The following is a 141,015-nucleotide window of genomic DNA, read 5'->3' on the forward strand; positions in this document are numbered from 1 at the left end:
CAGCCCCAGAGAAAGCAGGTCCCCAGAATAGCCTTTGGAAACTGCTGCCTGGGGCCAGGCAGAGGCCAGCAGGCCCCTCGCCTCACGCCTTGGTTTTGTGCAGCCAACACCCTCCGCCCAGACTTGTCCCTGCGTCTACATTGCAGGGCAGGCCTGAGCTTGGGCACTGATGTCCTCACCTCTGCGCTCCAGGGCCATCTGCCCGGCAGCAGTTCTCCAGCCCGGGGGGCACCATGGTCTGATCTCAGGTGCCACGTGTGCCCGCATGCACCCCGTGGCACCAGAGCTCTCGGAAGAAGTGGGTCAGAGAGATGGCACCATCCCATCTACCGCGTCCCCTCCCCCCTCCGTGCCAGATGGAGTGAATCTCCTATCCGCTGGGCAGCTGGACTTCCTTGTCTTGGACTTTGCAGAGAGAAACCTGCTCTGAAATATCAACGTTCTTTCGGCTGGGGCTGGAGAGATAGGACAGCAGCTAGGGTGCTAGCCTTGCACTTGGTCGACCCCAGTTCAGTCCCCGGCACCCCCATAGGATCCCCTGAGCACTACCAGGAGTGTTCCCTGGGTTCAGAACCAGGAGCAAGCCCTGAATGTCACTTAGTGTGCCATGCACCCCCCCCCCCAAAAAGAGATCCTTTGACTAAGAGTCAGAGAAGTCAGATCCTTTGACTAAGAAGTCAGATTTGTTAGTGAGCAAATCTGGGTGGGGGCTGCGTGTTTACCCATGATATGTGTTTGCTTAGGGGCCACACTCAGCTGTGTTCAGGGCTTACTCCTGGCTCTGTGCTCAAGGAGCTCCCCTAGGGGGACCATATGGGGATCGAACCTGGGTCAAGCCGTGCACCCTTCCTGCTGTGCTATCTCTCCAACCCTGGCTGATCATGGTAAAAGGCCCATCCCTGGGAGGATGGAAAGTGGAGTGTGAGAGATCAAGAAGAGGGGGGGCTGGGGTACCCGAGGGATATGGATCAGGAGGACAAGGGGCATGGTTGAGAGTGTGGTGACAGAATAGGGCATCTCTGGGGGAGGTCCCGGTCTCTTGCCTGCTAGAGTGGAGCTGAGGAGGGTCTGTGAGTTCTCTCCATCCCCATATCCCCACGGCCCAGCTGGAATCACAGTACGGCCAGGACACAAGCCCAGGAGAGGAGTCAGCAATGACTTGAGGGTCTTAGGAGTCAAAGGGGAGTGGTTCTGGGTGTGTGGGGAGAGTGTGCTCAGCACAGAGTGAGGCATTATTGCAGCCCCAACTCTGTCCCATCACAAAGCCTCCTTGGATTTGGTCACGCAGCCTGGGATCCAGTTAGTCCATTAGGGGTCACATTAGCCCCATTTTACAGATGAGCAAAATGCAGCTCAGAGAGCTTGAGAAGCGCATGTGAGCCTGCACAGCTGAGATTCCCATCCAGCTCAGACGAGCCGTCACCCCTCCAAATCCAAAGAAAAGTGGCGTCTTTCACTCTATGGGTGCTGATTGGTGTGCTTGGTTTGGGTTTGAAGCCACCCCCGACAGTGTTCAGGGCTTACTACCTGGCTCTGTGCTCAAGGATCACTCTTGGTGGGGTTCAGGGGACCATATGCCTGGGGATTGAGGCCAGATGGGCTGAATGCAAGGCAGCACCTGTCCCCTATTCTGTCTCCCCCAGCCCCTCTGGGGTGTTGAAACTCAGAAACAAGGAGCCCAGAGAGATAGGACAGCAGGTAAGGTAATTGCCTTGCATGCAGCCAACCGGGGTTCGATCCCTGGCATCCCATAGGGTCCCCCAAGCATGACCAGGAGTGATTCCTGAGTGCAAATCCAGGGGTTACCCCCTGAGCATCACCAGTTGTAGCCCCTAAAGAAAAAATGAAAAAAAAAGCCGGGAATAGGATGCTCTGACTTTGAAGGTCTCTGAGGAGGAGGGTTCTCGAGACAGGGGCACGGGGTGGGGTTGGGACTGACGATGGGGATGGAGGTATGGGAAGTCCTGCCCAGCCTCTCTGGTTCCTGCGGGGACACCGTCCTTTTGCTCACATAAATGACTGCCGCCCTGAGAGCTCGTGACTTCCTGATGACTTTTGGCTCTCCATCAGGCTGTCACGAGCAGGAGTCCTCCCCGCCAATGATCCCCGTTGCATAAGCGAGGAGGCAGCTGCTCGGGTCCTCAGCTCACCCCTGTTTCCTCCTGAGAAACCCCCCTTTGCTGTGCTTCCAGCCCCCCTCCCAGGGAAACCAAAGGGGTGGGCGCTTCTGAGTCTCAGGAAAACAGTGCCGAGGAAGTGACCAGCGAGGCCTCCTCCCTTCTTCCCTGGTGCCCTGCTCTTCCCCTCCAGCCTCAGGAGCTGTCAGCACGGAGGAAAAGTTAGGGTCTCCATCTGCATCCTGGCTCCCACCTGCCTTCCCCCCAACCCCCATCACAGCAGACAGACGGACAGACAGACAGACCCCGCTGCACAGGACGGGAGGGCTCGGGTATCCAGTGAGCCCGGTGTTTCCCCCGCCCCGCCCCGCAGGCGCTGTCCTCGGTTCTGAAATGTTCGTCATCCTCATGCTCTACCTCTGGTTTGCCATCGGCCTGGCCTGCGCCGGCTTCTGCTGCCACCAGCTGCTGCTGATCCTCCGCGGCCAGACGCGGCACCAGCTGCGGAAGGGGCTGGCCGTGCGCGCCCGGCCCTGGCGCAAGAACTTGCAGGAGGTCTTCGGCAAGAGGTGGCTGCTGGGGCTGTTGGTGCCCACGTTCAACGTCGGCGGGGAGAGTGCCAAGCAGAGGGACAAGTAACAATCCTTTGTGTGCGCCCATTCCTCCTGAGTGCCGGCCTGCTCTCCCTCCCGCCTCACGGGACCCCGGGCTGCGAGGCTTCCCACCGCCCGCCCTGGAGAACAGAGCTGGCCAGGAGAGAAGAAGCCCCCCACCCCTCTGCCCCAGGCACCGCTAGCTAGGCTGCTGCTGCCTCCCACAAAAGGCCTTTGTCTCCGGTTTCTTCCTCCCCTGTCTGCCCGCCCCTCTGTTTCCATCACTGCTCTCTGCTCCAGCCCCCTACAAGGGCCCCTTTGGGTGCAGGGACAGACTCTTGAGGCTGGAATGGTGCCCCCCTCCCCCAGGACCTGGAGGATGGCTGAGGTTTCGAGTGCCCCGTCGTCGTCAGAGAGGCAGCCCTGCTGCAGGGGAGCATGGAGGGGGTCCCCTCTCTGGACCTGGGGCAGGAGAGTGAGGCACAGCCTATGCCCAGCTGCTGCCCCCCCGCCCCACCCCCACCCCATTGCGCATAGCCCTGGGATGTCCAGTGCTGTCCCCTGGCCACGCTGTCCCTGCAGGCCCTTAATTCATGCCAGGGCCTGGCTGAACAACAACCTTCCTCTGGCACCCACCCAGCCTTCCCTGCTCTGGCCGGTAGGTCTTTGCTGGATGCTGGGGTGGATGGGAAGAGGAAAAGTGGAGCCAATGGTGATGGAGCAGGCAAGAAAGGGTGAGGGGAGAGAAGGGAGAGGGGTGGGAGATGGGCAGAGGGGGAGGAAGAGAGGAAGGGGAGGGGACAGGAGGAGGAAAGGAGAGGAGGGGGAGGGGAGGGGAGGGGGACAGAAGAAGAGGGACAGAGAGGCAGAGAGGGAAGAAGGGAAGGGGGAGGGAGTGAAGGGTAGAGAGAGGAGAGAGAAGGAGAGGAGGGGGGAGAAGAGGAGAGAACAGAGTTGGGAGAGGAGGAGAGAACAGAGTTGGGAGAGGAGGAGAGAAAGGGGAGAAGAGAGGAAGAGGTGAAGGGGGAGAGGAGAAGAGAGAAGGGATCGGCCAGAGGGAGCGGGTCCTGGGGGGAGTGGAGGCTGCTTAGGGAAGGAAGTAGCGAGGGGCGGCCCAGAGCCTGGGCGCGGGGCCATGGAGGGCTGAGGATGAGAGGCTCCTGGGTGCACTTCTGCCCCTCTAAAGGGCTCTTCACTCCCACGCTCCCTGCAGACAGCTAAGAGGGGCAGAATACAGCCCCCAGTGCTATCCAGAAGTGGCGGGGCGCATACGGGGTCAGGCCAGGCTCCCTCCTCTGCCCGCGATGACCAGGCCCTGCCCTCTCCTTTCCGAGGGTGGGGCTGAAGGTGGGCTGAGGTGGAGGAGCAGGCTGGGTGCTGGGGCCCTGGTGGGGAAGTCCTGGCAGGACGGGGTGTGCATCGGACCGTCTCTCCGCCAGGGTCCACACCTGGGGCATATGAAGGAGTGGGGAGCACAAGCGCGCCCCCTCCCGACTGGGCCAAGGGGCTGTCTGACGCCCACCTGGGCTGAGGGCTGAGGCCCAGACCCGAGGTCCTGTGAGCAGCACAGGGACCCCAAAGCAGTCGCAAACCTCACCCCGAGTTCTTGAGCAGAGCTCGGTCCTGCCTCCATGCCCCTAGATGACTGAAGTCCACCGCACACCCCATAACCTGCACGCCCACCCCATAACCCCACCCTGAACCCCCTACCCCATAATCCCACCCTGTACCCCAACCCCATATTCCCACCCTGCACCCCAACCCCATAATCTCACGCAACACACCCACCTCACACCACCACACAGCCCCACCTTATAATCCCACTCCACACCCCCAGCCCACACCCAATTCTCTCATCAGGCGCCAAATTATACTCCTGGGCCCCACGGCCCCCAGGCCTTCCGGGCACATGGCAGTGAACACTACACAAGACAAGCTTGCCACTGACCTGCCCCCCATCCCACCCCAGATGCTGCCTTCTTGGTGGCCCAGGGTCACATGGAAGAGAAACCCAGGTCTCCTGCATGGAGGAGGCACTGCAGAGCTTGAATGGGGAGGGGAGTATGGCAGGAGGCCCTGTGCAGAGTTCAGCCACTCCCAGTCTCCCCAAGGCTTTGCTGACCACTGAGACTGGACATATAGGGAGAGAGCAAGAGGACCTGCAGGACCCACCCCCCACACACAGGTTGGGGTGGGGGATGGTGGGGAGGGCACCGGGCTTGGGGTTGGAGCTGCATGTGTGTGTGTGCATGTGGCCCTGGATGGGGGGAGAACATCAATAAAAGGCGTGGCTTCAAACTGGACCTGACATGTGCGTGTGGGCAGGGTGGCTGGGACTGGGTGGGCAGGCTGGAATGTGCACATGCCATCACAGCACAGTTAAGGGTTAAGACATCCCAGGTGTTTGGGGGTCACGCCCAGTGTTCGAGGGACCATATGGTGGCCAGGGTTCAGACCCAGGATTCCCGCATGAACTCCAGTCTCTGAACCGGTGCCCTGGCCACGGTAAGGATCAAAATATTGCCCCCGCCCTGATGAGACTCTGCGAATATGCCCACACCCGGCCACTGTCTACTTAAGCTCCCACACGGCCATGACCCAGAGACACACAAACGAATCTCGGACCCGAGCAACTTGCTGCGGCGATCTCTCCAGACCCTAATTATTAAAACTTTACAATTCCTATTGTATCCGCGACAAGCTATACAAAGCACATTGTCTAACATCGCATTCTCGGCAGGTATAAGTGTTGGTGGGACTGGGCTCAAATATCGAAGGTAACCAAAGTAGAGAAAGAGAGTATTGTGCAAATTGTCTGCCACACAGGAGGGGTAGGTGTGGAATTGGGGCGGGGGAGAGGGGGTGGATACTGGGGACTTTGGTGGTGGAAAACATGCACTGGTGAAGGGATGGGTGTTTGATGATTGCATGATTGAAGCTCAAACATGAAAGCTCTGTTACTATACCTCATGGTGAATCAATAAAAACGGGGGTGGAGTGGGTGGGAAAGAATCAAAATTATTCGCCTTCCAGAGGTAAAATCCCCAGTACCCAGGTTCTCTTCGGCAGAAGCTCTTCCTGCTCGAGGTTCACCCCACAACTGAGCAATTAAAAGGCGATGCCTGTGTGAGGAGCCCCCTGGGACCCCCAATCGGTCAGGGCTGGGGTGTGAGTGAACCCTCAGCCTGTCAGTGGCGCATCTCCAGGTGGGGGTCTCAGCGTGGGTCTCGGGGTCAGCGGGGCTGGAGGGGTGGAGAGAGCTCAGCTGGCGAGTCGGGCTAGGGGACCCTCCGGGCAGAGGGATCAGCCTCGAGCCTGGGAGCATCATGGATGGGACACCTCAGCGGAAGGAGGTCAGGCTGAGGGCTGGGACCTCAGTCAGCAGTGGGTGCCCGGCCAAGGTCCAGAGGGAAGGCAACAGGTAACAGGGCAGCCCGGAAGGCCCCGGAGGCCAGATCAGAGCTGGAGCTCAGATAGGGGGGCTCATCCCTGGCTGGCACCAGATAATCTCATCATCGGCCACCATCCGGATCACACGCCCTTCTCTCCCGGAAGGGAGCAACATGACGTTCGCCGTTAACCATGCTGCCAGACCCCCACACCAGGCTGTTTCACTCGGGGTGTCCCAGAGGGGGGCGGGTGAGACCCCTCCCCACCCCAAAGGACCCAGCCCCGGCACATGAAAACCTCCAGAACTCAACCGCCACCCTGCTCACAGTCGCTCTCCATATGCTCGGGCCGAGCCTCACCCACAAGTGGGCCTTTCCCTGAACACTTCACGGGATACACCCTACCCATAGCCCAAAAGTACTGCACCACATTTGATGGGATTCACAGTAGAAGGCAACCAACCTTAGAGGGAAATATTATACTATTTCGGCTCTACTTTGGGATAGGGATTGGGGTTCAGGATGGAAACACCCGAAATATGGTGGTGGGAAGATGTAATCGTGGTGAGATTGGTGTCTGAATATTAAACGTAATCAAATATTGTGAACTACTTTATAAAATAAAAAAAATTTAAAAAGGGGAGGCTCAGCAGGTAGACTGGGGGGGGGGCCCCATCAGGACACTGTGATCTAAGTGTGATGTCCCTGTGACCTGGGCGGATGAGTGGGTGGGAGGGGGAGTGGGCGGCAGGGCCACTGCGTACACAGGCAGCATGACTAGTGGGGTAGAGAGGGTCCAAGGTGGGATGAGGTGATCAAGGTGACCCCCAAAGAAGAGGCCCCCTGGAAACCCGCCCCGGGATGGGCAGATAGCTCAGCCGCTGCGTGGTCAATTGTCACCAAGCCATCTGCATGCTGATCATGCACCCAGGGTCAGACAGGGCCCAACCCTTGGCTCCTGGTGCCTAGCAGTGCCATCTGCAAAGTGGGCACTTGGCTTCGGCCCAAGCCAACATGACAGGAACTGCCACACTCAAGGATTCAGGGAACCAGGGGAACTTGGGGGAGAGGGTCCCAGGCAACCCAGAACTCGGTGCTGCACCCAAACAAGGAGGCCAGTACCACCGGTCAGCAGCCACCCTGCACCCCGTCCTCGGGAACATGGTTGTCCCTGGGCGTCCATGCATTTGCTGTCCCCAAAGACCCTCCTTTCTGCGGCCCAAGTCTCTAACCGGCCTCCTTGGTCACCCCAGGATAAAAGGTGGGCAGAGAGGGCCAGTGAATCATGGTTGCTGACCCCCCCTGTGCTGCAGCAGAAAGTCCCACCTCATCCCCTATGGGCAAGACAGGAACTGGGGCGGGACGGGTCTGGGGGTGCCCTGCTTCTCCCTCTGCCGTGTCCTTCCCACTGCGGGCAGTGCTGCCCCCGCCCCCGGCATCGCCCTCAAACACCCCTGGTGCTGACTGTCTGCCAGGAGCGGCATTGCCTGACCTGGGGCAGTGCCCGGGGAATGGGGGTAGGATCCCCCCCTCCCCCCCCCCCCGTAGTTTCTGGGGTTCTTCAGTCTTTGTGAGGGAGATGGAGCCACAAATGGTCGGAGTCTGCCTCCCCCTTTAGATGGACCCTCACAGAAACGCCCTACCCCCGTGCAAGGGGTGAGCCATGCACCAGCCCACGACTCTATCAGAAGCCCTGGGGGCAGCAGCCCTGCAGGACTCTCTCGCCAGCTGCCATCCCCAACACCTTGCCTGCGGCACTGCAGCTTCTGCGGTTTCTCCAAAGACACCATTCAGGAGCCAGAGCAGAATCTCAAGAGCTGAAACCAACTGGTCCTTTGTAGAAGCTTTGCCAGTGGGGGGCGGGGGGCAGAGGCAGGTCATGGAAGGGACCACTGGGACAACGAGAGAGACAATGAGGTCACTCTGGACTGCGTGCGGAAAGGAGGTAAAGTGTCATGCCTGATGCCCTATCAGGAACAGTCCTGGGAACTAGTGCCTCAAAGGGGACGGTGGCGGGGGCGGGGGGGGGGGGGGGAGCTTGAGGTGGGGAAGGAAAAGAAAAAAGAGAAGTGGGGGCAGGAGGGAAACTAGGGACATCGATGGGGGGAAATAGACACTGGTGAAAGGATTGATGACAGAACATTGTGAGCCTGAAATGCAATCATGAATAACTTTGTAGCTCATTGCCATTCAATAATTTTTTTATTGAATTAAAATTTATTTTAAAAGATAAAGCTTATACATGCTTATTTTACTCCATGGCTTGGAGGCCAACCACACATGCTAGGGGAAAAGGGAGCTCAGATAGAGAAGGGAGCACCAAAGAAAGGGTGTTGGGAAGATCCGCCCAAGATGGGAGATGCATGCTGAAAGTAGACTATAGACCGAATATGATTGCCACTTAATTCCTCTTTCACAAACCACAGCACCCAAAAGGAGAGAGAGAACAAAAGGGAATGCCCTGCCACAGAGGCAGGGTGGGTTGGGGGGGATGGGGGTGTGGGAGGGATACTGGGATCCGTGGTGTTGGGAAATGGGCACTGGTGGAGGGATGGGTATTTGATCATTGTATAATTGAAACCCAAGCACAAAAATTTGTAAGTCTGCAACTGTACCTCATGATGTCTCACTAATAATAATCTTAAAAAAGCTTATACATTCTTTTAAAAAATGATAATTCAAAAGTCTTAGAGTTCATTCAATACTTTTTTATTTTTTATTTTTATTTTTTTTGCTTTTTGGGTCACACCCAGTGATGTTCAGGGGTTACTCCTGGCTCTGCACTTGGGAATTACTCTCAGTGGGGCTTGGGGGACCATACGGAATGCTGGGAATTGAACTCAGGTCAGCCATGTGCAAGGCAAACACCCTCCCTGCTGTGCTATCCCTCTGGTTATCTCTCTCTCTCTCTCTCCTCTCTCTCTCTTTCTCTCTCTCTCTCTATATATATTTTTTTACTGTCTCCCCCACTCCCTCAATATATTTTTTAAAAGTCTGAAAGCCCCGAAATATCAGGATGCTGTCCATGATGCACAATGCCCCCACGTTGAGGAACCTGGGTCCCCTCTGCAGTCCCCCCAACCTCCGTGAGTGCTTCCCACATGCCCTCCCCAGCCCCCTACTCCCACGCCCGCAGGGCCCGTGTGCAGCCCACCCAGACGCAGGGTGCCGCCCACCTCGGCTGTCACCCAGCACACTCTGTGTTCAGCACAATCTGAACCCTGGGGATGCAGGTCGGATGCCGCCACCAAGCCGAGGGTGAAGTTCAGCATCCACGTGGCTGCTGCACAGCTGTGATCAGGTCACACTCGGCCTCTGTCCCTCAGTACTGCTCAGGGCCTCTGAGCGGGGAGGGGCTGCTTTATCAGGCTCCCACTGTCCAGGGGAGGACACAGAAGGAAGCCCAGACTCTACATCAGTCACCTGAGCCCCGTGGTCAGTGGCAGAGCTAGGATTCAAACCTCAGCCAGCTGCTCCTGGTGACCCACGCTAGGCTGACACCCCATAAGCGCAAACATTCCCTTCTGTAACAGTAACGTAACAGTGCTCCTGGTTTTCGCTGGGGGATTTGTTGATTGAGCAGTCCGCTCAGCATCTGCTATGCCGTCAGGCTGGCGGGGCAGAGCAGAGTGAGACCCAGCTCTGCCTCCGCGGGTCTGACACATCCAACAGCGGCAGCTGCGGACTGACCTCAGACTCCCAAACCGACGATGCTGGGCAAACTGCCCTGCCCCAGACAGCTCAGACTGCTGGGGCACACGCTTGGCAGGCCGCCGCCCTGGGCTTGAGCCTTGACACTGCAGAGAACCCCCAAGCACGCTGCTAGGAGCAGCCCCTGAGCCCCAGGAAAGGGTGCGGTCCCAAAACCAAAACAAACAAACAAACAAACAGAACCCGAGTCGGTATTGTAGGGGCAAAACTGATGCCATGACAGGTGGCAGAAATGAGAAAAACCAGCTCGGCCTCAGGTTCAGTTCCTGGAACAGAAACAGTCTCAGTTTCCCTGCAATGAAACGATGTGTAACTAGCCCAACTGAACCCACCTGGGAAAGTTCTGGGCCCAGAAAGTGGGCTCAATCAATCACTCACAGAGCCCCAGAAATTGCCTTTTTTTTTTTAACCCTAAAAGAATGAGTAGCCTATGTAACCAAAAACTGCTAGTAGAATGTCACTGTCATTGTCACTGTTGTCCAGATAATCATCGATTTACACGAGCAGGCACCAGTAGCGGCTCCATTTGTCCCAGCCCTGAGATTGTAGCATCGTAAACTTGATGCTCTCTCTTCTCTCCGCGGATGCAGCACGCCAGCTGGATGTCCTTGGGCAGAATGGTGACGTGCTTGGCGGGGAATGTGCAGAGGTTGATGTCCTCGAAGAGCCCCACCAGGTAGGCCTCGCATGTCTCCTGCAGTGCCAAGACGGCTGAGCTCTGGGAGCGCAGGTCAGTCTTGAAGTCCTACGCGATCTCGCGCACCAACCGCTGGGAACAGCAGCTTGTGGATGAGCAGCTCGGTGGACTTCTGGTGGTGGCAGATCTCGCATAGCTTACGGTGTGGGGCCGGTAGCGGTGTGGCTTCTTCACACCGCCCATGGCTGGTGTGCTCTTGCGGGCAGCCTTGGTGGCCAGCTGCTTGCGGGGCACCTTCCCGCCTATTGACTTGCATGCTGTCTGCTTAGTACAAGCCCTCCCATTCTTCCCAACTCAGCTGGAGACTCCTTTAGGGTTAGGGAAATGAGAACCATTTTAGCTACTATTGTTGGCATATTTGGTAGGTGACGGGTGGCTTTCCAGGCTCTGACATGTGGGCTGGATACCCTCGGTAGCTTGCCGGACTCTCCGGGAGGCGGAGGGAGATGGAGACTTTTGGGGTGATCTCTAGTCGTCCCTGCAGGTGTTTCCCCATCAACCGAATGTAAGCTCCTGGTGACTGGCCTGCTATAACAATTTGCACACTGACAGCACGCACCTACCTGCGTCTCCGGGCAGCGCCTGGTGCATCTGTGGCCTCAGGTTGATCTGAAACTATTGTTTAATTATTGCCTGACCACCGTTCACTAGACACTTGCCAAAACACCTTTGTTTGGTAGCTAAGTAAGATTTCTTTCTGAAACAATAAAGGTGTGCACTGCTTTATGTGACCAAACCCTATAGAAACTGCTTGCTGCCTGAAGTCGATGTCGCTACCAAGAGACCACTCTGTGGGTGAGAGAGTTGACCCCAGTGTACTGGAATGAAGCTCCTTTTGCTTTTGCTTTTTCGTGTTTGTGTCTCTGTTCGTCTCACCACTTGGGAGCCCATAGTTTGGGGCTTAACAGGTGTAGCTGAGGCCCTGGCTGAAAGCTGACTGTGTTTGTCTCCGGAGAATTCAAGGCCCCTTCTCACTAGGGTCACAGGTCGGAGGCATTTCTGGACTGCTTTCCCCCAGAGGGGGGCACTGTAGAAGGGGCAGAGGCTGAGTCCAGGGGGCACATCTCCACCCCAGCCCCCACGACAGGCTGTTAGCAAAAACCTCCAGGCTGTATGGGTCAGAGGAAGCTGACAGAGGCAGGCCCAGAGAGAACACAGGGGACAGACAGATGACCTCTCACACAGGGGTATAAAGAGGCACAGCAGGGAAAGAACCAATGCCCATGGGAATAGAAAGGAAGCGTGTGGGAACTGGTCTGCAGTAGGAAGCTTGCCTCTGCGGTAAGGGACAGCCCAGGGATGGGCACACTGGGACATGTGGAGGGAAGTGGTCACTCCTCCTGGTGGAGGTCGGGATGCTGAAAGGAGGCCAACAGTGTTGGCCATAGCAGCAGGCTGGGGGGTTGGGGTGGGAAGGAAACTGGGGACATTGGTGGAGGGAAGTGGACACTGGTGAAGGGATTGGTGTTGGAACACTATATGCTTGAAACTCAACCACGAGTAAACTTGTAACTCTGTGATTCATGATGAGTCAATATGTTAGTTTTTTATACATATATATATACATATACATATATATATATTATTTGGGCTAGAGCAATAGCACAGCAGTAGGGCATTTGCCTTGTGCGCAGCCAGCCCAACCGAGCTGGGTTCGATTCCTCCACCCCTCTCGGAGAGCCCGGCAAGCTACCGAGAGTATCTCGCCCGCATGCAAAGCCTGGCAAGCTCCCCGTGATGTATTCAATGTGCCAAACACAGTAACAATAAGTCTCACAATGGAGACGTTATTGGGCCCGCTCGAGCAAATCGATGAACAACGGGAGGACCGTGACCAATATATTATTTATTTATTTATAGTTTTTTTTGGCCACACCTGGCTGTATTCAGGGTTTACTTCTGGTCCTGCACTCAGGGATCACTAGGGGTAGGGGCTCAGGGGACCGTATGGGGGGCTGGGGATCCAATCCAGGACAGTCACCTCAAGCAAATGCCCTTTCCGCTGTACTATCATTGCAACCTCCTGATTTAATAAATTTTTTAGAGAGATGGTGAGAGAGCAAGGGAGAGAGGGTGGAGAGACAGAGGGAGAGGGAGAGAGAAGGGAGAGAGAGAGAGGGAGGGAGGGAAAGAGAGAAGGGAGAGAGAAGGGAGGGAGAGTGATAGTGGGAGAGAGAGAAGGAAGAGAGAGAAGGGAGGGAGAGGGAGAGAGAGAGAAGGGAGAGAGAGAGGGAGAGAAGGGAGAGTGAGGGAAAGAGAGAAGGGAGGGAGAGAGAAGGATGAGAGAGAAGGGAGTGAGAGGGAGAGAGAGGGAGGGGAAAAGAAAAGGAAGAGAGGGAGAGAGAAGGGAGAGAGAGAGAGAGAGAGAGAGAGAGAGAACCCCTCCACCCAAGGCCAGCTCTGGCATTAAGAAGCACCCTGGGGGCCCGTAGCAGGGCCAGTGCCCAGCGCCTGCTGGGGGAAGGGGGCTCCTTCCCAAAGTCCTGGCCCCAAAGCCCCCATTTCAGGCCTGTTTTAATGCCTAAACAGACCCCATGAACCACTTCTCAAATTCAACAGGGGCGCCCAAACTCCTCCTGGCTCTGGGAGGATTTGCTTGACTGCCGGAGGGGCTGAGAGAGGAGGGGCTGAGAGAGGAGCCCGGTGGGGCACAACAGGGGTCCTCAGAGGGAGGGGGGCATGGCAGGGCCCCAGCAGGCAGTGCAGTGGGTAGGGCACTTGCCTTGCAGGCGGCAGACCTGGGTGAAACCCTCCCTACCCCATTCTATTCGGTCCCCTAACCACCAGAGATGAGTCCTGAGCACAGAGCCAGGAGTAAACCCTGAGCACTGTTGGGTGAGCAACACCAGGTTATGGCCCCCAAACCCCAAACAAACAAACAAACAAACAAAAATCAAACCAGAGCCAAGAGTATGAGGAGAAAGAGGAGCAGAGGGAGGGCAGGAACTGGCCCAAGGGCGCCCTGAGCAAGGGCCACGCCTCCCTCTCCGCAGGGCCCCAACAGTGGGTCCCGGGCTCCCTTCCTGTCCCTCCCACTGCAAACTGTGACCGGCCCTCAGAGAGGCAAACCCCCTTCACCCCACCCATCCATCGAGGAGCCACCCCTACTTGGTCCTGCAGGCTCAGACCTGGAGGAGACCCCAGAGCAGCTAAGCCTCGGGCGGGAGCTGTGCCGTGGGGTCCCCTCGAGCCTTGGGCCCAGCACCCCGCGGAACTGCAAGGGCTCAGCAGCGCGCCTACGTCCCCGGGTACCCTGACCCCTAGGCTGCTCTCGGTTCGGTTCGGGGGCAGGCTGCACGTGCTGGTCACGGACGGCGGCGCCCCCAGGGCCGCGTGCAAGGGCCAACCACGCTTTGGACCAGCAGCGGGGAGGCAACAGGCCCTTTCGGAGAAACCCGGGCGCCGCACGCGGCGGGACAGGGTACCCGCTGCTCCCGAGGATGCCGGCAGGGGGCGCCTCCGAGCCGGGCGCGGGCGCTCTGCAAGGCCGGCCCGGCCAGGCCCGGGGCTGGGGGTTGCAGGGGTGCCGGGGGCGGTGCGGACCAGAGCTGCGCGGGCCACCCGCCAGACTGGAAGGCCCGCTGGGTTCTGGCCTCGGGGGCAGAGGGGTGGTGTGGCCCCTGGGTGTCTGCTGCCTTTAGTAAGAGTCTGAGCCCGGCTCATCTAGCCCCCCAGGGTGCAGGTCTAGCTGCACCCTGCGGAGCTCAGGGCTTACTCCTGGCTTACTGTGTGCTCTAGCATGAATCCTGGTGGTGCTTGGGGGACCTTCTGTGGTCAGGGAGTGGGAGGATGCAGGCTCCGAGGTGAACGCTCTGCTTGGCTGTGCTCCCCCACACCCCCCACCCCCGTGGCGACTGTGCCCACAGCGTGGCCTGCCCCTCTGGTCCCCAAAGAGCTGAGGATCTTCCACCAGCCCCGCTGACCCCTCCCGCCTGGCCCCTCTGGTAGAATTTTACTTGGGAGAGCGAGGAGTGTTCTGGAAGCCCTTGCCCTTAGGGACGGTCACTCGGTCACTCGGGAACTCAGCCTTTCCTTCACACCTGCAATAGCCTGAGGGTCTTTGTTTCTTGGGTGCTGGGGGCCTGCTGGCTGTCCTGGCCATGCTGAGGCCACCACGACTACAAGGCAGTTGTTGAACCCAGGCCCCCCCTCCCCCCCACAGGCCTGCCAGACGCTCTGCCCCTGAGCCCCAGCTCTGGCTCTGCCTGAGGAGTTTAAGCCAAGGCTGATGGGTGGGAAGGCTGGAGAGGTAGCACAAGGCTTAAGACACCTGCTTTGCCCACACTCTGACTCAAATCCCCAGCACCCGGCCTGGCCCCCAGAGTCCCACCAGGAGTGAACCCTGAGCACAGAGCCAGAAGTCGAGAGCCCTGAGCACAGCTGGGTGTGGCCCCGACAAACATCAACAAAACATCACTGATGAGGTGGAGGGAGCCTCTCCCCAGAGCCTGACAGGAGGAGGTCACCTGGGGGGTGGGGAGCATCGAGGATGGGGGGACGGGGGTGGGGAACTCAGGAGAGGCTTCTCCAATGCAGCACCTGGAGCAAGGGGGAAGCTCACCTGTCTGGGTGTGGAGGATTGTCCCAGAAACCAGAGGCCCTGGAGGGTGGGACTGACAATGCTGATCCCTCAAAACTCCACACCCCAGCGGGTGAGGCCCGGGCTGGGCAGGAGTGTGCTTCCGGCTGTGCCGGGCGGGCCATGAGCTAAGGCAGCTCCCTGCCTGAGAGTAAGGGAGCACTGGCCTTGGACCCCGGGCCACTCCTGGCACGGGGCTCACCCCAGTGAGTCTCCCTTCTCCTGGTGACCCAGCAGCCCTGGCGAGGGCCCATGGGACAGGCCATAGCACAATTATGGCAAAACTGTCCTTGATGTTTGTTTTGGGACCACACCTGCCAAGGCTCAGGGGTTACTCCTGACTCTGCACTCAGGAATTTCTCCTGGTGGTGCTCGGGGGATCATATGGGATGCCCGGGATCCCTCCTGGGTCAGCTGCATGCAAGGCGAGTGCCCTTCCCGCTGGACTCTCTCTCTGGCACCCAAACCATCTTTTAGAGTATCCACTGACCTTGTACACAAGGCCTATCACTCTCCAGTTTCAAAGACAGGCACCAACCCAATGCAAAGCTGCTTCCTGCTGGCTCTTTGCCCAGGCTCCCTCTCCGGGGCCCTCGCCCGGTTTATCTCAATGTAACCCTCCAACAAGGCTCCAGGCTCGTCTCCCGGAGTTTTTGGCCTTGGAGAACTCCCACAGCCCTGACCTGGTGTTGGCCTGGTGCCCCCAGGCCACCACCACTCCTGGGAGCTCCTTTCCCCGGGGTGTGTGTGTGTGTGTGTGTGTGTGTGTGTGTGTGTGTGTGTGTGGTGGGCATTGGTGTCAGGCAGTAGCCCTAGGGTCCAGGAGCATTGCGCATGGCAGGGCTGGGCCCGGGGGGAGGTTAACGAGGGGCTTTGTGGTCGCACACTTGAGGTGCCCTTACTTGGAGTCATGGAAGCGGCCACTGACAGGAGCTCAGAAGTCTGGAGGCGAGTCAAAGAGCAGGGCAGCCCCCCTCGAGAAGCCTCTCCTGAAGAGCTCGGCTGCAGGGGTGAGCTCCGCTTAGTCACACACGGTGCCGCCTCCACTTCTCGGCTGACTCAGACTCGTGCCCACATCCAAGAGGCTGAAGCCGCAGGTTGTCGACACACTCGTCTTGGAAATAAGAGCACAAGGGATGGGCCGGGGCGGCAGCTCAGAGACTAAGGTGCTTGCTTGGGCATGGCCCGCAAACAGCACCAGGAGTGATCCCCTAGCACTGCTGGGTGAGGGTCCCCAAACACACACACACACACACACACACACACACACACACACACACACACACTCATTGCATCTCTATAAAAGTGGATGTGAGTGGCCTGGCCCAAGCTCACTCATCTGTATAGGACTCTGGCTTCTCAGCCCTACAGTCTGTGAGGCTTGGGAAATACTTCAAGGCTGAAAGCTTTATTTTCCTGACTGAGACACCTCCAAAGCTATTCCAAGTGCCAGCACCGCTTGGGGACACCCTGGGTTCTGTCTGAGCCTACACTCTGTCACCACTGCCGCAGGTCTGGGCCTGCCCGTATGTGCTTTGCCTTTCCAGAGCAGGAAGCCCAGAGGCCTGTGGGAGGGCAGAGCGGGGAGTCAGAACCAGGTCAAGGGGTCCCCCCAGACCTGGGAAACAGGCGTCACTGCGCTGCAGAGGACCAGAGAGACCGTACAGTAGGGGGGCACTTGCCCTGCACATGGTCCACCTGAGTATGATCCTTGGCACCCTATCTGTCCCCCAAGGCCCGCCAGGAGTGACCCCTGAATGTGTGGAACCAGAAATAAGCCCAGAGAGTGGCCCCCACACTAAAAATAAATAAATAAATAAATAAATAAATAAATAAACCGGTCTAGGGCCTGTTCAGGACCCACTTTTTGGAGGCACTGTTTCACGCTTCTCGCCCTCCGCTGCCTTTGAGGTGGTTTATTCATCTCTAGGGCCAAGGCTGCACTGGGCTCTCTGCATTCACTTGTGGGATATAAATTTTTTTAAAAAAATTGTATGATATTCAAGGCTAGGGAATACATAGGTCAGGGGGATGTCAATGGTTGGAAGCTTGCCCCAAGTGTGTGTGCGTGCGTGCGTGCGTGCGTGTGTGTGTGTGTGTGTGTGGTGTGTGTGTGTATGTATGCGCACGTGGGGGGAGGGGGAGTGTGGCATGAAGGGTAGTTCAGGATGAGAGGGGACCACTATGACAATAATAGTTGGAAATGATCACTCTGGACAAGCAGGTAAAGGGATATCCATGATAACCTTTCAGTGTTTGTACTGCAAATCGTAATGCCTAAAAGGAGACGCGGAAGGAGAGAGAGACAGAGACAGAGAGACAGAGACAGAAAGAGACAGAGAGAGACAGAGAGCCAAAGGAAACGTGGCAGGAGGGAAATTGGGGACACTGGTCATTGGTGGTGGGAAATGCACATGGGTGAAGGGACGGGGGTATTGGGACATTATGTGACCGCCTCTCTTTCAGAGACATCCAGGAGAGCCCGGGATCCTTCTGCCAAGGCCCCCGCTTGCCTGTGCCAACCTCGGGCGTGCTCAGGCAGACCCGCCCTGGCTCCCTGCGCCTCCCTCACGCGGGCCGCCGCTTGCCGTTTCCCTGCCTTGCTCCCCACAGCTTCCACCCACTCGCCGCATTAACTCGGCGCTCCACAGGCTCTCCCCGCTCCCAGCGCGTCTCCTCCAGCTGCTGTGATTTCAGGCAGGAACCCCACAGACTGTTCTTTCAACACGCATGAACGTCTTGCATAACCATGCTTCAGAGAGAGCACGGAGGGCCACGTGTCCGGAGGAGGGAGGGGGAGCCGGAGGGAAAGGCCCCCATGTGGGCTCCTCCCGGAAAGCCAGTCTTTTTTCTTCTTTTTTTATGCTTTTATTTATTCAGTTAGGCTTTTTGGGTCACATCCAGCGATGCTCAGGGTTTACTCTTGGCTCTGCACTCAGGAATCACTCCTGGTGGTGCTCGGGGGACCATATGGGATGCTGGGGATTGAACCCGGGCCGGCTATGTGCAAGGCAAATGCCCTCCCGGCTGGACTATCGCTCCCGCACTTGAACTGGGTGTTGGTGGGACAGTCCAGTCAACACCCCGCACATACATGGACGCCTTTAAGGGGGCGGGGACAGGTGTTCCATCCCAGAGAAGTGCCCAAGCAGCACCCTGGGGACATCCTCCTCCTCCCGCGCCTGCCCAGGGTCTCTGCAGACACGCTGAGGTGATACCGAGACAGCTAGACCCATCTCTGCACGGTGCACCTCTCAAGTGTGGGCACAAGGGGGCTGCAGTCAAAGTGGCCCCCACAGCCTCCCAGGCCCACCCCCGGAGGCCCTCACAAGGGCAGACACAGCCGTCTTGGCAGGTTGTGGGAGCAAAAAATGGGAAGAAAATCCAAGTGGGCAGACAGACAACGCTCACCAACATCCAAGGGCAACTTCCTCCTTCATGTCGGAGGAGAGGAAGCGACTGTCTGCGGGCTGGGAAAAGCTGACCGGGCTTCAGCGACAAACTTCCCCTGTGGGGGCCAGGAAGTCTTTGTGGGTGCAAGGGTGTGCGGAGCCCTGGGCAGCTGCCAGCAGGCTCTCAGGAGAAACGCCAAGTCAACGCAGACAGGCCCGCGCGTCCTCCCCAGGCCAGAGGAGGGGCTCAGGGGCCCCGCGTGCAGGCTTTCACGCAGGACACCCAAAGGTTGGCTCTCGGCGTGGCTGGACTCAGCACCGAGCCAGGAAGAGTTCCCAGCATGGCGGCGTGTGGCCCCACATCGAACAAACTCTGATAGGACACTGAAAATGAAGCCAGAGCATTAGGAATCTACTTCGTGAGCCTTTTGGGGCCCCGTGAACATCAAGCCCTAGTCTCGTGGCCCACCTGGAGCACAGTCAAGGTGGGAGCTGGGTTCCCGCTAGGCTGGGGGAGCCAGTTTGCCGCCAGGCACACAGGGATCGGCAGTTCTCAGATCTGACTGACCAAGTGTCCAAGGTAGCAAGGTAGCAAGGTGTCCACAGGCAGGAGGTACGTGGAGCCTGGGGACCACCACTCACACCCCAGCTCCCCTTAGCTTTGGGGTGGCCACTCAGTACACCCGGGGGCATCTCTGGTCCCGCCTCTTGGAAGTGGGGGCTCTGCTTCAGGACAGTCGTTCTCTGTCCCCGCCTCTCTGGCTGCTGGTGGCAGTTCCATGGGCTCAGAGCTGGTCGCTGAGAAGTGTTCTTGGAAACGGGGTGGGGCGGGAACACTCCCAAAGCATTGGATGTCAGAAAGCCTCTCGACTTTGAGGAAAGGTCCCAGGGTCTCAGAACTCAGGAGGGGACCTAGGGAGGGGACCACATGTCCCCACTGACAGGCACTAGGAGAACTCTGACAAGGAAGGGCTGAGCACAAAGGACCAAGACCCGAGAGAGGAGAGAGGCCGGGTGAAGGGGCAGTGGAAGGAAGAACCGAGTCCGGTGGTAGCTGGTGCTGGGACCAAGCCGCCTGGGCCAGTAGCTGAGCGGGAAACACTCACGAGACCCCAACCCCTCACCCCTCCCCGGCTCCCCAGCACAAACCTTATGGTTCTGGGAACACTGACCCACCATCTGCTCTCAGGTCACCATTTTTCCGGTAAATCCAAGCAACAGACTTCCGGTCAGCTGGGACGAGGCAGATGTCTATGCCCACTTGCCCAACAACCCCAGGACACGGGTTTGAAATGCCAAAAGTGACAAAGCATGAAAGCCCAACTGTCGTCAAGTAAGTGATTCTTTATTTTTCTCTGACATTTCACAGTCCGTGTCTACAAAACCTCAAACTTCCTCAAAAGAACTCACATTTGGTAAATAAATCTCTACCATAAAGAATTCATAGCTGGAAAAAACAAAACCCAAACACTTTGATATATGCACATGAGCTACTGTTCCACTGAGAGAATCAGTCAAATCGAACAGTACTGTAATCAATAAGGAGCCGTGAGAGGGATTAATTACAAATGTCATTAGCCCCCTTCCCATCACTAGCTGGCAGCGTTTCCTAGGTGTGTTCCAATGTTGCCTGCAAGACCTGCCAAAAGTTCTCTGGAGGGTCGCTTTGAGTTAGAAACGGCTTCTCCTGTTCTGGAAAGAGGCTTGTGGCCACAGACGTCACACCAGACTGAATCATGCACCGCTGAGACCGTGGCCACCACGGGGAACTTTCTGGTCAACACTGTGGCTCCTCTGCTTGTGAGCTGGCCGCTTTAGAGGCCATCTCTCTCCAGGCGCGGCTTCCTGTGTGGCCTCTTGCTTACAGAGTCCCTGGGGGGGAAGGGGGAGAGTGCCCCTATGCACCAGGGCCTCAGAGTCTGCCAACACCAGGTTTGCAGAACAGGGGCACCCGGCCGTGCTGCGGCTTTTGCCTGGTGCCTGATGGAAGGTGCTTCCCTCTAACTCCCCGGGAGAGGCCACTCAAGCCCTCCTCCACAAAGAGGGGTCCAGGAGGGCACAGTGGGTTTCCAGCAGGATCAGGCGGTTCTCAGCAAGAATGCTGGGCTCTGAGGTGTGGTGAGTCTGGAGTAGGGCTCTTCCGGCTGCACCCACCATACTCTGACATACTATGTCCAAGAGGGGGGCATGGGGCAGAGAGGCTGGAGTATCACACAGATCCAGGAGTTGTGGGCCGAGAGAAAACAATTTAAAGGAGTGGCGTCTGCTTTAAGTCTGCATTTGCTGATTTCTGAAACTCAGAAAGCAAATGCCAAATGATAATCCGGGAGACTCCAGAGATTTTCCCAAATGACTAAATAAATCCTCCCTATCTAAATCAGGCAGGTTTGAGAACAAAAATGTAGGCAATTCACTGCCTCGGTTTTAAAAGCATGTTAGAACTTGGGGTGGGGATGGCAGGCGGGAGGCTGGGTCACGTCTGGCGGCACTCACGGCTTACTCCTGGCTCTGTACTTGGGGATCACCCCTGGCAGCCTCCGGGGATCATACAGTGTGCCAGTGATCAAACTCAGGTCAGCAGAACCAGACAAGACCCCTAGCTACTTGTACTACTGCTCTGGCCCCAAGAATATGAAATGCCTAGTAACTCTAATTAAAGAGCGTTAGCTTCTGGCCGTGGGAAAACTTTTTCTTGTAGTGAAGAAAATTTTCCTTGCAAGAATGAAGTTGGTCACACAAAATCTCTTCTTAAACGTAATTTGTATTTTCAAGAGGATGCAATTTGTGTGTGTGTCTGAGTGTGTTTTGATCACACCTGGCGATGTTCAGGTGTTACTCCTGGCTCTACACTCAAGAATGACTCCTGGTGGTACTCTGGGAACCATATGGGATGCCGGGGATTGAACCTATGTCAGCCACATGTAAGGCAAATGCCCTACCTGCTGTCCTATCGCTCCTGCCCCAAGGATGGAGTTTTTTGATAAAAAGTCTGAAGCATTACTACTCAAAAACCCAGTTCATCTTAAAGAATGAAGCTGAGAGAGGGTGTATTACCTGGGCCATCTCTTCCCACACTTTGTTGCCCATGTCCCAGGACCCCTAGAAACACAGAAGATGGCCTCCCAGTGAGTTCCGTTCCTGAGGGGGGATCAACAAAAAAACGGGTGTGAAAAGAAAATGAAAGCTTTCCAAATTCTTTGGGACTTCTATGTCATGGTCTCAGGATGAGTTTGATTCAGAGTTTACCAAGCCTAATTATTTGTTGCTTCTTCTTTGAGAAAAACAAGGGGAGGTGAGCAGGGGCAGCGGAGGGTGACGGCACTATCAGAACCGGGACGTGCTCCCTAAGGTGCTCTTTCTTGGGGCCAGAGAGATAAGACAGTGGAGTAAGGTGTTTGCCTTACGCGCCTCTATCTCCAGCATCCCATACGGTCCCCTGAGGACCACCAGGAGTGACCCGAGTGCAGAGCCAGAAATGACCTCTGAGCCCTGCCAGGTGTGACCCCCCAAACAAAAACCCGAAACAAAACAGAACACAAAGATTCTCACACACAACGCTGGACACACCACTTCAAAATGAGAGCAAAAAGCAAGGATCACCAGAATCTTCCAGCTCCTACCCATAGGTGCTGCCCATACTTATTTTCTCTGAGTCCAAGCAGCTTGAATCCCACAGGATCAATCCGCCTGCATTCCTTACGCAGCGGCCATGCCTTCCCGCGGGAGTGAAGGGGACCGGGATGGTGGAATGGCACTGCCCTAGCCCTTGGACTTTCAAGTTTACAAAAAAAAAGCTTTAAGTGATTAAGTGCTTGATCCCTACCTGTGCTCAAAGCATTGGAGGGTCCACCCATGAAGGGGTGGCACATGCTAACACACCTCCTCTTACTTTTCTGAAGATGCCCGGTGTCCAGGTGTCACCCTGGACGCTCCTGGCTGTCACTGTCCTTGGGTGAGTGAGTGGAGCAGGGGGAGGGGACAGCAAGAAGAGTCCAACACGGCCTCCTCTGCTGCTCTGGCCTGCGATCCGCCCCGGGGACCCGCGGGCTGAGGGGAAGGAAGTGAAGACACGGGGACGCTGTGGGCCTCAGCGGAACGGTGACACCCGTGAGCTGTGCAGAGACCACAGGTCAACACTGAGCAGCGCACTGACCCCGGTCAGGTAGGGAGGAGCAGCCCTGGGAAACGGGAGCGAGAGAACAGTCGGGGTTCGCGAGAACCGTCAAGTGGGTGGAGAGCAGCCTGGGCTCCGACCGTCACAGGTCTGGGTGGTTGGAGAAGGCATCCAAGCCGCCGCCGCCGCGGCCGGGGCCCGCCATCAGGGACGCCTGCAGCTTGGCCCAGGCCTGGGGGGCCCTGCTCTTGGCTGCCTCGAGAAACAGCTGGGTCTGCTCCTTCAGCTGCTCCAGTTCCACCTGTGTCGCCTGGTTCTGCCGGATCAGCTCCTTGGTCTTGAGCGTGATCTCCAGCAGCCCGGACCTGTGCAGCACCACCAGGGTGTTCTGGAAGCGCCGGTGCCGGCTCTGCCTCTGCTCGGCGAAGCTGTCGGGACTGCGGCACAGGTGCTCGGTGGCCCAGAGCGGGGAGCTGTAGGCGGCCGAGAGCGGGGATAGCGGCGAGCTGCTCTCGCGCCCATGCAGCGTGCTGTCGGCCGCGCATACGGGGCTGGCGGGGGAGGCGAAGGTCAGGCTGGGGGCTTTGGCCACGTGGCTGCTGGACACGGGCTGCAGAGTCTGGGGACTCCCGCCTGCCACCGGGGCGGGCACGCCCTGCGGCGCGGGGTCCTCGGCGAGCTTGGCGCCAGGGGTGGCCGGAGTCGGGGCCTTGGAGGGCACAGCACCAGTCTTGCTGGGCTCGCTGGGAGACGAGCCCTGCGCCCCCAGTCTCTCCGTGCAGAGCTTCTTCTGCACCCCACGGTCTCCTCTCTCTTCGGGGCCCAGCGGAAGGCCCCTCTTACCCGGGTGCGGGGCGATTTTGGCGTAGGAATTGAGAATGGGCAAGTAGTTCCTGGAGTCCAGCTTTTTCTCCTCCGCGTGGCACGGGCTGACGGGAGACGGGACAGGAGGGTGAAGGAGGAGGAGCTGCGGCTGGGCCGAGATGACTTCGAAGGAAGGCTGGACAGTCCAGGACTGGAGGTGTGAGGAGCTGCTGCCCTGCACAGGCGGGAGAGTGCACACGGCCCGTCAGTGCTCGGGGAGGGACGGGGAGGGGCGTTCCTGGCTGGGGGCGCGGCACACCACCGTGCTGGAGAAAACACCTGTGTTTTCTTCCGTAGGGGTCCCACCTGATAGTGCTTGGGTCGACCGGTGCTCCTAGGGATCAGACTTGGCCCTCCCCCTTCCTGGAAAATCCCTTTTAAAAATGTAAGTGGCAGCCCTAAGAAGAAACAGTAGCAGGTTTCCTCAGTGATGGTCACGCTGAGGTAAGGGCACCCCAGCAGGTGCAATTTCCTGGCAGGCGCTGAAAGGCAAGCCTCAGATCTGTGAATGGGTCTCAGCATCCAAGACTCTTCCCTTAGCTGCCTCCAGCACCTTGTTCACCGGAAGGCAATTTCTGATTAAAAAGTTACACACTGGACCAGAATGATAGGACAGCAAGTAGGACCGTTTGCCTTGCATATGACTGACCTAGGTTCCATCCCCAGCACCCCAGATGGTCCCCCAAGCGCCACCAGGAGTGATCCCTGAGTGAAGAGACAGAAGAAAGCCATGAGCACCACTGGATGTGATCCTCCAAAAACAGAACAGAAAAAAAAGGATAAAATAAAAGGTGCCATAGGGCTGGAGCAATAGCACAGCGGGTAGGGCGTTTGCCTTGCAGACGGCCTACCCGGGTTCGATTCCCAGCATCCCATATGGTCCCCCGAGCACTGCCAGGAGTAATTCCTGAGTGCAAAGCCAGGAGTAATCCCTGTGCATCTCTGGGTGTGACCCCAAAAAAAGCAAAATAAATGCAATTAATTAAAAAAAAAAAAAAAGGTGATGTGCTCAGACCATGATAGTGCAGGGATGAAGGCACTTGACTTCCATGTGGCTAACCCAAGCCCCACCAGGAGTGACCCCTGAGCATAGAGCCAGGTGCACCATCAGCGGTGGCCCCCAAACCCAAACCCAAACCAACTAAAAGTTCCATACTACCAGCAGGCCACGGGTTCTGGCAAATGACTCGGTGAAATCAGTGCTTTTACCCAGGGACAACACCAGGGTGGTGTTCTCTACAAGGCAGTCTCCTCAACAATCCTGGGGAGCACTTCTGTAGCACTGTCCTCCCATTGTTCATCGATTTGCTCGAGCGGGCCCAGTAACATCTCCATTGTGAGACTTGTTGTTACTGTGTTTGGCATATTGAATACGTCACGGGTAGCTTGCCAGGCTTTGCCGTGCGGGCGAGATACTCTCGGTAGCTTGCCGGGCTCTCCTAGAGGGGCAGAAAACTCGAACCTGGCTTGGCAGGGCTGGCTGCATGCAAGGCAAATGCCTTACCGCTATGCTATCGCTCCAGCCCCAGGGAGCACTTATTTCCTTTTATAAACAGGAAACATGTAGAGTGGTGAAATTACCTGTTATAAGTCACCAGGTGACAAAGAAATGGGTGGAGCCAGGGTTCCTTCCCAAGAGGCACGAAGACCCACACTAACCACTGTGCAGCTCTGCTTTCTGTCAGAGCCATTCAGTGACACTGTCTCCATTTCTTTCTTTTTGTTCTTACACACACACACACACACACACACACACACACACACACACACACACACAAACCCGGTGGTGCCGGGGGCTAATTCCAGTTCTGTATATGGAGGTGGATCCCAGAAGTATTCAGGGGACCATGTGGTGCCAGGGATGGAACCTGAACCCAGGCCTCCTGTAAAGCGAGCACGAGCTCGGCCTGGGAGTGAGCGAATTGGCCCATTTTAGTTAAGGCACTGTCTGGCCACCGTCCCCAATGTTAAGGAGCCAGTCCTGTTCCAACCTCGCTCGAGACAAGCATGCACATGCAGGAGGCAGCAGGAGGCCAGTGGGACTTCCTGGCTGGGGAGGAGTCACTGATGTATCTGCGGAAAGCCCTGGGCTGACTTCCCCAGGGTGCACTAGCCTGGCGGGGTCTTCAGGGCAACTACAGGCTGTCTCCTGTGCAAAAGCTGGCCTGAAAAATCTACCTCGAACCCTCCTGCTTTTCAACCAATCCTTCCACGTAAGCAAGCAATGCTAGGCCTTCCTGTCAGAAGACTCAGCATTAGACCCCTTCCAAGATGAGCTCAGCCTAGTCCAGCTCACCCAGAAGCAGAATCCCTGGTCAACCCCCCAAATCACACTCTACGAGGTGACCTATAAGGCAAAAAGATTAAAAAAAAAAAACGTCGCCTTCACTGCGTCCCTGAGAGAATTCCTCTCACTGCTCTGCCAGAGCTGCTCCAAATGCACTGCCTGAATAGAGACTTATGAGTATTGTTTGAATGATTCGATTTTAGAGCATTACTCACGTTGAACTCCTCAAAGGGAAGGCAGAACAAGATTTGAGACCCGGATGGGCACTTAGAATCATTATACCTCACACCTTAATGTTGCCCAGGAGGAAACTGAGCCCCTGGCTGGGAAGTGTTTCAAGGTCAGTGTTGCCTGAGAACAGGAGTCAGCCCCTCTAAAGGAAAAAAGCCAGGAAGGCAAATCACAAGAAGGGCATGGACCAGGAGGCAAAGGTCCCTCAGTTGAATCATTAGTCTAATGCCAGACTGCCAATTCCAGCAGGTCTATGTGGGGAAAATGCAGTTCTGTGGGAAAAGCCTCCTCACTCAGCCGCCCCAGGGGCAATTGTGCCTGTCCTGTGCAGCTGCCAGCCTTGCCCGTGAGACAGAAACAATGCATAAATGCAGCTACACAATCGTATCCACACGTTACCCAGACACCTAAGAGCCAGAGAGGGCGACAGGGAAAGTCTGATGGTGGGGCGCTAGGAGACCCGGGAAATCTCATTGGGGCTCCAGACCACGTATTGAATCTCTTTGTTTCAGTCAAGGGAATTATGCCTGCAGCAGAGACGCAACCTGACAACCAACAATCTTCCCCTCCTCTTCCCTCACCAGGCTGCCTACTTGAAACTCAGCTCGTGTTCCCTGGAAGAGCCTAGGTGATAGTTAAGATGTTAACGGGTTCCTGTCAGGCCTTGGAAGGCAGGAAGGGCAACAACAAAAGGCCGGTTTCTGATTTCCTGTTTCCCTTCCTTCACACAGCCTCATCACTGGACCCACCTAGAGTGGGCTCAGTGCAGAGCTGAGCATGAGGGTACAGGGCTTTGGGCTCAATGCTACCTACATGACTGTGCTAATTTAAGCGTGCTCCTAGGACTGAGTTCTCTTCTTTCAAACACTAAGGCTTCACTGAGATTTCTGATCTTCTTTCTTTCGCATTGAAACATCTATCACGAAATAAGCATGGTTGGGTCATAAGGCCTAGAGTGGGACATTTTTCAAATCTAGAGCAGGGCTGTGTAGACTCTGCTGGTACCTAGACTGGAAACCAAAGCGCTGCCTTCTGGACCTGGGGTCACACTCCCAGGGCAGCCGTGCATGGACTGCTCAGGGAGCCCGAGGCTCCACGTCCAACCACTGTGGCTGTGGTCCCAAAGCCAAACCTACGAGCTGCTTCCTCGCTGTTGGCAGGGCCCCCGGCCTGTTACTGAGAAGATGCTTAGAAGGAGCATGAAATATAGGAAACTGCCTGCTTTTCAAGCACAAACATCCTATATTCCTAACTACCCAGGGCAATTCAAATCTGGAATGCTTGTTTCTACCCTAAATTCTGCTGTAGATAAGACTGTCTAAAGAAGCTGGGCTCCTTCACACCTGCCTCAAGGTCCTTCCGATAAGCATGAGCTAAAGGGAATTAGACAATCTTCCTGTCTGGTACATGAGAACACAGGTAATAATTCTTATAATCCTCCTTAAAACACAGTCAATAGCTGAAAGGAAATAGCGTCTCCCCAGGACAGAAGTACACACAGCAGGCGCTGGGGACAGCTCAACAGGCTGAATGCAGGTTCTGTATGCAGGAGGCTCAGGTTTGGTATCTGGCACGCAGGGTCCCATGAACACTACCAGGATCAGCCCCTCCCTGAGCACAGAGTTAGAGCACCAAATCTTCCCCTTCTTTCTCCTGACCTCCAAGCATCATTAGCTGGGACCCAAAAAACAAAACTCACATAGCTAACCTGGATTCAAGCCCCAGCACCTCCTGAAGTCCACCAGAAGCAGTGCCAGGAGCGATTCCTGAGCCCAGCCGGGTGTGGCCCCAAAACAACACAACCCTCCCCCCCCCCCCCCCCGCCACAAAAAAATAACTCCCAAAGTGTATACACTGGTATGGTTCCAGGGGTGCTTAGGAGGCCTGGAAGCCCAGGCACACACATCAGGTGCTGTGAACCGTTTCCTAGCACTCCTGGGGGTCCTGCACTTCCTCACCTGTTTGACCAGCACATTCTTCATGACGACCATGGGTGACAGCGTCGGGAAGACACTGCCGGCAGCCTTGGAGTTGGGCCGTGGCCGGTCTTCTCGGCTCCAGCCGAAGGCGCTCAGCATGTCCTCGGACTCCATCTGCTCGGCCGAGCTCAGGCATTCTGAGCTCCCATCTGGTGAGGAGAAGAACGGGCAGTCCACTCGGGCTCTGGGCTAGCAGCTCTGAGGGAGCCAGGGGCCCCTGCGTTGGGGCGGGCCTCCGTGAGGGTGTTTTTTTAAATGAGCTTTTCTGAGAGTCTGAAACTTTCCCTAGCTTCTCAATGGGATCCAAAACCACTCCTCACTCCCCAAAAGATTTAAGAATTACTGCCCTGGGCAGTGGATTTCCTTCCTGCCACAGTCAACAATTGGCACGAGTCAGGGTCCATGTCAAAGAGGTCACCCCAGTCTACAGAGAAATGGGTCAAGGTTTCTAAGTAAGGCCATTATTTTTTATTTAGGGGGCTTGGGGGGAGACTCCCAAGCAGTGCTCTGAGAGTCTGGGGGCCATTCGTAGCAGGGTGCAGGGACAATGCGGTAGCAGGGATGGAACTGGGGAGCTCCGCCTGCCAGGTGTGTGTTCTAGCTCTCAGAGCTGTCTCTGGGCCCCAAGTTTATGATTTCCAAGGCTCTGTGTTGAGAGAGAGAGAGAAGAGTGTGTGCGTGGCCTGGGGCAGGACCGAAAGCTGCAGAGGTCCAAGTGGAAAACTGAAATTGCGCCCCTCTGTAACTTCAGCATAAAGCTGAGAGCTCACTTTCCTAACTTAACTGTTAAAAAGTCTAGACAGCCCTGTCAAAGCTACCGTGTGGAATGCACACGTTTCTCTTTGTCATCTCCCTCTATTCGATTAAATACTTCCTTTGTTGGTGTCCAAACACAGGCTAAGTGTGCCCCCTGGGGATCCTGCTGGAAGGGTGATAGGAAGACACTCCCTAGGCAAAGAAAATAAGGTTGCCCTAAGTACACTCAGTACACAAAGCATTTAATTAGCTGCTGGCTCGAGAAAACCAAGAGACTGTTGCAGTCCTGCAGTTGGGGAACCTGGGAATACCCTAAACGCTCAAGAATCTCCGAGTAATCTGGACGAGGCAGAACTGGAATGTGACTGTAATTTAAATGAGAGCAGCTGTCAACACTTGCATTTAATCAGGGTCTCCAGGGACGCTTTTTAGAAATTAAAAATGTCAGCGCTCTCCCCTCAGTCTACTGGATTGATTTACCTGGTGTGCAGGCAGGTACATTTTCACAAAGCACCACAAATAATGCAACTGTGCACCTCCAGTTAAGAACAATTAAGCGGGGGCAGGGAGACAGTGCAAGGGCCAGCACGCGGCTTCTCCAGGTGCGAGTCCCGGGTTCCACTCCGAGCACCGCACAGTCTCTCAGGCACTAAGCCAGGAGCAGCCCACTGAGAAGTGCAGAATGCAGCCCCCCAAAAGAACTCTTAGGCCATAAATAAAGGACTCAGCGCATACCTTCACCTGGATCTTGGTTCCTTCCATTTTTTAAAAAGTCGGCTGAGTGTAAGGCTAACAACTTACCCACTATACTCTCTCCAGTCCTGTCTTTTGTGGATGTTTGTTTGTTTTGGACTTGGGGGGAAACTGATTGGACTCAGAGCTGACTCCTGGTTCTGTGCTCAGGGGTTACTCCTGGCAGTGCTTGGGGAACTGTATCTGATGCTGGGGGTGGAACTAGGGTCAGCCTCGAACACGGCAGGTGCCTTCACCTCGATACCATCTCTCTGGCCCCACCCCCTTTCCTCTGTTTGCTTGTTTGTCAGTTTAGAAAGAGTGAGATGGAGCTAAGATCAGTGGCTCCGGAGGTGGCCTCCCTGACTCCACAGAGCACTGTGGAGAGTGTCTTCCAATCGTCAGCCACAGAGCGAGTGGGAATAGACTGACTTATTTTCCCTCCCACCCCCCAGGCTCACAGACTATGCGCCATTCTCCAGGCGCAATCCTGGGAGGTCTGCAACTTGGGTCTTGAAATGCCATTCTGCACAAAATCAAGCCAGGAAGCGGCAAGGTGAAGTCTCTGGGAGGAGATAAGCCTGGGCACCAGAAAGCAGAGGTGTGTTCATACCCAAAAGGACACCAGCCAAAAGGACACAGGAGTGACCCAGAGGGGGTTCCCACAGTGAAGATCCGAAGCAATCACAGCACAAGGGAGGGAGGAAGGAAGGGGAGCGGGGGACCCCAGCCCCCTGGCACCCGCCTCGGCAGGGACCCCTGAGCACCTCTGGGTGTGGCCCAAGGGAGGGAGGGAGGAAGGAAGGAAGGAAGGAAGGAAGGAAGGAAGGAAGGAAGGAAGTGATGTAGGCAGGTAGATAGGGAAAGGCTCTCTGCAATGAAACAAAGTCTCATAGAAGAATTCTAGGACCGACCCACCCTGTGGACACAGAGAATAAAGACTTGATAAGACCATCCCCAGACCCTGAAAATATGGGCCTCCTCCCCATGAAATTCCTCCTTTCCGAGAACCCCCCTTTCAATCCGGTTGACTCCAGCGACCCAGCCCCAAGGAGATTCCAGGACATTCCAAGTCAGATGATTCTCGAACCCCCTTTCAATCCGGTTGACTCCAGCAACCCAGCCCCAAGGAGACCCCAGGACATTCCAAGTCAGATGACTCTCGAACCTGCTTTCAATCCGGTTGACTCCAGTGACCCAGCCCCAAGGAGATTCCAGAACATTCTGAGTCGGAAGGATCTATAAGAGCCAGCTCAAGAGCCCAGTTGGGGCTCTCTCCACCCTCGGAGAAGCCCGCGTTCCCTCTGGACGCGTTACTCTCTCTCTTTTACTCTCCATTCCCCCGCTTATCTGCCTATCCCTTCCTCTCCCTCTCCAAAAGCCTCCAAATAAAACCTGTTACTTCACTGCTCGTCTACTCCTGAAATTCTTTTCTGCGAGCGAGACAAGAACCCCAGAAACCTCGGGTAAGGCTTGGGACTGGTCTCTCCTTTCCTGCAAAGAGCAAATTCTCGCCCCAACTTGAGTTCGTGGCTCCCCGAGCAATCGGGTGGCGGGGATTAACTCCCGTGCCGAGAAGATCAAGCGGACTTCAGGTGTGGCTTGACGGCCACCTCGTGGGGCTGGCGGGGCTCAGGCCCGTGCCGAGCAGGTGCTCACTGCAGACTTTACCGGTCCTAGCCTACCCAGGGTTCCGGGTGGCAGAGGCGGGTGAGGAGAAAGTGGCTGTCTTTTTCCTCCCCACTTCACATAAGTCACCCGTGGGGCCCACCGACATCAGAAGGAAGGAAGGAAGGAAGGAGAAAAAAGAAAAGGACCGACAAACTACACAAAAGACTCCATGAAACCCCAGAGACACTCCAAAGAGGGGGTGGAGGAGGGAACGTGCTTCCCCATGGAAGACTGTCAGGAACACAATGCACAAGGAACGGGCGGGGGACGACGGCTCAGGTGGCGGAGCACATGCCTGGCATATGTGAGGCCCTAAGTTTAGTCCCTGGCACAGAGCTGCTCCCCGGAATAGCCCCAGTGGCCCCTGGGCTAAGCACTGGGGAGCTGGAAGGGAGCGGGGGAGTAACTAAAAAAATGTTCAGAGAATGGTGGGATGGGATCACTGTTTTAATTTTACTTATGACTTTCTCGGCCACGGGGCTTGAAGGCCAGGCCCTGTATGTGCAAAGTGCTGCGGGTTACAAAACAATACTGAGTGCACGATGGTCCAGACGGGCTGACCACAGGCACATCCCGTTCCCAGAACATCTTGCCACTGGTGGGAACACTGCCTACAGTGGAAAAGCCCGTCAGGAAAACAGGCTGCAAATCGAATGGAAATCAGGCTGAGGCTGCGAAACGGCTGCAGTTCCTCCGGCAGGCACCAGACACCACCCTCTGCTCTGAGCCCCACCTCCGCAGACTGCTCGCAGTCTCGCCCTCTGCTCTCTTGGAATGTGCGCAATAAATGTCGGACTTTGGTCCACTCTTTTGCCCTTGGGCCAGAGTGGGAGTACAGTGGGTAGGACGCTCGCCTCGCACGTGGCAGGCCCGAGTTCCAGCGCTGGCACCACATACAATGCCCCCACCCTCCCCCAGGAATGATCCTTGAATGCAGAGTCGGGAATAACCCCTGAGCACCTCTGGGTGTGGCCCAAAACCAAGAGGAAAAAGGAGAGGGGGGGGAGACAAAGGGAGGGGAGGGAGGGAGGGAGGGAGAGGAAAGAGTTCAAGGGTGACAGTTTCCTGCCTCCCATCCCCCCTTCGCTCAGCCTGACCTTACTCTAACCCCAGGGCCACAGAACTCTGCTGCTCTCTCAACTACAGTCTATTTATAATTTGGCTTCTCATGCACATGCCTGAGAAAACGCACTGTCTAAGGGCGAGAGAATCCAGTTTCCTCACAGCTGCCTTTCCGACTGCAGTTACCAAGGCCACTGGTCTCTGCGAGGCTGGGCCCCAGCAACTCACCTCTAGGGGGTCATGTCACTCAGGCCTCTGGGAGAGCTTTGCCCCCCGCCTCCCCCCAGAGACCCGCACGGTCAGAACCCTCAGGTGTCACCCCCTCTTCTCTCTCCAGGCCCAAAATGTTTACATTCGCGCCTCAGAGCCTCAGACATAGAAACTCTAGAAGAACCTGCTCTGAGCCCCTGGCTGGTTCTTCTGGGGAAGGACAGGGACAGGACAAGGATCGACCCTTTGGGCTCTCACAGAAGCTCAAGTCTGGAACTGGACCCCGCCTTCCTCCTCCAAAGACAAAGTGTAGATACTAACTAGCAGGGGAAGCCTAAGCCTGAACCTAACTCTGCGACAGCCTAAGGACTTCCTGAGCAGAAGAGGTCTGGTGGGATTTGTGACGTGGCAACTTGCAGTGGACGTGGCTACACAGAGCCGCAAGTGACTGTCCCTGTGAAACAGGAGCTGAGACAAGAGAATCAGGCCTGAGACTCCCCCCCTTCCCTGAAACCACCCTCCAGGGTTAGAAACCAGACTTCAAAGCCCTGAAACTCCCTACCTCAGAACCAACCCCTCAGGAGAGGGCAGCGGGGGACCCCAGCCCCCTGGCACCCGCCTCGGCAGGGACAAACTCGTTCCAGCGCGGGGAAGCCGTCCCTCGTCACCGCACCCGGCCCCCTCACGACCACGTAAGAAGGTGAAGGTATTTTTAACCTGAAAATCCCGAGTCCTTATCTGACTCAGCCGCGGCCCCGCCGAGCTGGCGTGCGCCTTTTTTCATCTCGGTGCCTTTGCTGAGTTTGGCCGAGAGTCTTCGGGGGCTCTCTCTGGGGGGAGGTCTCCTCTCCATGTTACTGGGCTGCACGCAGACTCATGAGTCCCCTTCGCACTGGGCCTGCCCTGTGAGAGACAATCACACGAGTCACCACCCGCAGGCACAGCGACACGAGGGACCCCAACAGAGCAAAAGTGAGGCAAGAACCCACTAGCCATGCTCCACTGCCTCAGGTCCCCCCTCAAGCCCCCCACTGCCTCAGGTCCCCGCTGCCTCAAACACCCCCCAACCGTTTCTGCCTCAGGTTCCCCCCCTCAGGCCCCTCACTGCCTCAGACCCCCACCTTTCCTGCCTCAGGTCCCTCCTCAGGTCCCCCACTGCCTCAGGCCCCCCCCCCACTGTCTCAGACACCCCCCAACCGCTTCTGCCTCAGGTTCCCCCCCCTCAGGTCCCTCACTGCCTCACAGACCCCCCCCCACCTTTCCTCCCTCAGGTCCCCCACTGCCTAAGTCCCCCCTCACTGCCTCAGACCTCCCCCAACCGTTTCTGCCTCAGGTCCCCTCCTCAGGCCCCCCTCACCCCCCTCAGGCCCCCTACTGTCTCAAGCCCCTCCACTGCTTCTGCCTCGGGGCCCCCTGAACCCCCTCTGATCCCCCACTGCCTCAGGGTGCCCACCTCTTTTGCCTCCGTTCCCCTCTGTCCCAGCCCCCGCCCTCGCTGCCCCACCAGGTTCTGCCTCTCTACAGCAGAAAGGTGGCCTCACACCCAGCCCCCCAGACAGCCCCTCCCCCAGGACTCAGGCCGTACTGTGCCCTGTCCTGAGACCAAGAGCTGGCTCGAAGGAAATTCTGTAACCTGCTAACAAAGACCCCCTTGATGCAGCTGGCTGGCACTGTCTGGGGTGCCCCCCCCCCCACAGAGGGAGGCGAGGTCAGCCAGGCCTGAGCCCCAGCCCACAGCTGCAGGGCTGCAGCGGGCTGCCACTCCCACAGGGCAGGCTCCCGCATTAACCTTCACTGCTTGGGCTGGCACGCTGAACCCGGGGAACAACCCTTAGAGGCACAGGCTACTATAAAAAAAAAATAATAAAATCACACTGGGGAAAAAAAAAAAAAGCCCCTTCACTGCACAAATAAGATCATACAGAAGAGGGCACCGAACCTATAAAAAGCCCCACCCTTCTAAATGGCACCTCACTTAAGCCCCTGCTGCTCCAGAGAGGAGGTGGCAGCGCTCAGAGAAGTTACAGTTCAGCCATTTAAAAATACTTGTCAGGGCCTGGGATGACTCAGCCTTAAAGGCACCTGCCTCGCAAAAGCCAGGCCAGGAACGCCTCCCACACACACCAGGCACGTTCCCCCGAGGCTCTGCTGCCCCGGGGAGGGGCCATGCAACACAGTCCACCGGCTGCTGGCCCCCAGCCTGGGCTGTGAGCACTGCAATGAACGTGTGTGAGCCCAGTGAGCACCACGACAGAAGATGGTGAGCACTGAGGCCAGGAGGGTGAGTCCCATGGTGAGGCCAGGGAGTGCAGGGAGTGCTACCACCAAACTATGCGTGAGAACCATGCCATGGGGGGGGGGGGGGGGGGACAGGATGTGAGCATGGGTGGGAGCAGGACAACTGGAATGAAACGGGACCTCTGAGAACCTACATATAGCACCACGGCAGCACCAGCCTCCTACAGGACAGAGGATGATGCCACCCTCAGGGCAGCAAGGGGAAGGGGGGTCAGAATGGGGGGGTGGGTGGGCTGGATGCATGTGCTGAAAACCCACCCCCAAAGGGACCAGTATTAGATGGGGGTGGAGCCCGCAAGGAGAAGACTAATTATGGGAGGCGCTGGCCCTTCACCAGGACTACAGTGCCCCAGTCCACGGGAGAGACCGGATCTTATCCCAATCTTGCCGGCGAGTCCCAATCTCAGACTGCCAGTCCCGGAAGCACCAGGAGAAATCCATTTCCACTGTTTAGACATGAGCCACTCGGTGGTGTTTTGACTTAGCAAGTCATCGTGTAAGACAAGTCATTTGGTCCCAGCCCACTGAGGGGAGGGACACAGGAACCCCTGCCCAGGAATACTAGGGCTGGGAAACCCTGAGCCATACGTTCCTAGGAGTACGGGAACTGGTGATCACCAACCGCTGCTGAGGCAGAGCAGGGTTCAAACATGAAACAGAAGACACAGACGCTGCCGCTTGCTCACGCGCTCACAGAGAGCACAGCAGACTCCCGGCGGCACTGGCTGAGACAGGGATGGGCTGCATGGGGATAGAGGGGAACACTCAGGGCTGCACTGGGATCCACAGTGTGTCCAAGACTGAACCGTGGGCTCCCTCACGCAAAGGATGCGCCCCAACCTGTGGAGCCATCTCCCCAGACCCCAGTGGCATTTAAAATACCATTCCACAGTTCCTCTGGCTCACAACCAACTCATGCAGGGGACAACCTTCACCTTCCCATCCATCCAGGCACCCCGAGACGGGTCACGTGTTGGAGTGCTAGCTCAAGGACGGTGCCCTGATGTGGTGGCCAGCACTAAGCCACAGCGACACCTCCACGGGAGTTTGGGAGCGCAGACAAGATTAAGATGTGGAGGGGGCTGGAGTGATAGTACAGCAGGTAGGGCGTTTGCCTTGCACGTGGCCAACCCAGGTTCAATCCCCAGCATCCCATATGGTCCCCTGAGCACTGCCAGGAGTAATTCCTGAGTGCATGAGCCAGGAGTAAACCCTGTGCATTGCCGGGTGTGACCCAAAAACCAAAAACAAATAAATAAATAAATAAGATTAGGATGTGGAATAAAATTATAACTAACCCAGAATCCTTTTGTGTGACACCCAATGAATGCACACAGTTTCATTCCCTTGAAATAAGAAGCAGAGGTAGCCTGAGGAAGCGATCGGTTACTGGGAAATTTCTGGTCTTTTCCATGAGGAAGCAACGACTGAGCTGTCTGGTTAGTTACAACTAAATAAATGACCAAGTTTCCCTGGATCTCCTAAAGGTGGATTACTTTACCAGTCTTTAGATAAGGCGTCAGTCCCAATTAAGTCTCCTACAATCCTTGCAAGAAGACTATAGACCCAATCTTGCCACAGAAGATACCCAGGGCTATATTCTGGCTCACTGAGGATCTGTAGGACCAAACACTGGAATAGTGACAAATTGGTCAAAAGGAGAACATGAGGGGGCTGGAGCGATAGCACAGCGGGTAGGGCATTTGCCTTGCACGTGCCAACCCAAGTTCGATTCCCAGCATCCCATATAGTCCCCTGAGCACCGCCAGGAGTAATTCCTGAGTGCAGAGCCAAGAGCAATCCCTGTACTAATCGCTGTACTATCACCAGATGTGACCCCAAACCCCCCCCCCAAAAAAGAAAAGGAAAACATGATAAATTTCTCCTTTTCCGATCCTGGGTCACCAGAAGCAGTTGGAAACAAAAAGCACGTATGATCTGCTCTTCTCTAGTAAACTGACAGCTCTGGGATGACTGAAAACACGAAAGCCTCTAAGTTCTCTATCATAATTATACTCTTTGCCATGCCAGGGACAGAGCTCAGGCACAGGCAAGCCACGTGTTCACCACTGAGCTACAGCCCCAAACTGGTGGTGTTTTTTTTTTTAATTTCTAAAAGTCACGGAAATACCCTAAACTTTTATATTTATTTTGGTTTTGGGGCCACACCCAGCAGTGCTCAGAAATTACTCCTGGCGGTACTTGGGGACCATTAGGATGCCAGGAATGGAACCCGGGTGGGCCGCATGCCAGGCTGTACTATCGCTCTGACCTGGTGAGGTTCTCTTTAACAGCAGATACCAGCAGATACCGTGGTATCCCAGAGAAGTTCAAGTGGGAGGGAGCGTAAAGACTCCATCTAGCCTGTCCTTTCTTCCTGGGCAGGGGGTTGGTTCACTCTAGCCGCAAAACACAAACCCTACCCCCTCCCAGAGGCAGTGACTGCCCACGCTCCAGCCCATCTGAAGACGTCTAGTTACCTCCTCCTCTGCATTATTGCACAGCAGCAATGAAGGGGGAGGGTAAGAGACTGATTAGGGATTAAAAGCAACCACTTATGCGGCTGGAGCAATAGTACAGCAAGGAGAGGACTCGCCTCACATGGCCGACCTGGCTTCAATTCTTGGCACCACATATGGTCCCCTGGGCCCGTCAGGACTGATCCCTGAGTAAGCCCTAAGCTTCACTGAGTACGGCCCCAAAACAGAACAAAAGAGGGCTGGAGCAATAGCACAGCGGGTAGGACGTTTGCCTTGCACATGGCCAACCGGGGTTCTATTCCCAGAATCCCATATGGTTCCCTGAGCACCTCCAGGGGTAATTCTTGAGTGCAGAGCCAGGAGTAACCCCTGTGCATCTCCAGGTGTGACCCAAAAAGCCAAAAAAAAAAAAAAAAGAAAAAAGAAAACAGACCACTAAGCCCTGACCCACTGTGTCACCGCCTCTACTTCCTGACACTGGAAATCACTAATGCTGCTTTACAAACATTTTTCAACCCTTCCCTGCCTACATGCATTGGGAGAATGCAACTTAAGTTCCCCTGAATAAGCTTATTTGGGGTTGGGTGCTCCCAAGCAGCCCAGGGGAAACAATGCTAATTCTTGACCAACTGAGCCTGCAGTTCAATGTAAGGGCCCAAGGATATGGTGATACTTAGGTGATACAAGGACCACCCAGGCCACCCTGGCAGTGCTCAAGGGTTTCCAGGCTGAACCCAGTGATGCTCGGGGGATGATATGACACCCAAGGATAGAATCCGGTTTGGACACATGTTAGACATACACCCTATTGTACTGTCTCCTGGCCCCTTGAATGGGCTTCTTATAAGCATACGTAGCACATTGTTGAGAAGGTTCCCAGAAAGTGTACATTGTAATGCCTAATGGACAGTGACGCAAGAAGCATATTTAGGTGATAATTAGTGGGATACTTGCACACGGGAGCACTGGGATCAATCCCTGGCTCCGCATGGTTCCTGAGCACTGCCAGGGGTGATTTCCCAGCACTGAGCCAGAAGTAGCTCCCAGTACTTCTGGATGTGGCCCCCCAAACCAAGTATAAGTAAATAGGTTTACATATCTGATATCAGATAAAATACTAACTTTGCTCCTCATTTGGTTCTTGTATGTCTACACTACTGACATGAATCTAATTGTTCGCCTCCTTAACCCGAAGGGTTGTTTTTTTTTTATCACCTTTACAACCTCAACCCCCAACAGTATATGGAATATACTTCACAGAATAATAAATTCCAACCAGCCTTCTGTCCACTGGTCACTGAAATACCCTAAACAGCTTGAAACTGTTGTTTTTGTTTTTGTTTTTTTTTAGGGGGCTTGGGAGAGGGTCTCCTCAGTAGTAATGGAGGCCATCAGGGCTCCAAGTGATGCTTTGGTGGACACAAAGTGCCAGGGGTCAAATTCAGGGCTCTGAGCACGTCACGCATGTGCCCCAGCCCTCTCAGCGATCTCCCTGGCCCAAGGTCAAGATTCTGCATTTCCAAACATCACCGTCAACCTCAAGATCTAATTTCCAGGTCTGGTCTCCTGCCGGAAATAGATATCTCTAAGATAAATCCACCAACCAGATTAAAAGCCAGTCTAATCCACCAACAATGTCTGTGAAGCCTTCGGGCTTAGGATAAAAAGGCGACCCAAGGCTTACAAGGAAAGGATCCGAAATGCCATTCTCAGATTTCTTTCTTTTTTTTTTTTTATAGACATCTGGCCACTTTCCTGAGGTCAAGTTCTCTTCAATTGCGTCACAGGTAGAACATGAGTGCGTGGTCAGAGGTGTGAGCGGCACAGCCCTGCTAGGGACTAAAACACAAGAAAGCAACAGCAGGCCACAGGAAATTAGGAACCAGGCCACCAGCAGCCACAACTACTCTCAGAACTAATAAATTACTGAATTCTATTGATGGACACTGGAGAGTCACATCCTCCTATCCGGACGTGGCAATATTCCACAATTCCATCTTCACAGAACGCTATCAATCCTACACGTCTAGGGTTTCTCTGTAGTCATCTTCCTCGGATGTGCTATGCGGGACCGCCCTTCTGAGGCAACGTCTATGTGCACAGAGAACAAAATAAACCCTCCTCCCATCCTTCTTCCCCCGAACCCTCTTCTCCCATTCTCCAACTTGGCTGCAACCTCGTCCGCCCCGCCCGTGTCCACCAAGTGTTATGTGTTCCGTGTAGAACCAGGTACTGGGCTCCCCCACCCCCCGACTGTCCCCCCAAGTCTCCCCTCTTTTAAAGAGCTAAGAGAACTTTCTCAAATCCCCCCCCCCCAGCAGCTCGGGCACAGCACCCACCTCCCCGTTCGCACCAGCCCACGCGGCATCTGTGTGCCAGGCGGCCTGGCTGCGCAGCAGGCCCCACCGAGCGGGCCCCGGGGGACCATGCTGGGACTGGCATGCCACCCGCCTTCACGGGCCCAACGCCTGAGCCAAAGCCAGCCCAGCTAGGTGCCAGGGCTTGGGCAAGCCCAGGGTGCCCCGGCTGTGGCCTGGGCCCTGCACCGGGATCTGGGCCGAGGCCTCCCTCCCATCCACCCCCACTCACTTCTGCCCACCTTCTTCCTCCCCCACCTCGCCTGACACCCGGGGGTAGGGGTGGGGGAATGGAACCAGCAAAGTGGGTGACAGGTCTTCTCGAGGCAATCCGGCACACCTGCGCCCGCACCCCCAGGACAGGCCGGGGCGCCGGGGTCACGGCCATGGCCGCGCACGAGGGGGTCCCCAGCTGCTCCTGAGCCCACTCACCTGTCCACCCCCTGCCCCTCTGCTCGCTGGCGGCAGGCCTCCAGGTTCTGTGGCCCCCGAGGAGGACGAGATCAGCGAGCCTGCACCCCCCACGGGCCCCGGGCAGCGCCCCCCCAGCCCCCGCGACCCCTTCTCACCCACCAGGCCCGCACGCACGCCCCCGGCCCAAGCCAGGAAACGCGGGGGGGAGGGGGGGACGCGTCGGCCCGTCGCCCTGAGAGCCGCAGCTCGCCCTCCCGTGCGCCTCGCCCCCCCGCTCCTCGACCCTCCCCCGGCCCACGCTCGGGAGCCCCAAACTCCCCCTGCTGCCGTCGCGCCCAGCCCGCCTCCCCTTCTCACCTAGGGCCGGAATCGCCGCTCCAGCAGCCGGACCCGCGAGCCCCGCGGCGCATGCGCGAGCCCGGCCCCGCAGCTCCATGACAACGCAGCCGGCGCCAGGGCCCCGCCCCTCCAGGCTCTAAGCCCCGCCCCCCAGGCTCCAGCCCCGCCCGTCTCTCCTCGCGCCGGCCTCGACTGCGGCTCTGTCACGTGGCCCGGCTCGGACGACTCGGCACCATGGAGATGGCTCGCCTTTCTCCTAGAAGGGCCCGCGGTGGCCCCTGTTCTCGCCTCCGCCGGAAGGCGAAGCCGTCGCACGCTTCTCCGTCGGCGCCGACGTCTCCCTGAAACCGGCGCTCTCTCCGCGGAAGGCGGACGTCTCTATCGTGGGCCCGCGGCGCCGCCGCCATTTTGTGCGGAGCCCCAGAGCGCGGCGCTGCGGGGGTGGAGGCGGGGACTGGGGGGGGGAAATGTGGAGGGGGGTTCGGGGCGGGGCCTGGGGCGGGACCGGCGAATCGCAGCGCTCCGGCCGCGGGCGGGGGCGGGGCCCCGCGGGCTGGTGCCGGCGCACAGCCGTTCCCCGCCGCGCGGGAGACGCCCAGGCCGGCTGAGGCGGGCGAGGCGCGCGGCGCGGTGCGCCCGATCCTGTGCCGCCTCGCGACGCGACTCCCCGGGCGGGCACGTGTCACCTCTGCTTTCTCGCGTGTCCTCCGACTACGGGGCCCGCTTTTGTCCCGCGCACCATCCCCCGACCCCCGAGATGGAGGGGACCGTGTTTCTCGTCAGATGTCACGAGCTGTCGCACGTGGGGGAAATAAAAGGGCGGGAAATCGCAGGGATGCGATGCTGATGGCTTGGGTTATTTCTCAGGCTTCAGAAAAGTGCCTTTCAGGCGATCAAAGGGACAAGGGAACATGAAAAAGTTGGCCAAGGGCTCAGAGGCAGGTTCTAGAACCTTCCTACCCAACAGGTAGCCGTGAATTTTTTATTTTTTTGCTTTTTTTGGGTCACATCCGGCAATGCACAGGGATTACTCCTGGCTCTGCACTTAGGTATTACTCCTGGCCGTGCTCAGGGGACCATATGGGATGCTGGGAATCGAACCCGGGTCAGCCGCCTGCAAGGCAAACGCCCTACCCGCTGTGCTATCGCTCCAGTCCTTAGGGTTATGAATTCTTGACTGTTCAAATGAGGAAGTTACCATTTGAGTTGTATTTCAAGCCATCCCCCTCCCCCAACACCTGCAGCTAACAGGGCACTTTCTTGGCCAGCAACGCTTATTGGAGCCTGGGCTGCCCAAGGAAGCTTGGCTGGAAGGTGCAAGGCCAGTGAGCCAGGAGATCGCCCTGCCTCTGTTGGCTTGGTCCTGGTAAATCCAGAGAATCCGCCACCCTTGGAACAGGAAGGCATCACTAGGTGTGGATGCACTTACTCACACAAGCTCTAACAGCACTTGAATGCCTGAGAGTGGAAGGCTTTTGTTTCTGGGGGAAAAAAGTGAAAATAATAATAATTATCGACTAGTAAAGAACCTGGCCATCCCCTTTACACTCTTTCACTTAAGACTCCTCTTCAAATGTTGTAGATGGTGCTCTCGCACCCAGTCTTTATATGGGGGTGCTGAAGTTGATGCCTCTGATGGTGTAGCTGCAAAGTGGAATCTTAACCATCAAGGCATAGTATCCCCCACCCCCTTTTTGAAGCACAATAAAATTTTTTAAAAATTTTCACTTCAGAAGGAGCTGATATGGGAAATAAAGCCATCCTCTGATAAGCAGTGTGAGAAAAGGTGTGAGAAGTGCCAGAGAATTCTGAGCCAAATATAATTGATAAAATCAAGGGAGTTCAAAAAAAATAAAGCAAAATGCTGGAAGGGGGGGTTTGTTGGAGGAGAAAGAGAATAGGAGGTGAAGCTTTAAGGACAGACAAGGGGTCTCGAGAGTACAGGCAGGACACTTGCATGTAGCTGACCCAGGTTTGTTCCCTCAAGCCCCATCAGAAATAAGCCCTGAGCACCATTGAGTGTGACTCCCCACCGCCACCAACAACAAAGGTCGGAGAGATAGGATAGGGGTTAAAGCACTTGCATTGCATGCTGCAGATCCCAACATCAGTTAGTTCCCCAACAACTGCAGGATGTGACACACTCCCCACACCCCAAAATACACAAGGACAAATAAGGACCTGGAGGTAACTTAATAGGTTGGAGCGGAGCACATGCTTTACTTGTTTGAACTCAGTTCAATCCCCAGGCACCTCATGGTGCCCCAAGTACTGTTGGACTGGCTCCCCCAAAAGAGGACTATTGACAATAAGGAAACTAATTTGAAACCTGAGGTTTATTCTTATTCTGCAATGACTATTTTAGTGTTGGAAAGGTATCTTAATTCACCTGGGAAAGTGCCTATCTTTTGAGGACAGTCAACCTTTAGCAGTTACTGGAACGTCAAAGGCAAGCTTGGTAATGAAGCCAAAAGAATCAGATCATGGCTAACCACACCACACTGCTGAATTGTCCCAAGCAAGCCTGGTTTCCACGCTAAAATCTCTGGAGCCTTCTCAGGATGGAGGCAGTCTGAGTCCCTCCCCGCCCAGGGGCCAGTGCTCCTACCATCCTCTGACAGAGACACAGCCTGTGACTTCACAGCTCCACAACTAATCTTGCAGCCTCTGATTTATCCCAGATGGCCCTGTCTCTGGGCTGAGATGGATGGAACCTTCACAGGATGGGCACGCACCATGTCCTTGCCCTGCCAAGAGACTCGGTGCTCCAGCCACCTCCAACATTCTCCAGTATATAAAGGGCCCATATTCACAGCTCCAAGACTAATCTTGAAGAGATGCCAAGCTGCTTTATCGTCCCAGTTCCACAGCTCCTAGAGCACACGGCTACATACTGACAGCCCAGTAGGAGCACAGCAGATTAGATGGGGAAATTGCATGGAATCCCACTAAGCTCAGTGAGTGAAAACCGTTAACACAGAATCTGCTCACCAAGCACCAGACAGCTCAGTAAATCCTCAGACAATGATTTTAATAACAGCATTGTGAGATATATGTTGTAATATAAAGTAGATTATTTTGTGCCTGCTAAGGGGGCAGGCTTGGAGAATAGGTGGGAAACTGGGAACATTAGTGGAGGGAAGTTCATACTGGTGGTAGGATTGGGATTGGAACATTGAATATCTGAAACAACTGTATTACGAATAACTGTGAATCGGAGTGTTTAAGTATGTTTAAAGTTTCAAACACATAGAAAACAGTGTAGGGAGCTGGAGCACAGCGGGTAGGGCCTTTGCCTTACATGCAGCCGACCCGGGTTTGATTCCCAGCATCCCATGTGGTCCCTTGAGCACCTCCAGGAGTAATTCCTGAGGGCAGAGCCAGGAGTAATCCCTGTGCATCACAGGGTGTGACCCAAAAAGCAAAAAAATAAATAAATAAAAATAGTTACAAGCTTAAAAAAAAGTGTGAAAAATCAGATTGAAAAATAAATCAATGTTTTAAAATTTAAAAAAAGAAATCAATTTATTGATTGGTGTATTTTTAGTAAGCTCTCATGTGCTTCTGTGTAGTTAGATATATGGGTAAGCAGTTTATGAAAAGAGTTAAAGAATGTGTGTTTTTGGGGAGGGGTCTCCTAAGCAGTGCTCAGGGAGTCATTGTCAGCCAAACTGGCCAGCAGTGCTAGTGGCTATCAGAGCTACAGCTAGTGGTGCTTGGGTGTGTGTTGGGGATTGAATTTGCATCCCTGAGTGTGCAAAGCTTGTCCCCCAATCACCACTGCACTATCTCCCTGGCCTTTAAGGAATCTTGTTATGTGACCAAACCTATGTCAAGCATTTTCCCCCTGAAGTCTTCATTTCTGTTGTAAGTCTTACGAGTTTAGTGGTTGCTGTCCCATTTGGTGAGGCTGATCTGCTAGTCAGTCGGGTGACAGAGCAAGCCCTGGCTTTGTGCTAGAGTTCTTTCCAGTTGGAGTCTTGTGGTTCCAGAGAGGGCTGGAGAAAGACCTTCGCAGGCTGATTGCATGCTGTGCATGCCAGACACCCTGGTCGGATCCCAGGCACCGCATGGTGTGTCTCATTTGCACACACACCACCCCAAGCACCTCCAGCAACTCACCCTGTAAGCATGGGGTGTGGTCAAAAAAAAAAAACAACTGACTACCAGCAGGGGGCGCCCGGCTCCATTCAATGCTACATGCAAGGCTTTGCAAATGGGCTGTTTTTCCTGGTCGCCTTGGCCGGGCAGAGAGGGGAGGGGGAAAAACACCGCCAGGTAACCTTTTACCTTAGGTTATTGTGTGCTTCTTTCCTGTGAAAAGAAGGGTTTTCAGTCTGGCCATGAAGATTGACCCTGGGGCTAAGTTTTAAGATACTTTAGTATATAATTTTTATATAATTTAATTATATATAATTTAACACGTGAATATAAATTATAATAATATGGATATAACATATTTTATATTATTATAATTTAAAATATACTTTTTTTTCCTTTTTTTTTTTTTTGCTCAGGGGTTACTCCTGGCTCTGCACTCAGGAATTACTCCTGGCGGTGCTTGGAGGACCATATGGGATGCGGGGAATCGAACCCGGGTCAGACACGTGCAAGGAAAACGCCCATCCCGCTGTGCTATTGCTCTAGCCCCTTAAAATATACTTTTTGGGCTTTGGCTTTTCCTGGCCGTGCTGCCAGTGATGCGACTCTGGGCTCAATGTGAGGACACTAGATGGTTTGGGGGAACCCAAGACTTGGGGTTTTCCATTTGTTTGTTTGGGTTTTGGTTTGGGGCTGCACCTGGTGGTGCTCAGGGCTTACTTGAGGCACTGTGTTCAGGTTTCACTCCTGGTATGTGTTGGGGAACTATATGGGGTGCTGGAGATTGAACCTGGGTCTGCTGCTTGCAAGGAAAGGGTCCTACTTGCTTTACTCTCGTCCCTGGTTTACCAGGACTCCTGGGTGTGAAGTGTGTGTGCCAGCCTTTCAGCTGTCTCCCTGGTCCCTGCCATATAAACATTGGACTAGGGAGGGCACAGAGGTTATAGCGCTTGCCTGGCACACAGAGGATCCTGGGTCAATATCCCCAGTACCACATAGGCTCACCAGCACTACCAGGAGTGATCCCTGAGCGCAGAGCCAGGAATAAACCCTGAGAACCACCAGATATGGGCCACCCTTCCCCCCAACACACACACATACACCAATCTATTTTTTGGCCTCTGGTCTATATTTTTTGGCCACACCCTTCTGCTCGGGGCTCACTCCTGGCTCTGAACTCAGGAATCACTCCTGGCAGTACTCAGGGGACTGTATGGGAAGCTGGGGATTGAATCAGGCTTGGCTCTATGCAAGGCAAATACCTTACCTATGGTGCTGCCGCTGCAGGCCCATGTTTATATTTATTAAGGGTCCTGGGATATGGCTCAATGTTAGAACACCGGAGTTGCTGGTGAGAGGCTGTGAGTTCTATCACTATTACCCATATCATTGAGTGCTAGACCAGTGGCACTGCAGTTGGGTCCAGCACTATATGAAGTGTAACAGTCCATCCAGAACCCCCAGCTGGGGTACAGACCCCAACATCACAGGAGCAGCAATAATGGAAGGAGGAGAACTAAAATGAGTTTTAAAATTACTTGTTTTGTATTTATTTTAATAATAAATTTAAAATCATTTTCAAAGGACTTCCATAGTGTGATAGTGAAACTAGTCAGGAAATCTAGTTTCAGATCCAAGCTCCTATCAGCATCACTTTATAAAAAGAAGCTTATCTCACAATTTAAAAATGAATTATTTCTTCTTTATGGAATCTCACATTATTCTTGTTTTCCCGAGTAGCAGTGAAATCCTTGCCCCTGGGACTTGTGTCTTTCTTGGACTATGATGTAAGAACTTTCAGGTTTATTTTCAGAATATTAGTGTGGCCGCCTGTGAAGTAGTTATCCTCCAATCTGAATCTAGCATTAAATTATCAGTGCAAATTCTGTTGGTTTTGGATTCTTAAAATATAATTAGGGGGGGGGGTCGGTCCACAAATCTAACATTAAATTATTAGTGCAGATTCTGTTGGTTTGGGATTTTTTAAAAGGAATTCCTTTGGGGCTGTGGCTTTTGGTCAGAGCTTACTCCTGACTCTGCGCTCAGAGTTCACTCCTGGCAGGCTCTGGGGACCATGTGGAGTGCCAGGAATTGAACTTGGATCAACCACCTGCAAGGCAAGTGCCCTACCCACTGTCCTACTGCTCTGGCCTCTAATATAATTTCTTATTTTGGAGGGCAGGCTATAGTCTCAGAGCTCAGGGATTATTTCTGGCTCCTGGGGGTACTCATGGAACTCTGTGAGATACTTGGGATTTGAACTGAGGTCGCCACATGGAATACAAAGGCCTTAACCTGTGTACCAATGCCCCATGTGTGTGGGGTTTGGGGCAAATTTGCGGGGCCTGGGATCTATACCCCAGCAATGCTCCAGGGATCTTGGGGTGCTAGATATGGAACCCCTGGCTCTCATATATATGAAGCATTGCCCCAGTCCTTTAAAGCTGTCTCCCCCAGCCCAATTCCAGATTTTTGGGTTGGGATCTGGGGCAGGTGGTGGAGAGTTGGGACCACATCCAACAGTGCTCAGAGCCTAATCCTAGTTCTGTGCTCAGGAGTAATCCCTGGTGGTGCTCAGGGGACCATATATGGTGCCTGGAACAGCAGCTATTGCTTTCAGGGTTAGCATCTTACCTCCTGTTTGTTCTACTTCCTGTACTATCTCTCTGACCCTAGTCCCAATTTCTTGTATTTGTTAGGGAGCTGGATCCGGCATTGCTCGAGGCTTACTCCTGGCTCAGCCCTTAGGAAATCATTCTTAGTGGAGGTCAGGGGACCAGACGGGGTGCCGGGGATCAGATCTGGGCGGGCTGCATTGAAGGCAAGCAGTACCTACTGAACTGTCTCTGCCCACCCATCCCAATATTTTTTTTAGAGAATTTGGCAGATGATCAGAATGCTCTTGCTTTGTGCTTCTGTGCATGTTAATGGGGAGTGGCTGCAGCTTTGTATGGGCAGAGTGATCATCAGGGCACGGGGCAGGGGGGTAGAGGGGCGCGGGCAAAGCTTCATGATCCTTTTTTTCCTTAGCATGCAGGTGGCTAGGGCCCACCAGCCAGCTCTGTCCTTGGTCCCTATTCTCAGGGGAGTATGTGGAAGCACAGGAACATTTAGAGGTAACTTTCTGTCCCTTCTGGGTATTGATGGGTGCAGGTTGGATTTCGGGACAATGGAAACAATCCCAGCAGCCCTCCATCTTCATGCCAGTTCCTGAAATGAAATCCCTCTAAGTATATTTGCTCACTTTGCAAATCTTCCAGAGCTCAAGATGACTTTCTTCCATAGCCCCTAACATGGATCTATGGCTGTGGAACTGCTGTTCTTGTCTTCCTGCAAAGGAAAAGGATGAGATAGGGCCATGTCCCATGTGAAGGCCCCAGCAGTAAGTGGCCAAGTGGATCTGAAAATTGTGGACCTTTGCTTGTAGCCATGCTGCTCAACGGCCCGGGTAGAGGGGGGATGGTAAGAGCGTGACCTTTTGGCTGGGCTGAGGGGGCAGCTGGTCTGAAGGGAACTCAAAGGCGCCCAAGCACAGACAGGCACTTGTATGGGAGAGGGTACCAAGGACAGATAGGGGCACCGCAGTGTCAACCAGCAGTGAACACCGGCACCTGGTTCTTTTTATTTCCCTCTGACTATGACTTATTCTGGGGGAGGAAGGAGAGCGTAGGATGAGGTTCACAATAATGTCGACATGCTCCCTTTCCGGACTTTTCCTTGTGACATCCCCCTTCTGGAATAATTTTACTAGATCTTTTTGTGGGTTTTTGTTTGTGTTGGTGGCTACGTCTGGCACTCCTGGCTGATTCCTGGCTCTGCACTCAGGAATTTTTTTTCTGGTGGTGCTCAGGGGACCAGATGGGATGCCACGATTGAACCCAGGTAGGTCTTGTACAAGGCAAATGCCCTACCTGTTGTACTATTGCTCTGACCCTTCTGGAATGATTTTAGTGGACAGATTTAGGTGTCCTCTCCACCCATGGACTTTTGATTTAAACTCCAAGTTTTACTCTCTCCAGATGACCCAGACAACTCAACTGTTGGGTTGCCCCTTTGGAGCCATTTGATTTAGACTCAGAGCTTGTCATCATAATCTTCTGTCCCCCTGCAAACAACTCTGGTGAGTTCCCCACTGGCATGGAGCTGCCAAAAATGGGGCTACCAGCATAGATCCAGATGGAGCCAGGACTCCTCGGTGGAGTCGGACACTTCAGTGACAGGCAACTGGCCACAAAGCCAACCAGCCTCAGGCAGAGCCTGCCCGTGGATGGCACGGAGCACTTTCTCTCTCATGACTTGATTCAGATGCCTTGACATAGCCATTCCCTGGGAACCTCTCTTCCACCCTGCTCTCCTCCCCTCTCCCCCGCCTAAGTGCCTGCAAGGGCAGGGTTCTAGCTAATGTTTTCTGCCACAAAGTGATAAAGGTTTGACTACCCAAGGAATCCCAGCATCCTGAAGATTTAGCTGTGTCACCCACACCACTGACCCAGCTCCACCAGTGGGGAGTCTCTTCCCAAGCCGTGGGTGCTGGGGCAGCCCCGACAACTCCTGCCTTTGGTGAGTTTCCCAGCCTGCCAGCTCTGCCCATTCCAGGCCTTCTATTCACAGCTCCTGGAGGCATTAGGGTACTTTGGAGAGGTGGAGTGGAGGAAGTCACTGACAACTTTTGTTCCCTGGTGTAATCCTGGCCAAGAAATTCCAGAGTTGGGGCCAGAGAAAGTACAGTGGGTAGGGCACTTGCCTTGCACGTGTTTGACCTGGGTTTGAGCCCCAGCATTCCATATGGTCCCCTGAACCCTGCCAGGAGTGACGCCTGAGAGCTGAGCCAGATGTAAGCCCTGATCACCACTAAGTGTGGCCCCCAAACAAAATAAAACAAAGATATTCCAGAGCTTCCTTTGCTCCTCCCAGATTCATCCCAACCCTCTCCCCCTACTCCCCCAAGGCATTGGAGAGTCTCTAGGTTCTGAGCAGATGCTGTGGAGCGAACGTGCGTGACACTTGATTTGACTCTTGGCTGACCACTCCTCAGAGGACCTCTGAACACCTGGTCAACAGAGGTGACAAATGCAATAGCATTTCCTCTAGAAACGGGACCAGGCTTACGACTTCCCACACAAGCACCAGCACCCCACTTTCCAGTGCAGATCTAGGACCTTCAGCAGGCGTCCCACCTCGAGTGAACCCACTTGTTCATGCAGCATCAGCTCACATCAAATAATGGGGCCCAGCTGTTGGACTGAGCCTTTGCCCAGTTTTTCATCAAAACTACCTAGTGGCTCTCCATTCAGGACCTGCTTTCTCTCCAATGGTTCAGAGTCTGAGGTGCCCCATTTGGATCTCACCCAGAAGCCTGGAAAGCAAGTTGTTAATTTCTGAAGAAGACTTCAAGATGACATTTTCAGGATGGGTGTATGTAGGTGGGGTAACATATATTCTTTTAGGGTTTTTTTTTCTTTCCACATATTTTTTATTAAAGCACTGTGATTTACAGTTATTCAGAGTTGAGTTTTAGACATACACTATTGCAGCACCCATCCGTAGCCAGTGTCAACTTCCCTGCCATACCCCCGTACCCCCACCCTGCCTGCCCTCTTGACAGACACCATTCGGAGTTTGGGTCTCTGATTTCAGTGTTTTTGACCCTGTGATTTGGATATTTGGCTCTATGATTCCTTAATAAAGTAAGCCGGAAGAAGAAGGATAGACACAGGATGATATCACTCATATGTGGTATTTAGAATATCTGGATGAGGAGGTCTGGAATGATACTACAGCAGGTAGGGCATTTGCCTTACATGCAGCCGACCCGGGTTTGATTCCCAGCATCCCATATGATCCCCCAAGCACCACCAGGAGTAATTCCTGAGTGCAGAGCCAGAGTAACCCCTGTGCATCACCCAGTGTGACCCCCCAAAAAAGAGTATCTGGATGAGGGCATGCAATGTTTTAAAGGGGGAATGCCCTGATCAAACTTGGCCCTTGAGTATAAAAGAGAGGAGAGTGGGGGCGTGGGGGAGACAGATGAGAAACAGCAGGAGCCAGGACAGTGGGTCAGGTGCAAAGGTGGTGTTGAGGGATGATAGGGCCAAGTATCTTCTGAGGGTTTTAATTCTGGGGAGTCATCCTTTTGAAAATTCATATGAAGAAGATGAGTCCTCTTAACCTCCTAGATGTGGAGTGGTATTTAAGCTAAAGTTCTCTTTTCCTTAATGTCGGAGACGCCCTGAAAGAGTCCTTACTCATTCTCAGATGCTGGGTGGCGTTTCCAGTCTGTCGCAAAAGCAGCAACGTCAATACCACTTGGAGTGGGATTCAGACCAGGCAGCCCATTTGATTAAAATGTCGGGTAATCACGTCCAAACAAAGAGATGCCTAAGAGCCTTTTCTTCAGGTAAGGAAAGTGCCATCCATTCACCCACCCACCCCGACTTGGGTTTCTTTGAAAATTGGAGTGTTCCATTTTATGACTTAAAAGGCTGCTTTTATCCGGTCCAATCTCAGCCCTGCTGGAACAGTGGGGCTGGAGCCTGGAGCCCTTCCTGAGTGGACAGCCACCCCCAGGCAGAGCCGAGTGCTTCTAGTCTCCTGCTTTGCGCACAGGAAGAACAGGAGCCCCCACAGGATTCACCCACAGGGTAAATCCTCGCCAGACTGTCTGCTCTTGGCAGCTCATGAAATTTTCCCCGCAGCACTTTCTGATGGGGCGTGGGGGTTTTCTCCCGCGTCTGTGCCCTTCAAGAGCGAATGTGTCACCCAGGAGCCCGTGTTCTTGGTTGTCCTTTACCTGTTGTCTCCTCGTGTCACATCCAGCAAAGAAAGCAGATAACAGCTTCATCTCGATGACACCAGGAATTACCGTGTGGTTGCTTAGCAACCAGCATCGCGCAATCAGCGAGGTCCCTGCTCCGGAATGCAGAGTGGCTGCTTTGCCTTTCAAGAATGACTGTATTTGCATATTTCTTTTTAGACTGCTAGACAAATAGGTGTCTTTTCCCAGACTCTTTAAAGTGGCCTATTAAAAATGGTCTTTGTATTGTTCTATTTATTTTCACTAGCCCACTACATAAAAAAGAACAATTAGCAAATCACTATTACAGCCATTTAATTTGGTAAGCACCTTCTCAAGCCATACTGGAAGCAGGAAGGGGAGATAAGGATGAAGGGGGGAGGGCAGTCCCTGGTCTCAGAACCTTTCTTATAGGTGTCTGTGACTCATTTACTCATACACAGTGTGGGGGTTAGTGTGTGTGTGTGTGTGCGCGCGCGTGTGTGTGTGTGTGTGTGTAACGAAGGTATGTTTGTTTAGAAATTAAGACAATGGGCTGGGATTTGCATGTGGTTGACCCTGATTTGATCCTCAGCACCCCATCTGGTCCCCCCTTAGCCCTGGCCAGGAGTGATCCCTGAAGAGAGAGCCAGGAGTCAGCCCTGAGCATTGCTGGGTGTGCCCCACGCACCCCCCACCCCCAAAAATGTTCTTTTGTTTTGGATCAAAGTATTTCTCACTTTTTTTTTTTTTTGCTTTTTGGGTCACACCTGGCGATGCACAGGGGTTACTCCTGGTTCTGCACTCAGGAATTACTCCTGGCTGTGCTCAGGGAACCATATGGGATGCTGGGAATCGAACCCACAGCGTGCAAGGCAAACGCCCTACCTGCTGTGCTATCTCTCCAGCCCCGCATTTCTCACTTTTTTGTTTTTGCTTTTTGGGCCACACCTGGCAATGCTCAGTGGTTACTCCCAGCTCTGCACTCAGGAATTACTCCTGGCAGTGCTCGGGGAACCACATGGGAAGCCAGGGATCGAACCCATGTTGGCCACATGCAAAGCAAATGCCCTCCTTGCTGGACTGTTGCACTGGTCCCTCATTTCTCAGTTTTAGACTTCTGCAGTCTGTTCAAACAGCAGCCATCAGTTCAGAATCTCTCTGCTGACTCGACCCCTGTTGGCATTGCCGTGATGAAGCTCTTGGATAGTGCCCCTTGGGCACTCAGGATGGGATGATGCTATCCCGAGTCTGAGCTGCAGTCTCTGCACAGTTGTTCACAGCTTCTCACTTCTTTGGCACACCCTGTTTGGGGAAGCCCCTCGCCCTTCTTTGCTGTGCACCCCTGTGTGGGCTGTTCTCCCACTGTCCACCTGAGGAAAGGCTTGGGAACGCCCAGTTCTTGTATGGGTGAGTGCTCAGGTCACTTGAACTGCCTCTACCCAGGTGCCTAGTTCTTTGCCATGGTCAGGCTACTCCAACAGTGCTGGCATGGGTTTCCAGACCTGCTGATGGGCTGCAGGAAGAGACTGGGGAAAGAGGGACTCTCCTTCCTCCATCCTCCTCCTTGCTATTTCTATGGGGCTTTGTGAGTGCCCTTTACAGATGAAGCGCCAAGCGCCAAGCACCAACACAAACCTTTGTAATGAGTCCAGGATCAAGGAGACAGAATAAGAATAGGACACCTTGAGGCTCAGAGGAAGCTCAAAGTTCTGAGCATGAGGGTGGCCCAGGTTCAATCCCTAGCACCGCATAGCCCCACAAGCACTGCCCAGAGTTGGCACAGAACTGGTAGTTGTGTGTGGGTGGTGGTGGCATCTGTTTCTAACAATGGATCAAGCCAGGAGTATTGCTCCGTAATAGAGCACTGCCTTGCATCGGGAGACCTGAACCTGATTCTCAGCAGCAAATGATTCCCCGTGTAACCCTAGCCAAGAAATTGCAGAGTTGGGGGCAGAGAAATAGTATAACAGGTAGGGCATTTGCCTTGCACGCATCTGACCTGGGTTTGATCCCATATGATCCCTAGGCTGAAACCCTGGACACAGCCCCACGCTCTGCTGGTACCACTGGACCCTTAAAAATAGGAACTACATGTTACCACACACTCCAGTTTCTTGAAATTACTTTCAATTTCAGTGAAGGTAGCAAAAAATCTTCCATTATAACTGATCCACTCCCAATCCAGTAGCAAATCCTAGCTGGAGTCCTACCCACACTTCAAAAAAAAAAATGGGGGCCAGAAGACCCGTCGAATTTTCTCCTAGTGTCCTTCCCCTGCCGACTCCTCCACCGTTATTTCCCAGAGGCCCCCGGGAAACCCCCATAGCTTCATGGGCAGTGACGAAGCTCTTCCATGGCCCATGCCCCGTTGGTGGGCTGCTCTTCAGCGCATCCAAGGGGTTCCTCATGAGCAAGTGTGGCCTGGCGAAGAACACTGTTCTCCCGAAGCTCTCTTCCATGGCCCTGTGCTTGCAGCTTTCTCTCCTGGGAGCGCTTCAAGCCTGCAGTATGCCACACTTGCCCATGGGGATTTGCTGCACAAAATTTCTTGGTGTAAGTCTGGAGTGATGGTGCAGTGAGTAGGGTGGCAATTGCTTACGTGGCAACCGCCTGAACTGGATTCAATCTCCAGCACCACACATGGTCCCCTAAGCCCCATTAGGAGTGACCCCTGAGCACAAAGTCAGGAGCAAGCCCTGAACACTGCTGGGTATGGCCCAAGCACCGAAACAAAACAAAGAAGGAGGGAGGCGGGGGGAGGGCAGGTCTTAGAGATGCGGTGGACAGATCCCTGTGGATGGTTTCAGGGTTCTGGTGCAATCTGACAAAGCGGGGCCCCATGACATCCCACTCCCTCTCTGAGATGCTGCTTCCTGATCCTCCATGAGCCATGCAGCCAAAAGCAGTTTGCAAACTGTGAAGTGTTAGCTGGTGTCTGAAGGCAAGCTCGAGGAGGTCTCTGCGGCTCAGTCACATCTGCGTGGCGTTCTCTAGGCTAATGGGGTCTTTTCCCCAGTCATGTCTTGGTGGCCCCTGGTCATGTGTTTCTGGAGCAGAGGTGAGTCCTGGGACTGGCAGGAGGCCTCTGGATGTACAAACCTGCCTGCAGTTCGTACTTTCTGGGGCCTGAGAGAGGGAATGGCCTGGACCACACACACAAGGGTCCATGAATGTCACAGGCCCTTCTTCGAAGCGAGGTGGCTCTTGGGAGCCCAGGTGTCTGGTCTCCCCTGAGAATTGTGCTGTGTTTCCCCTGCATGATGCTTCATGCCTCAGGCATTGGTGAAGCTGCATATCTTATAAGAATATGTCAATATTACCTCTGGGCTTTTTTTTTTCATCCCACAGACATTCTTTCTTCAAGTTTTGATGCTGGCACTGCCTTGATCTCACCAGAAGGTTCCCACATATGCACGAAGTGACAGACCCCAGCGCCGCTGACACCAAACCAATCAGCCTCTGCGTGGAGCCCAGCCTGCAGGGGAACCAAGATCTCAGCCCTAAGATGTAGAAAGCTCATGCTAAGTGAAATGAGTCAGAAAGAGAGGGACAGACATAGAGTGACTGCACTCATTTGTGGAATATAAAATAACATACTATGAGATTGACATCCAAGGACAGTAGAAAGAAGGGCCAGGAATATTGCTCCATAATTGGAAGCCTGCCTCATGAGCTGGGGGAGAAGGCAGCTGGAATACAGAAGAGATCACAAAGTCAATGATGGTTGGAGGGATCATTTGGGCTGGGAGATGTGTGCTGAAAGTAGATAAAGGACCAAACATGCTGGCCTCTCAGCATTTATATTGCAAACCATAATGCCCAAAAGTAGGGAGAGAGTCTGGGGGAATTTGTCTACCATGGAGGCAGGCGAAGAGTTGGAAAGGTGAGGGGGGGAGGTTAATACTGGGAACATTGATGGTGGAAAATGTGCACTGGTGGAGGGATGGGCGTTTGATCATTGTATGACTGAAACTCAAACATGAAAGTCTTGTAACTGTATCTCATGGTGATTCAATAATAAATAAATACATTTAAAAAAAAAAACGAGGAAAGCTGCATGATGGCACACCCTGGGAAATAGTCATGACTTGGGCATCACAAAAGGGTTTTCTCTGGAGAGGGTGGGAGTGGTGGCTTCACTAGGTTACACCGAAGACCTAACACCAGCAGTCACCCCTTCTTCAAAGCTCAACATACCTTCCCCACTTTCCAAACTTTTGGCCAAATCCATGAACCTATGTGAAGCTATCTGTAGTGGAGAATGATGGGAATTAATTAGTAGATAATTGGCTTGGGGGTGGGGAGAAAGATCATCTGTGAGAGGATTGCAGGGCAAAAGCACCAGCCTCAGGGCCAGAGTGATAGCACAGCAGGTAGGGCATTTTCCTTGCACGTGTTCAATCCCCAGCATCCCATATGGTCCCCCAAGCACCACCGAAAGTAATTCCTGAGTGCAGAGCCAGGAATAACAGTAGCCCCTGAGCATTGCTGGGTGTGACCCAAAAAGCGGGGGAAAAAAAACAAAACACCAGTATCAGTGTGAGGTACACATTGGGTGCCTGGGCTGCCCAGCTTGGAGTGTGGCCCCTGACTCTCAGCACTGCCATGGGAGCACCAGGGCCTGGTGTGTGTGAATACTGCCTCTGCAGCGTGTGCCTGTGACAGGCACCACGGCCAGGACTGCACCCAGAGGAACACGTGTGTGTTGTGAACCAGACTGCAGCCCCTGCAAGCCACAAGTCTGTAGGTGGACCCTGGTCATCACAACCATGAGAGGGAAGTTGGGATGGGAACATGTTTTTGAAAAAGGAAGAGGGCTGGGGCTGGAGAGATAGGACAGTGGGCAAGGAGTTACTGTGCACACAACAGACCTGGGTTCAATCCCCAGCATCCCATGTGGTCCCCTGAGCCTGGCAGGAGTGGTTCCTGAGCTTAGAACCAGGAGGAAACCCTGCAAACCATTTGGGGTGTGGCCACAAAACATAGAAATAAGCTGATCAATTAAAGGAGAGAGGACTGGAAAGCTTGTATGGCAGGTAAGGTGCTTGCCCGGCACACAGGCAGCCCTGGTTTGATCCCTAGCATGAAATGTGATCCCCAAGCACCGAAGAGTAACCCCTGAGCACAGAGCCAGGAGTAAGTCTTGTGCACCACTGTGTAGCACTGTAGCACTGTCCTCCCGTTGTTCATCGACTTGCTTGATGGGCACCAGTAATGTCTCCATTGTGAGACTTGTTGTTACTGTTTTTGGCATATTGAACACTCCACGGGTGGCTTGCTAGGCTTTGCCGTGCGGGCACTACTGTGTATGTCCCAAAAAATCAGAGAGAGAGAAAGAGAAAGAGAGAGAGAGAGAGAGAGAGAGAGTCCTGGCATATGGAATCTCTGGGTCATGCTAGACCTGAATCCTAAATCCACACAAATGTCTAAATCCCTGATCTTCTACATGAGCCAGCATTCCAGTCTCTCTCTCTCTCTCTCTCTCTCTCTCTCTCTCCCCCTCCCTTCCTCGCTCCTTTTTCTCTTTCTCTCCCTCTCTCTCCCTCCCTCTTTCCTTTTCCCTCTTTCCCTCTTTCTCTCTCACTGTCTCCCTCTACTCTTCCTCTCTCCCTCCCTCTCTCTCTCCCTTTCTGTCTCCCTCTCTCTCTCTTCCTCTCTCTCCCATTCTCCCTCTCCTTCTCTGTTCCTCTCCATCTCCCTCCCTCCCTGCACCACACATACAGGCATGTGTGCTTGCACGTACTTCTTCATCATTTAGTGTTGATTTTTATGTTATTTAATTTAATGCAGCCGAGAGCTCCAGGTGTGTGCACAGAGGGGAGGGAGCCAGGGGAGAGAGACCCCACAGACAGAGGCTTTTCCGAGGGTCTCGAGTCTTTTTTTTTTTTTTTGTCACACTCAGCAATGCACAGGGGTTATGCCTGGTTCTGCACTCAGGAATTACTCCTGACGAGCTCTGGGGACCATATGGGATGCTGGGAATCGAACCTGGGTTGGCCACGTGCAAGGCAAACGCCCTACCTGCAGTGCTGTCTCTCCAGCCCCAGCCTCTCGTCTTTGAACTTGTGTCAGGAGCCCCCTTTCTGACAGTCTGGTTGGAGACACCACCTGCATCTTAGCACTGGAAGTGCCTTGTGACACAACCAGAGAACCAGCAGTTCCAGCTCTTCTAGAAGCTCCAACTGTGGGCTGCCCATGTACCCTGCAGTGTCCAGCCCCCAGCTGGGCTGGGCCCCTCTGGGAACTTCCTGGTGGCAGTTGGGGGGGGGGGGAAGCGGGGAGCAGGTATCTGATCTGCTCATAGTTTTCGAGGACCCCAATTCCAGGCTGATCCGAGGCTCCAGCTGGTGCTCGAGTCTCCTCTCCTGGGACTTCCAGACACTCCTGAGCAAGGACAGGGCCGGGCCACGCTGCGTGTAAGCACAGCGAGGGGAGGCTGGGAGGCTGCAGCGTGCCACACCCCTGGGAATGTTCTTTCTCCTTCACTGAACTTCCTCCCGCTGGCCTGGGCCCGCCTCCTCCTGTGAGCTCCAAGCTTTGGGAAAAACAGCTTTTGTTCCCAGGGTGCTGTCCCCTCCCAGGAACCTTCCGGCCTCCCCGTGGGGTGAAGTCAGGCCAGCTGCCGCGGGTGAAGAGTTCGGAGGGTGTGGGTGCTTCGCCTGGGGACAAGTCGTCCTTTCTCTTTTTTTGTTGTTGTTGTTGTTCTTGGTGTCATTTCCAGACAGGGGGATGGAAAAAAAAAAAAAGCCAACCACCCAACCACTCAACCAGTAAACATTCTCCCGTTGAATAAAAGTGGAGAAGCTTCGCCTTTTTTCAGGAACCTTTTGTGGCTCAGACTCCAGCGCAGGGGGCGCTAGGGAGGGACTCAGAGGCTGAGCTCCCGGAGAAGGAAGTCGTTCTGGGGTGCCAGCAGCCAAGACAGGCAGTGGGGTCCCCTGGGCCAGCCTGCAAGAGAGGCACCTTCCCTCCCCAGCCGGCCTCGGTCTGGCTCAGGTGTGGGCGTTTTGTGCAGCACTGTGGGTTTGGGGACTGAGTCTCCAAGCGTCTGTGTGAAAGGCTTCTTTCATCTCCCCGCAGAAGGCTCCTGCCCCAGCGCTCGGGATGGCAGACGGGGGACTATTCTGCCTCAATGAAGGGTCTAAGCTGGGAGAAGGGACAGGAGGAGGGGTGAAGTCAAGGAAGGGGATAGAAAGTCTCACTGGCCCAAGACTGCCAGCGCCCTGTGAGCACCCTGTCCCAAACGCCTTCTGCTTGTTTCGGGTCCCGTTTGCTTAGTTTTGTTTGATTCGGGTTTGGGATCACACCTGGTGATGCTCAGGGCTGACTCCTGGTGATGCTCATGGGACCATATGGGGCGCTGGGGATCAAATCCAGATGGACGGCATGCAAGGCCAGAGCCCTGCCCACTGTACTTTCCACTCCACCCTGAGCCTCTCCAACACCTGTTCCAGGGCACGGAATGGGGCACGTGACTCCAGCTACAGCTCCCAGAAACAGCAGCGTCTTCCCTCTTCTTCCTGCCTACGTGCTGGGGAGAGGGGGTCTGGAGTCCCTGCTGCTCTTATTATCTCCCATAACCTGGGTCAAGGGGGCCAGCCCCCTCCTATTGGCACAGGACTGGGAGGGGGGTGTCCACGGTGCTACCTTCCTAGAATCCCCACTGGCACCAGGAGGCTTGTGGTGGAGGTGGTCAAGTCCCCCAGCCCCTTCGAGCGGGCATTCTCTCTGGTTTCTACTCCCAAAGCTGCCTCCTTTTCCAGTTTGATGGTTTGGGGCCACGCCCAGCAGTGCTCAGGACCTCCTCCTAGCTCTGTGTTCAAGGGTCACTCCTTGCGGGCTTAGGAGGCCATGCGGGGTGCCAGGGATGAGCTCTCTATCTGCTGTACCATCTCCGCACTCCAGGCGGTCCTTTATATAGGGCTGCTAAGCAGAAGGCCCAGTGTCCCACCTCTAGGCGCCAGGGCTCCTCTGTCAGTACTGCACATAGGGTCCCCTGGGTCCATCTTAGATGTGGTCACCAGCCCCCAGGGTGCCCAGCGCCTGCAGCCATCTGCACCCTTGCCACCTCCTCCTTGCTCTCTGGAATCCTTCACAGGCAAAAACCAGAGGCCATGCCATGAGGCTGGTCCAGCAGATGGAGGAGGAAGGCCACCTCGCAAGGAACTGGCCTCCAGCACGTCAGCGACCCTCATTGCTGGTGCTCCAACCCCAGGCCAGCATTCCGGTGCCCATAGCCCGAGCATACCCGCAGTGGCCACCTCCTCGGAGATTGAGCCTGAGCACTGAGCAAGGCCTTCCACCCATTCCTGACCCACAGGCCCTGAGTGAACCAATGTTTAGCACAGTCTAAAGCTAAGCAGGTCCTAGAGTCACGGGCCAAGCAATGGCTGGCCACTACCATGTTGCCATGTCGAAGCCTTCACAAGGGCTGGAGCCAGGAGGAGTCACACTTCATGATCCTCTCGCGGACTCTGCATGTTCTGAGGAGTTGCTCTCGGAGACACCTGGCAGTGGGGTCCTGGGGTCACTGAGCTCCGGAATGGCTGTCTTGTGTCACTGGGTCATTTCATCAGAGTTCCTGCTGCAGGACCCGTAGTGGATTGTGGGTTGTCCTGGGCAAGGGCTCTTGTGGACCCAACTCTGCTAAAAGGGACTACGGGACAGTTCACCTCTGCAGAGTTGGGGAAGCCAAAGGGGGTCAGAGACACCAAGCAGGGGAGGCCTTCATGACTGTGGTGTTGCAGAGGGGGAAGGAGAACCCAGTTCAGGAGACAAAATCCAGGCGTTCCTCTTAGCCTTGTCTTCAGCCTTCCACAATCACCCAGGGGCTGATGGGTGTCCTAAGGCCTCTGCAGGGGCTGTGAACCCTGTTTGTGCTGATCTTTGGATCACAGGGTCTCTGTGGAAATATGGGAAACCACACACACACACACACACACACACACACACACACACACGCGCGCGCGCGCGCACACACGCACACACACAAACACACCCACAGTGCCAGGATCTGGTTTCTGCTCTGCAGCATGGCTAAGGCACCACCTTTGGGAATCCTTTGAGCCATGATGCAGCAGAACCTCCTGAAGCAGCACAAGGTCCAGGGAGCAGCTTGAGCTCTGGCCCCATCAGAGTCCACTCTTCCGAGCGGTGGTGGTACGGAAGATGCTTGGGCGGAAATTAGCCCCTTACAGGAATTTACCCCGCAGGCCTCCCAAGGTCAGCACCGATGCCAGTTCCAGAGCATCTGCTCAGGGGCCGGGGGGGATCTGTCACTCACAGTAGCCTCCCAGGCCAAGGGGGACGATCTCCCTCTGGGCAGTTCAGGGGAGCAGGGCTGAGAAAGGAGGCTGAGGACACGCAGCAGTTGATGGATCCCCTGGCAGGCCCCTCTCTGCCCTGGAGGGTGACTGGTGCCATTCTCTCTGGGACTCAAAGCCAGTGTGCCCAGAATTCCTTCTCGAGCCTCCAGGGACTGCCCTGGGCATGGGACGGGTGGACAGGAGGAGCAGTGAGGCTGCCTGGTGGTTAGAGAGAGGGGAGGCCGAGGCCTGATTCCCCAGGTTTTGTTATCTCTTCGTTCATTTATTTCTTTTGGTTTGGGGCAGACTCAGGGCTTCCTTCTGGATCTGTGTTCAGGGTGTGGTACTCAGGGGACCATATGTGATGCCGGGGATTGAACCTGGGTCAGCCGCGTGCAAGGCAGGTGACCTCCCCATTGTCCTATTGCTATGGTTCAGATTTTCTGTTTGTTTTGGGGCCACACCTGGAAATACTCAAGGGAAGCCTTTGGGGTGCTGGGGATCAAACCCAAGTCAGCTTTCAAGACAAGTGCCTTAGCCGCTGTCCAATCTCTCTAGCCCTAGATTTGAAATCTAGCTTCTCCTTACAGGTCATTTTCTGTTCCTCTCCTGAACCTTGTTCCCCTGGGGTTGTTAGTGAAAAAAGATGAAATGGGGGCTGGAACCATAGTACAGCAGGGAGGGCATTTGCCTACCACACGACCGACCTGAGTTCGATCCCTGACATCCCATATGGTCCCCCAAGCACTGCCAGGAGTGATTCCTGAGTGCAGAGCCAGGAGTAAGCCCTGAGCATCACTGAGTGTTCTCAAAAACAAAAATAAAACAACCTCCTGCCAAAAAAATAAAGATGAAATGGCAGCCAAAGACCTCCAGAACCAGCCACAGCCATGCTGAGACCACTCTCCACACATTCAGACGAGCCTCACTCATGAAGAAACTAGCAGAGGAATCCAGGCATGCGGGACCCAGGGCTGAGATCTCCAAGTCTGCTCAGATCGAGACTGGGCGTCCTCCACCAAGACCCCCCATCTTCCAGTAGGTAGGCGTTACACCGACCAACTGCCCCAGGTGCTGTGTAATCCCATCAATGGCCAAGACCCAGAGACTATAAAACCCAGCTCCCGGAAGCATGCGGGCAGCTGTGCGACATCTTAGTATCTAGTTCTTACTCTGGAGAACCCGGCAGGCTACCAAAAGTATCCTGCCCGCACGGCAGAGTCTAGCAAACTCCCCATGGCATATTCAATATGCCAAAAACCAGTAACAATGATGGGTCTCATTCACTGACCCTGAAAGAGCCTCAAATGTGGCACTTTCTAAAATCTCAGGGCTAGGAAGAAGGAGACGTTACTGGTGCCTGTTTGAAGAAATCGATGAACAACAGGATGACAGGGAAATGGCACAACTCATGTGAAGATCATGGCACACCTGTTAGGTTTTTCCTCTTCATCATGTGGCCCACTTTACTCGCCTTCCCTGGCTACCAGACCCTTCTGTAGGTCAGTACCTTAAGAGGGATCCACTAAAAGGAAACAGGTGTGCAGCTGGAGCTGACGCAGGGGCGCTTGTGGCTGGGAGGTTGTTTTCCGGCTTTGGAGGATTTTTTTCCCGGCTCTGAGACAGCTCCCTCTGGAAGGTGATAAATATGATTAATTGCAATCAACGCCTCTCCGCAAAATGAGGCAAGTAGAATGTCACCCTGTGGCTGCCATTCAGAGGCTGCAGTTACCCAGTGTGACCACTGGATGTCGCTCTCATTCACACGATTACCTTCAGACACACACACACATTCACACGATTACCTTCAGACACACACACACACACACACACACACACACACACACACACACACACACACACACCCCAAAAAACCTAAGAGCTACTTAGGCTATGGATTCCCATTTGGGGAGGTGCCTTTGGCAAGGGCTGGGAATCCGTCAGCAGCACTCCTGGGACCCCCTCTTTCCATCATAACACTGTGGAAGTAAAAGTGGGGTGGGGTGGGGTGGGGGAGTGACGAGCCTGAGGGGTCCACCTATGTGAGAGGCATGGAGGGTGTGGGCCTGACTTCCCAGTCTCCAGGGGTGGCGCCTCAGGAAGCGTGGTCTGCGCTGGCTGCAAGTCCTCTGGACCTCTGGGCTCTGATGCAGCCCTTTCTCCGACTCTCCTGCGACTGCAGTTTCCATGGATGGAACGTGGCATAAAACTAGATGCCCCAGGCACCCTGGAAGCCAACTGCCTGAGGAGAATGCTGGGCTTCGGCTCCTGAGTAGAGGGGTCTCTCTGGATCCTGAGGTGGGGGTGAGGGAGGGGTGCAGGTCTGGGTTAGGTCTAACATGGGGGTGATAAGATTCTGATGGAGCCCCCAGGGTACCAGAGTCGGGGAGGAAGGACGGCCCTGCTTGGTTGCCTGTGCTGGGCAAAGGAAAAGTAATCTGTGTGTGTGTGTGTGTGTGTGTGTGTGTGTACGTTCACACGCATGTTGGGAGGCAGGGGATGGTGGGGGTTGTGGTTCCTGTGCCATGCTCAGAAGCTCCTACCCATTATCTTCTTTATTCCTCAGAACCTTCTGGAAGGGCTGGTGAAACGCCCCCTGAAGCTCTGCTCTTTGTTTTCCCAGGAGGGGCAGCTTGTTGATGGCATCTCCACAGCATTCTGGTTCACGTGCTGTGAGCAGGAGCTGCGCTCTGGGCTCTGGGGCTTGGCTGCAGGACAGAGCAGGGTGCTTCCCCTGGGGCCAGTGGCTAGTCTGGGCGGAGGCATCTGGAGCAGGTAGGAGTCCACACACACACACACACACACACACACACACACACACACACACACACACATACACACACAAGTGTGGCCTGCAGAATGTTATGGAAAAAGGTCTGGTGAGGAGAAGGATGTGGGCGTGAGGCTTAGGGCTCAGGACAAGGTCAGGGAGAGGCACCATCTGCCTGGGATTGGCTTGTTTTTCTTGCTTTTTTAGAACCCTTATGAACTGGGTGGGGGAGAAAGTACAGGGATAAGGCACTTGCCTTGCACACAGTAAACCCGGGTACCTCATGGTCACCTGAGCCCCACCAGGAGTAATCCCTGAGCACAGAGCCAGGAGTAAACCCCAAGCACAGAGCCAGGAAAAAGCCCTGAGCACAGCCAGATGTGGCTCAGCCCTCCCCCCCCCAAAAAAAAAAAGAAATTAAAATTATGTAAGTAATTTGGCTGGAGCGGTAGCACAGGGGTAGGGCATTTGCTTGCACACAGCCAGCCCGGCCGAGCCGGGTTCGATTCCTCTGCCCCTCTCGGAGAGCCTGGCAAGCTACAGAGAGTATCTCACCCGCATGGCAAAGCCTGGCAAGCTACCCGTGATGTATTCGATATGCCAAACACAGTAACAACAAAGTCTCCAATGGAGACGTTACTGGGCCTGCTCGAGCAAATCGATGAACAACAGGAGGGCAGTGTTTGTTTTTTGTAAATGATTCATGTTCGTTAAACCAAACTAGAAAACAAAGATCAGCCAAGAGAAGACAAGAAAACTCATCTCTTCACCAGTGGGCATACACCCCTTCTGGGCTGGGTCATGTAGACGACCCGTGTTTGCTTAATGGATAGTTTTCCTCCTATTCACAGCTTTGACCCCCCTCGTGTCCCAGCTCAGTGCCACGTGGGACACATTTCAGGCCAAGGGGAAGGAAGCTCTCTGCAGTGTGTGACTGGGCCGGGGTGGCAGCTGGGGATGGGGGGAGCTGAAGATCCGGGGTGCAGCCTTCTCCCCCGAGCAGCTCCAAAGCAGGTGCATGAACCTCACCTTTTGGCTGGATGTGGGTCATCGGGCAACTGAGGAAGGGTAGGGACCAGCAAGGCCCAGGGTCGTCCCAGAGTCTGGGTCACTGGGTCATGCTCACCTGGCCTATGGTGGCCCCCACAGGAGAAGGGGGAAACCCAGGAGGGACCCCCGGAAGGGAGGTGCTGGTGCCTGGACCGCCCCCACAACCTGTGTGTCTCCTGGAGGGGCAGGAGCAGCAGCGGGGGGCCAGGGCCCGGGTGCTGGTGAAGATTCTGTGCTCAGTGCTCTTCTGGTCCATGCATGATGAGGTCCGTGCCAGGCGAGCACTGTGCGTGCGGCTCTGCCCTCCTGGTCTTTCGTCGCAACAGAGAGGTCCAAGGAGGAGTGTCCGACACAGTAGGACGCACAATGTAGGGCCAAAGGCTGCCCAGCACCAGGCTGGACTTTTGTTGTTTGGGTTTAGGGGTCACAGCCAGTGGTACTCAGGGGTGGCTCCCCACAAGGTGCTCGGGGTTGCTCCCAGTGGCACTCAGAGCACCAGACAGTACCCGACAGAGCCCAGCCCCCTGAGTTCAAGGTACTGAGTCTTCTCTCAGGGCCCCTCCTGGACCTGTGGTCATATCCCGAGCTGGGCGCTGTGCCAGCCCGGCAGCCCTGCAGGGGAGAGTGGAGGGTGGATCTTCAGAGCTTGGCTGATGGTGGAAGGGCAGATTTGCTGCCTGCCTTGGTGCCTGCAAGGGCATCCCCTGGCCTCCTGGGGAACCTTTGGCCTGAGACTTTCCCATGTTGGGACAGGAGTTGGGGAGTGGGGCTGGCACTGGGGATGCCCCCCCCCAATTCCCTCTCTCTTCCCGGCATTGCCCACCTGGTGCAATGGTGGGCACTCTTTGCCCACTTGGTGCTGCTGCTGGGCCTGGGGCGGGGCTGTGGGCTGCAGGATTCTGTTCTGTGGGGAAGGGGCACTGGAGGCCCAGTCCTGACAGGCACAGGCCAATACCCCATTTCTTCCTTCCCTGTTCTAGAAGGAAGAAGGCAGTGGGGAGGGAAGCACAGAGCGGCCTATTCCCTGCCAAGAGCTGACCTGGATTCTTGCCACTTAGCTCATTTGCACCTTCCTAGCTGCACCACTCTGGAGAGGGCTGGGAGCCAGGAGGGGCCGGGGGACCGCGTGGTCACACAGTCACCCTGTGGGGGTGGGGAAAAGCTGCCATCTGGGGGCCAGAGCCATAGCACAGCGGGTAGGGTGCTTGCCTTGCACGCAGATGACCCAGGTTCAATCCCTGGCGCTGCAAATGGGTCCCGGAGCCCAGCAGGAGTGATCCCTGACTGGAAAGCCAGGACTAAGACCTGAACCTGCTGGTGTAGTCCAAAACCAGAAGGGAAAATAAAACACGCTGATCTCTGTTACCCACAGCAGCGCCAGGAGAGGGCGGAAAGGGCAGAAAGGGCTTCGCTTGGATCCAGCCAACAGCACAGGGTCCAAGCACTCTGCATGGAGAGAAGCCCCTGAGGGCAGCGGGGATGCTCCCCGGCCCCCTTAAAGACCCTCCTCGAGCTGGGTCTGGAACGATAGCACAGCGAGTGGGGCATTTGCCTTGCCCACGGCAGACCCGGTTCGATTCCCAGCATCCCATATGGTCCCCCGAGCAACTTCAGGAGTGATTACTGAGTGCAGAGCCAGGAGTAACCTCTCTGCATCACTGAGTGTTACCCCAAAAAAGCAAAAAAAAAAAAAAAAGGACACTACTCGTTCCCCTTGGGTTGGAGCCATAGCACAGCGGGTAGGGCGTTTGCCTTGCACGCGGCCGACTTGGCGACCCCAGTTCAATTCCTCTGTCCCTCTCAGAGAGCCCGGCAAGCTACCAAGAGTGTGGCGCCTGCATGGCAAAGCCTGGCAAGCTACCCGTGATATATTTGATATGCCAAAAACAGTAACAAGTCTCACAATGGAGATGTTACTGGTGCCTGCTTGAGCAAATTAATGAACAACGGGAGGACAGTGCTACAGTGCTACTCACTCGCCTTAAACCACCGAGGCGCTTAGACCTTGGGCTTCAGAATTTCCGCCTCTTCCTCGTCACATGGAGGAAGGACCCAAGCTGGCCAGAAGAGACCAGCCTGGGGGCTGGGCTGGCAGGTGCTGCCTCCAGCTCTGCCTGGCTCCCTTTCCCATGCAGGCACCGGCTTCCTTACTGAATCTAATCCTGCTCCGTGGGAATTGGGGTTAGCCGGGACTTGCCCCTCCCCCCCCCCCCCGGCACCCCCCACACCTGCCCGGTCGCAGCTTTCCTGGAAAGGCCCTTCCAGCCCACATCTTGCAGTCAAGGTGGGATTTTCCTCGACAGCCAAGAAGCAAAGTCCAATGGCTAGTCTTGCTCAAGTCCCCGCCCCGCCCAATCTGAGTGTATGAGCCTGACAGGGGGTCTGAGGCAGCTCAGTTGGCTCATCTGTGAACCAGGAAGGAGAGGGGAGCAGCGTAAGCTGCTGTGAGGAGCTGTCCCTGCCTTGAATGAGTGAGCTCAGCGGCGACACAGTGCCTGGCCCGGTCTCCTCACCTGCTCCCCTCCCCTCCCCGGCAGCATGGGTCTCCTGTGGACCCACAGAGAGGAAATCAAAGTGGGCCGGATGGAAACCAGCCCACGGGCCTGATGAAACTGCCATCTGGTGCTTTTCTCAGAGTGAGATCAGGGAAGAAGGTCACGTGGCCATGGAGGAGGTAGGAGAGACCAGCAAGAGAAATAGCAGCGCCTGGGATTCTAGAAGGTTCCGAATCTAGCCCCTGCCTGTGCCCTACATTGGTGGCCACTCATCTTCTTGGGCAGGTGCTCCAGGAGGAAATAGGGGTTGCAAAGAAGTGGATGCAGTAAGTCCCTATCTTGTGAACGAGTCCCACGTGGGGAGGGGCAGTGGAGCAAGGAGAGAGGGTGGACACTGGTCAACTGTCCTTAGAGAGGCACAAAGGGCCTGCCACACCTTAAGGCGACAGCCACCGCCAATTCCACTGTGATTTCTTTATTTTTATTTATTTGTGGGGTTTTGTTTGTTTTGACGTTAGGGCCACACTCAGCAGTGCCCAGAGGCTATTCCTGGCACTGTGTTCAGAGGACTCTGTGGTGCCGGGGATCAAACCTGGGGGTCTGACATGCGAGACAGTGGCTCAGCCTTTGAAGCATCTGCAGATTCCCTAGAGAGCTGCTCAAACACCGATTTCTCCAGCTCCCCTCCCTGCCTCTGGATTCAGTGGGTCTGGGGTAGAGATCGGAGAACAGGCATTTCTAGCAAGTTCCCCCTGGCTCCTGATGTCTCTGGTCTAGGAGCCAGGCTTTGAGAAGCAGAGGGATAAGCTTGTCTTTCATCTGTCACTTGCTCAGGAAGCCTGCCCTGACCTCCCGACCTCCCGACAGAGAGACGAGGTCCCCCTCCTCTGTGCTTCCATGGACCACCCCCCACCCCCCAGCACCACCCTTTATCACGCGGCACATTTGGCAAGGAAAAGCAGTCTGTCAAATATTCTCTTGGTGCCAGTCTGCCTCTCAAGCTTGTTTCTATTGTGATCGCATCTTCATTTGTTTCTTATTGAATCACCATGAGATACATAGTTACAAAGTTGTTCATCACGGGTTTCAGTCATACAATATTCCAACACCCGTCCCTTCACCAGTTTAGTTTCGCACCACCAATGTCCCCAGTTTCCCTCTGCCACCCCTCCCCCAGCCTGCCTCTATGCAGACACACCTCGCTCTCTCCTTTTTCTCTCCTCTCTCCCCTCTCTCTCTTCTCTTTCTCCCATTTCTCTCTCCCCTCTTCTCTCTCTCCTCCCTCTCTCCCCTCTCTCCTCTCTCTCTCTTCTTTCTCCTATCCCCTCCCCTCTCCTCCCCTCCCCTCCCCCTCTCCTCTCCTCTCCACTCCCCTCCTCTCCCCTTCCCTCCCCTCCCTTCTTCTCTCCTCCCCTCCCCTTCCCTCCCCTCCCCTCTCCTCTCCTCTCCTCTCCTCTTCTCTTCTCTCTCTCTCTCTCTCTCTCTCTCTCTCTCTCTCTGCATTATGGTTTGCAATACAGGTACTGAGAGGCTGTCATGTACATCCCGTCACCCCCTTCAGCACTCAGCCCAGAGTGCTCATTTCCAACTCTCACTGTAGTAGTGCTCCCTTCTCTGCCCTAACCGCACTCCCTCACCCCCTACCCGCCTTGCGGTGAGCTTCCAGCCATGGACCAGACCTTCTGGCCCTCGTTTCTACTGCCTTTGGGCATTCTGTTGTGATTTCTGTTTTCTCCCTGCACCGCCTAGGTGCTCAAGATGGAGATGCAGTGGGACGGAAGGAAGGAGTGAATGGAAGACTGAAAATCTGCAAAAGATGCTCGGGAGCATCCCATGTCCCTGCCTCCTCTGATGTCCTCAGCGCAAGGCAGCCGGAAGGGTGCTTCCAGGCATCCAACATAGTTGACAGTTACTAGCTGTGTGATCTTGGAGTGGTTACTTAACCTCTCTGAGTCCTCTTGCTCATTTGCAGGATAGGATTCATTCTACTACCTCCTTCATGGGGTTGTATGTATTATCCCCATGGTAGAGCATGATTCTGAGAACCGTATCTGTAGAGGGCTTATATTTTTCTGCATGTGCCCTTCACATGCTTAGTACCATGGACGCTTATGACCCCTTTTGCCTTTAGAAGTCTCTGTCTAGGGGCTGGAGCGATAGTACAGCGGGTAGGGCGTTTACCTTGCATGCGACCAACCCGGGTTCGATTCCCAGCATCCCTTATGGTCCCCCTGAGCACCGCCAGGGGTAATTCCTGAGTGCATGAGCCAGGAGTAACCCCTGTGCATTGCTAGCTATGACCCAAAAAGGAAAAAAAAAAAGAAGTCTCTGTCCAGGGGCTAGAGTGATAGCACAGTGGGTAGGGCGCTTGTCTTGCACGTGGCAGACCCGGGTTCGATTCCCAGCATCCCATATGGTCCCCCGAGCACCGCCAGGAGGAATTCCTGAGTGCAGACTCAAGAGTGACCCTGAGCATTGCCAGGTTGACCCAAAAAGCCAAAAAAAAAAAAAAAGTCTGTCTAGGGATAGACTGGAATGTTCCCTCTCGTAGGCCTGAGTAAGACCCAGACACAGGAAATAATAGCCCAGGGTCTGCTTTTGGACTGACTTTCCCTGACTGTGCCACCCCCACCTTCCTGCAGACAGGGTGTGTTTTGGGGGGGCTGGCGAGGAGCTGACTCACGGCCAGCAGTGGGTGGTGATTAGCATGCGGGCAGGTCCCCGAGGAGAGCTGTCTCTGCGCAACGCGCTGGCTGCTCCCCTGATGAATGTGGCAGCGAGAACATTGCGGCTTTTCCTGAATGGCCGCCACGTGGAGCCGGAGTCATTAGCTCCGCGTCTCCTGCTTGCCATGACCTGCTGGCCACCGAAAGAGATAAAAATAAAAATGGCCAAGGCAGCTGCAAGGCTCCGAAACCCACGGCCTGCTGGCTCTGCAGCCGCGGGGGGGCTGGCCAGCGGGGAAGCTTCCAGAAAGCCCTCCCTCCCCATCCTCTCAGACCGCTGCAAGGCCTGAGCCTGTAGCTGCTTCCCGGAGGGGCCCAGGCGCCTTTCCAGGCAACAGGGCCTCAGCACCAGGCCCCAGTGGAAGGAGGGGAGGACAGGGGAAAGGGCTTTCTGGTGGGGGCCGGGAGGGGCCCAGGACAGGACAGGAGGGGCACTGCACTGCGGGGTGTGCACTGGGGCCGCCGGCGGAGCAAGGAAGGAGACCGGGGACCCCCACTTTATCCTAAGGATGGCAGGAGGTTTGGGATGCAAGATGGCAGGACAGAGTCAGCTCTGGTCCCAGGGGATTGTGGGGGTCCACAGAGGCAGAAGTGGGGGGCCACCCCAATACAGGAGGACACAGTCACCCCTGGGCCCTGGAGCTCACCCCAACGCCTCTGTGCATCTTTGACCTCTGGAGGACAGAGCTGGCGTCCCATCTGGAAGCCATGGCTCATGTCACATCTGGTGTCTTGCCTTCCATCACATCCAGAGACCTTCTTATGTCCCAGCACCCAGTAAATCCGAAGCCCCCAACCCCTACACCCCAGGATTGGGTGGGGGCATGGTAGGACACACCCTTCTGGACTTCCGCTGTTCTTCGTATTCCTCTGATGACTGGTTTGGGGTTGTGTTTTTTCTAATCTGCCATGTCCCTCCTCTGGGCCTCAGTTTCCCCATCCCTGTGCCAGGAAGGGCAGAGGGAGCTTGGAGGGGGCCCCTGGCTGGCTGGAAGCGGCGGCCTCCGTGATGTCAGTGAGCTAGCACCAGGCTCAGTTGTATGTGCCTCCCACAGTCCCTCCCCACCCCCCACATCCCCTCCTCCACCAGCACCACCCTGGGTGGGTGGGGGGTCTTTAAAGTCAGCCCCATGGTCTCACCCCGCCAGAAAGCAGGTCTCTGCGCTCCATCCGGGCGGGAAGAGGAATGAGCAATGGGACTAATTGCAGAGCTGGCAGGAGAGGCTGGGAGGAGCAGCGGGGGGAAGAGAAAAATCATCTCGTGATGCTCCAATTACGGATCAGCTGGGACATAATTGCGGGGCTGCCATCCCGGCTGCTGGAGGGATCAGGCCTCCCTCTCGTTAATCAATGATAATCCAGAATTACGACCCTTAATGATTTGCAAAGACACTTATGCACACACGCACACATGCTCGCACACGGACACAAGTAATTGATAATCAACCATGTAATTTGAGGCAATAATTCTGTCCGGGCTAGATGACAGGCTCCACCCTGCCAGCACACGACAGCCCAAATCCGTCAGCTCCTGCAGCGGGAGGCAGCTTCTGGGGAGGGGGCTAGCCCCTGCTTCCAGTCAAGCTCCCTGCGCTGGAGGATGGAGACCCCGTTGTCGATGTCTTCCTTATTTCTATTTCCTCTCTCGCTCTCTTTTTTGCATATGATTACTTAAAGCATTTATTTATTTTTGCTTGTTAGCCCCACCTTGCAGTGCTCAGGGGTCACTCCTGGCAAACCTTGGGGGGGCTGTACATAGCGCCGTAGTGTCGGGGATCAAATCTGAGTCAGATATGTGCAAAGCAAGTGCATTACCCACTGTGTTATGGCTCTGGCACTCCTTAGAGCACTTTTGGTTGTTTTGGGGACTACACCTGATGGTGCTCAGGGCTTATTACTGGCTCTGTGCTCAGGGTTTATTCTTTTTTTCCTTTTCTTCTTTTTTTTTTAAAAGAAGTTGTTCACAATCGTTTATTATATTCAATTCAGGGTTTATTCTTGGAGGGACTTCAGGGACCATAGGTGGTGCTGGGAACTGAATCCAGGTTGACTGCGTGCAAGGTAAGCACCCTGCTGTGTCATCACTCCAGCCCTCCTCCCAGCATTGAAACATCCCTGCCAGGACCTGGGAAGATCAACCAATGGACTGAGCCCTTGCTCTCGATGCAGAAGGCTCAGGCTCAGTCTCCAGCTCTGCATGACTTTCTGAGCGACCCTCACTGAGCCCTGTACCAAGAGTAACCCCCGAGCACTGCCTAGCACGGTTCCATTTAAACATAAAACAAGGAGACCAGAGCGATAGCACAATGTGTAAGGTATTTGCCTTGCATGCAGCATACCCAGGTTTGATCCCTCACATCCCATATGGTCCCCTGAGCATTACCAGGAGTGACTCCTGGGTGCAGAACCAGGAGTGGCATTGCCAGGTGTGGCCAAGTTAAATATCACTGTCACTGTCCTCCCGTTGTTCATCGATTTGCTTGAGCGGGCCCAGTAACATTGTGAGACTTGTTACTGTGTTTGACATATCCAATACACCATGGGTAGCTTGCCAGGCTTTGTCATACGGGCGAGATACTCTCGATAGCTCGCCGGGCTCTCTGAGAGGGGCAGAGGAATTGAAAGCAGAGGAATAGAACTCCGATCGACCGGGTTGGCCACGTGCAAGGCAAATGCCCTACCCGCTGTGCTATCGCTCCAGCCCCCAAGTTAAATAAATAAATTAAAATGAAATGAAATGAAATAAATAAGACATGATTTCATCACTTAGTCATGACCCTAAACCAGTGATTTCTAACTTCCTTTGCACTGAGATCATGTGGAGAGAATCGGACCTGTGCATTCTGGGACCCGCAGCCCAGGCTTCGGATACAGCAAAGTGGACGGGAGGACTGCCAGGTGAGTCGGTCAGTTTTCATTTCTCCCATCGAAAGGCATCCATCCAATCAGAATAGTGAGGCAGCTGGAGTTGGGCGGTAACAGCAGATAAAAGGAAGCCTCCAGTCAGGCTCTTTGCACACCCACCTGCGCCCAGAGGTACTTCGGAGTCAGGTAGGGCTGCACGCCGGGCAGGGTTCAGATGCCCAGGCAGGGACAAGTTACAGGGCAGAGGAGTCTCACCCCCTTGCACACAGTGGAGGTGGAAGTATGGGAAAGCCCGGCTGACAGGAACTCCCGGGATGCCATTTGAGAGACACCCAGCGACAGGGACTGAGCACAGGAGTCTCCTCCAGGTGCACTGTGACTGTGACCAGAGACCAGGAAAGCAGGTACTAGACAGGAAGCAGCACAGGGACAAGGCCAGGTCATCACAGAATGGAAGCGAGCAGGCTGCGAGGGAGAGGATTAGGACGTTTTTACATGGGACCAGGCATCATGAGACAAAACAAGTGACATGCTACACAGGTAAAAGGACACTGGGGAGGAACCCGGACCCACCTATTTGGATTGGACAATAAGTTCTGACTTTTTATTTTTTTACTTTTGTATTCTTTATTTTTTTGGAAGGTGCAGTCACTTTATTTATGTTTCCACTATAGAAAGCATTTTTTATACATTGCATGACTGAGCTCCTCAACAGGCAGCCCTTATATCCCTGTTCTAGTTTCTGTGCTGCTGAAGCAAGCACTTTATATCCCTGTTCTTTTTTTTATCTTATTTTTATTTACTTATTTATTTTTAATGAATCACCATGAGATACAGTTACAGACTTACAAACTTGCATAATTACATTTCAGTCATACAATGATCGAGTACCCATCCCTCCACCAGTGCCCATTTTCCACCACCAATGTTTCCAGTATCCCTCCCGCCACCCCCACCTCATCCCTCCACTGCCTCTGCGGCAGGCACATTCTCTCTTACTCTCTCTCTCCCTTTGGGAGTTATAGTTTGAAATACAGGTAATAAGTGGCCATCGTGTTTGGTCCATAGTCTATTTTCAGTATGCATCTCCCATCCCGAGCGAGCCTCCAACCAACCATCATTTACTTAGTTGTCCCTTCTCTGTCCCATAAACTCTGACTTCTTGTTTGTTTGTTTCTTTGTTTTTGCTTCTTGGGTCACACTCAGTGATGCACAGGGGTTACTCCTGGCTTATGCACTCAGGAATTACTCCTGGCGGTCCTTGGTGGACCATATGGGATGCTGGGAATCGAACCCGGGTTGGCCACGTGCCCTACCCGCTGTGCTATTGCTCCAGCCCAAGCTCTGACTTCTTAATCTTCCAAGTTTTATATGCAAATCTTTCATACAATGCTCCAGAACCCATCACCAACTTGGTAAAACCCACTGACTCTCGACTCTTGGCACAGGGCCTTGGAAGCTGCACATTTAATAAATGCACCCAGGTGATTGGGGCGCAGATGGTCCAGACCGTGTTTTAAGAGCAAATACCCTAAAACCATGGCTCCCACCTGATGGCGCATGGAAATACCCAAGTAACTCTCAGAGGATTCTTGTGTCCAGCCCAGGGACCTCAGACACCTGGGCATAAAACCAGAGTCCCGAGGCAGAATGAGCATCAGGATTTATTTTAATTTGGGGGGGGGGGGTTCTCAAGCAGTGGCATGGTGCCCAGCAGTCATTCCCAGAAATATTTGGTCAATCATCCCCCCAAGGTCAGTCTCACTGACACAGTGCTGCTTGGACCCAGCAGGGTTGATGGCCACCAGGAGTCCCCTGGCAGAGCTCAGGAGCTTCAGAGCTAAATCCAGGGATGCCAGGGTGGAAACTCGGCCTTCTGTGTGCAAGGCATGTGCTATCTCATGATAGCTATCCCCTCAGCCCCCAGGATTGTTTTGTAAAAGTGCTTTACCACAGTTGATTCTAACCATCAGACAGGGTTGAGACCTGGCCGTCATCCAGCAGGCTCAGCTGGCATCTCTCTGATCAGCCTGACCCTCGTCTCTTTGTCTGACAACCCCATTTCCTCAGACTTTGACCCACACATGAACATGTGAGCATTTGGTTTTGGTTCCGTTTCAGAAGCCAGGTTGGGGCTGGGGTGGTCTCCATCCCTGAGCCTCTTCCGAGTTCCAATGATGAAGAGGCTGATGCTGGAGGAGGCAGACTCTTCCTCTGTTCGTGGTCCGTGCATCTCAACTTGTAGTCACTAGATTCTGCTTCCAAGATCGTCTCCTGGGAAGGGCTCGATACTGGGTCTGAGTATAGAACAATGCAGGTGCCCCAACTTGTCGAGGGGGCTGAGTGCTTGCACGTTCTGTTAGGGTCCTAAGAACAAGGCATGTTCAAACTAACTCGGGTGATGTGAAGAAAAAGTGGTGCCTGTCCCTGAGGAATGAAGATAAATGCTGTGAAGTCACAAGTGAAGGCAGCACAGCTCACAGTGATGTATGAAGCGGAGGGGGGCCAGGGGAGACAAAATGAGGGCTGGGGGCTGGAGCCGTAGTACAGTGGGTATGATGCACGCCTTGCTTGTGGCCAACCTGGGTTCTATCCTCAGCATCATATACAGTCCCCTAAGCCCACCAGGAGTGAAGCCTGAGTGCAGAGCCAGAGTTAGCCCTGAGCACTTGCCAGGTGTGGTCCAAAAACAAAACAAAAAAAGTGATCTGTGATTTGCAGGGGGGTTGCTTCCTGGGACTGAATGAGGAGCCAAGAGGAAGAATGGCAGGAGGGAGGTGGGAATGGTCACTAGTCTCCCACAATGGTCACAAGCATCTTCCAACCCATTCTGTGCCTGTTAAGAGGAGACACCTGCTTCCCCTTGTCCTGAACCTGATCTTGTGACTTGCTTTAACCGGCAGGATGCGGTGTGGCACTGTGCCACGTTGGCTGGTCCCAAGGTGCCTGGCAACTGCATTTCTTTGGAAGCCAACCATCAGGAAGAAATCCATCAATGCTGAAGATGCTCTATTGTCCCCAGGAATGAAGCCATGCGTCATCTCTCCATGAGCCACCCATGGGAGAGAAGAACCACCCCTCTGAGCCCTGCCTTAGACCCCTTGCAAAATCACAAGGAGTAACAAATGACTGCTTTCAGCTTTCACATTGAATGTTAGACCCAAATTGATAACTGAAATGCTCGGGCTCTCATCTCAGTTCCAACCCTCACAGGTCACTGACACCTGGGTAACCTCATCAGACCTCAGTTTCCTGATCTGCAAAAGATGAACATTATACCATGTCATGCATCTAAACCCTCGTGTGTCAGGCCTGACACACTGTGAATTTGATCATTCACTTGATCACTTGATTTCCCGTTAATCATCGATTTGCTCGAGCGGGCGCCAGTAATGTCTCCATTCATCCCTGTCGCGTGCTAGTATAGCCCAATGGCATCTGTTCGTTCTAGGAATTCGAAGAGCCTCAAACCAATCGTTCAGGGTCTTGATGAAGAAGTCTGACCGTAGGTGGGCAGCCACAGGGTCTTTTGATGTCCCGTGGAATCCAGTCATGAAATAGCTAAGAGGATGAAGAACCTCCCGCTCCGGGCACATCTCTTCGATTCCACTGTTCTTCCTGCATTAACATACGCCTCAGAGACCTGAGCCCCATGAAAACTGGATGAGAACTATTCGGGTCTCCCAAAGAGGAATCAAAGGAGCTATGCTTGGAGTATCACGTTTCACTCAAATGAGAGAAAGAATCTGGAGTTCTGACCTCCGTTGATGGTCAAGAATCAGGGACTCTGTCTCGTTTGCCAAGGCATCGAAAATCAGATGGGCTGGACACGTAATGAGATTTGGAGATGACCGCTGGACTAGAGCCATTACCGACTGGATCGTTACTCCAGTGGTACCAAACCAAGGTCATTTGCTAACATATAAACCTGCCCCTGGGGGCTGAGCTTTGACTCTGTCACCCCAAGTTTAAATTCTGGTGCTGCTCATATATGCCAAGCACAGCCCTGGCAGTTTTGTTGTCTGGGACCCCAAAGCTACAACAGGGCACATGATATTCAGCCCCTACAATCGGGTGTGTGATGCCCAGCACCTACAATGGGGTGTGATACCCAGCACCTACAATGGAGCATGTGATATCCAGCACACAGTAGGGTGTGATATCTAGCATCCGCTGTGGGGCATGTGATATCTAGCATCTGCAATGGTCGGTGTGATATCCAGCACCTACAGTGGGACATATGATATCCAATATTGAAAAATAACAACCCAGGGGCCAGAGAGACAGCATTGGGGGGTGGGGAGAACCACTTGCCTTGCGTGTGGCTGACCAGAGTTTAATCACATGTTCTCCTGAGTACTGTCAGGAGGGGCCCTCAAACACAGAGCCAGGAGTACCCCTTGAGCACCACGAGGTGTTGGCCAATCTCCCCCCAGCCCCTGCCCCTCTCCACAACCACCACCACTGCCAAAGACAAGTCAAAGAAGGGAGGAAACCAGTCCTGCTCCAGCTCCCTGTGCTCAGAGCCAGCCCTAGTTGCCCCTGATAATGGCCCTCCTGACCCTGACCTGGCCACACACCGCCTGCCCTCTGCTCCCCTCCCTTCCCCAGGAGAATGACTGTCACCAGGCTTGAGGCCTTTGCAGGTGCCACTTCCTTTGCTGGAATCTTCTTCCACCAAGCATTCCACAGAGCATCCCTGCCTCTGAATATGACTTAAATGTTCCCTTTATTACAGGTCCCCAGAGCACTCCAATGTCCTGGGGCTCTAGAACCCCCCTTTCTCTTTGACTTTTTCCTTAATATATTTCCGGCAAACAGCAAGTTCATGTTACTTGTATATTTACTTTTCTGACTTGCATTTCTACCACCACCACTACACACAAACACACACACACACACACAGAGAGAGAGAGAGAGAGAGGAGAGAGAGAGAGAGAGAGAGAGAGAGAGAGAGAGAGAGAGAGAGAGAGAGATCTCGAAACCAGCTTTGGTATGGAAAAGACTTGTGTCCATTTTATTTAATAATGTGGCCATAATACCTGGCAATAGCACCATAATCTTGGTTACATGAATGAATGCAAAAGCAGATGCCCATAGTGTATGAAATAATAATACAAATAGCCAAAAATAAGCGATGGAGGGTGTGAAGAAAGAGGACGGTGGTTAAGGTGCTTGGCTTGCATGCGCACCACCAGCGTTCAACCCCCAGCATCCCATAGGGTTCCCCATCAGGAGTGATCCTTGAGTTCAGCGCCAAGAGTAAGCCCTGAGCATCACAGGTATAATCCAAAACCCAAAATAAACAAATAAACTAGGAGAGGGCCAGAGAGACAGTCCATGGGGCTAGAGCACTTACTTTGCATGCAGAAGGCCCAAGTTTGATCCCTGGCATTATACGGTCCCCAGAGGACTAAGCCAGGACCAGTCCTGAGCACAGAGCCAAGAGTAAGCTCTAAGCACTGTTGGATGTGGCCCCCCAAAAGCAAACAAACAATAATATATGCAACTTTGGATGTGTGGTGTTATGGGTGTTAAAAATACATTTGGAGGAACGGAGAGATAGTTACAGTAGGTAGGGTGCTTGTCTCTCAGGCTGCTCGGCACCTCATATGCTTCCCTGAGCACCACCAGGAATGATCCCTACTTGCAGAGCCAGGAGTAATCCCTAAGCATCGCTGGGTGTGACCCAAAAAGCAAATAAACAAGCCAACAGGGAAACAAACAAACAAACAAAACAAAACCCAGAAAAGCCAAGTGCCCCCACCAGGCTGACTCCGGGAGACTCAGAAATCCAATTGATTCAGGAGACATCAAAGCCAGGTATACTGTGGGCACTCGCCTCCTCCCTTGCCCCGTGGCAGGAGCTCCCACGGACACTTGGAGGGACCGTAGGTCCTGGAGCAGGGGGCCAGAGCCAGGGGTCTGCCTGGGTGCCGGGTGGCAGGAAGAGCAGCCACCTGTGACCATGTCCCTTGCAATGACCCAAACCAGTCAGCAGGACCAGGAGTTTCCCTTGAGAATAGGGGAGATAATTGGCAGGAACATTCAGGCCCCCTAAGGGACAGTCCTAGAGACACATGTTCAGGGTTTGGGGATAAGATTTCCCCATGACAGAGGAGGAAACTGAGGCTCCGAGGACTTATGTGCTCTGCCCCAGGTCACTCCCCACACTGCCAGTCTGATGCCAGCTGGCTTCACGGCGGTCTCGATGCAGGTTTGTGGGGAGGCTTCTGTGCTTGAATCGAGTCCGAGATGTTGTTGTTGTTTGCGGGGATACACCTAGCAGTGCGCAAGGGTCACTCCTGCTGTTCTCCAGGAACCATACACGGTTGCGGAAACCAAACCTAGATTAGCTCACGCAAAAGGTAAGTGCCTTCCCCTCTGCCCCTCTGCCCCTTATTGGCTCCCAATACCTGTCACTCATTTTGCAACCTTTCCAAAACCCGGTAGTTTGCCAAGTGGGGGACATCTGGTACGGGCTTTTAACATCGGGGTCATTGTACCTGCCCTTGGACAGGTTGTACTAACCTGCTCCACCCTCCTCCCCCTCCCTCCCAGTCAGCAGCTCTGTGCCTTTGCTGACAGCCAGCAGGGGGCGCACTCACATTGCTTCTTCGCCACCTCCCGGCACCCTCCTCAGGGGTCTGCGCTTCTGATGCTGAGCCCCGTGTTTGACTACCCGGCCCTTCCTGAACCGTCTGTTCCATCAGGAGCCTGGGCACTGTGGGTCTTTACAGCAGGCAGCCCCGCAGCAAGGTGGCGCCTGCTACTGACAGACCCGCTCCTAAGCCACACTGTGAGCTAGGCACTTGCCCAGCATGACCTCACTTCCTTGGAAACTCCTCTCAGACATCCAAACCACCAAGCCTAGAAAGGAGAACACCAAGGCATTTGGTTCACCCCATATGTTAACGAGAATACCAGGCTGGGGCGACCCAGGGTTCGATTCCGGGTATTGCAGGGTCCCTGACCATGATATGTGCTGCCCTGGTGGCCCCTGAACACTGAGCCAGGCTGAGAGTCATAGGAGTAACCCCGAGGCACCCCTGGGTGCTGTGGGAACAAAGACTGAGGTTTGGGGCCATGACTTAGGGTCTGCTGACATCCAGACTGACCGGGAGAGAGTTGGTCATCAGGGAAGCCTCCTCGGAAAGGGAATCCCACCCCTCACCCCCAAGTCGTGTCTGGGTTCCTGCATCCTGGTGCTTGGTGACTATTCCCTAATCAGGGACATTTCCTCCCTGTGTCAGTTCTGGTCACCTGGCACACACTGGGGAGTGATGCCTGCGACGTTAGTGGTCAGCCCAGGCCTCACTGCCTCCACTGGCATGGAGCACTCCTCTGGCCTGGCCGGACACCCGGCCGCAGGGCCCCGCCAGACAGGCGTTCTTGAGCTGCAGAGTCACCCGTGGACGCCCGCAGAGGGGATAACTTGTCCTCCTTTGGTCAGAGGCAAGCCTTGTCTTCTGGTATGTGGTTTAGTCAGTTCTGCTGGCAGATCTCACCTCCTTCCGGACTGCAAAGGACACTCTGGCCAGGTTCCAACCAGGGCCATGGGGACCACCCCATACTGTGCAAATGCGGCCGCCCAGTCAGAAAGGCTTGTGTCGTGTTGACTTGTACTCTGGCTTTGAAACAGCAGGCTACGGGCTCTCCCCCACAGGCTGCTAGGATGTGGCCATCAACCACCAGCGTCCTCCTCCCTTAGCACCCAACACTTGCTCAGGCCCTCACAGAGCTGCCTTGCTGCCTGCCCCATCCTGGTGCTAGCAACACTCACCGCAGGAACATCTCACAGCTTGGTAAGACCCAGCTATGGAGGCTGGCTGGTTGGAGCAGCAAGTAGGGGGCATTTGCCTTGCATGTGGCTAACTGGGGTTGGACCCCTGGCACCCCATATGGTCCCCCGAGTCCCACCAGGAATGATCCTGAGTGCAAAGTTGGGAGCAAGCCCTGAGCACAGCTAGGTGTGGCCCAGAAATCAAAACAAACCCAAAAACACAGCTTGATGGGACTGGGGAAATAGTTCAGAGTTAAGGTGCTTGTCCTGCACCGGCTTGATCCCTGGCAGTGCATTGGGGACCCCAACCCTACCAGGAGAGATCCCCGAGGACCTCTGGGCATGGCCCCAACTCCCTCTCAAAAAGAAACCAACTTTGTAGGCAGCAAGGATGCAGCTCAAGTGGTAGAGTGCCCGCCTTGCATGTTCAAGGTCCTACCCCCTCTTGTCCACCCCCACCCAGTCACACCACCCCTTGTGACCCCCTCAACAACAAATACAAAACAAAGAAACCCCCCCCCCCCCCCCATGCAGCTCACTCTCTACCAGAAACATGACTGGAGTTAGACACCATCAGGCAGCTGAGCTCATCTGGGAAGATGTTTTTGAGTGGAAGGACAGTAACTTAGTTCTCGGCACTGGACTGACCCAGGGTTCCCTACATCCCTTGCCAAAAAGAAATAGGTGATCTTAGGATACACCCAGGAGTTGAAATGGGGATTACCCTATGCTCAGGGCAGGAAAATGAGGCTGCTGAACTGGGCCACCAGGACCCAGGTTCCTCCCACCTTTGTCAGTCTATCTCCATGAGAGCTTTGTCTTGGTTCTCCAAGTAATTAATCAGAGAAAGTGGCTGCTGCATCACTCTGTTTGTGTGGCCAGAACTAGTTCCTAGAACAACCACACATACATACACACACACACACACACACACTCACACACACACACACACACACACACACACACACAGTTCCTAGTACAAGAACTGCACAAACAGGGAACACCATCTCTTTGCTATATGCAGATTTGCCAGAGTCCAATTCCACAGAAAAGGCAAAAGTGAGCTGGAGTTTGCAAGATCCACAGTTGTTTGCTCAAAGAAGAGAGGCACACAGGTCCCCCTCTGAGAAAGGAGCACCGGAGGCTGTGTGTGGCCCGGGGCTCTGAAAGTTCATGATGCCTTTGAGGAACAAAGAGGAATGGGATGAGGTCAGAAAGGAATTGAGGGGCTGGAGCGATAGTACAGCAGGTAGGGCGTTAGCCTTGCACACAGCCAACCGGTGTATGATACCCAGCATCCCATATGGTCCCCCGAGCACCGCCAGGAGTAATTCCTGAGTGCATGAGTCAGGAGTAAACCCTGTGCATCTCCAGGTGTGACCAAAAAAACAAACAAAAACCAAAAAAAAAAAAAAAAGAGGAATTGAGGGGCAAACAAGGGGGGGCAGCTGGGGTGGGAGGTCGTTTCTTCGAGGCCCTCTGTTCCAGCTGAGGCCTCGGTAGGTAGGTGCTTGGCTTGACAGGTCCTCATGCAGGCAAGGAAAGGGAGTGTGGAACCAACGTGGAGGGGGGGCGGGGGGGGGGGACAGTGCCCTGCCCCAAGCCTGCACCTGCCCGCTGTCCAGGCTGCACCAACTTTCCAAGGGTAGGGAAAGACCCAGGAAGACCCTGAAGGCAGCAACAGTGACAAACGCACAGGGTTGGGGTCGGGTCCGAGTGAGCAGCTCCGGGGTGCTGCCTGCCACGTGCCCTGCCACACATTCAGGGCAAGTCTCCTGCCTTCCCCTTTGGAATTAGTTGCCGTGGGGGCACACTGGGCAGTGCTGGGGGATCACTGAGGCTTTACCCAGTGGGGTATGGAGGAGTGAGGGGGGCTGGGTGCTTGGGGTCACCCTCTCTGGGGCCAGGCACATACTCTTTCACTTTAGGCCCCATGCTTGGCCGAGCACAAGGTCCTGAACCTCTCAAGGCTTCTTCATGAAGACAGCAGAGTGACTCTGGGAACTCACGAGGTGTGGCCGAGAGAAGCAAGGGTAGAGGGACGCTCAACTCAACGCTGGACATGGGGAAGGCATGGCAAGCCATGCACGCATGAGCTGTCTCTGCCTCTCTCAGTGTCTGTCACTGTCTCTCTGCCTCTTTGTCTCTGTCTCTTTCTGTCTCTCTTGCTGTCACTGTTCGTTCACTGTCTCTGTCACTGTCAGTCACTGTAAGTCTCTGTCTCTCTGTGTGTATTTCTCTCTGTCTCTCTTTCTTCTCTGTCTCTGTCTCTTTGTCTCTGTCTCTTTCTGTCTCTCTTGCTGTCACTGTTGGTCACTGTCTCTGTCTCTCTCTCTGTCTCTGTCACTGTCAGTCACTGTAAGTCTCTGTCTCTGTGTGTGTATCTCTCTCTCTCTTTCTTCTCTGTCTCTGTCTGTCTCTGTCTCTTTGTCTCTGTCTCTTTCTGTCTCTTGCTGTCACTGTTGGTCACTGTATCTGTCTCTCTCTGTCACTGTCGGTCGCTGTCTCTGTGTGTCTCTATTTCTCTTTCTTCTCTATTTCTGTCTCTCTTGCTGTCACTGTTGGTCACTGTCTCTGTCTGTCTCTCTCTCTGTCTCTGTCACTGTCAGTCACTGTCTCTGTGTGTGTATCTCTCTCTGTCTCTCTTTCTTCTCTGTCTCTGTCTGTCTCTGTCTCTTTGTCTCTGTCTCTTTCTGTCTCTCTTGCTGTCACTGTTGGTCACTGTATCTGTCTCTCTCTGTCACTGTCGGTCGCTGTCTCTGTGTGTCTCTATTTCTCTTTCTTCGCTGTCTCTTTCTGTCTCTCTTGCTGTCACTGTTGGTCACTGTCTCTGTCTCTCTCTCTGTCTCTGTCACTGTCAGTCACTGTCTCTGTGTGTGTATCTCTCTCTGTCTCTCTTTCTTCTCTGTCTCTGTCTGTCTCTGTCTCTTTCTGTCTCTTGCTGTCACTGTTGGTCACTGTATCTGTCTCTCTCTGTCACTGTCGGTCGCTGTCTCTGTGTGTCTCTGTCTCTCTATTTCTCTTTCTTCTCTGTCTCTTTCTGTCTCTCTTGCTGTCACTGTTGGTCACTGTCTCTGTCTGTCTCTCTCTCTCTGTCTCTGTCACTGTCGGTCACTATAAGTTTCCATCTCTGTCTGTGTGTCTCTCTGTCTCTGTCTCTTTCTGTCTCTCTTGCTGTCACTGTTGGTCACTCTCTCTGTGTCCCACTTTCCTCTTTGTGTCTGTCTCTCTGTCTCTGTCTCTCTGCCTGTCTCTGTCTCTCTCTCTCTCTTGCTATTAACATTCAAAGTCTGGGTGGGCGGCTAAGCGCCTTTCCAGCCTGTGGGGGAGCTGCTTCCTGCGTCAGGGTTTCCCCAGGCGCAAGGAGACAGGCTTCTCCGCAGAGCATGACCGCCACGGGGAGCCAGAAGCTGAGGCCTCTGCTTGGCAGCCGGTCAGCCCCTGCCCATCCCTTCCTTTTCTGGGGTTCTAGACAACCCCCACCCCTCCCCACCCGCCCTCGACCCCTGCCGCGAGGGCTTGATCCAGCGTCTCCCTCAGAGGGGGCTGCCGGGCAGCCATGTCGGTCTCCCTGGCCAGCCGCAACCTGGATTTCCAGAAATCCTCCAGCTTCCTCTGTCTGCGAGGGGTCTGTGAGGGGTCCCTTGCACCCGGAGGCTTGCTGGAGGTTCCTCTCCCCGTGGTTTTGTGTGTAGATGCTTCTGGCGTGTGCGGTTAGCTGGGGTGGAGGGGTGGGCTGGGGACAGGACCCTCCAAACCAAGTTGGGCTGACAGGGGCCGGGGGTTGGCACCACCCTGACAGTGGCCACCCCAAAATACCCTTTGCCCAGTACATTCCAGGCTGGGGTGGGGCGCGGCTCGAAGGCTGAGGCTGCCCCCCTCTCCCCCACCCCTCACCCACCACACACACACACACACACACACACACACACACACACACACACACACTTCTCTGAGGGTTCTTTAGGCACAAATTACAAGTGCTGCTAACAGCAACGCCCTCCCAAGCCCAGACCCCCAGCTGTTCGCTGCAGACCTCCTGGAGACAGGGTGCTTGGCTCTCAGAGGCCGGGTGACAGCTGCGGTTATCAAAGGCCCATAGAGGTGGAGAACAGGCAGCCCACTAAGGCCTACCTCTGCCTCTGCGTTCTGGAAGCTCCCAGAGCTTTCCAGCACCGTCTGCCCTTGCACTTGGCTGGACTCTTGCACAAGACCTGGCTGTCCCCTGGTTCAGTCTCTCTGAAAAAACAGGTTCAGCCCCCGCCAGAGGAACTCCAAACACAGACACTCCTTATGCATTTTCCTGGAAACATTCTATAGCAGCGGCAGCCTGGGAAGGCTTCCAAAAGTTTCCTGAACCAAAGATAATAATAATAATTTTTTTCTCTTTTCTTTTCCTTTTTTTTTTTTTTTAAAGAGGTGGGGGGAGGAGGGGAAGCTTGGGCTCAAGGCTCCTGTTGATGAATGTTCAGGGAACAGGCCTGGATTGTAGGGAAAGGAAAAAAGGAAGGGCTTTCCAGGGTAATTTAAACATTTGTGCTGTTTGCTTTAAAGGCAATTTCAAAATAGCTGGCCTCCCCAAAGCCATGCTTTGGAATCTAACCAGAGGGTAAGAACTTACCTTCCTATCCCCATCTGGAAAGTTCTCCCACCCGAGGCCCCACTCAGGCTGGAGCTCTGCCTTGGAAAGAACTTTCCCATCCTTCCAAAATATCCTGCCCTCCTCACCCCGCTGACCCAGAGACAGGCCTTGCGCCACCGCGGCAGCTGCATTCCAGCTGTGGGGCCGTTCGCAAACAGCCAGGAATCAATCCTGGGGCTGGAAAGGTAAGGGGGAAACCTGTCCACGAGTCCCAAGTCCCGCGCAGAGCAGCGTGGAGCCCCAGAGAGCTTCTACCGCGCAGGAGGGCGGTGGTCAGCCGGCACGGAGGTGCTCTGGGGATTCGGAGAGATAAAAGTGCCCGCCACAGCCTGTTTCCCCCACCACCAACCCGCCACTGTGACATGCAAGGAACAAAATTCAAACACATTTGCTCAGCTTCAAAAATATGCTCCCTTACTCATGAGCTCTCATCTTTTTAATTAAAAGCACAACCTCTCGTTCAAAACAAGCCTTTGCAACAACGGTAAACAGAAACTTCATTTCGGCGTTGGCCAACAGCTCCTGACTACTGTGGGCAGGTTGAGGCAGCGGTGTGGAGGGAGGAGGGGCGTGGGGTGGGTCCATGTCTTCGAGGAGCTTCCCTGTGCTTTTGAGGATGGGGTCCCTTGCCTGAGGGTCCCAGAGGGCCGAGGAGCCTCAGACAGCCAGGCTCCTTTAAATAGACCAAAGCTGGCTAGACAGGGCAGGCCCGAGCACATGGCTTTGGAGGCAGCTGGAGCCCTTGGCAGCTGTCGGCACAAATGCCACCAGGCTCTGCTGCTGGCCAGGAGACCTGCATTCACGAGGGTCTTTCCTCACATTCTCAGGCAGGACTGTGCTGAGACCCTTTCTGGCTAGTCCTGAGCCACAGGCGGGAGTGCTGGGGGGTGGGGGGGGCGGGCCTCACTTCATACCCTCCCATCTGACCCGCTTCATGTCCTTGGGAGTTTGGATGTTTTCACTCGAGTCATTGACCCCCCGCCAGACAGCCACCATGAGCCACCGCTAGAATGTTTGAGAATCCAGTAAGCAGGGTGAGGAACTCAGCCAGGTTCCGCCTTTCATTCCCGGAACGGGAAGTGGATATGGGCACTGCGCAGGAGAGGGGGTGACCCGGGTCCCAGGGGTCCCGCCCCACCCCCTGCGATTGTGAAGCGGCTCTCCCCCACCCTTCCTGCCGCCTGCTGTCCTACTTCACACATACCCAAAGTCCACCCATTGCTTCACACCTCCAGAGTGATCACACAGCTCCCCGCATGCAGTCCGGCCGACCCCCTACTGCTCCTCCAGGGCCTCTGTGGAGCAGACAGCAGGTCGCCCCGAAGAACACCCTGGTCCTGGGTACCTGTGGGGGCTTCAAGACCCTAAAAGGAAAGTCCCAGGAAACCCCCCAAGCATTCATTCTCCCTCCTGAAAACAAAGGTTTCCAGGGTCCATGCCAGACAAATCACAGCACCCAAAATAGCTTCATTGTCTTCTTGTGCAACATCCAGGAATTTGGTGAAACTCATCATTTTTCAGGTTACCGATAAAGCAAGTCTGGAAGCTGAAACAGGAAGGAACATGGGCTGAAAAAGCTTTTATCCAGCCCACAGCGGTTCTCTCTCCTGATGTAAGATAGGTTTCCGTGCTTGTTCGTGTCTTGTTCTTTCCTCCAGCAGTGCTTCGTGGGGTTAAAATTAGCTGGCAGCATTTTTGGTCACATGCGAGGCAGCAAAAACAAAAGGGAATTGTTCCCCCAACAGCCCCCGAAGCTGCCCAGACAGACCTTCCTCACCCATGGACTTCTGGGAGGTCGACTCCTCAGAGGACTGCACCCCAACTCTCGTGCTCAGTCCAGCCACAACCGCGCAGATCAGATAGCTGGGCTGGCTTCCGTGGTGCTCCAGGGCCCCCCAAGTGACTTTTGCGAATCAACTTCCCATTTAGGAAGAGGAAGGCAAATAACCTTTGCCAACAAACAAACTTTGGAAGCCATCAAATAAGCATACAGCAGAGAGAGACAGACAGAGAGACAGAGATTCAGAGAGGCAGAAACAGGCAAACAGAAACAGGGGCCTGAAATGTGGGGGTGGCATCAGGATGGGGGTACAGGCTGCTCCCCATGATAAGAGCGCAGACCTCTTACATCCCGGTTGGATGTGGTCAGCTCTTTGGCTAGATTTATTTGTTTATTTATTTATTTATCTTCATCCCCACTGATAGAGGCTCGTCAAGATCTGCTTTGTTTTTCCAGTTTAAAATTGTCACAGTGGCCCAGGATGAAAAATGCAGCCCATGATTCTTTTTTTGTGTGTGCTTTTTGGGTCACACCCGGCGATGCCATGCTCAGGGGTTACTTCTGGCTCTGCACTCAGCAGTTACTCCTAGCAGCGCTCAGGGGACCATATGGGATGCTGGGATTCGAACCGGGGTCGGCCGCGTGCAAGGCAAATGCCCTACCTGCTGTGCTATTGCTCCAGCCCCAAAGCCCGTGATTCTTGTGCACAATCCAGAAACAGCACCCACGCTCAGGACAAACATGTCCATCAGCCCGATGAGGAATCGCCACCACAAATGCGGCCGTGGGCTTGCCAGAGCCCCACACTCAGCTGACTGGGTTAGCTGGGTCGGAGGTGGCAAGGGGGACTTGGGGAATCACCTGATTTCTGTTTCCAACCCCAATTTTCTTTCCTAGTCTACCTCTATGTGTCAAGGGCCAACCTTGCCTTAAAAGTCCTGTTCGAGCCCTCTCTTCAGCCCCGCGTGGGGCCAGGGGAAGCAGATGGCCTTTACGGATTAGAATATTTGTTGAAAGCGACTCTTCTAAATCAGGAAATTCCACTGGATGCTCAGAGCATCAGCCTGGCGAGATCAGCCTCGACACTCAGAAGCTGACGCCCAGGGCCTGGAAAGACAGTGAATTCAGCGGGTAAGATGCTTTGCCTTGCATACTGCTGGTCCCGGTTCCATCCCCGACACTGTTTATAGTGCCCTGAGCACTTCCAGGAATGATCCTTGAATGCAGAGATGGGAGTAGTAAGCCCTAAGCACAACTGGGTATGACCCCCACCCCCCAAACAGAAAACAAACCTCAACAAAGCAATCAGTAGCTGACACAGTGACGTGAAAGAAACTGCAGGGAAGGAATCTGGACCACAGCCCGACCTCCAGGTCAGCCACGCCTAGATGCAGAAACACCTCTTAGGGGTCTATGTGCCCTGTTGCTCAAATGTAAGGTGTGTGTGTGTGGGGGGGGGGAGAATGCCTGAGGGGCTGTTTGGTCAAAGGGGCTTCACACATTAGACAGGTTTCTGGACTTGGACTCGCTGCTGAAGCCAGCCCTTGTGAGACACACAGACCCAAACAGAACTGAGGCAGGCACAGAAAGCCCTCTTTAATAGAAGGACGGCAGCTTTCTGTGGGGCAGCCTCAAGGTGTTCAAAAGTACATAAAGGTCTGCAAGCTGAAACTCCATAAACAGCACACTGAAATATATTTCGCAGAAAAATAGAGAAAGCCACGGGGGTAAAAAATATATGGTCTCTTCTGGGGACGTTAACGAAGGTTTCGGCTCAGGAAATCTTCAGGAAATAGCAAGTTGGGCTGAAAAGAAATAGAGCTCAATGTAAATAAATCACTAAACCTCGCTGGCCTCTGTAGGTCTTGGCCGGAACGGAGAATTTCATTTATTCCCATTAAACAGGCCACCCCGGAGAGCTGGTATTAAAGGCGCGAGCCTGTTGGGTTTCAGATAGCTGCTCCCGCACAGCCGCTCTGTCCCCTTTGCACGCTGCCTTTCACCTCGCCTCACCCAGTGTCTGGTCCTGGACTGGGGACACATCGTCTGTTGTTGCTGCCTAGGGTGATGTCACGCCCAGTTGAAAGCTCCCAGTTCTAAGGGACTCCGTGGCCTCTTCCAATCAAACGCCTTCAGAGAGATCCAGATTTGCTGAGATCTCTGGGCGGGAGAGAGAGGGAGAATGGAAAGGGGAAAAAAAAAAAAAAGGGAGTGGGGTGGGGGGTGGGGGCGCCAGGCTGCTTCCTCCCTCCCAGAGATGGAAGCGGCATGATGTCAGCGGCTGGCTAAAATATCTGGCGTGCTGGCAGCTAAATATTATTAAAAAGATAAAAATGCACGCAAACTGTGCAGAATGTGGGGCTGCTGTGTTTACATCCGGGTTGTGATGACTCAAAAGCCTGACACTGGGGCTCGCTGAAAAGCTCTATTAAAAACACAGCATTGTGCAAGCCCCCAGCGAGCAGGAAGCCGGTGGGGGGGGTGGGGGGGAGGGAAGGGTGTGATTGTTTGGGTGCAGGGGTGGGGAGGGAGACCCTCCCTCTGCACACATACACACACACCCCCACCCCCCTTCGACGGTGGGGCAAGGCCAGGCTGGCACTTCAAAGTCACCACCAAGTGCCGGGCGGGAGGTGAAAGCGGCAAGCTCGGCTGCTTTTTTTTTCTTTGCAACCAGAGCTTGGAGGGTTAACCTTTTTCCAGAACATTTATTTCCCCGTCGCCGTGACTGGAGGGAGGAGGGGTTGGGAGGCAGAGCCGAGAGCCTGCCGCGCGGAGAGGCTGCGGATCACAAGGCCATTCTGATAGCCTCCCGTCCCCATGGCAACGGCGACGGCATTTATCAGTTCCTTCTGCGCGCAGGCACGGCAAATCTGCATTGCACATGGCAGGCTTCCAGCATTTCAAATGAAAGAGCACTTTGAACGGCTGCCAAGTTGGGAAGGAGCAGAACTGTCAGGGCTGCTTCAAGCTGGCAGGGGCGAGCGGGGAGGCTTTGGCTTCCCAGCAGCCCCCGCGCCTGGCCCGCGGCCAAGCACTTAGCGGAAGCTGGAAAGGAACGCGCGCCCCTCCCCCCTCCCTCCCCCCCCCCCCCCCCCCCGCGCCACGCCATTCACCGCAGCGCCCTCAAAATTTTCCACATGTCCTGTGTCACCAGTGCAGCCTGTACAATGAAAACCAGAGCGCCGGCTGCCCACGAGCGGGCCTTTCTGAATAAGGGGCCGGGGAGGGTGCAGGGGAGGGGGGGCGGTTGCATGCAGCACACGCGGATGGCCCTGGGGCTCAGGCCTCCCTGGGACCTGCCAGGAGAACCTCTGGGGGGGGGGGGGTGTCTTCCAGCCTTAGAAATACCTTAAGCATTTTCTTTATTATTGCTTTTTTTTTTTTTAAAGCCGGCTACCCTGAATCCCCGAGCAGGTTGGCTCGTGGGGAGGGGAGGTCATGGGGATAGGGGTGCGTTGGAACCTCACTGGAGGGTGGGGAGGCAGGCCTTGCAGGGTTTGTTTTCAGGAGCCTGGCTCTTCCCAAAGCCCTGGGGAGCTGTGGGGAGAGGATTTGTTATGGAGAAGCTGGGTTTCTGGAGCTTTCCTTGAATCTCCAGCGGTGGCAGGCGGCAGGGTGGGAGCTTCTGAGGCCTGAGGATGAGGAGGGGAGTGCAGGGGGGTGGGGTGGGGGGCGGAGGGGGGCGTGCAGTGCAAAGTTGACCAGTTAACTTCTGACCGCACAACTCCCGGATCAAGGCTGCTAGCAGCAGAAACTGGAAATTGGCATAATGTTCCCTGTGCTGAAATTAAAAAAAAAAAATTATAATCTATGCTGAGATCAAGGGTCCAGCTTGATTTTCCAGCACAAATAGAAAGAAAATTGTCTGCCGCTTAGGCACTTGGATAGAATTCAGGAAAACTATGTCTGGCATTAATTCCAAAGTGGAGGTTTTGGTTCAAGCGAGGCCCATTAATTTCAGTAAACTGTTTTCACTAGCGCAGACCCCGCTGTGCAAGGGCTATTTATTATCTTTTGCTAACCTGATGTCTGCAGAGTTGTTAAAGCAAAGGGAAAAATCTAGGGCGGAGATATCTATATCTTGGATCAAATGGGTTTTGCACCTTCTCTTAGGGACCATGTTTTATGGGGCGTTTTCTAGCCCTGGTTTTTATCTATCAGTCCTGGATTTAAAAAAAAACAACAACACTACAGCGATAGTACAGGAGTTAAGATGCTTGCTTATAAATGCAGGGACTCTGTGGTTCAATCCCCTGTATCCCAAGGTCCCTGAACACTGCTAGGTGTGGTCCCCAAGCCCAAATAAATGAATAAAATAAAAGCCATCTCTCTTGCAATGAACAAGGGGAAAAAATATCTTCATGGAGAGCGATCTGGTGAGAACAGACCACCCCTCAGCCTCTTCCAGAGGGCATCTCCCAGGCCATACGGGGGAGTTTAGTGTCCTGACTTCCACCTGTCGGGCAGAGGAACATGAATCTCCCTGCCCACAGGGTCTAAAACCCACCCAAAGGATCAGTTTGGGTATTTGCTCTCCCTTAGGAATTTTACTAGTTTCCTTAGCAAAGTACATAAATTGCTTCCTCTCTCCCCCCCCCATTATTCCAGGCTTCCTCTCTTTAACCCCCACCTCTACAACACCCCGACATCACACACACACACACACACACACACACACCCCAGGCCAAGTCCATCTTTATGTCATTTCAAAGAGAAGGATGAAAGGGGTGTGTTGTGAATGTGTTTGTGAATGTGTATTTCCAGCCCTCCCTCTACACACACACACATACACACACACACACACACACACACACAGCTGGAAATGTTAATCAGAATTAAAAACCAGTCAGTACTATTAAAGCATCAAACGCGAAGTCTTAGGAAAGAAGGGGGGGGGGGGCGTTGGTTAGAGGAGGGGGAAGGGGGGGCTGCGGTGCTGGAGGGAGGCTGGGCTGGAATGAAATCAAATGTAGTTCTCTGAGCGGCTGACTTACTGAAAGCAAGGGACAGGTAGTACCGATTCGGTCAGCTAATCAAAGAACACGATTATTGATCTTTCCTTTTCACAACCCCCCCCCCCCCGCCCGCAATCCGCCCCGCCCCAACCGCGTCAAGTTTTGGTGCGTTTCCCAAGTGTGATTAATCTCTGGCGGAGGCCAGAAACAGGAGTAGGTTTCTTGGCTGCCCGTCCTCATAAACAATCTGTTCTTGGGAAGAGTAGGTGAAGGGGGTGTGGGGGGGGAGGCGGGGAGGAGGAGGAGGAGGAGGACGGCCGGCGGGGGCGCCCGAGGCCTGCCCTCGGGGAGGAGGCCGAGTGCCCCTTCGGAGCGCGTGGTTTGGGGCCGGGGCCGGTTTCCTGCCTTTAGAATGTGAGCTGACAGTGGATTCATTCTTGCGGCCGGTTCTCAACGTCCAGGAAACAACGTTGCAGGAACAGGCCGGGCTGGGCTGGGCTGGGCTGGGCTGGGGGGGGAGGGGAAGGGAGGGGAGGGGCCCTCGCGTCCGGACGCCTGCGACCCATTTCCAGCGCCCTGGACCGTGGCTGGACCGACCCCTCCACCCCGCACCCCGTCCCCCACCCCCACCCCCGTGCGCACGCGCGCGCACCGCGCCCTGCCAGGGAAACCGAGGCGGCCGGGTGGGGTCGTGCAGGGTTGTCAGGGAAAGCCAGAAAGCAAAAAAAAAAAAGCGATCACAACAAAAGGAAGGGCAGTGTCCGGGTCTCGCTAGGATGGCGGTAACGCTGTGAGCGAGACAGCCGATCGTGGATTTTGCTGTGGGTTTATTGTGCGGCCAACCAGGCAGAACGAGGCAATATGAAAAAGTGGAGGGGTGGGGGGTGTTGGTGGCGGGGGAGGGGGGCCTACGGTTGAAGGGAAATGAACGCGGCTGGGAAATGTCACCAAGGCGCGTGCAGTGGCACCGAATAAAAGATGAATAATCGGCTCCCTTTTAGAAAAGGAATGTACAACTATTAATAAAGGCGAGAACCCCTCTTCTTCTCAGCCTGGAAAGCAAAGCCATTTCTCGTCGGCCTCTCCCTGCACCTCTCTTCTTCTCTATCCTGCAGTCCAGGAGCCTGGTGGGGTCGGTGGGGCTCGCTTTCCTTTGGATTTAATTACATGAAAATGCTGAACAAAAAACCTGTAATTACCTCCTTAGTCTCTGCCACTCAGGCCCAGCACACTTCCTGCCTAGTTTTGTTTTTGAAAGCGGAGAGGTCATTGCCTCTTTTCTTTCCAAATTGACCAAAAAAGTAAAAGCCCCAAATAAATCTCCACTGTTCCAAGCGTCAGCACTACCAGATTGGGGAGTGAAAAATCCTGGTGCTCTAAGGAGATGACAAGTCTAACCTTGCTGCTTTGTCTCAATCTAGCTCTGGGGGCCTGGCAGCCAGGGCGGGTCCATCTGGAAGACCAGAGGAGCTTGGCCGGCCACCCCAGGAGGAAAGCCTCTAGGGGCAAGATGAATTGTGTAGAGGGCACTCTCTGCAGCTATTTAACCTAGAAGGGCTGAGCTCTGGAAAAAGACATTCCTGACAAGGCCTGCCTTCCTACAGCCCCAGGCATTAACATTCAGAATTGCACAGGAAGCCCTGGAGGAGGGAGAACAGGTTTTCGGTTTTTGCTTATTTGGGGGCCACACCCAGCATTGCTCAGGAAACCATGTGGCGCTGGGAATAGAACCCCAGGCTCTCACATGTCAAAAGTGGCTCCAGCCCCCCCCTCCCCCCCCCCCAAGTTTTATTAGTTTGGTTTTAGGGACACAGCTGGCAATGCTCAGGGCTTACTCTTGGCTCTGTGCTCATGAGTCACTCCTGGCAATGCTTGGGGGACCATATGGTATGTGGGGGATTGAACCTGGGTCAGTCAAGGGCAAGGCAAGTGCCCTCAACCCCTGGCCTATAACTCTCCAATCCGAGAACAGGTTTTGATATCACTTGAGAGATGAAGAAACTGAGGTCCAGAGAGAATCAATAAAAGGCGGTCATGTGACTGGTCGGACTGTTGAGTCAGCACTATTTCTAGTGACTTTGGGGCTCTTGTATGAGAAAAGTAGGGCGCCTATGAGGAAGTGGAAGCTTCTAGCATCTGAGCTGGAGCCAATCTTATTCATCATTAGATTGCCTGGCCCTTGGAAAGAGCTCTTTAACTAAATGGGGGAATTAACGAACGGCAGATGGAAGAGCGCAGGATCACAAGGGTTCACAAGTGCAGAACGAAAACCCACCAGGCCCAGTTTCTGCTTTGAAACAAAACGGAAGCGATGAGAACAGTTTCATAAACATGAAGTGACCCCAGGCTCAAACAAAGGATGGTGCCTGTTAGGTGGCTGTGTTCACAGCATGAACTGAGTTAGGTGACAACAGAGGGTGGTTATTTGTTTTGTTCTGTTTTTGCTTTTTGTCGCACCCACAGGGGTTACTCCTGACTCATGCACTCAGGAATTACTCCCGACGGTGCTCAGAGGACCATTTGGAATTGAACCCGGGTCGGCTGCGTGCAAGGCAAAGGCCCTACCCCTGTACTATTGCTCCAGCCCGAGGGTGGTTATTTGTGACTGGATGCTTCTTCCCATTTTATTTTTGGGTGTGGGGAGGGTACTCCTGAGATGCCTTGGATTTACACTTGCCTTTGTGCTCAGGGATCACTCCTGGTTGTGCTCTGGGGACTAGAGGAGGTTTCAGGGATCAAACCTGGGTTGGGTATGCGCAAGGCTTCGCCTGTACTATCTCTCAGCCCCTCTCCACTTTCCTTCTTCCTTCTTTCCTTCTTCCCTTTATGGCTTAGCCTAGGATCCTTCAGAGTCTGGTACTCGGTAGAGTACAGAGTAAGTACGCCCGAGGGCAGGAGGGAGAGCTCCGGAAGAGAGCACTCTCTCTCTCTGCACATTGGAGCTTCTGCTTTTTATTCCCATACCACAAGCCAAGCACAGCTAGGTGTGGCCCAACAACAGCAACAGCAAAAATAAACAAATAGCCTTAGTCAGGATAACTCAGTAAATTAGATCCTAAAGACTACAGTGTGGGGCTGGAGTGATAGCACAGTGGGTAGGGCATCTGCCTTGCATGCAGCCCGACCCAGGTTTGATTCCCAGCATCCCATATGGTCCTCCGAGCACAGCCAGGAGTAATTCCTGAGTGCATGAACCAGGAGTAACCCCTGTGCATCTCTGGGTGTGACCCAAAAAGCCAAAAAAAAAAAAAAGACTACAGTGTTCTCTATGACTTCAGTCCTTCTCCACTTCTGCAGACAGCCAAGTTAGAGAAAACCCAGAAGAGAAAGAAGATCAGGGAGGGAGGGAGGGAGGCAGTGCCACACGATTTTGCTTAAAGCTGAATGGTGGGGCTGGAGCAATAGCACAGCGGGTAGGGCGTTTGCTTTTCACACAGCTGACCAGGGTTTGATTCCCAGCATCCCATATGGTCCCCCAAGCACTGTGAGGAGTGATTCCTGAGTACAAAAGCAGGAGTAACCCCTGAGCATCGCTGGGTGTGACCCAAAAAGCAATAAATAAATAAAGCTGAATGGTGACTCTAACTCCCAAATAAGGTGCTCATTTGTGCAAAATCTTGCAGCCACTGGAACAGAAATGGTTATTATTGTTGTCAGCAATAATACTGTATTACTGGTATATAATACCAATATAATAGCACAATAATACCAATATGCCTCCTACCAGCATGGCATCTTAGCCCTGAGCCACAGCTCAGCCAGGTAAGTAACCTGCAGATTCCTGTAGGGCAGGGTCTTTTCCTTGCTTGTTTCTTAGAGGTATCTGGAAACGGCCCTCTTCTCCAGCCCTGACAAGCAAACACCGTGCTACAGCTACAGTGGCAATGCTAGGTCTAGAACTAGGGACCCCGGGGTTTCTTCTTCTTCTGTCACCTCTACAGGAAGGTGATGAAAGTAACACCTACCTCACACGGGGTGCATGCGTGCGTGCGTGCGTGCAGGGACTGGTGAGATAATGTCTGGGCACTGAGTTTTAGAGCCGGGGACAAACGTTGGCCATTATATTGCTCACGATCTCTTACATTTTGATTAAGTGCATCATAATATTGTGGGGTCCGCAGAGACCAATGAAGCAGGCAGCGGAGGCAGTGCAAAATATTCCCATTTCACAGACCCGAGAAACCACCATCCCGGTGATTTGCTCAAGGTCACCCAGCCGCGTGGGGTCAGCCAAGTCCACCTTGAACAGGCGCTGGTAAATCTGTACTCGGTGTGAAGGGCCCCCTGCCTTCTCCCTTTCTCCCGAGTTTTCGTGTGGACCTGCCCAGCTCGGACAAGTCCGACTATTTGGAGATTCTAGCTCGTGCACCCCCAAGGAGGCCCAGCAGTGACAGCTGCCCTTGTACTAGATTTGACCTACCAGACTTGACGGAGGGAGCGCGCGCAGCCCCGCCTTCTGGCGGCGCTGGCAGGAAAGCGCCGGCGGCGTCGAGTCTCCGAGCCTGGCGCTGGAAATCCCCGCTCCGGCGCGAGCTGGTGGGCACCCGCTGGCACCCTGGCCCTTGGCGGAGGCCTGGGCGCCGGCGGGGTGGGAGGGTCGGCGCTCTGAGCACCTGTAGTCTCGACGCCCCCTGCCAGGCTCCCCATCCCACCCCACCCCACCCCCTCGGCGCCCATCTCCTCCTCCAAGCGCGCCTCCCCCCTTCTCGAGTTTGTGGGTGTTTGTTTTAACCCAACCGGATCCGTGAATAGCACCCTTGTCTGGCTCATTCCTCTTTTTCTCTACGAGGCCTGAGCCCTCGGAGGTTCAGTCCAGGATTCCTTTATTTTGGGACCTAAAAAAAAAAAAATCGGGGATTTTTTTTTTTTTTTTTTTTTTTTTTTTTTTTTTGCTGAGGACAGCGCTGGGCTCCCCGGTGCCCTGGCAAGCGGGCAGGAGGAGGCAGGAACCAGACGCGACTCTCCCCCACCCCACCCCTCGCCACCCCGCCCCCTTTCTCCCTTCCCAGCTCCCCGCCCCTTTGGAAGAAAGCAGTCAGAAATCTGCAAGCTCGCGGCAGCCGCCGTGCCAGCACCAACCACGAAGGCTTTTTCCTTCCACCCAATTTTGCACGGAGCGCCCGGCTGCCCGCGCGCGCCTGGGGCTGGGCAGGTCCTGGCGGCGGCGCAGGCTCGCCTCCCCCGGGGTTCTCAGCGAATCACTATGTTCCTTGGGATTTCACGCTCGAGTGGCTCTTGCGTAACCCTGTGCCCTGGCCCAAGTTGATGCTTTTTTTTTCCCTTTTTATTATTGAAGACCAGGATTAATCCTTGAAGAAAAGGCAAACACTTCCGCCACGGAACCGGGGCAAATCACCGTGCCCACTGGACCCCTCCCCCTCTCCCCACTTTCCACCGTGCCCTTTTGCACGCTTGCTGGGGATTCAGGCCATGTCCTTGCAGTTCTGGGGAAGCACTGGGTGGGGCCTTAGCGACGTCCATGGGCGCCCAACGGGACATGTTTGTTTCCAACTACTGGAGCTGATGAACAGGGTCCTGCTTTAAGGCATGGGGCTTAGTGTTACCAAAAAAGGCCTTTCTCAGGCAGTGCTTGGCCGGGTGACTGCAAGGTTTCGCTCTGCCCTGGCCGAGGCCCAACCAGCTGGCAGCAGGGATGCCAGGATTGAAGAGATGCCCCAGCCCACCCATCTTTTGCTACAGACTGGCAGGATGAGGGGTGCAGGATCAGAGGCGGACTGTGGGGCCCTGTGAGATGCTGGACCTCCTTTCCGGAGGCCAAATGGACAGTGACCTTTGTGCTCCGGCTAGACACAGCTTCTCCAGACTCACAAGGCATAGCTGGGAAAGATGGCAATTTGAGGAACTTGGGGGAGGCGGTTCTGCTTTCTTCTAGACCCCACCATCAGTCAGAATTGTCTCACTGCCTAAAAACAGAAGCCCCCACCCTGTTCACTTCCCACCCGCCTTGGGAAGGGGGGACAATATTATCAAATGTGATTATCTCCTTCGAGGGAAATTTATCTCGGAAACATTGGTCTTCTGGTCTCTTTCACAATCCCAAATAGGGCCATCTCAGACGTGCAATCAAGATGAAATTTATCACCATACGTGATAGTGATTCTTTTCAGGGGTAAGGGTATATCCATCCGGAGGGCTCCGCCTTGAAAAATGAAAGGATTCTGAGGCTGTAACGGAAGTTTGTTGAAATGCATGTTTATTTCTAACTCCACCCAGCGAGGACGTGTAAATATAGCTCTCCTTTAGTAACAGCGAAGACAGAGACAGACAAGGAGATAGAGACATATGTGTGCGCATACCAAACAGAACACTATGACATAGAATCCAACTGGCTTTCTCCCTCACTGCCTGGCTAGAGGGGTGGGGCTAAGTTGTTATTCCTCAGTATTCTGGGCTTAATAAAGGGGCAGGCTGTTCAAATATTAATCGTCAAGAATTAGGTGAGCCAGCCGAGGCAAAGCTAACTCTCCCAGTCTGGGTGTTTTGACTCTCTGGGGTAGCTGCTGCAGGGGTGGACTGCAGTCTGGAGGGTGAGGCATGATCTGGGAGCAGAATTTTACAGAGGAATCAGCACCGGGAGCAGCCGGCCAGGGAAAGTTTATTATTTTTGGGGAGTGTGGTGAGGTCACTGTTTTGCAAAAACAGAAATCTGGCTGTTCTGAGATGAAAGAGGGGTTCCCAAGGGCTCTTCCTCCCCCGCCCCTTCTTCTGAGCCTAAAAAACTCCCTTTCTTTTGCATCCAAGGGCCCCCAAATGAGCTGGAGAGCAGTGCTGGGAAGCATGGGGTGGGTAGGGCACAGACGCTGAAGGTCAGGTGAAATAAAAATACTCCTGGCTGCCTCAACTGAACTCAATTTGTAGTAAGAGGTGAGGACGATGATCCTTGGGGCTGGGGATGTGGCTGAAGCTGTAGGGCACAAGCTAGAGAGGCAGATGGGTTCCATTCCCCGATGCCATGCCCTTCCCGGGCACTGCAGGGTGTGGCCCAGCCATGCAGTTAGAGAGAAAGAAGTGAAAGAATAACGATGTCTTCACAGGTTAACTTGCACCAGTAGCAAACACACGTGTAAGAATCTCCACACTTACTACGCTTCCTGCTGGCTTCCTGTGAGCCTGACACTGTGCGCGACTTACAGTAGGGCATATTTATGTTACCATCTGTGACAGTGGCAGCTCTGCAACTGCTGTATATGGAAGAATTCAGTGGCACAATCTGTTTGGAAGGGGAGGGTGAGAGTTGGGTATGAAGGTGTATTTACAAAGCACTTTCCTGGATATTGAGTGTAACCAAAAGGGGGGGGAGGGGTGTGGTGGAAATGGTGAGTACTCGAAACTACCTCTGAGAGCCAACGATGGCGTTTGTTCCAAAAGCCATCTCTCAAATCAGATTTAACTGAATTCAGGTCCCAATTCCTTCTCTAAGGTCCATGTGACCTTGGACAATGGCATTAACCTCTTTATTTTCCTAACTTTTAAAAGCAAAGGAAATAATAGAATCTATTTTATAGAAAATAATAGGTTATAAGGCTGGAGTGATATCACAGCGGGTAGGGTGTTTGCCTTGCACGCGGCCGACCCGGGTTCGATTCCCAGCATCCCATATGGTCCCCTGAGCACTGCCAGGAGTGATTCCTGAGTGCAAAGCCAGGAGTAACCTCTGAGCATCGCCAGGTGTGACCCATAAAGCAATATATATATATGGAGGTTAATAAACAAGTCAAACAGCAATGTCTGGCCCATAGCAAGCCTCAGTTGAGTTTCCTCCTTTTGTAACTAATAAAACAAAATCTCAATAAACTGGGGGCTCTGATCCCACTTTACAGATGAAAAACAGGTTATGCAAGGGAAAGTAACCAGCACAAGGGTCACAACAAGGCGGAGAGATCTGCCGGACTCCAAAACCTGAAATCCCATTAAGCCCCTCCTCTCCTCCAGTCAGGCCAAGGATTTATTTAAATTTTCATGGGGAGGGGGAGGGAGAGAGGGGAGACAGGCAGATTCCAGCACTTGCAAGGATCCGTTGAAATGCCCCAGTTAGCACTGCGACCCACCTATCTGTTCTGCAATAAGCCATAATAACGAGCAGGTAAAAGAAATCATGGCAGGCTCAGTCATCTGGCAAACGACGGGATTAAATCACAGCACGTGAGAAAGAACTTTCAGAACTGCACGGAGCAAGTGATATCGCTATTATTAAGAGCTACCCCCACCTTCTTTTATCAAACCCGGAAAAAAAACACTCACCTGTTTGGCCTCTCTAGCACCTCCCTCTCCCTGCCCCCAACCGCAGCTGTGCCCAGCCCAGCCTGGAGACTGTTTTCCTTAAAGGCCTCGGGGCGCTTCTTTATTCAAAAAAAAAAATTTTTTTTTTAAGAGTGCGGCTGGGGGGAGGGTAGGTAGCTCATCCTGGATTCATTTAGCTCCGTCGTTTCAAGCTGGGGCTCCTAGACTTTAGGGCACAAACACAAATGGACCAGGCAGTTTTCTGGCCGATTTGGAAAACCGCGAATTTTGCAGGTGCTCCGGCGTCATCGGTAGCAATGCCTGGAAGAGCCCAGGGGAAACGAGGCCGGCCACCCTCTTAGGAAATTCGCGGCGCAAATTATCTCGAACCGGCACTTTCAAATTCACTGCCCCCGGGGTGGGGCCGGGAGCGGGCTCGGAAACGACGCTGGTAGTTTTTTTTTTTTAAATTTTGGGTTTTTTATAAAATTTTTTATGGACGTTGGTAGCTTTTTAAGTGCGCTCAATTTTTGACTTGGGAAAGCCGGGCGGGGGAAAGGAAAGGTCAGCGTCTGTTTAAATTCCACCCCCGGTCCTGGACTTCCAGCTTTAGCTCTCGGGGCCTCAGCTGTTGTACACACGCGCGCGCGCGCACACTCAAACACACACACACACACACACTCTCGCGGCGAGGGGGAGGGGAGGGCGGCGGCGCGGAGGAGGGGCCCGCTGGGGAGGAATCTGGGCGGCCTGCCGCGCATGCGCCTCCCCGCAGCAACAAGTGGGCTCCGCCGACGGAGGAAGTGTAAAAGGGGGGTGCGGGAGGCGGAGGGGGGTGGGGTGTAGGGGGGGAAGGAGAACTGGTGCAGAGCATGGCGGTGACGTCAGCGCTCCGCCCGGGCGGCATTCCGCGCGGCCGAGCCGGGGACAGCGCGAGCCGCAGCGCGAGCGGCAGCGCCGAGCCGCGCCTCCGGAACGTAGAGTAACAATCACAACCCCACATTCCGGGCGAGCGCGAGCGCGAGCGGGAAGGGATGCGAGCCGGGCTGCGGCCGACGTGAGCGCCGCCTGGGCCGGGCCCGGGGGCGGCGGGAGCCTGCCTGCCTGCGTGCGTGCGTGCGCTCCGGGGCCGGCTGGCTGGCTGGCTCGCTCGCTTGCTCGCTCGTGCGTCCTGGAAGCCCGGGGCCCCGAGCGGCTCTCTCCGGCCGTGCAGAGCCCGCCGCTGCCGCCGCCGCCAGCCGAACGGCCAACGCTGCTGCGGAGGGGAGAAGCTCCGGCTCTCCCGGCGGACGCCCCCCGCCCCCCACTCCACTCCACTCCCGCCCGCGGTGCTCCGGGGCGGGGAAGCCGCGGCGTCTTCCAGCAAGATCGGACCCGGGCACCACACCGGGTGGCACTGAACCCTCTAGCCCGCGCCCCCGCGGGGAGCCCGGCGGGGAGAGGACGCAGCTCCTAGGGGGCCCCCCCCAGGGGAGAGGAAGAGACAGCCCCTTTCGAGCCTCCACGCACCAGCCACTCCGGGGAGGGGGCCCAGAGCCAACGGCGGCGGCCGGCACCCGGCACCCTCGCCCCCTCCCCCTGGGCCCGGAGCTGCCCGCCCGGGTCCGCGGCACCAGGAAGAAGGCGCCTGAACTCCCTTCCCGACGAGACAGCCGCAGGAGGAGGTGGGGGCGCGGCGCTGGCTGAGCTCGGCGGCCGCCCCGGCGGTGGAGACTCGCGCCCCCCTCCAGCCCCTGGGGCAGAACTTTCTCGCCCCCCCCCCTCCCCGCCTCCTCCCTCCTTCCCCCCGCAGTCGGACTCCCTCTGCAGCCGGCCGGTGCTCCCGGAGGAGAAGGCGCAGCGGAGAGCGCCCGGGCGGGGGCCTACCTTCCCCGGGGCCGGCATCATGTCGGCGGCGCAGGTGTCCTCGTCCCGGAGACAGTCCTGCTACCTGTGCGACCTGCCCCGCATGCCCTGGGCCATGATCTGGGACTTCTCGGAGCCCGTGTGCCGCGGGTGCGTCAACTACGAGGGCGCCGATCGCATCGAGTTCGTGATCGAGACGGCGCGCCAGCTGAAGCGGGCGCACGGCTGCTTCCAGGACGGCCGCTCCCCCGGGCCGCCGCCGCCCGTCGGGGTCAAGACGGTGGCCCTGTCGGCTAAGGAGGCGGCGGCGGCGGCGGCGGCGGCCACCGCGCAGCAGCAGCAGCAGCAGCAGCAGCTGAACCACGTCGATGGCTCCAGCAAGCCCGCGGTGCTGGCGGCCGCCTCCGGCCTGGAGCGCTACGGGCTGAGCGCCGCGGCCGCCGCCGCCGCCGCCGCCGCGGCGGCCGTGGAGCAGCGCAGCCGCTTCGAGTACCCGCCGCCGCCGGTGAGCCTGGGCAGCGGCGGCCACGCCGCACGGCTGCCCAACGGCCTGGGGGGCCCCAACGGCTTCCCCAAGCCCAGCGCCGAGGAGGGGCCCCCGGAGCTGAACCGCCAGAGCCCCAACTCGTCGTCCGCCGCGGCGTCGGTGGCGTCCCGGCGCGGGACGCACGGCGGGCTGGTGACGGGGTTGCCCAACCCGGGCGGCGGTGGCGGCGGCGGCGGCCCCCAGCTCGCCGTGCCCCCCAACCTGCTGCCGCAGACGCTGCTCAACGGCCCGGCCAGCGCCGCCGTGTTGCCCCCCGCCGCCGCCCCACGGCCTGGGCGGCCGCGGACCCCCGACGCCCGCGCCCCCGGGAGCCCCGGGCGGGCCCGCCTGCCTCGGAGCGCCCCCGGGCGTGGCGGCCGCGGCTTCGGCGGCCGCGTCCTCCACCTCGGCGGCGGCGGCGGCGGCGGCGGGGGCCGAGGTGGGCGTGGGTGCCGGTGGCAAAAGGCCCGGCTCCGTGTCGAGCACCGACCCCGAGCGGGAGCTGAAGGAGAAGCAGCGCAACGCCGAGGCCCTGGCGGAGCTGAGCGAGAGCCTGCGCAACCGCGCCGAGGAGTGGGCCAGCAAGCCCAAGATGGTCCGCGACACGCTGCTCACGCTGGCCGGCTGCACGCCCTACGAGGTGCGCTTCAAGAAGGACCACTCGCTGCTGGGCCGCGTCTTCGCCTTCGACGCCGTCTCCAAGCCCGGCATGGACTACGAGCTGAAGCTGTTCATCGAGTACCCCACGGGCTCGGGCAACGTGTACTCGAGCGCGTCCGGCGTGGCCAAGCAGATGTACCAGGACTGCATGAAGGACTTCGGCCGGGGCCTGTCCTCCGGCTTCAAGTACCTGGAGTACGAGAAGAAGCACGGCTCCGGGGACTGGCGCCTGCTCGGGGACCTGCTGCCCGAGGCCGTGCGCTTCTTCAAGGAGGGCGTGCCGGGCGCCGACATGCTGCCGCAGCCCTACCTGGACGCCAGCTGCCCCATGCTGCCCACGGCGCTGGTGAGTCTCAGCCGCGCCCCCAGCGCGCCCCCGGGCACCGGGGCGCTGCCGCCGGCCACCCCGACGGGCCGGGCCGCGGCCGCCAGCCTGCGCAAGAGGAAGGCGTCCCCCGAGCCCCCCGACTCGGCCGACGGCGCGCTGAAGCTGGGAGAGGAGCAGCAGCAGCGGCAGCAGTGGATGGCCAACCAGAGCGAGGCCCTGAAGCTCACCATGTCGGCGGGGGGCTTCGCGGCGCCGGGCCACGCGGCGGGGGGCCCGCCGCCGCCGCCCCCGCCGCCCCCGCCGCCCCTGGGCCCGCACTCCAACCGGACCACCCCGCCCGAGAGCGCCCCGCAGAACGGGCCGTCCCCGATGGCCGCGCTCATGTCGGTGGCGGACACGCTGGGCACGGCGCACTCGCCCAAGGACGGCAGCTCGGTGCACTCCACCACCGCCTCGGCGCGGCGCAACAGCGGCAGCCCCGTGTCGCCCGCCTCCGTGCCGGGCCAGCGGCGCCTGGCGTCCCGGAACGGGGACCTGAACTTGCAGGTGGCGCCGCCGCCGCCGCCGCCGCCGCCGCCCAGCTCCCACCCGGCCATGGACCAAGTGCATCCCCAAAACATTCCGGATTCCCCGCTGGCCAACAGCGGGCCCCTCTGCTGTACCATTTGCCACGAACGCTTGGAGGACACGCATTTCGTCCAGTGCCCGTCCGTCCCCAGCCACAAGTTCTGCTTCCCTTGCTCTAGAGAGAGTATCAAGGCCCAGGGGGCCACCGGCGAGGTGTACTGCCCCAGCGGGGAGAAATGCCCCCTGGTTGGGTCGAATGTACCTTGGGCCTTCATGCAGGGTGAGATCGCGACTATCCTCGCTGGGGATGTAAAAGTGAAAAAGGAGAGAGACCCTTGAACCACGAGAGCCGCCTCCTTTGCCCCAGACCAGCCCCCCCTCTGGTCCAGAGCGCCCCTCCCCAATCCCCGTGGACCTTCCCTCCCCCACTCCCCCCCAGATGTAGAATTGTGAATATAACAAAACTGCAAAAAGTTAGTCTTATGTATAGACATTATTTTCGTCGTATGTTTCTATATTTTGAAACAAAGGTATGTTAACTTCTTCATTTGAAGGATAAGCTGGTTTGCGTTATGCAGTATCCTATTGGTTGGGTCATTTGCATCATCTTCGTTAGCATTTATTTGGTGTCAGAGTGTTTGCTTAGGTACAGAATTAATAGCCCTTAGCAACGAAAGCTGCTGGTGTGTATTTTTGTAAATGTAATGCACTCTTCTGAAAGGAAAAAAACACAAAATGACTTTTTTTTTTGCCAAGGCCAGTGTTGCTGCCTAAAAAAAAAATATATATGATGCTATAAAATGGTGAAAGCTTCATTCTAAACAGCCCCAAGTGTTGAAGTCTTCACTTAATTTTGTTCTGTTTTGTTTTGTTTTTCTTGTTTTTGTTTGCAAAATGGTAAAGGGGGGTGTGGGGGGGAGCGGAGGTGTTTTTTTGTTGCAAGTTTGTGAGGGAAAATGTTTTGGTTTGTTTCTCCTGACCTGAATGTGTTGGATCTTCACGTGTCGTTTTGTTTTTGCTTTCTTGATGCACGGATGCTTTTGAACAGTAGAGCGAAATGCTAGACCTGGAGAATCTGCTCTGTTTGTCCTTTATACATTTCTGTAGTTTAACAGAACACTGTAATGTGCCTTGGAGCTTAGTAACTTGTAATAAATTCAATTGATATTAATCCTGCCCTGAGTCAGCCAGTTTGTTTTTCTAGGACTCAGGCTGCATAGCCCCAGTGTGTGTGTATGGGGGGGGGGGGGGCGGAGGAATGACACCCTCCCCACCTGAACATAGCATCCTGGTGCTAGAGGAGGAAGTGGGGCTGTCTTCTCCTCCCCCCTGGTCTTTACTTTCACCTCTTGGCTGGGACAGTTGCTGACTAAGCACTTTCTGTTTCTTCAGCATCTCTCCCTCCCCACCCTTCAAGAGCACCCCAGCTTTTTGGTCCCTCCCCCCTGTGGCCAGGAGACTGCTGATACACTAGAGCAAGTGTGTTTTTGCGGGGGTGGAGGGAATCCAAACCAAAAGAGGATGTGACAATGCTTTGCCTCTGAGATGTGACAGAAATTGCTAGAGAAGTCACTGCAGCCCAAGGCAAAAATGACTTAGAGATGAGAAGCCCTCTATGAGGAGGTCAGAGGGAAGTGGGCGTCTAGGAAACTGAACCCCCCCCCCCCCAGGAGGATGCCCGACCTCTTGATCCTATTCCCCTCCCCCCCACCGTTTCTGGCAAATTTTTCTGAAGGATGGATATTTGACTTTGCAGTAGTAAGCAGCTGCAACAAATGGGGAAGAGGGAAAAAAAAAACCCAGTTCCTGAGGCAAAGGTCACTTAGGACAGCATATAAAGCCCTTCTAATGACTGAGGAAATACCCTACTCCTCTAGCCAACTTCTTTCAAAGGTGTGTGAGGGAGGTGTCTGAGGGGTGTGGAAGGAGGCAGAGTCCCTGACTAGGGTCCTCCAGACCTAGGGACCCGGAAACAATCCAGGTTCAAGCCCTAGACTTTCCTCAGAGGCAGGGAAAGAGGTAAAGAAAGCCAGGAGGAAGCAAAACAAAGCTTGTGGTCCTTTCTGCAATTCCTGGTTGCATCTAACCTCCAGGTTCCTGCTCCAGAATGGTCCCTATCGGAGGCCGGAATGATAGCATAGTGGGTAGGGCGTTTGCCTTGCACACGGCTGACCTGGGTTTGATCCCCGGCATCCCATATGGTCCCCCAAGTACCGTCAGGAGTAATTTCTGAGTGCAGAACCAGGAATAACCCCTGAGCAATGCTGGATGTGACCCAAAAAGCAAAACAAAAAAACAGAATGGTCCCCATCAAGGAAGCAGCAAAGGAGGGAAGAGATCTGATGGTCCCCTTGCCCCCCACCCACTCCTAACTGGTTCCCATGGGAGTCAGAGCAGTAGTGTGGGGAGGGGTATGGAAACAGGCACGTTTGAGGGGAATCAAATCACCAGTTAGTGAGGAACCCATGTGGGGCTCGGTCGGTGTTGGGACTTGCTGTTAATAACAGCCTTGTAGTTTCTGTTCCTGCTTTGCTATCATCATTGCCGAGGAGTGGAAACCATGACTCGTGTGTGTGTGTGTGTGTGTGTTTGGAGTGTGGATAAATTCCAGTTGATGGATCTGCTATAGCCTCTTAATCCTGGTACCTGGGAGGTGCCTGTCTCACCTCTTTAAGAATCTCCCCACATATAAATAGATATGCATGTCAGCTTCCTGCAAATGTGTCCTTGCATTTTCATCTGCTGCCAAGTGTTGTATTGGTGCTTATGAGTCATGGAACCTATTTTCATTCTCAGGGGTAATTAACTTGGGGGTGATAATGCATAGCAGACTGTAGGAAGAGTTAATTCTAAAACCCATCCTCGCCTGGCTACCAATCACACATTTCACTTGAAGGTCTGGGTTGGCTTTGCTCATAAGCTCATTAATAAAAACCAAGATGTTTCGCCTGGAAGATCTCTAAGGTGCTCCCAACCCCCCACTCACCACTCTTCAAATGGGTGAAGTGCAGCCGCCTGAGGATACAGAGGCTGAGTGTCAGGGCCACAATTTACCACCAGTGCATGAAGGAATGGCAGACGGCACCCCAGCCAGCCTGGATCGGTACAGGAGAACTTAGTATGTGGCATATCTGTCAGGGTGCGCACCTGGTGAGGATGGTCCCAGGCTTCTAGCGTGGAATCAGCCCCATTCCCATCCTCAATACAGCCACTCCTGCCGGCCTGCGGCTGCATCTCCAGTGCTGTGACGTTACCTTCAGGAGCTTTAAGGATTGAGGATTGCTATGACCCCTGGCTTAGTGCACAGAGGTAGGAGATGCGCCTGTCATTAAGAGCTGAGAACAGTGTCGTATTTTTTTTTCTCACTCTTCTTATTGCTGCGTGTTATTAGCCGGAGAAGCAGTCACTATAATAATGAGGCATCCAGCAAAGGAGGCCAGTTGGCTTTCAGGAAAGAAGCCTGCCTGAAAGACCAGGGAGGGAGTGGGAGGGAGAGAGTGGCTGAGGTGGAACTCGGGCTGGAAGTGAATTATAATGGCGCAGTTAATTAAAGTTTACCATAGCTGGTGGCCGATTGTTCAACGGGCAGCTCTCCCTTCTCTCTCTCTCTCTCTCTCTCTCTCTCTCTCTCTCTCTCTCTCTCTCTGGAACCATGTGACCTTCCTCTGCTCTGACCCCTGGGGCTGCGAGTCTGGGAGATTTAAATAGCCTTACTTTGATCCCTGGGCTAGCTTCCCCCTGCCCTGAAGCTCCCTACCTTGCAGTTTCCCCTGGCACCCGAGGAATCTGTGGGTCTCAGCCATTCAGCAGTCTCAGGAAGGTCCAGGGCTTCCTTCACCTCCTCCCTGACCCCCTCACCTCCTCTTCTCCCATCCCCCTGAGTGCCAAGTGACCAACAGTTAGAAATCCATACTGTATTCATTTATATGCATTGTTTGTAAGACTCAGCTAAGCAGGGTGTTTCGGTGGGCGTGGGGGTAAATCGAAGAAGATTTAATTCAACAGCTTTGAGGAAATAGGCTGATGGTCATTTTAGACCTTGTTCTCCCAATCCCATGGCATTCTGCATTCGCTTAGGGACCTGCTCAAGCCATGGGTGTGCGTGCTTGTGTTATTAAATGGAAGGTCCCAAGCCACGTTTCACATGCATCCCCCCACCGCCAGCTGTTCATGCAAGGAGCACACTGAAATTCACACTTGTTTTTATTCTTTAGCAAATAGAGAAAATTAGGGGGCCAGTGGGTAGGGCATTTGCCTTGCATGCCACTGACCCAGGTTCAGTCCTCGACATTCCATATGGTCCCGTGATCACTGCCAGGAGTGATCCCTGAGTGCAGAGCCAGAAGAAGCTCAGACACAACCAGGTATGGCTCCAACCACCCCCAGCCCCACCAAAATAATGAAATCAGAGTGGTAATGTCCATTAAGCTCACCTGGTGAAATGCTTTCTAAACCTTTCTGAGGTCATGCATGCCAGGTTCTTTCTGACATGCCCAGTAGGTAGGTACATATTATGCCAGCAAGTACCCAGGGAGCCTGCTGGCATGTGGCATACCTCCATTTTACAGATGTGCCCACTGAGTTCATTGATATCAAAGGCCACGCAGACACACCAGGAGGCAAACCCAGGGCTGCCTAGAGCCTGGTGTCCTGCCAGGACACCTACGGAACCCCATGCAAAGGGCCTCAGACTTATGACCTCAGGATCCAGGAAACCCTGGCTCTCAGCTTAAGTCTTGTCGCTCAACCCTGCCCTACATCCCAGAGTCTCCGTGTGAGCTGGACCCGTGCCAGCCAGTGAGGCTGTCCTTGGGGGCGACCGTCAGAAGCCCCATGAGAGAAGACATTTCCCAGGCTGTGGATATTGGGGATAGACAGGCTCTGCACTCAGGTTCCTGGAGTCAGGCTGTCCTGCAGTTACACCCAGCGGCCCACTGTCCCCAGGTTTAAAGAATGAGCTGTGGGGCAAGAGCGATAGGACGGCCGGGAGGGTGTTTGCCTTGCACGCGGCTGGCCGGGGGTTGATCCCTGGCATCTCCTATAGTCCCGCAAGTACCACCAGGAGTAATTCCTCAGTGCAGAGTCAGAAGTAACCCTATCATCACAGGGTGTGACCCGAAAAGAAAAAAAAAAAGGAATGAGCTGTCTCAGTCCCATCTTTGACAGAACAGAGAGGTGGACGAACAGTGTATGTGCAGAACTGATGAAATTATAAATCTAATGTGTGAGGTGGATTGCCCTATGGGGAATTGCTGTCTGCCCTCACGGGGGGTGGGGGGAGATGTGGCTATTTGCTCTTTGGCTGGGTTCTCCTGACTCTCGGTGTCACACATGAGGGGCTACAAATGAGGCTTGCCTTGCAGGTGACTAACCCGAGCTCAAATCCCAGCACTGCATATGGTCTCCTGAGCACCACCGAGAATAAGCCCTGAGTACCCCCCGGTAGGTCCGTCCCCTCACCTCTGGAAAAAAAAAAAAAAAGCCAACAGCAGCAGAAAGAGTCCCCAGCAGATGTGAGTCGTACTCGGAAGGTACTCGGCTCGATGCAGGAAGCGTTGCTGCTCGTGGGTCTCCCGGTTGGGGTACACTTGAGGGAGGAGTTGCCTGCTTCCCAGTGGGTCTCCACTTGATGTGCATCCCTCTAGGCCCGTGCTCTCACCTGGACCATCCTCCTGACCTCGTAGGGTGGATGTTAGGAAACGTCGGAAGCAAGGAGGAAGGTGAGAAACAGACCTGGGCTCTTTAGTGTTGGTGCCCCGCTCCACATAGCCAGGGAGAAGCTACAATTTTGCATAGCATCCTGGGCCAGAGGAGTGTGTGTGTGTGTGTGTGTGTGTGTGTGTGTGTGTGTGTGTATGTGTGTGTGTGTGTGTTTGGCCCACACCCCATGCACTTTTATCCCTCTGGTACAAACATACTCTATGTAGCTTAAGTTCTCTAGAAAAACTGGGGTTCAGGGAGATGGGCCTTGACCCTCCCCATAAAGTCCAGAACCTCCCCACCCCACCAATAGCATGTTCCCTATCCTCTCCCACCACTCCTGATGGTCTGGCCGAATGGCTTCCTGGGGTGTCAGTCCCAGAAACTACTGAAAGCCCAGAACAAAGCCGAAGCATTGTTGAACGGGGCCCGTGGCTGGCCAGGGGGACCACACACCAATTTCTCCTCCATTCTGGCTGACCTCAGAGGCTGGAGCTGTGAGCGGTCTCCTGAGCAGCATGCTTCGCAGGGGGCTCTGACCCTCCATCTCCCAGGTGAGGTGGTGGTAACTGTGGCCCACCTGGCTCCCTCGCACACACCTGGCCCTCCTGGGCAGTAACAGCAGCAGCGTGAGCGCTGGACTAGAGGGTTATGCTTCCCTGAAGTCCCCTCGGGCTGCCTCTGAAAGGTTTGGGGCACTGGGGCCACTGAGAACTTTGAGGGCACAGGGTTTGGGGGTCAGGCAGTGGCACTGGCAGCCAGCCCCCAAGGGGACGCAGCTCTGGAATGCCGGACCATGTGGACACAGGGAATTAACACTGTGTCCCTGGGTCTGGGCCCAGACGGTCATGTGACCACCTCCTACGGCCGAGGAGCTGTCAGCAGCCACACTCTGTTGCTCTATCAGACAAGGGCCAGCCCCTCCCCATTCCTGAGTAGGGTGCCCAGCTCAGTAGGGTGCCCAGCTGTACCCACCGCGGGTGCAGGGGGGTGAGCTGGGCTGGTGATTGGGACAGGGAGTCCTCTGAAATAAAGGTAGTAAGTGTGTGTGGGAGGGAGAGACAGAGAGAGAAAGAGAGAAAGAGAGAGAGAAAGAGGGAGAGAGAAAAGAGAAAGAGGGAGAAAAACAGAAAGAAAGAGAAAGAGAGAAAGAAAGAGGGGGAGAGAGAAAGTGGGAGAGAGAAAAGAGAAAGAAATAGAGAGAAAGAGAGAAAGACAGAGAAAGAAAGAGCAAGAGAGAAAGAGGGAGAAAAAAGAGAAAGAGAGAAAGAGGGAGAGAGAAAGAGAGAGAAAGGGAGAGATAGAAAAGAGAAAGAGAGAAAAGAGAGAGAAAGAGGGAGAGAGAAAGAGAGAGAAAGGGAGAGAGAGAAAAGAGAAAGAGAGAGAAAAGAGAGAGAAAGAGGGAGAGAGAGGAAGAGAGAGAGAAAGAGGGAGAGAGAAAGAAAGAGAGAGAGAAGCTGGCGTTCTTAGGCAGGTCAAAAGGGGGATAGAAGGGTTACTTTTCTGTGGCGGCTCCCCTCACCTGACCAAAACAGCCCAACCAAGCCCCCTCTGACCGGCCAGGCCACCTTGGTACTTGGGGGTAACCTACCCGGCTGGTGGGGAGCGCCTGCCCCAGGGACAGGCAGCTAGCCCTACAGCCGGTCCTCGGCACGGCCCTGGCCTTGTCCCCCTCAGAGGCTCAGGGGTCTCTGGCCCCTGCCCACCATGGCGCTGGGGCAGAGGACCTCTATGGGCTGCCCTCCCTCCTTTTCGTAATCCTGCTGGGCTTGGATCAGGCTCTCCTGGGCCCCAGCTGAGCCAGAGTCCCTGTCTTCCTTGTTCCTTCATCCCTTCCCTCCCGGAGCTGGGACTGGGCCTGGGGTCGGCGGGGGGCGGCAGGGGGAGCAGTGGTGGCCCCCAGAGCCTCCAGCCACAGAGCATCCTCATCCTCGCTCCCTTCCACTCCTCCTCCAAGCTCACCCAGGGCTCCGACTTGGCTGGAAACTTGGATTCCCCCAACAAACAGTGACCAGCTGCTATCTGGGTTCCCTCTGGCCCCCCTCTTCCAGGTGTCCAGGTGTCCATTCCTGGGAGACTTTTCCTGAGGTCGCCAGGAGCAGTGAGTTAGCATTTTCAGTCCCATCCTAGTTCCTCGGCACCGGCACCGGGTGAGTCTCAGCCTGGGTACGGGCTAATCCCGGGGATCTCAGAGTCCCTCCATACATGCTGCCTCCACCTGGATTCTCAGTGCTAGGGACAGGAAGGCCAGGGGAGGGGCAGCAGAGCCCAGGGGGTCTCAGGAACACAGAGATGTGTTCTGCCCTGTCTGGGGGCGGGGGAGTCTTTGTGAAGGTGGGCCTTGTGTAGGAAGGGAAAAGAGGGGAAGATCAGAGCCGAACCCCCTCCTCCAACTACCCCCCCGCCCCCGCCACAATCCCCAAGAAGGCTGAGCTGTTATCTCGATGGGCCACAGTGCTGAGGGCTTGGGGCGGGCGATTAGGCCCACCAAGAATGAGGTGAGTGGAGGACACACTCTGGTCTGCCATTTGCAGGCCTCTCTGGCCCCGGCTCTGAGAGATGAGCCGGGAGACTGCCAGGTTGGGTAAGCATCGGTGAGGGAGGCCAGGGCAGTGGTCCGGGCCAAAGGCGCTGGGGCTGACCGGAAGGAGGTGTGGGGGCTCAGCGGTTCCAAGCGCTGCTGAGCGGAGCCCAGGCCCAGGTGCCTAAGGGGGGGCTGAAGAGAGGAGGGACAGCTCCGGCATCAGTGCAGCGGTGACCAGGGCAGGGGCTCTGTCAGTTTGGTATAATGACATGAGGGGCCCTGGGCCAAGTGGGGAGGACGTGCCCGATGATGTAGTGGGCAGGCTGCCCAGGGCTGCTCGCAGGTCTGGGCAGGCGACTTCGTGGGTGGGAGTTTGGAAGCATCTGAGGGGATGGGAGGTGAGGGGCGGGGGGGGGGGGGGAGAATGAGGTGAGCACAGGGTACTGGGTGCCCTTCCCTCGGGGTAAAGAGCAGGAGTGGAGGGGAGGTGTGGACAGGAAGTGCAGCCAGCCGGCCTGCCTGAGGGAGACCCCAATTCCTTTGAGGGGCTCCTTCAATGGGAAGTGCAGGAGTTTCGTCTGGGGCCTGGGGCTGTCCGTGATGAGTGAAGTCTGAGCACAGGATGTAGCGATGGCCCACCTGTCCCAGGATCCAAGGGGAAGGAGTGAGTCTGGCGGTCAGGAGTGGGAAGGTGGGGCTGGAGCGATTGCATAGCGGGTAGGGCGTTTGCCTTGAACGCGGGCTGACCCAGGTTCGATTCCCAGCATCCCATACGGTCCAGGAGTAACCCCTGAGCATCGCGGGGTGTGACCCAAAAATAAAAATAAATAAATAAATAAATAAATAAAAAGGAGTGGGAAGGGTGTGGCAGAGTGGGGGGGGGGGGGGGGAGTTGCAGGAAACCAGAAGCGAGTGGTCAGGGGTGGTCCCTGAGCCTAGGAGAGGAGAGGCAGCCCCCCGAGGAGGAGCATATATCCTCACTGTGTGCTGACGGGGCGGGTGCCTTCTAAACGCTTCCCCAGGGCACCATCTCGGCCTCACCCTGCATGACACACGTGCTGCCAGTCTCCGGATTGTTTTACAGGTGAAGGATCCAGGCACGGGTCAGCTAGCTAACACCCTGAGGGACCATAGCCCGAGGCCTCAGGGCTGTGGGGAGGACCAGAGCGCAGGCACAGTGCCACCAGCCAGGGCTGATGCCCTATTCCTTCACCTGTTTCGGTCTCCTCCACCTTTACTTTCCCCACCGGAGAGATGGGCAGAGGGCTTGTGTCAACTTCGTGGTGCTACTGGGTACTCCAATGCTGAATGAATGACAGAGAGAGGCTCTGAGTGGGATTGATGGGGTGGGTGAGCAGAATTCGATGCTTCTTTTTTTTTTTCTGTCTGGGTCATACCCAGCGATGCTCAGGGGTTACTCTTGGCCCTGAACTCAGGAATTACTCCAGGTGGTGCTCAGGGGACCATGTAGGATGCTGAGGATTGAACGAAGATCGGCCGTGTGCAAGGCGAATGCCCTCCCCGCTGTACTATCGCTCCAAACCCAGAATTGGGAGGTTCTAAGCCAGGAGTAAAGAGGAAGCCAGCCTGGGGTACACAGTGGGGCTCTAGGCGAGTGTGTATTTGTGGACCCTCGCACAGCGGGTAGGGCGTTTGCTTTGCACACGGCCGACCTGGCCGACCCGGGTTCAATTCCTCCACCGTCTCAGAGAGCTGGACAAGCTACTGAGAGTATCTCACCCGCACGGCTAAGCCTGGCAAGCTACCCGTGACGTATTCGATATGCCAAACACAGTAACAACAAATCTCACAACGGAGACGTTACTAGGCCCACTCGAGCAAATCGATGAAGAATGGGAGGACAGTGCTATCGTGCTACAGTGCTTCTGGGGCAGCTGCGGCAAGCTGCCCAATAGCCTCTGTTCTCTTCCCAAAGTCGGCAGTGAGGGGACCTTCTGCCTCAGTTTCCTCTGAGGCCCACGGGGCAGTGCTGACTGCATGCTGGGCCAAGGCAAGGATTCCACGAGAGCAGGTGTGCCCAGCGGCCACCTGGTGACACCTGTGGAAGCTACAGCTCACATTCCTGCAGGTATGGATGGAGCCCGGGCTGAGCTCTGTCCTGGAATGGCTTATCGGAGTCCTGAGGCCCCAGCAGAGTGTCTGGATACTAAACGTTGGCCTGATTGGGGCCAGAGAAGTAGTAGAGCAACACAGGTGCTTGCCTTGCACACAGCTGGCCTGGGTTCAATCCCCAGCTACCACAAATGGTCCCCAGAGCCTGTCAGCAATGATCTGGGAGCTCAGAGCCTGGACTACCACTGGCTAACCCCCACAAACAAACAAACACAAACAAAAATATTGGTCCAATGAAGGAAGAACTTGTCTCCAGCAGAGGTTAATGAACAGCTAGGATAAATTATTCGGAAAAGCAAAATAGAACAACAACAAAAAAAAAAAGCAAAATGACTCTGTGCTCCCAACCGTACACATAAGCTGTCCTTGGGGCCCACTTGCTTCGTCTTGTGTCAGACAGCCGGGCACCTCCCTTGGGACTCGCAGGGGTGCCCTGGCAGGCGGGAGTGGCGGTCCCGAGCTCCCAGGAGGAAGGGAGGCAGTGCCCACGAGCTGCTGAAGGATTTGCTTCCCACGCCTGAAATCTGGCTCACATCAAGCTTGGCTCTGGGATTTCCCGGGCAAAGTTGGAGTTTGAGGGGAGGTTGGGGCGGGTTCCAGGAAGGCCTGGTTTTACGGACATGGAGCCGTGTCACAGCTATGTTTGAAAGCAATAGTTTGACGCTTTATGTTGCTATCTCGAAATTCTTAATTCTTGGGAACAAAAGGCCCTACAGGCTCACTTTGCCAGGGGTCCTTCTCCGTCTGCTGCCTGTCCTGGGCCGGGCCACTGCTCTGCCTCCCTGCCTACATGGGAGTGGGAGGGTCCACGTCTGCAGCTGAAGAAGTGGCGAAGTGCATGATTGAGCCAGAGGGAGGCAAGGAAGGCAGTCTTGACTTTGTCCTTCTAGAGGCCCACCTGACTGCATCCAAGAGGCACAGAGGGGGACTAGAGCGATATCACAGTGGGTAGGGCGTTTGCTTTACACGCGGCCGACCCGGGTTTGATTCCCACCATCCCATATGGTCCCCCGAGCATCCCAAGTAGTAATTCTTTTTTTTTTTTTCGCTCTTTGGGTCACACCTGGCGATGCTCAGGGATTACTCCTGACTCATGCACTCAGGAATTACTCCTGGTGGTGCTTGGGGGACCATATAGGATGCTGAAAATCAAATCCGAGTGGGTCACATGCAAGGTAAACGCCCTACCTGCTGTGCTATCGCTCCAGCCCAGGAGTAAATCTTGAGTGCATGAGCCAGGAGTAGCCCCTGTGCATTGCCGGGTGTGACCCAAAAAAACAAAACAAAACAAAACAAAACAAAACAAAAAAAAGTTACCAAGAGGCACAGAGGTGAATGTATAGAAAGTGCTAGAGCAGAGAAGGTGTGCAGAGAATGTTGGGTGCTGGCTGGAGGGCCGAGAAGGCAGGTGGGCGGTGAGTTACAGCCCCTTTTGGTTTCCTGTGGGGGAGACTAGAGGCAGCCCTAAGGCCCTGGCCAGCTCTGCTGGACATTCAGAGGGCTGAGTGCCATCCCACAGTCACCTCTAGGAAAAGGAGTCTTTCTCAGGGGACCTCCCAACTCTGAGCATGCAGGCGCAGAGCACAGAGGAGACAGCCCCCAGCTCTGTCAGCCAGGGAATCTAGCGACCAGCCTGTTCTGAGGCCTGAAGGAGCCCCCATCCCCCACGAATGACATGTGCCTTAATTTGCCCTGGACTCAAAGGCAAGCTTCTCCCCACACATATGTGGGCCCAGATCAGCTCTCCCTTCCCTTATAGGCTTCCCTTCCAAAATGGTCCAAAAGGGCTGGAGCAATAGCATAGCGGGTAGGGCGTTTGCCTTGCACGCAGCCAACCCGGGTTCGATTCCCAGCATCCCATCTGGTCCCCTGAGCACCACCAGAGGTAATTCCTGAGCACAGAGCCAGGAGTAACCCCTGTGCATTGCCGGTTGTGACCCAAAAAGCAAAAAAAAAAAATGGATCGAGGTTACGTCAAGGCTACAGGGTCCCCCTCCTTGCCGAGACCCCGGGGCCCCGCCTCTCCAAGCTACGTGGACGCCTGTGGCAGCCCCAAGGGTCAAAAGGTGAAGGGGAACTTCCTTGACTCCCTACCTAGAGACAAATCAAAATAAAAAGCCTTAGAGTCCGCGTGAGGAAGTGAAGTTCTGATGCTTGCCAGGATAACTACTTCCTGGCTCTTTCTGAAATACTAAAGACAAACAAAACAAAAAAATGCTCTGCAGATGCCCTTTCACTGCCAGCGCCCTCCCCGCGGCGCACGCCCGCTGTTGGGTAAGCTGGCCTCGCCTGCCCCCTCCCCTGTGCCAGAGCACCACAGGGCCTGGCCTGCAATACAGGGCATTGGGCCACTCTGCCCAGAGATCGCCCCAGGGCAGAGGGAAACCCTGCGCCAATCAGCTGCCGCCGGGCAGGTGACGTCAGGAGTGCCCAGAAGGTTCCATCCCTCCTGTGAGTGCACCCTGTCCTCCCCACTGGGCCCCTTTCCAGCCCTCCGGCTGGCCAAGGACAGCAGGGCCGCGCTGGCCCCAGCCAGTCGCCCTTCACACGGTTCCTGCCAGGCGGGGCCCGTGGTGGGGGAGAGGGCAGGCACGAACGAACGAATGGGAGCTTCTGCAGACTGGCTTTTCCAGATCCTGCTTGCTTGTAAACCGGGTTAAAAATAAACCGGACAAGGAAAGGGGGCAGGGGGCAGCGGGGGGAGATGAAGAGGGCAGGCTACAGAGGGCCGCCAAGCAAGAAGGACAAGAGAGGGGCTGAGCAGATATTCTAGAAAATGCCAGGGGTGTGTGTGTGGCGAGGGCGGGGGGGGGGGGTGTCACCTTTTGGAGACTGGTTTTGCAGAGAGAAAATGGACCCAGAAGGCTGCACGGGTGGAGTTGGGTGGGGGGAGGGGACTGTCTCCATAAGGTCACCAAAAGCAAGTGGCCGGTGGAAGGGCAGCTCTTGGCCTGGTTCTCGCCCTCCCTGCGGACAAGCTCCCGCACCTGTCTCCTCTCCCCGGGTTCTCAGAGGTCACCTCTCAACCCTGCCGGTCCCCCAGCCCACTCTCTCTCTCTCTCTCTTCTCCTCTTCCTTTCTGTCCCCACGCCAGTCTGGCTTCCGTCCTTCTCACCTAAGGGAGCAATGCTTTTGTGTGCGTGGTGCTGGGGATCCGATCCAGGGTCCCTCGGCTGCCAGCCCCATGCTCGGTCCCTGAGCCCCTTTAAGGGGATACACCCCCATGGCCTGTCTGTAGAGCCATATGCAAAAGTTTTATTCCTTTGGTTCACAAACCATACCGGAGGGAGGTCAGTTCTTTTCTAACCTAGACAAGTTCACATTCCAGAGGAAGGAAAAGTTAGAGGCTGGTCTTGTGAGTCCCCCTTACAGGCAGGGTATTTCCAAGTCCTAGAAGAGCCGTGCAGAGCTGCGAAAACAAAGGGCTGGAGAGAGCGTACAAGGTGAGGCGCTTGCCACGCACGCGGCCCAGCCAGCTTCAATCCCCGGCACCACATACCATCCCCCGAGCTCCGCTGGGAGTGACCCCTGAGCACAGAGTCAGGAATAATCCCTGAGCACTGCCAGGTGTGGCTTCAAAATAAACACAAACAACAGCAAAAGTAGTGAGAGTGGATCCAGACTTGAAATGAGTCGCTGATGAATGTTGGTTGTGTGTCCCCTTCCTTTCACTGTCCTCGCAGTTGAGGACGGAGTTGTGGCGATGGCCTGCATTTAAATCCCCAGCTGAGAGGCTTCGGGGAATCTCTTGAGCAGCCCTGCGTGTCTGAGCCTCTTGGGAGGCACATGGCCTGCAGGGGGCGCTCTCTGGGCGAGTCGCCGTCACCCTGGGCGCCTTGGGGAGAGCCACTTGGGCTCCTGCTGTTTAGAGAGGCAGGAGACCCAGGGAGTGAGGGCGGGCCTGTGGGTGTCATTAAGAAGCCACTCTGGTTAAAAGCTTTGGAAGGAAGAAGTGAGGACGTGGACTGAGAGAGGAGTCTGAGCTTCGGGTCTTTTGCTTTCTTACCCCCCGCCTCTACTAAATTGTTTTTGTTTTTGCTACATCTAGAAGTGCTTAGGGTTACTCCTGGCTCTGCGCTCAAGGATCTCCCCTGGCGAGGGTCTGGGATGCCGGGGATCTAACCCAAGCTGGCCATGTGTTAGGCAAGCATCCTGCCTGCTGTACTATGTCTCCAGCCCTCTATGGAGATTTAAGAGGAAGATCTTCCCTTCTCTTCCCTTCCCTTCCCTTCCCTTCCCTTCCCTTCCCTTCCCTTCCCTTCCCTTCCCTCCCCTCCCCTCCCCTCCCCTCCCCTCCCCTCCCCTCCCCTCCGCTCCCCTCCCCTTCCCATGACTGGGGATCTCACACACACCTGGTTGCAGGGAGTCTATGGCCAGACAGGCACTCATCCTCAACCCTCTCCCTCTCTGACTGTGTGTGTGTGTGTGTGTGTGTATGTGTGTGTGTGTGTGTGTGTTGGGGGTGGGGGGGCTGTTGTTTTCGGTGGAGCTAGGGATTAGGGGTGTATGTATCTCTCTTCTGCAAGAGCAATTTCCAGCAAAGGCTGGAAAGTAAAGAGAGTTGTTTTACTGCTCTGGGATTGGATTTGGGGTTACCACTTCCTGCTGTCCCAGAGCAGACCCTCTGTGCCCTGAATTTCACTTCTGTCAAGGAGAAAGAATCGGGCACTGGAGCGATAGCAGAGCCAGTAGAGCATTTGTCTTGCACACAGCCAACTGGGGTCGAATCCCTCACATCCCATATGGTCACCCACAGGCACCGCCAGGAGTAATTCCTCACTCAGTGCAGAGCCAGGAGTGACCCCTGAGCATCATCAGATGTAACCTCCCCCACCCCCCCAAAAAAGGAGAAAGAATCTTGCCACCTTCAAAACCTTATGCATGGGAGCAAATGACACAAGAACTTTTCTTCTCTTTTCTTTTCTTTTTGGGTTACACCTGGCAGTGCACAGGGGTTACTTGTGGCTCATGCACTCAGGAATTACTCCTGGCACTGCTCAGGGGACCATATGGGATACTGGGAGTCGAACTGAGGTCAGCCACGTGCAAGATAAACGCCCTACCCGCTGTGCTATTGCTCCAGCCCCCGAAACCTGGAACTTCTGTGATTGTACACTTCCACACTTCTGCGCTTCCACACTTCCTAAAGAACAGAGTCATGGTGTGTGTGTCGGGGGTGTGGGATAGTGAGGTAGAGGGGGGCTGTTGGTGAAGCAGGTTTTATCTCGAAGCCTGTGTCACCCGAGCTTTAGGCGTGAGTGTCTCAAGAGGGCTTAGGTTGATCCGTGCCCTGCCCACTGCATCCTGGGAGGGCCTGCAGGGACGAGAAGCTTTGCTATGTCTCTGGGCTCACAGAGTCCCCGAGAGGAATTCACTCATCCTCCCCGTCCTTCCAAAGCACTGACCACCCCCCACCACCCCCACCCCGATCCAGCAGCTTTCACCCCAGGACCCCTGGGACTAGGGGCTCCGACTGGTCTGTGAAGCTGACAGCACACCTGTCCGGGGGAACTGAGTGACCTTCTCCTGAGTGATTTATTTGGTGGGGGCGGGGGGGGGGGTTGGGGAACGGGAGGATAGGGAGCTGCTCCAAGCAAACAGTACTCTCCCCCACCCCATTATGACTGTTCTCTCAGCAGAGGCCTCCTCTCCCGCCATCTACCCCACACAGTGTGCCCTGAAGATAACGGAACAGATCTAATGTGACCAAGGCAGGACTCCCAAATGCTGGCCTCAGCCCAGGGTGGGAAAGGAGCGCTGTGCCCACGCTGCCCACCCCGACTCTGGAGCCAGGAAATGGTGGTCTAGGCTGCTCGGGACCTCCAGGGCAACCCTCATTTAGTCAGTCTTGGGACGTGGGTCTCAACGGTCCTGGGCGTTGAGAGTGCTCCCGTCAAGTGGGGAGAGAGTTCCAGAAACACACACACACACACACACACACACACACACACACACACACACACACACACACGTGAACAGGAGTTTGCTGAGCAGGAACAGGACAATCCCAGGTCTTACTGTCTATGGGTTGGTTGGTTGGTTGGTTTAGTTAATTTTTTTTTTTTAATTTTGAGCCACATCAGGTAGCTTATTTCTAGCTCTGTGCTCAGGGATCATTGCTGACAAGGGAACCGAGTGCTGGCTGGCCATGTGCAAGGCCAGCGCCTTTCCGACTGTGCTGACTCTCCAGCCCCCTTCTTGGCTATGGTTTCAGCATAGAACAGCCCTGCCGAGGATTTATGGATGCTGGGAGGCGTTCTCAGGCCAGAGTGCGGCCTCCAGGTGCAGCTCCTGGACTCTGGGACTTGGACCCCCGCCCACAGCACTCTCCGGGCTCAGCTGGAGGAAAGTTGGCCCAGAGCACGCTTCCCCCGCAGCACGATGCAGAGGCTTGGCCGTAAGGGGCATCGGTCAGGGACACTGCTTCAGAGGATTTAGCCAGCATCCTACCAGCAGCTCTCTGGCCCCTGCTCTGTCAGCCCCCGGCACCCCGTGGGCTCCCTGAGACCTCCTGTTTGCTCCAGCCTGGTTCTCACTGCACAGCAGGCACTGCCCTGTATTTTATTTTATTTATTTTGCCTTTTGGATTGCACCCAGCAATGCTCAGGGGTTACTCCTGGCTCTGCACTCAGGAATTACTCCTGGTGGTGCATGAGGGACCCTATGGGATGCCGGGGATTGAACGCGGGTCGGCTGCGTGCAAGGCAAACACCCTCCCCGCTGTGCTATCACTCCGACCCCTGCCCTGTATTTTAGACATCCTACAGAGCCCAGTGGGTCAGGACATGACCCTGCAGGCTCCTCCAGTCCTTCCCGAGGTTTGGACCTCACACATAACCTGGTCAACTCCTTGGGCCCCCCTAGAGACTTACAGGCCAGTGCCCTTGGACAGTGAAACTCGGGTCCAGATGGGCTGTGTGCCCCAGATCCTGTCCATTCTGATGGCCCAGTCACTGCCTCCAGGGCCAGAGGCGCCCAGGCTGTGAGCAGGGGCTGCAAAACCGAGCGGGGCCTGTTGACTTTCCTCTGCAGATGAGTCACAGTGCGTCTGATGGCCATGTTCTCTCTCTCCAGGCCCTGTAGTAAGAGTGGCTGGACTCAGCCCACCATTGGCTGAGGGGGCTTCAGACCCCTAAAATGCTTTGTCGGCAAGGACTTTATTTATTTATTTGCTTTTTGGGGTCACACCTGGCGATGCACAGAGGTTACTCCTGGCTCCGCACTCAGGAATTACTCCTGGCGGTGCTTGGGGGACCATATGGGATGCTAAGAATTGAACCCGGGTCAGCCGTGTGCAAGGTAAACGCCCTATCCCCTGTGCTATTGCTCCAGCCCCAAACTTTATATTTTTTACTTATTTACTTACTTATTGCTATTGTTTGGGGAGGGGGCTATACCTGGTGGTGCTCGGGAGCTACTCCCGGCTCTGTCGCTCAGAGGGACGTGGGGTCTAACTGTTGGGGGCTTGCATGCCGTGCCTTATCTCCTCAACCAAGGCTTTGATTTAAGAGATACCTTCGGGGCAACTTTGTGTTTTGGTTTTGGGCCACACCCAGTGGGGCTCAGGGCTTACTCCTGGCTCTGCACTCAAGGATCACTCTTGGGTGGGGGGGCTTGTGGGACCATATGGGATGCTGGGAATTGAACCCAGGCCAGCCAGTACGGGGATTCTGGACCTGGGGAAACTTTTTGTTTGTGTGTTTGTAGTTTGTTTGTTTGTTTGTTTGTTTGTTTTGGGGGTAGTGGTCACAAAACAGGCGCTAGTCTTGCAAAGATGAAGTCCCAACAGATTTCAGGGGACCATCAGGCACCAGGATTGGAAGCTGGGACTTCCGCATGCAAAGGATGTGGCCCAGCCTGCTGCACTCTCTCCCGAGCCTGTGTGGGGCCACTGGCATCTGCCGGGAGTTCTCCAGGCATAGTGGGCCCTGGAGGAAGCCAGACGAAGGTCAGGAAGAGCAGCCCCACCGTCACTGTCCTCCCATTGTTCATTGCTTTGCTGGAGCGGGCCCAGTAACATTGTGAGACTTGTTGTTACTGTGTTTGGCATATGGAATACGTCACAGGGAGCTTACCAGACTTTGCCGTGTGGGTGAGATACTTTCGGTAGCTTGCCAGGCTCTCTGAGAGGGGCGGAGGAATCAAACCTGGGTTGGCCTGGTTGGCTGCGTGTAAGGCAAATGCCCTACCTGCTGTGCTATCGCTCCAGCCCAGAGCAGCCCCACAGCAGGTGAAAGGAGGCAGACCATCAGGTGGGGGGAGGTGCTCTGAAGATGGACGGGCAGATGGACAGGATATTGGAGGTACTTCGCACAGGTGCTTCTAGAAGGCCTTGAAGGGGAGGTAGGTGGTGGCCGAGAATTGATCCAATTTGTTTTTTCGTTTTGGCTGCACCTGGCAGAACTCAGAGGTACTTATGGCTCTGTACACAGGAATCACTCCTGGCAGTGCTCAGGGATGCCGGGGATTGAACCTCGGTGGTCTGCATGCAAGGCAAACACCCCTCCTCCAGCTTGGGCAGTGACTCTTTAAAAAGAGGTTGATGGTTGCTCTCCTGGAGGCTCTTGCTCCAGAGTCTGGTCCAGGTGCTGTTGGCTTGTTCCTGCCTCCCTCTTGGATACTGACAGCACAGTCAGGGACAGGGTGGGACGTGAGGAGGGTTGCTGACTGCCTGGCAGACGAAACAGAGGCTCAGAACTGGCCTCTGGAGTGAACACTGATGAGCGGAAACACATCCTGCTCGGAGCAGGAGGGCGCTCTGACGGTGGTGGCCATGGCTACACTGGTCATCTGCAGAAGCTCAGCTGTAAACATCACTGCAGCCTGTATTGCAAACCATGACAGATGAAATGGGAGAGAGAAAGGGAGAGAGAAGGACCTGCCATAGAGGCAGGTGGGGGTGAGGGTAGTTTGGGGGTGGGTTGGAGGGAATCTGGGGACACTGGTGCTGGGAAATGGACACTGGTGGAGGGATGGGTGTTGAAACATTGGGTGACTGAAACCCAATCATGAACAGCTTTGTGATGCTCTATCTCACAGTGATTCAATAAAATAAAAAAATTAAAAAGCAAAAAAAAGTCACTGCTGTGCCCATCACTGCCGTAAGCACGGCAGGTGGGCATTAATGGAACTCACTCCTGGAAAAGCTCTGCACAGAGGCGCGATTATATCTCCAACTAGCAGGCCAAGGTGGCAAAGTTCAGAGAAGTTTGGTGATTTAGTTAAGGTCACACAGGCTAATAACAGGCAGCGCCAGGCGGTAAGCCCAGGAACCCCTCTTCTCATATCCTTACCCCCATAGAGTCAAGCCTCCTATTCCAGGGAACCCATAAATTTTGACCTAATGGCCTTGCCCAGTTGTTCACAGGAAACCCATACTAGGGGGGTCTGCGTCCTCAGAGTCTGCCTTGAAGCAAAGGGATTTGAGGCTCGATTTCTGGGATGTTTGTTGTTTCAGAAATGTCCGAGATTTCAGAAAGGTTTCAGAAGTAAACTGCGCAGTGGTAATTTAAGTTATGACTTTGTGGGGTTTAGTTTGGGGGCCACCCCCAGTAGTGTGCAGGGCTATTCCTGGCTCTAGGCTTAGGAACCCTGGGCATGCTGGGCGGGGTGGGGGATGGGGGGGAGCATATGCTGTGCTGGGGAGAAGACTAGGGTTGGCCGCATGCCAGGCGAGCTCCTGGCCTTCTGTCCTCTCCTGGCCCCTCAGTAGAACATGTTTGTGCTTATGCAATGAGGACAGATGTGTTACAGTAAACAACACCAATGTCGAGTGAAAGTTAAAGTCTAAGAAGGAGGGAGACTTGGGGCCAGAGAGAGAATCCAGGAGGTAAGGCACTTACTTGCCTTGCATACAGCTGTGATGGCGGCGACGTGGGTTCAAATCCCCAACACCACATGCGGTGGTTCCCTGAGTGACGTCAGGGCTCACTCCTGAGTACAGAACCAGGAATAGGCCCTGAGCACCACTGGGTGTGTCCCAATCCCCCAATCCCCCATAAGGGAGCCCTTCCTGCTGCCCCGGCCCCCTCATCTGAGTCTCAGGACAGCTCCTCAGTCACTCCCTCCCACGGGGACAGATACAGGCCCTGTGCCCCAGGAAGTCATATCCAGGAGCCCCCATATCCCCCAATGCACAGCTGATGGGGAGAGCACGAAGGTCTGAGAACACCGCCCCCCCCCCCCCCCAGGGCAGCAAGACAGATGCTGGCTAACACGCAGCCTGCTGTCCATAGGAGCTGCAGGAGCAGAGGACAGACCTAGGAAACCTCACAGCAGCGTCCCCGCATCCCATTGATGAGGCAGAAAGCAAACGCCCTAGGAAGGAGGGAGAGTCTCTCAGACAGTATGGGGGCGGGGCAATGTCTGGGGGATCTCAGGGCAGGGAGGGAGAGGAGCAGGGTCTGTGTGTGAGCACCAGAGAAGAAGCTGAGGGTGGCAGGGGTGAGGAGAGAGGGTGTTGATTGACAGGGGGAGACCGGGAGGAGGGGGGCCTCTCCCCCTGCTCATCTCATCCCTCCTTCAGCTGCGAGGGCTTCTGGAAGGCCCCAGTTGGAGTGTGGCGGGCAGGCAGGAGAGGTGAGATTTCATTACCTTTCCCTTTGTGTGATACTTTTCCTGTTAGAAATGTAAGACCCGGCTATAAATAATCTAGTCACAGCTGCGGCAGCCTGGAGATTTATGGCGCGTGCCCATGCCAGCCAGCTCGGCTTGGGGGGGGCTTCACAAAGCCGAGATGAAAGGCGGGCTCTGCCTTGGGGCCCTGCCTGCCTCCTCCTTTCCCTCTGACCCAAGAAGGAGAGAGAGAAAGAGAGAGAGAGAGAGAGAGAGACAGAGAGAGACAGAGACAGAGAAAGAGAGACAGAGAGAGAGAGAGAGAGAGAGAGAGAGAGAGAGAGAGGAGAGAAAGAGAAAGAGAGAGAGAGAGAGACAGAGAGAGCACCAGGTTTTCCCCCGGGAGGTCCCTGGAGCTGTCCGGGTCCTTGCCTTTGGCCCCCACCAGCTCAGCTTTGTTCTGGGCCACCATGCAAAGGCCGCCATGCCCAAAGGTCTCCACCCCAGGAGAGAGGGTCCCCCCTGCTGGTCCAGGAAGGGACCATGCTGCTATGGTTTAGGAACAGCTGGCGAGAACATGGGCACCCCCTGGGTCTGGGGAAGGGGGGACAGGGAGGAGACTTCCTGGTGTCCCCAGGCCCTGCCAGCCCTGTCATGAGGAAGATGGGGGAGACAGGAGCACCCTGGGACCCGGCCCTGGCCTTGCTCTCAGAATCCCGGTTGGAGGAAGGGAGACTGGCGGGCCTCAGAAGGGAAGCCCAGAGTCCAGGCACCCCTGTGCCTGGCTGCGTCCCCCTAGGCCCTCACTTCCTGAGGGCAAGGGGCATGGGCCTGGTTGGCACAAGAGGCTACTGACAGGGTGGGGGTGTGCCCCTAGCTCTCCAGACTCCATCTGCTCCTTCCTGCTACCCTCAGAGGGTAGGGCTGAGGCTCTCCTGGCAGCTGTCTTCTATGCCCTACAAATCACGGGGGCTGCTGACTCATGCCTGGGGAGCGGGGAGACGAGGGGAGATCGGGAGATCAGGCCCACCTGATGCATAAACTTCTCACGCCGTCTTGCCAGCAAGTGAATGTCGGGAAGGCAGGCGTTTGAGCATTTTCTTTCTTGGGTGGGAGATTTGCAGCGACCCCCCGCCCCCATAAAACCCTGGACATCTCTTCCCCAGCTCCCTCTGCTGCTCAGACCACTTCTCTTTGGGAAAAGAGAAATTCTGTGTGTGTGTGTGTGTGTGTGTGTGTGTGTGTGTGTGTGTGAGTGTGTGTCTATATAGAAGTGTGTGTAGTTCTGTGGGAGTGTGTATGTATGTGCAGGAAAGCATGTCACAAGTGGGTGGGCACAGTTGTCCCCAGACAAGCTTGAAACTGCTGGGGTCCTGTGTGGTGGGTCCGTGTGTAGGAGACTCACCCTTGTGGAGGGGAGGAACACTGGTGCAATGCCTGCCTGGGCATCAGGGTTGGGACAGTGTGTGGGTGCCTGGGTGTGGGGACATGAGGGAGGGGTGAGTGTGTGTGTGTGTGTGTGTGTGTGTGTGTGTGTGTGTGTGTGTACCATGTGCATGGGATTCTGTGCGACTCTGGCCACTGCGACTGTCTTTGCAAAATCAGATGGGGAGGGTCCCATTCCCCTGAACAGTCAGATGCCAGCCTGACTTCCTGGCTGCCTCTCCCACACCCTAGGTCTCCAGCAGCAGTCAGAGGAAGCTTTAAAAATGCAAACATAGGGGCTGAAGCAATAGCACAGTGGGTAGGGCATTTGCCTTGCACACAGCCGACCTAGGTTCGATTCCCAGCATTCCATATGGTCCCCCGAGCACCGCCAGGAGTAATTCCTGAGTGCATGAACCAGGAGTAACTCCTGTGCATCGCCGGGTGTGACCCAAAAAGAAAAAAAAAAATGCAAATATGGGCCAGAGTGATAGCACAGCAGGTAGGGCATTTGCCTTTCATGCGGCTGACCCAAGTTCAATCCCCAGCATCCCATATGACCCCCCAAGCGCCACCAGGAATAATCCTGAGTGCAGAGCCAGGAGTTACCCCTAAGCATCGCTGGGCGTGACCCAAAAAGCAAGGAATCCTGGAGTGATAACACAGCGGGTAGGGGGCTTGCCTTGCACACAGCCAACCTGGGTTCAATCCTCAGTATCCCATATGGTCTCTGAATCCTGCCAGGAATAATTCTGAGCACAGGGCCAAGAGTAAGCCCTGAGCACCAGAGCTGTGACCCAAAACCAAAACAACAAATGCGAAAAGGCCCTGTCAGTGCTTGGTTGAAAAACCTTTCAGTGGCTTTCCCAGTCACGTGGAGTCATTCCAAACTCCTGTCCGCGGTCTGTATGAGGAGGCCCCACCCCCACCCTCTCACCCCACCTTGGAAATCCAGTGACCTCCTGTGCACCTGCTCCTGTTCCCCCCACAGTGAGAGCCTTTGGCGTTCTCTTCCGAGGAACCTCTGCTGTCTGGTCTCAGGCTCCAGGCTTCAGCCCCCAGTGACCACAGTAGCAATGGGTCTTTCCAGACCTCCCAAATATTTTGAAAGGTCCAGTGTTGGTCAGCGCCCTGTCCCCGTCTGTCCATCACTCTGACCTCTTCCTCTCCTGGTTGATTACCAATGAGTTGGGCCACCCAGGGTTGGATCTAGCAAGGTCTCTGCCAGTCCTCTGCCATGACCACCACTAAGGCTGCCCACAATGAGTCCTGAATGGGATGGGAATGACTAAAATCCTGTGTCCCATCTGGCTCTGTCTGGGGGCAGTAGTTAGCAACTCAAAAGTCGAGTGTGATTCAAATGAATGAAAAAGCCAGAAGGAAATATTTGCAAAGTACCAGCAGCTACAATGGGACCAGAGTGGGTAACACTTGCCTTGCAAATGGTCTACCCAGGTTCAATCCCTGGCACCCCACATGGTCCCCGGAGCCCTGCCAGGGGAGAACCCTGAGTGCAGAGCCAGGATTAAGTCCTGAGTACTGCTCAGCACTCCAAAACAAAACAAAGTCCAAAGAAAACAACAACAAATATTTTCAAAGGTTCAGCTGAGAAAGGACTGCTATCCAAAATACAAACACACATACACACAACAAAAACAAACAAACAAAAAGAAATCCAAAACTACCTCGAGGAAAAAGCAAAAAGGGCAACTTGATTGAAAATTGAGTCAAGGGCAAGCGGCAAGCAGCTGGAGCAATAGTACAGAGAAGAGGGCATTTGCCTTGTACACGACTGACCCAGGTTCCATCCCTGGCATCCCATATGGTCCCCTGAGCACCTCCAGGAGTGATTCCTGAGTGCATGATTGGGTGTGACCCAAAAAGCAAAAAAAAAGAAAAAGAAAAGTATGTCAAGGGGCCAGGGAAACAGCTCAAAGTCTGGAACACAGGTTCTGTGTACTGGAGGCCCTGGTTCCATTCCTGATAGCATATGTTTCCCTAAGCACTGCCAGGAGTGATTCCCGCATACTGAGCCTGGAACAGCTCTTGAGGTGGTGCCCCTCCCCCACATAAAAAAAAAAACAGGTTCAAAAACCTGATCTTCTTGGGGCCAGAGCCAAAGCACAGCAGGTAGGTCGTTTGCCTTGCACATAGTCAACCTGGGTTCAATCCCTAGTATCCCATAGAGTCCCTCCAGCCTGCCAGGAGTAAGCCCTGAGCACCAGCAGGTGTGGCCAACACAAAACCAAAGACCTGACCGTCTAGGGCTGGAGAGAGAGCACAGGTGACAAGATGCTTGCCCTGCACGAGGCCTACCCAGGTTTGATCCCTGGTACCCCTATGGGTCCTTGAGTCCCACCGGGAATGATCCCTGAATAAGAACCAGGAGTAAGCCCTGAGCGTTGCTGGGGATGACCACAACCAGAAGGTCTGACCATCCCTACCTCATCCAAGAAGATATACCGATGGAAAACAGGCACATGGAGAGACTCTTGTGTCATGTCATCAGCAATTCACAACTTGAAATTAACAGCTGTGAGATAGCACAGCACACCTGTTAGGGAAGCCAAAACCCAGAACTCTGCCGCCAGCAAGCGACGAGGACAGTGGAGCCAAAGGAGAGCTCATTCATTGCTGGTGGGGATGCAAAACGGAACAGACACGTTGGAAGACTGTTTGGCAGTTTCTTACAAAATGAAACATAGTCTTATTGTACAGTCCAGCGATGCACACCCTCGGATGTTTATGACAGCTTTATTCAGGATTGCCAAAACTTGGAAGCAACTAAGGTGGCCTTGAGTAGTGAATGAACAAATAAATGTGGCACATCGAACAATGAAATATCTTTCAGCTCTTAAGAAATGAAACAAAAAAAGAGCCACAAAAAGACTTTGAAGAACTTAAAAATGCATATAACTAGGTAAAAACAGCCAATCTGGAAGGTACTCACTGCATGTGTCCAACTCTACAACTACTGAAAAAGGCAAAACTTTGGGGGTAGTGAAAAAAAGCAGTGTTTTTCAGGAGTGCTCAGGAGAGAAGGCAGGGCAGGGAAGCATTCTTTTTATTTATTTATTTATTTATTTATTGGCCTTTTGGGTCACACCCGGCAATGCACAGGGGTTATTCCTGGCTCTACACTCAGGAATTACCCCTGGCGGTGCTCAGGGGACCATATGGGATGCTGGGAGTCGAACCCGGGTTGGTCGCATGCAAGGCAAACGCCCTGACCGCTGTGCCATCGCTCCAGCCCCAGGGAAGCATTCTGGATGCCACTATGAGGGTGTATATACGTTATCCAAATCCAAAGGATGTACAACCCCCATGTAAGCTGGGACTTTGGGTAACAATGATGTGGCACTTTTGACAATGATGTCACTGAGCATCACCAAGGTACCTTCCGTGGGGGTATTGACAGTGGAGGAGGTTGCGTATGAGTGTGGCTGTGATATATAGGAACTGCATGCTTCCTGCTCCCTCCTGCTATGGACCTAAAAGTGCTCTAAAAATAAAGTCCATTTAAAAAGGAAGGGAGGAGGGGCGGGAGCCATAGTACAGCCCATACGGAGCTTGCCCTGCATGCGGTCAACCTGGGTTCAATTCCTGGCATCCCATATATATCCCATATCGAACCGGGTTCGATTCCCAGCAGCACCCCAAGCACCACCAGGTATGATTTCTGAGTAGAGTAACTTCTGAGCATCACTGGGGAATGCTAAAGAAATAAAAATAATAATAATAAATAAAAAGTAAGGGAGGGAGGGATGTAGAGAAGAAGAGAGAGAGAGGGGAGGCGAGGGAGAGAAGAGGGAGGAGGGTAGGAGGGAGAGAGAGAGAAGGAGAGGAGAGAAGGAAGCAAGGAAGGAAACAAGCCCTCAGACAGTGCCCTCTCCCCTCTACACCCTTCCTCCTGCTGTTTCCTGCCTCACTCCCTGGATGCTGGCCAGGCCTGTCCATTTGCCCGTCCTCTCCCAGGCTTGGCTGGATCCTTTGTTAAAGCTTTCCCAGCCCCGGGGCTGGCCTGGCAGCTAGTGCCTTCCTCTCCGCATTCTCTCTGCCAGCCTTCCCGCTCCCCCCACACCAGCTTCCTCCCAGCTCACTGACCTTCTAGAAAGAATTTCTTGTGCACGTGACAGCTCCTGTTTGCTCTGTAAGTCCTGCCATGGAATCCTGACCTGACAGCCCAAAGGCACTGCCTGATGAGAAAGAGAGAGGGGGGAGAGAAAGAGAGAGAGAGAGAGAGACAGAGACAGAGACAGAGACAGAGACAGAGACACAGAGAGAGAAGAGTGAGAAAGGGAGGAGGGAGAGAGATGGAGAGAGAGAAGAGAGAGAGGAAAGAGGAAAGAGGAAAGAGAAAGAGGAGAGAGGAGAGAGAGGATAGAGGAGTAAGAGAGAAGAGAGAGAACGAGAGAGAGAGTGAGAGGAGAGAGAGAGAGAGAGAGAGAGAGAGAGAGAGAGAGAGAGAGAGAGAGGAGACTGAGTTCCACCTGTCCCCAGAGCAACCCCAAATAAAAATGAAAAAAAAAAGTGCTGTGGTCCTTCAGGGTCTTGCATTCCCCTGTGATGACTATCTTAAAGGTTCATGTGTTTTGAAATAGCAAATGTGAAGTTCTGAGGTGTCTCCGGATGTGGCTTGGTGCTCACAGCTGAGCCTCATTCCCTGCTGCATTCCAGCTCTCCCCTGCGTTTCCTGCTCAGCGGGCCTCCGGGACCTGGGGATATGGCTCAGTGCTCAAGCATGGGGGCAGGAACTGGACACTGGACCCTTGTGGTCCTCTGAGCACTCCTGGAGGGATCCCCACATTTCCAGGCCTGTTTGACGCGAGTATCACCCGAGTGGCCCCCCCATGATTCCTGAGCACTGTTTGGGAGATCTCCCCCAGAAAATGAGAATGCATGAGCCAGAGAGGTCCCACAGAGGAGAGAAGCACTTGTCTTGTGTGCTGCAGGGACAGCTATGACCCTGGTTCGAATCCCCAGCACCACCTACGTTCCCAGGGGCATGTCCAGGACTCACTCTTGAGCAGAGAGCCAGAAATAGCCCTTCATCACTGCCAGGGTGGTCCCAGCAAGGAAACAGACCCAGATCTAGAGAGATTACAGCGGGCAGGGAGCTGGCCTTGGACAGAACCGAAACAGGTTTGATTCCTGCGCCCCCATAGGGCCCCCTGAGCCTACAGTGATCCTTGAGCACAGGGCCAGGAGAAAGACCTCAGCACTGCTGAGTGTGGCCCCCAAACAGACAAACAGATTTTTAAAAAGAGGTGGTTGGAGGGGCTGGAGCGATAGCACAGCGGGTAGGGCGTTTGCCTTGCACGCAGCCAACATGACAGATACAGGTTCGATTCCCAGCATCCCATATGGTTCCCCAAGCACCACCAGGTGTGATTCCTGAGTGCATGAGCCAGGAGTAACCCCTGAGCATCGGCGGGTGTGACCCAAAAAGAAAAAATAAAAAAGAGGCGGTTGGAGAGATAGTATAGCGGGTGGGGTGCTTGCCTTGCATGTGGCCAGTCTGGGTTCAATCCTCGGCATCTCATGTGACACCCCCCCCCCCAAGCCCTACCAGGAGTGATCCCTGAGTTCAGAGCCAGGAGTAACCCCTGAGCACCACCAGGTGTGGCCCAAAGATCCCCCCCAAAAGGAAAAAAAAATGAAAGGAAAGAAGCCCTGGTGGGAAAGATGACCAGAGGCACGTTAGTTGCTTCCTACTGCCCTGGCAACAGCGGGGATCACTGGAGCTGGAGAGGGAGGGGGCCCCTGGGAGTGCAGAGCCCTAGACGGATATGGATGGGCTTTCCCCTGCCTAGGGGTGTCTGAGGCGGATCGCCCATGTTAAGTGACATCAATACACAGCGACTGAGGTCCACATTGCAGGCAGAATGTTAGATTGGGGGTGGAAAGATGGTACAGCGGATTATAGTACCGTAAGGTCTTGCACGCAGCTGACCCAGCTTCCATCCCCTGGACCCCGTATGGTCCCCTGGGCCCACGAGGAATGATCTCTGAGAGCAGAAGCCCTGAGTACTCCTGGGAGCAACCCCCAAAATAAAACAGAGAACCTGGAGGACCAGGAGGCTGTGTTGTGTGTGTGTGTGTGTGTGTGTGTGTGTGTGTGTGTGTATGGGGAAGGGGGTCCCTGGGGGAAGTGACTCAGGGCCACTTAGATAGTGGAACCAAGTGGTCAGATGAGTACATGGGCACTGCCACCAGCCGCTGGAGGGGACCCCCACTTTACAAGCAGGCAGAAGGCGACGAAAGAGCTCTGAGATCCTGCACAGACACTGTCACACCCAGCCCTGGCCTCCTGGGAGGGTGAGGGTCTTCTCATCGCCCTGCTGCACAGACCCTAGTGCTGCACGGATCCCAGTGCAGAATGTCGCTGCAAGGGAGCAACCCCCCACCCTCCACCCCCGGGTCCAAGGCTCTACCTGTACTTCCCCAAAACTTCTTGGTTGCCGTGGCAACCAGCCTCCCCAAAGCAAGAGCCCCCTCCTGGTGCCGCAGGGGATGCTCACATGGTACCCATAATGCCAGCACCAGGACAAGAGACCAGAACGGACAGGTTGACCCCATGGGAAGAAGTTCAGGCCTCAGGGGTCAGAGGGCCGGCTGGGCTGCAGCCCGCAGGGCCAGTGGGAATCCTTGGCAAAGCCCTTTCCTTGCCAGCCATCAGTGGAGCTGCCAGGGGTGGCCAGGAAGGCTCAGCCACGCCTCATCACCCGGCATTTGGTGGGCTGGACACACGCCCCAGGCAGGGCTTCCTGTGGAGCCTGGGGCGTGGGTCCACACCAGGGAGTGAGTCATCTGGAAAAAAGGAAGCCCACAGCCCTGCAGCTGCTCACTTGCTCGCCCGAGGCTGGGGCCGGGAGCTTGCCCAGGGAGCCTCCATCAAACAGCCTGGCCAGTTCGCTCCACACTGAACTCTAACCTGGGAGGGAGGCGGGAGGGGGCTCTCCTTCCCCACCACCTCCCCTCCTCCACCCCTCGTGGAGACAACAGTAGGTGCTGATGGAGCCGGGCAGGTCTGGGATCAGAGAGGTGGTGGGCTGGCAGCTGCCTACCAGCCTGGTTGCCCGTGGCCTGTGGCACAGGACAGTCACCTCCCTCAGGCCCACAAGAATAGCTCCCACCCTGAGAACCCACCCCCAGGATCACACCCACTCCCCAGTTTAGTGAGTCTAGAAACTCCTTTACTGGAGGCAGAACATAAAAATAAACTAAGGCCCCCCACCCCCCCACACGCCCCCCCTCCCACACACACACACTCCAAAGGACTCAACCCCAGGACCTCCCCACTGCAGGGTCAGGGACCTGCTCCTGCTCCCACTCACTCAGATCTCTGCTGGTCTGAATGGAACTTGCTTTTTCCAGCCTCCAGGGTGCTGGGACAGGTTCGAGGACCCAGGTGCTCCGTGGCCCCAGGCCTGGCTTTGCCCAGCTTACTTCCTGCCTTTCATCCAGCGTGAAATATGCTCAAAGGACAAGGTTTCAGTCTAAGATAGTATCAGATTCCATCAACCGGGCCCAGAGTGGCACCCGTAATTCCATCTGCCCTTCGTCTGCTTTTCTGGTGGGAGTTTTCTGTGCTCATCTATTTGCTCTGGACCACTCACTGCTGGTCGTCTCCCTGCTCAGGACTCCCCGGCTGTAGCCAGTTACCCCACAGAGATGGGGAGCCCTAGGGAATGTCCAGGAGCCAGAGAGAGAGGACAGGGCTTGAGGTGCTGACCTTGTATTCTGTGCACCCCAGTTTGAATCTCGTGCACCACATATGGTCCCGGTCACCGCCGGGGGTGAATCCTGAGCACAGACGCAGGAATTAGCACCCTGAGCACCGCCAGATGTGACTCAAACCATGCCCCCCTGCCCCAAAGGAAATGCTAAACATTTAACATTGTGGGGCTAGAGAGATAGTCCAGTGGATAGGGAGCTTTTCTTGCAAGTGGCCAACCTGGGTTCGATCCCCAGCATCCTTGTGTACCCCAGGAGTCATTCCTGAGTGCAGAGCCAGGAGTAACCCCTGAGCATCGCCAGTGTGGGTCCTCCAAGCCAAGACAAAAACCTTTAATATCATCTCTTATTTTATCAATCTCCTTTTCCCCTCACATATATTATATATTTCTATTATATGCACATAGATACTTGCTTGTGTGTGTACACACAGGCAAGCACACTCGTCACTGTCACTGTCATTGTCCTTCCATTGTTCATCGATTTGCTCGAGCAGGCCCAGTAACATTGTGAGACTTGTTACTGTGTTTGGCATATCGAATACGTCACGGGGAGCTTGCCAGGCTTTGCCGTGTGGACGAGATACTCTCGGTAGCTTGCCGGGCTCTCCGAGAGGGGCGGAGGAATTGAACTCGGGTCGGCCATGTCGGCTGCGAGCAAGGCAAATGCCCTACCCGCTGTGCTATTGCTCCAACCCTCACACACTCCTATTTATATTTATTTTAATAATATATTATTTTAACAATATATTAAATATGTAAATAAATATATTATTAATCAACAAATAAATTTTAATAAATTAATAAATAAATTTAATAAATCAATAAATATGTTTATATAAATGAATATATTATTTTGATAATATATTCTATATTATTTTGTTTTATTTATTTATTTTGTTTATTTATTTATTTTGTTTCTTTTTGGGTCACACCCAGTGATGCTCAGGTGTTACTCCTGGCTCTGTACTCAGGAATCACTCCCATTAGTGCTCGGGGGGTGCCATATGGGATGCTGGGGATTGAACCCAGGTCAACCGCATGCAAGGCAAATGGCCTACCCGCTGTGCTATCGCTCCAGCCCCTATTTTGTTTATTTTTAAAACTACAAAATTTAAGATTTGGGGGCCACCCCTGACGCAGTGCTCAGGAGCTGCTCTCAACGGTGCTGGGAGACCACGGAAGTGTCGGGGATAGAACCCGAGGCCCCCCAGGCAACGCCTAACCTGTGCTCTAACCCTGGGAGCCACCTCGCCAATCCTATGCACAAATATTTTTTTCTTATCTATTTGAAAGTCGGAAAAAAAAAACAGATGCTCATCACATCCCTTTATCCCTGAGCACTCCGGGTATGTCCAAAGGACAGTATTCTGGAGCAGCCTCAGGGCTGTGACCCGCATCAGAAGGTGGGTATGGACACATTCTGTCATCTGGCTCGAGCCCCGGCCAGGAAGCGAGGTCCACTTTCCCTTCTGCCAGTCACATGCTCGTGCTTTCTTTTTTTCTTTTTTTTCTTTTTGGGTCACGCCCAGCAATCAGTGGTGCACAGGGGTTACTCCTGCCTCTGCACTCAGGAATCAATCCTGGCGGTGTTTGGGGGACCATATGGGATGATGGGAATCGAACCCGGGTTGGCCGCGTGCAAGGCAAACGCCCTACCCGCTGTGCTATCGCTCCAGCCCCCACACGCTCGTTTCTGATTCTCCACATGCAGCATCTGGTTCCGACTCTTACCTAAGACAGTGTGAGCATGACTGGGAAATGGGGATTTTCCAATTCCATCCCTTTTCTACATTTGTTCTTCACACATTCTTGGTTAAGGAAGAATAATCAGAATGCAGGAATGTGTTCTTGGGGGAAGAAGTTTTATGCCTGCACCCTGTTTTTTGGTCATTCCCAGAGACTGTGGGGGGTGTGGTGCTGGGAGATGCAGGTCCCCCCATGTCGAATGGAGGTCAGATTAGAGTAGCTCATTTGAACCATCTCCCAGCTCTGTGAATGGATTCTCTTTTTTTTGGGGGGGGAGGCAGGGGGTTGGGCAGTGGGGGTGGGTTTGGGCCACACCTGGTTGTGTACAGGCGTTGGTACTCAGGGACCCCTGTGGGATGCTGGGAATGGAACTGGGGTTGACTGCATGCAAGGCAAGTGCCCTACCTGCTGTAGTATCTTTCCACCAGGAATAGATTCTTATTTTATTTTTTGGGTTATAATCTATGACTCTCATTATTCATTCCCATGCTCGAATTAGTCCCCATAGAGATAGGACAGCGGCATTTGCCTTGCACACTGCCTGCCGGGCCAACACAGGTTCGATTCCTCCACCCCTCTCGGAGAGCCCGGCAAGCTACCAAGAGTATCTCTTCTACACGCAAAGCCTGGCAAGCTACCCGTGAGGTATTTGATATGCCAAACACAGTAACAACAATGGAGATGTTACTGGGCCCCCTCGAGCAAAATCAATGAACAATGGGAGGACAGTGCTACAGTGCTACAGAGCCCCCTTTAGCTTTACTTACTCTATTGTTCTTTCTTTCATTGGGGGCAGGGAGGCCACACCTGGCAGTGCTCAGGGGCTATTCCCAGTTTGGGATTCAGGAGACCATTTGACATCAGGGATGGAGCCCAGGCCTTCCACACACACACAGAGGTGTGGGTGTGGATGTGGGTGTGGGTATGGGTGGGGTGTTAGCTTCTTACCTTTCTAGACTCGCCGATGTAAGCTAAACTCGCTGATCTCACAAAGTTCCAGGCGATCCCTCTATCCCCCCTGACATTCCTGCACCCCCCCAAGGGACCCCTTAATTTTCACTGAGTGTGGGAGCTCAGGTCTGCCCTCTCCTCTGTTGTGGTGGTGATGACTAAGGGTCCCCCACACTGGGTGGTGGGGCTCCTGAGATGCTCACACAAGCAGGCAGGAGGGTCTTGAGGGGGTCGTGCTCCTGGCTTCAGACTCCAGCAAGTTCTGGATCATCCCCAGACCCCAAGAGCTATTTTTTGTTTGTCTGTTATCTTGTGTGTGTGTTGGGGGGTAGGGGTACCTTAGAGGTGCTGGGAGACTTGGGGCCCTTCCAACTGGGCCCAAGGTTTGAGGCCAGCCCGATGCAGAGGCTGTTACCGGGGTCCTGCAGGCAGAGATGTGCTCCGGCCCTTTGAGCCAGCTCCCTGGGTTTTAAGCTCAGTGTCTCGTTCTTGCCCGCCAAGTACTGTAAGCCACCGAGTCATTCCCTGGGTCCTAAACCTTTTTCCTTTTCTTTCGCTGCTGTCAGTGAGCTGATTTGCTGGTAACCCAGCAGTTGTATTAGTCTGTGTATTGGGTTGGGAAAGCCAACTTTATATATATATATATATATATATATATATATATATATATATATTATATTATGTATATATGCCTGGAAACACATATACATATATATATATATATAGATGTTTCCAGGTATGGGGTTACATATGCATCAGGCACATACACCCCCCACCCCAATGTACACACACACTCATACTCTCAGCTACAACCCCATTCAGTACTTGTTCTTGACCAAGCAGTGTGTTGATAAACCCAGGGAATACCAAGCTCTTAGGATTCCGGACGTACTCCCCCACCCCCAGCTAAAATAAACCTGAGCCTCTGGCATAGCCATGAGCTGTGAGGAGCTTCCAGACCTTGCCAGGTGATTGCAACATGCCTCTAGCCTGAGGAACACCAGGTAGAAGGCAACTCCCTGATTGCATTGGATTTCATTCTTGAGCAGCTAACCCAAGTGAGCTTTCAGAATCTGAAAATTTTGAAGAGCTGGTGAGACGTTTGTCTTGCATCCAGCCGACTGGGGTTTGATTCCTGGCATCCTATATGGTTCCCTCAAGCAACAACAGGAGTAATTCTTGAATGCAGAGCCAAGAGTGACCCCTGAGCACTGCCAGGTGTGACCCCAAAAGCCAAAAATATAGAAAATAATAAAAATTAAAAAATAGGGGCTGGAGCGATAGCACAGCGGATAGGGCGTTTGCCTTGCATGCAGCCAACATGGCCGACACAGGTTCGATTCCCAGCATCCCATATGGTCCCCCGAGCACCACCAGGAGCAATTCCTGAGTGCATGAGCCAGGAGTAACCCCTGAGCATCGCAGGGTGTGACCCAAAAAGCAAAAATAAATAAATAAATAAAGAGGGCTAGAGCGATAGCACAGCAGGTAGGGTGTTTGCCTTGCACACAGCCGACCCAGGTTCAATCCCCAGCATCCCATATGGTCCGCCGAGCACTGCCAGGAGTGATTCCTGAGTGCATGAGCCAGGAATAACCCCTGTGCATCGCCGGGTGTGACCCCAAAAGCAAAATAAATAAATAATAAAGAGCTGGTATTTGCAGAGAAGCAGACAGCCAAGGTTTGACCTGCCATGGACTGTTGTCACCTGCAAAACGAAGCACTTAGATCCAGGGATGTGGCTTGGCAGTAGAGCACTCGCCTTGCATGTGTGAAGCCCTGAGTTTGATCCCTGAGACCACGTGACCAAAAGTGAAGCTTTCAGACAACCCTCTCTGGAGCCCCACCACCCATTGGTGAATGCTTCGACTGCAATGGATGGGTCCAGAATGGAGCAGAGACCCATGAGTCTCTGCTCTAGAGGCTGAGCCGCCAAGGAACACAGGTGCATTTCTCCTTACAAAGGGGATACACCTGGGCACTCGTGGCCACCTCCCACGGGAGCAGACAGCAGCTGGCCCCAGGAAGCAGGATTAGGGTGAGATTAGTAAATGAGGTTTAGAGGGGCTTTGGCGCCTGCAAGCCAGTCCGGGAGTCTGGAAGGGCAGACAAGACTGGGTGTGGGAGGAAGGGGGAACAGACGGAGACGGGAGGGCCAGCAAGCTGACTCCTGGGCCGTGAAAATTACATTTCTCAGCAACTAAATTCTCAAGAAGTTTAGTTACAAAACCAAGACATCCCCATCACACACACAAAAATGTGGACCATGTGGAAATATGCAAATTAGAAAGGGGAAAATCTTGACCCAAGGATGTGGTTCAGTGGTACAGCACATGCTTCGCACATGTGAGATCCTGGACTCGCTCCCAGGAACTTGCAAACCACACAACACAAACTTCCTCTCCTCCCGTTCCCTACCTTTTTTTTTTTTTACTTTTCTTTTTGGGTCATACCCAGCGGTGTTTAGGGGCTAACCCTGACTCTGCACTCAGGAATTACTCCTGGCGGTGCTTGGGGGACCATATGGGATGCTGGGGATTGAGCCTGGGTTGGTGGCATGCAAGGCAAACACCCGACCTGCTGTGCTATCGCTTTTGCCCCTCCCTACCTATTTCGACTTGGCACCACCACCGTTTTAGTATAGAGCCTCTTGAACCTCATGGTTTGAGGCTCTTGAGCATAGTACTTTGTTTGTTTGGAGCCGTACCCAGCAGTGCTTACTCCTTGCAGTGCTCAGGGGACCAAATAGGATGCCCGGGATCAAACTTGAGTCTCGCAGAAGGCAAGAGCCTTCCCCATTGGACTATCTTTCCGGTCCCTGCTTTTTTTTTTTTTTTTAACGGGTTAGACATTCATGAGGCCTGGGTTCAATCCTGGGACTGCACACAAACAGAAAAGTACAGGGTGGCAAGGAACAGTTCAAAGGACTGGGTCACATGCCCTGCATGTGGGATGCCCAGGTTCAATCCCTGGCACTGCTGGGTGTGACCCCAAAACAAAAACAAAAATAGGAGAAGTGGCTCAGTTGTGGGGTTCATGCTTTTGATGTTTGAAGCGTTGAGCGTGATTCCTGACAACACACACACACACACACACACACACACACACACACACATATGAATAAATAGAAGAAAGTAACGTTTCAATATATTATATGTAATAGTTTTATGGGTTTTTTGTTTATCTTGTTCAGGGTGAAATAGGTGTTCCCTATGGGTGGCTTATGTGAGCGGAGAGAAGTGGTCACTTTCTCCCGATTTGCCTCTGTCACTCCGGGACTGGGGGGTAGACTAGGACTGATAGTCAACCATGAGCCCCTGCATGGCACTGGTCAGAACCCTGCCAGCCCCCTGAGGTGGTCATCAAGCCACACCTGATGTCCACTTGGTCTTCTCGGCATGAGAGTTGATCCCCGCCACCCTGATTTCTTGGGGAGCCATCACAGACTCAGGTTGGAGTGAAGAATTGCTCTTTGCAGGAAAGGAAAGTCAGTCCTAAGGCCTTACCCAGGGTTACCGGGATCTTGTGTTGCCCTGCAGAAAGAATTTCAGGAGTAGACGAGCAGTGAAGTAGAAAAGATTTTATTTGGAGGCTTTTAAGAAGGGGGAGGAGTGAGGGAAAGTGAAAGAGAGAAAGTCATATGCTCAAGAGAGAACACAGGCTTCTCCAAAGGCAGACAGAGCCTCTACAAACCCCAGCATTAGATATGGAAGCATGAAAGTGAACATCTCAAAATGGGAGATGTGGTCAACACATGTGCTCGGCCACGTGGACAAAAGCAGCACAGGGGCTCGGGCAGCATATGAGCGCCCTTCCTTTGTCCAGAGTGACTTTTATAGGGTTTTTCCAAACAGTCCTATGTGGGACTTTCTAGCTAGGTAAGAGTTCGTTGCTAGGGTTGTTGCCAAGGGTTTAGAGTTAGGAGTGGTCTTCTTTGAAACTCCTTTTCTTGACCTGTGTGGAGGGTGTGGAGGGTGGGTTCAGCCTTCTTGGATCTGAGCTGGCCTTGAGCCTTAATCAGATTAAAGGAAGGAATTGAGGGTTCTCAAGGATTTCCCTTCAGGCCCTTCCTGTAGGGAGGGGTCAATCTCCTCAGGGTCTGCTGCTGGAGAAGGTCTTGTCCGGTTTCGCTTTCTGTATCCACAAGGTAGTCAGACTTAGGACTAGTGGCTTTTACTTCCTAGAGACTTCATTGCCATGATATGGTGTGGTGAGGTCGGGGGTCCCTTCCCTAATCTACCTGCCTACATCAGTGGGACTATATGGGGTGCTAGGAATTAAACAGAACCTGGGTTGACCACTTGCAAGGCAAGTGCCTTAACTGTTGTACTATCTCTCTGGCCCATCTTGTTTTATGAATTTTAAATTTTTATAGATTAGAGAGATAGAAAGTGGGAAAAGTTTAAGGGGCCAGATCTAGGGGTTATGTTTTTTTTTTCAAAATTATTATTGTTATTTTATATTTTGTTTGTTTGCTCATTTTGGGGCTGGAGCGATACCACAGAGGGTAGGACGTTTGCCTTGCATGCGGTCAACCCGGGTTCAATTGCTCCA

At 54.6% G+C, this 141,015-nt stretch overlaps 3 protein-coding genes across 7 annotated transcripts in view; 2 read left to right on the forward strand and 1 right to left on the reverse strand.

The window, feature by feature from the left end:
• Nucleotides 1-2,756, forward strand: part of ZDHHC22 (zinc finger DHHC-type palmitoyltransferase 22) — a 9,371-nt gene extending 6,615 nt beyond the window's left edge. For all 4 annotated transcript variants that reach the window (XM_056133877.1, XM_056133875.1, XM_056133874.1 and 1 more), the window contains exon 3: nucleotides 2,491-2,756. In XM_056133877.1, the coding sequence (XP_055989852.1) occupies nucleotides 2,491-2,756 (266 nt within the window). The remainder of the gene's footprint in view (nucleotides 1-2,490) is intronic.
• A 17,046-nt stretch (nucleotides 2,757-19,802) lies between these two features.
• On the reverse strand, nucleotides 19,803-101,751 carry CIPC (CLOCK interacting pacemaker). Of its 2 annotated transcripts, none has more exons than XM_056133632.1 (4): nucleotides 101,630-101,751; nucleotides 33,102-33,287; nucleotides 27,933-28,102; nucleotides 19,803-23,631 (listed from the first exon to the last, which is right to left on the reverse strand). In XM_056133632.1, exons 2-4 carry the CDS (start codon nucleotides 33,235-33,237, stop codon nucleotides 22,735-22,737), a joined length of 1,203 nt encoding a protein of 400 aa, XP_055989607.1. In that variant the 5' UTR covers nucleotides 33,238-33,287; nucleotides 101,630-101,751; the 3' UTR covers nucleotides 19,803-22,734. The 2 variants fall into 2 exon arrangements, with proteins under 2 accessions (XP_055989607.1, XP_055989606.1); XM_056133631.1 differs by lacking the exon at nucleotides 101,630-101,751 and adding an exon at nucleotides 40,291-40,418.
• IRF2BPL (interferon regulatory factor 2 binding protein like) lies at nucleotides 100,616-104,865 on the forward strand. The gene is given in 2 exon segments (XM_056133623.1): nucleotides 100,616-102,404; nucleotides 102,406-104,865. Coding segments are annotated over 2 exon segments (2,379 nt in total). The 5' UTR covers nucleotides 100,616-101,648; the 3' UTR covers nucleotides 104,029-104,865.
• Nucleotides 104,866-141,015: the final 36,150 nt, after the last annotated feature.

This window comes from Sorex fumeus, unplaced genomic scaffold, assembly GCF_029834395.1.
Source record: "Sorex fumeus unplaced genomic scaffold, SorFum_2.1 ptg000098l, whole genome shotgun sequence".
In the NCBI taxonomy this organism is placed as follows: domain Eukaryota; kingdom Metazoa; phylum Chordata; class Mammalia; order Eulipotyphla; family Soricidae; genus Sorex; species Sorex fumeus.

Coding starts and splice junctions, on each gene's coding strand:
- CIPC (XM_056133632.1), bottom strand. CDS start 33,237: ATGGAGAGGAGACCTCCCCCCAGAGAGAGCCCCCGAAGACTCTCGGCC. Junction 28,103..33,101: donor TAAGGACTCGGGATTTTCAG/GTTAAAAATACC, acceptor TCTCCTCACCAG/ATGGGAGCTCAGAATGCCTG. Junction 23,632..27,932: donor AGAATGTGCTGGTCAAACAG/GTGAGGAAGTGC, acceptor CCGCCTGTGCAG/GGCAGCAGCTCCTCACACCT.